Source organism: Mytilus trossulus, chromosome 4, assembly GCF_036588685.1.
Source record: "Mytilus trossulus isolate FHL-02 chromosome 4, PNRI_Mtr1.1.1.hap1, whole genome shotgun sequence".
Lineage (NCBI taxonomy): Eukaryota > Metazoa > Mollusca > Bivalvia > Mytilida > Mytilidae > Mytilus > Mytilus trossulus.
In genome coordinates this window covers 67872448-68016626 of record NC_086376.1, presented here as the reverse complement: position 1 = coordinate 68016626, position 144179 = coordinate 67872448, and the positions used below count along the sequence as shown (strand labels likewise).

Below are 144179 nucleotides of genomic sequence, written 5' to 3'. Positions count from 1 at the left end.
TTTCTTTTTTTCTGGCAGGGTGCGTCGCTGATGGAATCGCAGGTATGTTTTCTGTTAAGACCTTTGTGTATGTCTAATGTCATGTTTTCTTTTTTTCTGGCAGGGCGCGTCGCTGATGGAATCGCAGGTATGTTTTCTGTTAAGACCTTTGTGTATGTCTAATGTCATGTTTTCTTTTTTTCTGGCAGGGCGCGTCGCTGATGGAATCGCAGGTATGTTTTCTGTTAAGACCTTTGTGTATGTCTAATGTCATGTTTTCTTTTTTTCTGGCAGGGCGCGTCGCTGATGGAATCGCAGGTATGTTTTCTGTTAAGACCTTTGTGTATGTCTAATGTCATGTTTTCTTTTTTTCTGGCAGGGCGCGTCGCTGATGGAATCGCAGGTATGTTTTCTGTTAAGACCTTTGTGTATGTCTAATGTCATGTTTTCTTTTTTCTGGCAGGGCACGTCGCTGATGGAATCGCAGGTATGTTTTCTGTTAAGACCTTTGTGTATGTCTAATGATGCCTTTTTGGTTTTTTTTCCTTTAGGTCGTGTGGCCTACAGACATTTGAGGGTATGTTTTCTGTTAAGACCTTTGTGTATGTCTAATGTCATGTTTTCTTTTTTTCTGGCAGGGCGCGTCGCTGATGGAATCGCAGGTATGTTTTCTGTTAAGACCTTTATGTATGTCTAATGTCATGTTTTCTTTTTTTCTGGCAGGGAGCGTCGGTGATGGAATCGCAGGTATGTTTTCTGTTAAGACCTTTGTGTATGTCTAATGTCATGTTTCCTTTTTTTCTGGCAGGGCGCGTCGCTGATGGAATCGCAGGTATGTTTTCTGTTAAGACCTTTGTGTATGTCTAATGATGCCTTTTTCTTTTTTTTTCCTTTAGGTCGTGTGGCCTACAGACATTTGAGGGTATGTTTTCTGTTAAGACCTTTATGTATGTCTAATGTCATGTTTTCTTTTTTTCTGGCAGGGCGCGTCGCTGATGGAATCGCAGGTATGTTTTCTGTTAAGACCTTTGTGTATGTCTAATGTCATGTTTTCTTTTTTTCTGGCAGGGCGCGTCGCTGATGGAATCGCAGGTATGTTTTCTGTTAAGACCTTTGTGGATGTCTAATGATGCCTTTTTCTTTTTTTTTCCTTTAGGTCGTGTGGCCTACAGACATTTGAGGGTATGTTTTCTGTTAAGACCTTTATGTATGTCTAATGTCATGTTTTCTTTTTTTCTGGCAGGGCGCGTCGCTGATGGAATCGCAGGTATGTTTTCTGTTAAGACCTTTGTGTATGTCTAATGTCATGTTTTCCTTTTTTCTGGCAGGGCGCGTCGCTGATGGAATCGCAGGTATGTTTTCTGTTAAGACCTTTGTGTATGTCTAATGTCATGTTTTCTTTTTTTCTGGCAGGGCGCGTCGCTGATGGAATCGCAGGTATGTTTTCTGTTAAGACCTTTGTGTATGTCTAATGTCATGTTTTCTTTTTTTCTGGCAGGGCGCGTCGCTGATGGAATCGCAGGTATGTTTTCTGTTAAGACCTTTGTGTATGTCTAATGTCATGTTTTCTTTTTTTCTGGCAGGGCGCGTCGCTGATGGAATCGCAGGTATGTTTTCTGTTAAGACCTTTGTGTATGTCTAATGTCATGTTTTCTTTTTTTCTGGCAGGGCGCGTCGCTGATGGAATCGCAGGTATGTTTTCTGTTAAGACCTTTGTGTATGTCTAATGTCATGTTTTCTTTTTTTTCTGGCAGGGCGCGTCGCTGATGGAATCGCAGGTATGTTTTCTGTTAAGACCTTTGTGTATGTCTAATGTCATGTTTTCTTTTTTTCTGGCAGGGCGCGTCGCTGATGGAATCGCAGGTATGTTTTCTGTTAAGACCTTTGTGTATGTCTAATGATGCCTTTTTCTTTTTTTTTCCTTTAGGTCGTGTGGCCTACAGACATTTGAGGGTATGTTTTCTGTTAAGACCTTTATGTATGTCTAATGTCATGTTTTCTTTTTTTCTGGCAGGGCGCGTCGCTGATGGAATCGCAGGTATGTTTTCTGTTAAGACCTTTGTGTATGTCTAATGTCATGTTTTCTTTTTTTCTGGCAGGGCGCGTCGCTGATGGAATCGCAGGTATGTTTTCTGTTAAGACCTTTGTGTATGTCTAATGATGCCTTTTTCTTTTTTTTTCCTTTAGGTCGTGTGGCCTACAGACATTTGAGGGTATGTTTTCTGTTAAGACCTTTATGTATGTCTAATGTCATGTTTTCTTTTTTTCTGGCAGGGCGCCTCGCTGATGGAATCGCAGGTATGTTTTCTGTTAAGACCTTTGTGTATGTCTAATGTCATGTTTTCCTTTTTTCTGGCAGGGCGCGTCGCTGATGGAATCGCAGGTATGTTTTCTGTTAAGACCTTTGTGTATGTCTAATGTCATGTTTTCTTTTTTTCTGGCAGGGCGCGTCGCTGATGGAATCGCAGGTATGTTTTCTGTTAAGACCTTTGTGTATGTCTAATGTCATGTTTTCTTTTTTTCTGGCAGGGCGCGTCGCTGATGGAATCGCAGGTATGTTTTCTGTTAAGACCTTTGTGTATGTCTAATGTCATGTTTTCTTTTTTTCTGGCAGGGCGCGTCGCTGATGGAATCGCAGGTATGTTTTCTGTTAAGACCTTTGTGTATGTCTAATGTCATGTTTTCTTTTTTTCTGGCAGGGCGCGTCGCTGATGGAATCGCAGGTATGTTTTCTGTTAAGACCTTTGTGTATGTCTAATGATGCCTTTTTCTTTTTTTTTCCTTTAGGTCGTGTGGCCTACAGACATTTGAGGGTATGTTTTCTGTTAAGACCTTTATGTATGTCTAATGTCATGTTTTCTTTTTTTCTGGCAGGGCGAGTCGCTGATGGAATCGCAGGTATGTTTTCTGTTAAGACCTTTGTGTATGTCTAATGTCATGTTTTCCTTTTTTCTGGCAGGGCGCGTCGCTGATGGAATCGCAGGTATGTTTTCTGTTAAGACCTTTGTGTATGTCTAATGTCATGTTTTCTTTTTTTCTGGCAGGGCGCGTCGCTGATGGAATCGCAGGTATGTTTTCTGTTAAGACCTTTGTGTATGTCTAATGTCATGTTTTCTTTTTTTCTGGCAGGGCGCGTCGCTGATGGAATCGCAGGTATGTTTTCTGTTAAGATTTTTGTGTATGTCTAATGTCATGTTTTCTTTTTTTTCTGGCAGGGCGCGTCGCTGATGGAATCGCAGGTATGTTTTCTGTTAAGACCTTTGTGTATGTCTAATGTCATGTTTTCTTTTTTCTGGCAGGGCGCGTCGCTGATGGAATCGCAGGTATGTTTTCTGTTAAGACCTTTGTGTATGTCTAATGATGCCTTTTTCTTTTTTTTTCCTTTAGGTCGTGTGGCCTACAGACATTTGAGGGTATGTTTTCTGTTAAGACCTTTGTGTATGTCTAATGTCATGTTTTCTTTTTTTCTGGCAGGGCGCGTCGCTGATGGAATCGCAGGTATGTTTTCTGTTAAGACCTTTGTGTATGTCTAATGTCATGTTTTCTTTTTTTCTGGCAGGGTGCGTCGCTGATGGAATCGCAGGTATGTTTTCTGTTAAGACCTTTGTGTATGTCTAATGTCATGTTTTCTTTTTTTCTGGCAGTGCGCGTCGCTGATGGAATCGCAGGTATGTTTTCTGTTAAGACCTTTGTGTATGTCTAATGTCATGTTTTCTTTTTTTCTGGCAGGGCGCGTCGCTGATGGAATCGCAGGTATGTTTTCTGTTAAGACCTTTGTGTATGTCTAATGTCATGTTTTCTTTTTTTCTGGCAGGGCGCGTCGCTGATGGAATCGCAGGTATGTTTTCTGTTAAGACCTTTGTGTATGTCTAATGTCATGTTTTCTTTTTTTCTGGCAGGGCGCGTCGCTGATGGAATCGCAGGTATGTTTTCTGTTCAGACCTTTGTGTATGTCTAATGTCATGTTTTCTTTTTTTCTGGCAGGGCGCGTCGCTGATGGAATCGCAGGTATGTTTTCTGTTAAGACCTTTGTGTATGTCTAATGTCATGTTTTCTTTTTTTTCTGGCAGGGCGCGTCGCTGATGGAATCGCAGGTATGTTTTCTGTTAAGACCTTTGTGTATGTCTAATGTCATGTTTTCTTTTTTTCTGGCAGGGCGCGTCGCTGATGGAATCGCAGGTATGTTTTCTGTTAAGACCTTTGTGTATGTCTAATGTCATGTTTTCTTTTTTTCTGGCAGGGCGCGTCGCTGATGGAATCGCAGGTATGTTTTCTGTTAAGACCTTTGTGTATGTCTAATGTCATGTTTTCTTTTTTTTCTGGCAGGGCGCGTCGCTGATGGAATCGCAGGTATGTTTTCTGTTAAGACCTTTGTGTATGTCTAATGTCATGTTTTCTTTTTTCTGGCAGGGCGCGTCGCTGATGGAATCGCAGGTATGTTTTCTGTTAAGACCTTTGTGTATGTCTAATGATGCCTTTTTCTTTTTTTTTCCTTTAGGTCGTGTGGCCTACAGACATTTGAGGGTATGTTTTCTGTTAAGACCTTTGTGTATGTCTAATGTCATGTTTTCTTTTTTTCTGGCAGGGCGCGTCGCTGATGGAATCGCAGGTATGTTTTCTGTTAAGACCTTTGTGTATGTCTAATGTCATGTTTTCTTTTTTTTCTGGCAGGGCGCGTCGCTGATGGAATCGCAGGTATGTTTTCTGTTAAGACCTTTGTGTATGTCTAATGTCATGTTTTCTTTTTTCTGGCAGGGCGCGTCGCTGATGGAATCGCAGGTATGTTTTCTGTTAAGACCTTTGTGTATGTCTAATGATGCCTTTTTCTTTTTTTTTCCTTTAGGTCGTGTGGCCTACAGACATTTGAGGGTATGTTTTCTGTTAAGACCTTTGTGTATGTCTAATGTCATGTTTTCTTTTTTTCTGGCAGGGCGCGTCGCTGATGGAATCGCAGGTATGTTTTCTGTTAAGACCTTTGTGTATGTCTAATGTCATGTTTTCTTTTTTTCTGGCAGGGTGCGTCGCTGATGGAATCGCAGGTATGTTTTCTGTTAAGACCTTTGTGTATGTCTAATGTCATGTTTTCTTTTTTTCTGGCAGGGCGCGTCGCTGATGGAATCGCAGGTATGTTTTCTGTTAAGACCTTTGTGTATGTCTAATGTCATGTTTTCTTTTTTTCTGGCAGGGCGCGTCGCTGATGGAATCGCAGGTATGTTTTCTGTTAAGACCTTTGTGTATGTCTAATGTCATGTTTTCTTTTTTTCTGGCAGGGCGCGTCGCTGATGGAATCGCAGGTATGTTTTCTGTTAAGACCTTTGTGTATGTCTAATGTCATGTTTTCTTTTTTTCTGGCAGGGCGCGTCGCTGATGGAATCGCAGGTATGTTTTCTGTTCAGACCTTTGTGTATGTCTAATGTCATGTTTTCTTTTTTTCTGGCAGGGCGCGTCGCTGATGGAATCGCAGGTATGTTTTCTGTTAAGACCTTTGTGTATGTCTAATGTCATGTTTTCTTTTTTTTCTGGCACGGCGCGTCGCTGATGGAATCGCAGGTATGTTTTCTGTTAAGACCTTTGTGTATGTCTAATGTCATGTTTTCTTTTTTTCTGGCAGGGCGCGTCGCTGATGGAATCGCAGGTATGTTTTCTGTTAAGACCTTTGTGTATGTCTAATGTCATGTTTTCTTTTTTTCTGGCAGGGCGCGTCGCTGATGGAATCGCAGGTATGTTTTCTGTTAAGACCTTTGTGTATGTCTAATGTCATGTTTTCTTTTTTTTCTGGCAGGGCGCGTCGCTGATGGAATCGCAGGTATGTTTTCTGTTAAGACCTTTGTGTATGTCTAATGTCATGTTTTATTTTTTCTGGCAGGGCGCGTCGCTGATGGAATCGCAGGTATGTTTTCTGTTAAGACCTTTGTGTATGTCTAATGATGCCTTTTTCTTTTTTTTTCCTTTAGGTCGTGTGGCCTACAGACATTTGAGGGTATGTTTTCTGTTAAGACCTTTGTGTATGTCTAATGTCATGTTTTCTTTTTTTCTGGCAGGGCGCGTCGCTGATGGAATCGCAGGTATGTTTTCTGTTAAGACCTTTGTGTATGTCTAATGTCATGTTTTCTTTTTTTCTGGCAGGGTGCGTCGCTGATGGAATCGCAGGTATGTTTTCTGTTAAGACCTTTGTGTATGTCTAATGTCATGTTTTCTTTTTTTCTGGCAGGGCGCGTCGCTGATGGAATCGCAGGTATGTTTTCTGTTAAGACCTTTGTGTATGTCTAATGTCATGTTTTCTTTTTTTCTGGCAGGGCGCGTCGCTGATGGAATCGCAGGTATGTTTTCTGTTAAGACCTTTGTGTATGTCTAATGTCATGTTTTCTTTTTTTCTGGCAGGGCGCGTCGCTGATGGAATCGCAGGTATGTTTTCTGTTAAGACCTTTGTGTATGTCTAATGTCATGTTTTCTTTTTTTTCTGGCAGGGCGCGTCGCTGATGGAATCGCAGGTATGTTTTCTGTTAAGACCTTTGTGTATGTCTAATGTCATGTTTTCTTTTTTCTGGCAGGGCACGTCGCTGATGGAATCGCAGGTATGTTTTCTGTTAAGACCTTTGTGTATGTCTAATGATGCCTTTTTGTTTTTTTTTCCTTTAGGTCGTGTGGCCTACAGACATTTGAGGGTATGTTTTCTGTTAAGACCTTTGTGTATGTCTAATGTCATGTTTTCTTTTTTTCTGGCAGGGCGCGTCGCTGATGGAATCGCAGGTATGTTTTCTGTTAAGACCTTTATGTATGTCTAATGTCATGTTTTCTTTTTTTCTGGCAGGGAGCGTCGGTGATGGAATCGCAGGTATGTTTTCTGTTAAGACCTTTGTGTATGTCTAATGTCATGTTTCCTTTTTTTCTGGCAGGGCGCGTCGCTGATGGAATCGCAGGTATGTTTTCTGTTAAGACCTTTGTGTATGTCTAATGATGCCTTTTTCTTTTTTTTTCCTTTAGGTCGTGTGGCCTACAGACATTTGAGGGTATGTTTTCTGTTAAGACCTTTATGTATGTCTAATGTCATGTTTTCTTTTTTTCTGGCAGGGCGCGTCGCTGATGGAATCGCAGGTATGTTTTCTGTTAAGACCTTTGTGTATGTCTAATGTCATGTTTTCTTTTTTTCTGGCAGGGCGCGTCGCTGATGGAATCGCAGGTATGTTTTCTGTTAAGACCTTTGTGGATGTCTAATGATGCCTTTTTCTTTTTTTTTCCTTTAGGTCGTGTGGCCTACAGACATTTGAGGGTATGTTTTCTGTTAAGACCTTTATGTATGTCTAATGTCATGTTTTCTTTTTTTCTGGCAGGGCGCGTCGCTGATGGAATCGCAGGTATGTTTTCTGTTAAGACCTTTGTGTATGTCTAATGTCATGTTTTCCTTTTTTCTGGCAGGGCGCGTCGCTGATGGAATCGCAGGTATGTTTTCTGTTAAGACCTTTGTGTATGTCTAATGTCATGTTTTCTTTTTTTCTGGCAGGGCGCGTCGCTGATGGAATCGCAGGTATGTTTTCTGTTAAGACCTTTGTGTATGTCTAATGTCATGTTTTCTTTTTTTCTGGCAGGGCGCGTCGCTGATGGAATCGCAGGTATGTTTTCTGTTAAGACCTTTGTGTATGTCTAATGTCATGTTTTCTTTTTTTCTGGCAGGGCGCGTCGCTGATGGAATCGCAGGTATGTTTTCTGTTAAGACCTTTGTGTATGTCTAATGTCATGTTTTCTTTTTTTCTGGCAGGGCGCGTCGCTGATGGAATCGCAGGTATGTTTTCTGTTAAGACCTTTGTGTATGTCTAATGTCATGTTTTCTTTTTTTTCTGGCAGGGCGCGTCGCTGATGGAATCGCAGGTATGTTTTCTGTTAAGACCTTTGTGTATGTCTAATGTCATGTTTTCTTTTTTCTGGCAGGGCGCGTCGCTGATGGAATCGCAGGTATGTTTTCTGTTAAGACCTTTGTGTATGTCTAATGATGCCTTTTTCTTTTTTTTTCCTTTAGGTCGTGTGGCCTACAGACATTTGAGGGTATGTTTTCTGTTAAGACCTTTATGTATGTCTAATGTCATGTTTTCTTTTTTTCTGGCAGGGCGCGTCGCTGATGGAATCGCAGGTATGTTTTCTGTTAAGACCTTTGTGTATGTCTAATGTCATGTTTTCTTTTTTTCTGGCAGGGCGCGTCGCTGATGGAATCGCAGGTATGTTTTCTGTTAAGACCTTTGTGTATGTCTAATGATGCCTTTTTCTTTTTTTTTCCTTTAGGTCGTGTGGCCTACAGACATTTGAGGGTATGTTTTCTGTTAAGACCTTTATGTATGTCTAATGTCATGTTTTCTTTTTTTCTGGCAGGGCGCGTCGCTGATGGAATCGCAGGTATGTTTTCTGTTAAGACCTTTGTGTATGTCTAATGTCATGTTTTCCTTTTTTCTGGCAGGGCGCGTCGCTGATGGAATCGCAGGTATGTTTTCTGTTAAGACCTTTGTGTATGTCTAATGTCATGTTTTCTTTTTTTCTGGCAGGGCGCGTCGCTGATGGAATCGCAGGTATGTTTTCTGTTAAGACCTTTATGTATGTCTAATGTCATGTTTTCTTTTTTTCTGGCAGGGCGCGTCGCTGATGGAATCGCAGGTATGTTTTCTGTTAAGACCTTTGTGTATGTCTAATGTCATGTTTTCCTTTTTTCTGGCAGGGCGCGTCGCTGATGGAATCGCAGGTATGTTTTCTGTTAAGACCTTTGTGTATGTCTAATGTCATGTTTTCTTTTTTTCTGGCAGGGCGCGTCGCTGATGGAATCGCAGGTATGTTTTCTGTTAAGACCTTTGTGTATGTCTAATGTCATGTTTTCTTTTTTTCTGGCAGGGCGCGTCGCTGATGGAATCGCAGGTATGTTTTCTGTTAAGACCTTTGTGTATGTCTAATGTCATGTTTTCTTTTTTTCTGGCAGGGCGCGTCGCTGATGGAATCGCAGGTATGTTTTCTGTTAAGACCTTTGTGTATGTCTAATGTCATGTTTTCTTTTTTTCTGGCAGGGCGCGTCGCTGATGGAATCGCAGGTATGTTTTCTGTTAAGACCTTTGTGTATGTCTAATGTCATGTTTTCTTTTTTTTCTGGCAGGGCGCGTCGCTGATGGAATCGCAGGTATGTTTTCTGTTAAGACCTTTGTGTATGTCTAATGTCATGTTTTCTTTTTTCTGGCAGGGCGCGTCGCTGATGGAATCGCAGGTATGTTTTCTGTTAAGACCTTTGTGTATGTCTAATGATGCCTTTTTCTTTTTTTTTCCTTTAGGTCGTGTGGCCTACAGACATTTGAGGGTATGTTTTCTGTTAAGACCTTTATGTATGTCTAATGTCATGTTTTCTTTTTTTCTGGCAGGGCGCGTCGCTGATGGAATCGCAGGTATGTTTTCTGTTAAGACCTTTGTGTATGTCTAATGTCATGTTTTCTTTTTTTCTGGCAGGGCGCGTCGCTGATGGAATCGCAGGTATGTTTTCTGTTAAGACCTTTGTGTATGTCTAATGATGCCTTTTTCTTTTTTTTTCCTTTAGGTCGTGTGGCCTACAGACATTTGAGGGTATGTTTTCTGTTAAGACCTTTATGTATGTCTAATGTCATGTTTTCTTTTTTTCTGGCAGGGCGCGTCGCTGATGGAATCGCAGGTATGTTTTCTGTTAAGACCTTTGTGTATGTCTAATGTCATGTTTTCCTTTTTTCTGGCAGGGCGCGTCGCTGATGGAATCGCAGGTATGTTTTCTGTTAAGACCTTTGTGTATGTCTAATGTCATGTTTTCTTTTTTTCTGGCAGGGCGCGTCGCTGATGGAATCGCAGGTATGTTTTCTGTTAAGACCTTTGTGTATGTCTAATGTCATGTTTTCTTTTTTTCTGGCAGGGCGCGTCGCTGATGGAATCGCAGGTATGTTTTCTGTTAAGACCTTTGTGTATGTCTAATGTCATGTTTTCTTTTTTTCTGGCAGGGCGCGTCGCTGATGGAATCGCAGGTATGTTTTCTGTTAAGACCTTTGTGTATGTCTAATGTCATGTTTTCTTTTTTTCTGGCAGGGCGCGTCGCTGATGGAATCGCAGGTATGTTTTCTGTTAAGACCTTTGTGTATGTCTAATGATGCCTTTTTCTTTTTTTTTCCTTTAGGTCGTGTGGCCTACAGACATTTGAGGGTATGTTTTCTGTTAAGACCTTTATGTATGTCTAATGTCATGTTTTCTTTTTTTCTGGCAGGGCGAGTCGCTGATGGAATCGCAGGTATGTTTTCTGTTAAGACCTTTGTGTATGTCTAATGTCATGTTTTCCTTTTTTCTGGCAGGGCGCGTCGCTGATGGAATCGCAGGTATGTTTTCTGTTAAGACCTTTGTGTATGTCTAATGTCATGTTTTCTTTTTTTCTGGCAGGGCGCGTCGCTGATGGAATCGCAGGTATGTTTTCTGTTAAGACCTTTGTGTATGTCTAATGTCATGTTTTCTTTTTTTCTGGCAGGGCGCGTCGCTGATGGAATCGCAGGTATGTTTTCTGTTAAGACCTTTGTGTATGTCTAATGTCATGTTTTCTTTTTTTCTGGCAGGGCGCGTCGCTGATGGAATCGCAGGTATGTTTTCTGTTAAGACCTTTGTGTATGTCTAATGTCATGTTTTCTTTTTTTTCTGGCAGGGCGCGTCGCTGATGGAATCGCAGGTATGTTTTCTGTTAAGACCTTTGTGTATGTCTAATGTCATGTTTTCTTTTTTCTGGCAGGGCACGTCGCTGATGGAATCGCAGGTATGTTTTCTGTTAAGACCTTTGTGTATGTCTAATGATGCCTTTTTGTTTTTTTTTCCTTTAGGTCGTGTGGCCTACAGACATTTGAGGGTATGTTTTCTGTTAAGACCTTTGTGTATGTCTAATGTCATGTTTTCTTTTTTTCTGGCAGGGCGCGTCGCTGATGGAATCGCAGGTATGTTTTCTGTTAAGACCTTTATGTATGTCTAATGTCATGTTTTCTTTTTTTCTGGCAGGGAGCGTCGGTGATGGAATCGCAGGTATGTTTTCTGTTAAGACCTTTGTGTATGTCTAATGTCATGTTTCCTTTTTTTCTGGCAGGGCGCGTCGCTGATGGAATCGCAGGTATGTTTTCTGTTAAGACCTTTGTGTATGTCTAATGATGCCTTTTTCTTTTTTTTTCCTTTAGGTCGTGTGGCCTACAGACATTTGAGGGTATGTTTTCTGTTAAGACCTTTATGTATGTCTAATGTCATGTTTTCTTTTTTTCTGGCAGGGCGCGTCGCTGATGGAATCGCAGGTATGTTTTCTGTTAAGACCTTTGTGTATGTCTAATGTCATGTTTTCTTTTTTTCTGGCAGGGCGCGTCGCTGATGGAATCGCAGGTATGTTTTCTGTTAAGACCTTTGTGTATGTCTAATGATGCCTTTTTCTTTTTTTTTCCTTTAGGTCGTGTGGCCTACAGACATTTGAGGGTATGTTTTCTGTTAAGACCTTTATGTATGTCTAATGTCATGTTTTCTTTTTTTCTGGCAGGGCGCGTCGCTGATGGAATCGCAGGTATGTTTTCTGTTAAGACCTTTGTGTATGTCTAATGTCATGTTTTCTTTTTTTCTGGCAGGGCGCGTCGCTGATGGAATCGCAGGTATGTTTTCTGTTAAGACCTTTGTGTATGTCTAATATCATGTTTTCTTTTTTTCTGGCAGGGCGCGTCGCTGATGGAATCGCAGGTATGTTTTCTGTTAAGACCTTTGTGTATGTCTAATGTCATGTTTTCTTTTTTTTCTGGCAGGGCGCGTCGCTGATGGAATCGCAGGTATGTTTTCTGTTAAGACCTTTGTGTATGTCTAATGTCATGTTTTCTTTTTTCTGGCAGGGCGCGTCGCTGATGGAATCGCAGGTATGTTTTCTGTTAAGACCTTTGTGTATGTCTAATGATGCCTTTTTCTTTTTTTTTCCTTTAGGTCGTGTGGCCTACAGACATTTGAGGGTATGTTTTCTGTTAAGACCTTTGTGTATGTCTAATGTCATGTTTTCTTTTTTTCTGGCAGGGCGCGTCGCTGATGGAATCGCAGGTATGTTTTCTGTTAAGACCTTTGTGTATGTCTAATGTCATGTTTTCTTTTTTTCTGGCAGGGTGCGTCGCTGATGGAATCGCAGGTATGTTTTCTGTTAAGACCTTTGTGTATGTCTAATGTCATGTTTTCTTTTTTTCTGGCAGGGCGCGTCGCTGATGGAATCGCAGGTATGTTTTCTGTTAAGACCTTTGTGTATGTCTAATGTCATGTTTTCTTTTTTTCTGGCAGTGCGCGTCGCTGATGGAATCGCAGGTATGTTTTCTGTTAAGACGTTTGTGTATGTCTAATGTCATGTTTTCTTTTTTTCTGGCAGGGCGCGTCGCTGATGGAATCGCAGGTATGTTTTCTGTTAAGACCTTTGTGTATGTCTAATGTCATGTTTTCTTTTTTTTCTGGCAGGGCGCGTCGCTGATGGAATCACAGGTATGTTTTCTGTTAAGACCTTTGTGTATGTCTAATGTCATGTTTTCTTTTTTCTGGCAGGGCACGTCGCTGATGGAATCGCAGGTATGTTTTCTGTTAAGACCTTTGTGTATGTCTAATGATGCCTTTTTGTTTTTTTTTCCTTTAGGTCGTGTGGCCTACAGACATTTGAGGGTATGTTTTCTGTTAAGACCTTTGTGTATGTCTAATGTCATGTTTTCTTTTTTTCTGGCAGGGCGCGTCGCTGATGGAATCGCAGGTATGTTTTCTGTTAAGACCTTTGTGTATGTCTAATGTCATGTTTTCCTTTTTTCTGGCAGGGCGCGTCGCTGATGGAATCGCAGGTATGTTTTCTGTTAAGACCTTTGTGTATGTCTAATGTCATGTTTTCTTTTTTTCTGGCAGGGCGCGTCGCTGATGGAATCGCAGGTATGTTTTCTGTTAAGACCTTTGTGTATGTCTAATGTCATGTTTTCTTTTTTTCTGGCAGGGCGCGTCGCTGATGGAATCGCAGGTATGTTTTCTGTTAAGACCTTTGTGTATGTCTAATGTCATGTTTTCTTTTTTTCTGGCAGGGCGCGTCGCTGATGGAATCGCAGGTATGTTTTCTGTTAAGACCTTTGTGTATGTCTAATGTCATGTTTTCTTTTTTTCTGGCAGGGCGCGTCGCTGATGGAATCGCAGGTATGTTTTCTGTTAAGACCTTTGTGTATGTCTAATGTCATGTTTTCTTTTTTTTCTGGCAGGGCGCGTCGCTGATGGAATCGCAGGTATGTTTTCTGTTAAGACCTTTGTGTATGTCTAATGTCATGTTTTCTTTTTTCTGGCAGGGCGCGTCGCTGATGGAATCGCAGGTATGTTTTCTGTTAAGACCTTTGTGTATGTCTAATGATGCCTTTTTCTTTTTTTTTCCTTTAGGTCGTGTGGCCTACAGACATTTGAGGGTATGTTTTCTGTTAAGACCTTTATGTATGTCTAATGTCATGTTTTCTTTTTTTCTGGCAGGGCGCGTCGCTGATGGAATCGCAGGTATGTTTTCTGTTAAGACCTTTGTGTATGTCTAATGTCATGTTTTCTTTTTTTCTGGCAGGGCGCGTCGCTGATGGAATCGCAGGTATGTTTTCTGTTAAGACCTTTGTGTATGTCTAATGATGCCTTTTTCTTTTTTTTTCCTTTAGGTCGTGTGGCCTACAGACATTTGAGGGTATGTTTTCTGTTAAGACCTTTATGTATGTCTAATGTCATGTTTTCTTTTTTTCTGGCAGGGCGCGTCGCTGATGGAATCGCAGGTATGTTTTCTGTTAAGACCTTTGTGTATGTCTAATGTCATGTTTTCCTTTTTTCTGGCAGGGCGCGTCGCTGATGGAATCGCAGGTATGTTTTCTGTTAAGACCTTTGTGTATGTCTAATGTCATGTTTTCTTTTTTTCTGGCAGGGCGCGTCGCTGATGGAATCGCAGGTATGTTTTCTGTTAAGACCTTTGTGTATGTCTAATGTCATGTTTTCTTTTTTTCTGGCAGGGCGCGTCGCTGATGGAATCGCAGGTATGTTTTCTGTTAAGACCTTTGTGTATGTCTAATGTCATGTTTTCTTTTTTTCTGGCAGGGCGCGTCGCTGATGGAATCGCAGGTATGTTTTCTGTTAAGACCTTTGTGTATGTCTAATGTCATGTTTTCTTTTTTTCTGGCAGGGCGCGTCGCTGATGGAATCGCAGGTATGTTTTCTGTTAAGACCTTTGTGTATGTCTAATGATGCCTTTTTCTTTTTTTTTCCTTTAGGTCGTGTGGCCTACAGACATTTGAGGGTATGTTTTCTGTTAAGACCTTTATGTATGTCTAATGTCATGTTTTCTTTTTTTCTGGCAGGGCGAGTCGCTGATGGAATCGCAGGTATGTTTTCTGTTAAGACCTTTGTGTATGTCTAATGTCATGTTTTCCTTTTTTCTGGCAGGGCGCGTCGCTGATGGAATCGCAGGTATGTTTTCTGTTAAGACCTTTGTGTATGTCTAATGTCATGTTTTCTTTTTTTCTGGCAGGGCGCGTCGCTGATGGAATCGCAGGTATGTTTTCTGTTAAGACCTTTGTGTATGTCTAATGTCATGTTTTCTTTTTTTCTGGCAGGGCGCGTCGCTGATGGAATCGCAGGTATGTTTTCTGTTAAGACCTTTGTGTATGTCTAATGTCATGTTTTCTTTTTTTCTGGCAGGGCGCGTCGCTGATGGAATCGCAGGTATGTTTTCTGTTAAGACCTTTGTGTATGTCTAATGTCATGTTTTCTTTTTTTTCTGGCAGGGCGCGTCGCTGATGGAATCGCAGGTATGTTTTCTGTTAAGACCTTTGTGTATGTCTAATGTCATGTTTTCTTTTTTCTGGCAGGGCACGTCGCTGATGGAATCGCAGGTATGTTTTCTGTTAAGACCTTTGTGTATGTCTAATGATGCCTTTTTGTTTTTTTTTCCTTTAGGTCGTGTGGCCTACAGACATTTGAGGGTATGTTTTCTGTTAAGACCTTTGTGTATGTCTAATGTCATGTTTTCTTTTTTTCTGGCAGGGCGCGTCGCTGATGGAATCGCAGGTATGTTTTCTGTTAAGACCTTTATGTATGTCTAATGTCATGTTTTCTTTTTTTCTGGCAGGGAGCGTCGGTGATGGAATCGCAGGTATGTTTTCTGTTAAGACCTTTGTGTATGTCTAATGTCATGTTTCCTTTTTTTCTGGCAGGGCGCGTCGCTGATGGAATCGCAGGTATGTTTTCTGTTAAGACCTTTGTGTATGTCTAATGATGCCTTTTTCTTTTTTTTTCCTTTAGGTCGTGTGGCCTACAGACATTTGAGGGTATGTTTTCTGTTAAGACCTTTATGTATGTCTAATGTCATGTTTTCTTTTTTTCTGGCAGGGCGCGTCGCTGATGGAATCGCAGGTATGTTTTCTGTTAAGACCTTTGTGTATGTCTAATGTCATGTTTTCTTTTTTTCTGGCAGGGCGCGTCGCTGATGGAATCGCAGGTATGTTTTCTGTTAAGACCTTTGTGTATGTCTAATGATGCCTTTTTCTTTTTTTTTCCTTTAGGTCGTGTGGCCTACAGACATTTGAGGGTATGTTTTCTGTTAAGACCTTTATGTATGTCTAATGTCATGTTTTCTTTTTTTCTGGCAGGGCGCGTCGCTGATGGAATCGCAGGTATGTTTTCTGTTAAGACCTTTGTGTATGTCTAATGTCATGTTTTCTTTTTTTCTGGCAGGGCGCGTCGCTGATGGAATCGCAGGTATGTTTTCTGTTAAGACCTTTGTGTATGTCTAATATCATGTTTTCTTTTTTTCTGGCAGGGCGCGTCGCTGATGGAATCGCAGGTATGTTTTCTGTTAAGACCTTTGTGTATGTCTAATGTCATGTTTTCTTTTTTTTCTGGCAGGGCGCGTCGCTGATGGAATCGCAGGTATGTTTTCTGTTAAGACCTTTGTGTATGTCTAATGTCATGTTTTCTTTTTTCTGGCAGGGCGCGTCGCTGATGGAATCGCAGGTATGTTTTCTGTTAAGACCTTTGTGTATGTCTAATGATGCCTTTTTCTTTTTTTTTCCTTTAGGTCGTGTGGCCTACAGACATTTGAGGGTATGTTTTCTGTTAAGACCTTTGTGTATGTCTAATGTCATGTTTTCTTTTTTTCTGGCAGGGCGCGTCGCTGATGGAATCGCAGGTATGTTTTCTGTTAAGACCTTTGTGTATGTCTAATGTCATGTTTTCTTTTTTTCTGGCAGGGTGCGTCGCTGATGGAATCGCAGGTATGTTTTCTGTTAAGACCTTTGTGTATGTCTAATGTCATGTTTTCTTTTTTTCTGGCAGGGCGCGTCGCTGATGGAATCGCAGGTATGTTTTCTGTTAAGACCTTTGTGTATGTCTAATGTCATGTTTTCTTTTTTTCTGGCAGTGCGCGTCGCTGATGGAATCGCAGGTATGTTTTCTGTTAAGACGTTTGTGTATGTCTAATGTCATGTTTTCTTTTTTTCTGGCAGGGCGCGTCGCTGATGGAATCGCAGGTATGTTTTCTGTTAAGACCTTTGTGTATGTCTAATGTCATGTTTTCTTTTTTTTCTGGCAGGGCGCGTCGCTGATGGAATCACAGGTATGTTTTCTGTTAAGACCTTTGTGTATGTCTAATGTCATGTTTTCTTTTTTCTGGCAGGGCACGTCGCTGATGGAATCGCAGGTATGTTTTCTGTTAAGACCTTTGTGTATGTCTAATGATGCCTTTTTGTTTTTTTTTCCTTTAGGTCGTGTGGCCTACAGACATTTGAGGGTATGTTTTCTGTTAAGACCTTTGTGTATGTCTAATGTCATGTTTTCTTTTTTTCTGGCAGGGCGCGTCGCTGATGGAATCGCAGGTATGTTTTCTGTTAAGACCTTTATGTATGTCTAATGTCATGTTTTCTTTTTTTCTGGCAGGGAGCGTCGGTGATGGAATCGCAGGTATGTTTTCTGTTAAGACCTTTGTGTATGTCTAATGTCATGTTTCCTTTTTTTCTGGCAGGGCGCGTCGCTGATGGAATCGCAGGTATGTTTTCTGTTAAGACCTTTGTGTATGTCTAATGATGCCTTTTTCTTTTTTTTTCCTTTAGGTCGTGTGGCCTACAGACATTTGAGGGTATGTTTTCTGTTAAGACCTTTATGTATGTCTAATGTCATGTTTTCTTTTTTTCTGGCAGGGCGCGTCGCTGATGGAATCGCAGGTATGTTTTCTGTTAAGACCTTTGTGTATGTCTAATGTCATGTTTTCTTTTTTTCTGGCAGGGCGCGTCGCTGATGGAATCGCAGGTATGTTTTCTGTTAAGACCTTTGTGTATGTCTAATGATGCCTTTTTCTTTTTTTTTCCTTTAGGTCGTGTGGCCTACAGACATTTGAGGGTATGTTTTCTGTTAAGACCTTTATGTATGTCTAATGTCATGTTTTCTTTTTTTCTGGCAGGGCGCGTCGCTGATGGAATCGCAGGTATGTTTTCTGTTAAGACCTTTGTGTATGTCTAATGTCATGTTTTCCTTTTTTCTGGCAGGGCGCGTCGCTGATGGAATCGCAGGTATGTTTTCTGTTAAGACCTTTGTGTATGTCTAATGTCATGTTTTCTTTTTTTCTGGCAGGGCGCGTCGCTGATGGAATCGCAGGTATGTTTTCTGTTAAGACCTTTGTGTATGTCTAATGTCATGTTTTCTTTTTTTCTGGCAGGGCGCGTCGCTGATGGAATCGCAGGTATGTTTTCTGTTAAGACCTTTGTGTATGTCTAATGTCATGTTTTCTTTTTTTCTGGCAGGGCGCGTCGCTGATGGAATCGCAGGTATGTTTTCTGTTAAGACCTTTGTGTATGTCTAATGTCATGTTTTCTTTTTTTTCTGGCAGGGCGCGTCGCTGATGGAATCGCAGGTATGTTTTCTGTTAAGACCTTTGTGTATGTCTAATGATGCCTTTTTCTTTTTTTTTCCTTTAGGTCGTGTGGCCTACAGACATTTGAGGGTATGTTTTCTGTTAAGACCTTTATGTATGTCTAATGTCATGTTTTCTTTTTTTCTGGCAGGGCGAGTCGCTGATGGAATCGCAGGTATGTTTTCTGTTAAGACCTTTGTGTATGTCTAATGTCATGTTTTCCTTTTTTCTGGCAGGGCGCGTCGCTGATGGAATCGCAGGTATGTTTTCTGTTAAGACCTTTGTGTATGTCTAATGTCATGTTTTCTTTTTTTCTGGCAGGGCGCGTCGCTGATGGAATCGCAGGTATGTTTTCTGTTAAGACCTTTGTGTATGTCTAATGTCATGTTTTCTTTTTTTCTGGCAGGGCGCGTCGCTGATGGAATCGCAGGTATGTTTTCTGTTAAGACCTTTGTGTATGTCTAATGTCATGTTTTCTTTTTTTCTGGCAGGGCGCGTCGCTGATGGAATCGCAGGTATGTTTTCTGTTAAGACCTTTGTGTATGTCTAATGATGCCTTTTTCTTTTTTTTTCCTTTAGGTCGTGTGGCCTACAGACATTTGAGGGTATGTTTTCTGTTAAGACCTTTATGTATGTCTAATGTCATGTTTTCTTTTTTTCTGGCAGGGCGAGTCGCTGATGGAGTCGCAGGTATGTTTTCTGTTAAGACCTTTGTGTATGTCTCATGTCATGTTTTCCTTTTTTCTGGCAGGGCGCGTCGCTGATGGAATCGCAGGTATGTTTTCTGTTAAGACCTTTGTGTATGTCTAATGTCATGTTTTCTTTTTTTCTGGCAGGGCGCGTCGCTGATGGAATCGCAGGTATGTTTTCTGTTAAGACCTTTGTGTATGTCTAATGTCATGTTTTCTTTTTTTCTGGCAGGGCGCGTCGCTGATGGAATCGCAGGTATGTTTTCTGTTAAGACCTTTGTGTATGTCTAATGTCATGTTTCCTTTTTTTCTGGCAGGGCGCGTCGCTGATGGAATCGCAGGTATGTTTTCTGTTAAGACCTTTGTGTATGTCTAATGATGCCTTTTTCTTTTTTTTTCCTTTAGGTCGTGTGGCCTACAGACATTTGAGGGTATGTTTTCTGTTAAGACCTTTATGTATGTCTAATGTCATGTTTTCTTTTTTTCTGGCAGGGCGCGTCGCTGATGGAATCGCAGGTATGTTTTCTGTTAAGACCTTTGTGTATGTCTAATGTCATGTTTTCTTTTTTTCTGGCAGGGCGCGTCGCTGATGGAATCGCAGGTATGTTTTCTGTTAAGACCTTTGTGTATGTCTAATGATGCCTTTTTCTTTTTTTTTCCTTTAGGTCGTGTGGCCTACAGACATTTGAGGGTATGTTTTCTGTTAAGACCTTTATGTATGTCTAATGTCATGTTTTCTTTTTTTCTGGCAGGGCGCGTCGCTGATGGAATAGCAGGTATGTTTTCTGTTAAGACCTTTGTGTATGTCTAATGTCATGTTTTCCTTTTTTCTGGCAGGGCGCGTCGCTGATGGAATCGCAGGTATGTTTTCTGTTAAGACCTTTGTGTATGTCTAATGTCATGTTTTCTTTTTTTCTGGCAGGGCGCGTCGCTGATGGAATCGCAGGTATGTTTTCTGTTAAGACCTTTGTGTATGTCTAATGTCATGTTTTCTTTTTTTCTGGCAGGGCGCGTCGCTGATGGAATCGCAGGTATGTTTTCTGTTAAGACCTTTGTGTATGTCTAATGTCATGTTTTCTTTTTTTCTGGCAGGGCGCGTCGCTGATGGAATCGCAGGTATGTTTTCTGTTAAGACCTTTGTGTATGTCTAATATCATGTTTTCTTTTTTTCTGGCAGGGCGCGTCGCTGATGGAATCGCAGGTATGTTTTCTGTTAAGACCTTTGTGTATGTCTAATGTCATGTTTTCTTTTTTTTCTGGCAGGGCGCGTCGCTGATGGAATCGCAGGTATGTTTTCTGTTAAGACCTTTGTGTATGTCTAATGTCATGTTTTCTTTTTTCTGGCAGGGCGCGTCGCTGATGGAATCGCAGGTATGTTTTCTGTTAAGACCTTTGTGTATGTCTAATGATGCCTTTTTCTTTTTTTTTCCTTTAGGTCGTGTGGCCTACAGACATTTGAGGGTATGTTTTCTGTTAAGACCTTTGTGTATGTCTAATGTCATGTTTTCTTTTTTTCTGGCAGGGCGCGTCGCTGATGGAATCGCAGGTATGTTTTCTGTTAAGACCTTTGTGTATGTCTAATGTCATGTTTTCTTTTTTTCTGGCAGGGTGCGTCGCTGATGGAATCGCAGGTATGTTTTCTGTTAAGACCTTTGTGTATGTCTAATGTCATGTTTTCTTTTTTTCTGGCAGGGCGCGTCGCTGATGGAATCGCAGGTATGTTTTCTGTTAAGACCTTTGTGTATGTCTAATGTCATGTTTTCTTTTTTTCTGGCAGTGCGCGTCGCTGATGGAATCGCAGGTATGTTTTCTGTTAAGACGTTTGTGTATGTCTAATGTCATGTTTTCTTTTTTTCTGGCAGGGCGCGTCGCTGATGGAATCGCAGGTATGTTTTCTGTTAAGACCTTTGTGTATGTCTAATGTCATGTTTTCTTTTTTTTCTGGCAGGGCGCGTCGCTGATGGAATCACAGGTATGTTTTCTGTTAAGACCTTTGTGTATGTCTAATGTCATGTTTTCTTTTTTCTGGCAGGGCACGTCGCTGATGGAATCACAGGTATGTTTTCTGTTAAGACCTTTGTGTATGTCTAATGATGCCTTTTTGTTTTTTTTTCCTTTAGGTCGTGTGGCCTACAGACATTTGAGGGTATGTTTTCTGTTAAGACCTTTGTGTATGTCTAATGTCATGTTTTCTTTTTTTCTGGCAGGGCGCGTCGCTGATGGAATCGCAGGTATGTTTTCTGTTAAGACCTTTATGTATGTCTAATGTCATGTTTTCTTTTTTTCTGGCAGGGAGCGTCGGTGATGGAATCGCAGGTATGTTTTCTGTTAAGACCTTTGTGTATGTCTAATGTCATGTTTCCTTTTTTTCTGGCAGGGCGCGTCGCTGATGGAATCGCAGGTATGTTTTCTGTTAAGACCTTTGTGTATGTCTAATGATGCCTTTTTCTTTTTTTTTCCTTTAGGTCGTGTGGCCTACAGACATTTGAGGGTATGTTTTCTGTTAAGACCTTTATGTATGTCTAATGTCATGTTTTCTTTTTTTCTGGCAGGGCGCGTCGCTGATGGAATCGCAGGTATGTTTTCTGTTAAGACCTTTGTGTATGTCTAATGTCATGTTTTCTTTTTTTCTGGCAGGGCGCGTCGCTGATGGAATCGCAGGTATGTTTTCTGTTAAGACCTTTGTGTATGTCTAATGATGCCTTTTTCTTTTTTTTTCCTTTAGGTCGTGTGGCCTACAGACATTTGAGGGTATGTTTTCTGTTAAGACCTTTATGTATGTCTAATGTCATGTTTTCTTTTTTTCTGGCAGGGCGCGTCGCTGATGGAATCGCAGGTATGTTTTCTGTTAAGACCTTTGTGTATGTCTAATGTCATGTTTTCCTTTTTTCTGGCAGGGCGCGTCGCTGATGGAATCGCAGGTATGTTTTCTGTTAAGACCTTTGTGTATGTCTAATGTCATGTTTTCTTTTTTTCTGGCAGGGCGCGTCGCTGATGGAATCGCAGGTATGTTTTCTGTTAAGACCTTTGTGTATGTCTAATGTCATGTTTTCTTTTTTTCTGGCAGGGCGCGTCGCTGATGGAATCGCAGGTATGTTTTCTGTTAAGACCTTTGTGTATGTCTAATGTCATGTTTTCTTTTTTTCTGGCAGGGCGCGTCGCTGATGGAATCGCAGGTATGTTTTCTGTTAAGACCTTTGTGTATGTCTAATGTCATGTTTTCTTTTTTTTCTGGCAGGGCGCGTCGCTGATGGAATCGCAGGTATGTTTTCTGTTAAGACCTTTGTGTATGTCTAATGATGCCTTTTTCTTTTTTTTTCCTTTAGGTCGTGTGGCCTACAGACATTTGAGGGTATGTTTTCTGTTAAGACCTTTATGTATGTCTAATGTCATGTTTTCTTTTTTTCTGGCAGGGCGAGTCGCTGATGGAATCGCAGGTATGTTTTCTGTTAAGACCTTTGTGTATGTCTAATGTCATGTTTTCCTTTTTTCTGGCAGGGCGCGTCGCTGATGGAATCGCAGGTATGTTTTCTGTTAAGACCTTTGTGTATGTCTAATGTCATGTTTTCTTTTTTTCTGGCAGGGCGCGTCGCTGATGGAATCGCAGGTATGTTTTCTGTTAAGACCTTTGTGTATGTCTAATGTCATGTTTTCTTTTTTTCTGGCAGGGTGCGTCGCTGATGGAATTGCAGGTATGTTTTCTGTTAAGACCTTTGTGTATGTCTAATGTCATGTTTTCTTTTTTTCTGGCAGGGCGCGTCGCTGATGGAATCGCAGGTATGTTTTCTGTTAAGACCTTTGTGTATGTCTAATGATGCCTTTTTCTTTTTTTTTCCTTTAGGTCGTGTGGCCTACAGACATTTGAGGGTATGTTTTCTGTTAAGACCTTTATGTATGTCTAATGTCATGTTTTCTTTTTTTCTGGCAGGGCGAGTCGCTGATGGAGTCGCAGGTATGTTTTCTGTTAAGACCTTTGTGTATGTCTCATGTCATGTTTTCCTTTTTTCTGGCAGGGCGCGTCGCTGATGGAATCGCAGGTATGTTTTCTGTTAAGACCTTTGTGTATGTCTAATGTCATGTTTTCTTTTTTTCTGGCAGGGCGCGTCGCTGATGGAATCGCAGGTATGTTTTCTGTTAAGACCTTTGTGTATGTCTAATGTCATGTTTTCTTTTTTTCTGGCAGGGCGCGTCGCTGATGGAATCGCAGGTATGTTTTCTGTTAAGACCTTTGTGTATGTCTAATGTCATGTTTTCTTTTTTTCTGGCAGGGCGCGTCGCTGATGGAATCGCAGGTATGTTTTCTGTTAAGACCTTTGTGTATGTCTAATGTCATGTTTTCTTTATTTCTGGCAGGGCGCGTCGCTGATGGAATCGCAGGTATGTTTTCTGTTAAGACCTTTGTGTATGTCTAATGTCATGTTTTCTTTTTTTCTGGCAGGGCGCGTCACTGATGGAATCGCAGGTATGTTTTCTGTTAAGACCTTTGTGTATGTCTAATGTCATGTTTTCTTTTTTTCTGGCAGGGCGCGTCGCTGATGGAATCGCAGGTATGTTTTCTGTCAAGACCTTTGTGTATGTCTAATGTCATGTTTTCTTTTTTTCTGGCAGGGCGCGTCACTGATGGAATCGCAGGTATGTTTTCTGTCAAGACCTTTGTGTATGTCTAATGTCATGTTTTCTTTTTTTCTGGCAGGGCGCGTCGCTGTGGAATCGCAGGTATGTTTTCTGTTAAGACCTTTGTGTATTTCTAATGATGCCTTTTTCTTTTTTTTTCCTTTAGGTCGTGTGGCCTACAGACATTTGAGGGTATGTTTTCTGTTAAGACCTTTGTGTATGTCTAATGTCATGTTTTCTTTTTTTCTGGCAGGGCGCTTCGCTGATGGAATCGCAGGTATGTTTTCTGTTAAGACCTTTGTGTATGTCTAATGTTATGTTTTCTTTTTTTCTGGCAGGGCGCGTTGCTGATGGAATCGCAGGTATGTTTTCTGTTAAGACCTTTGTGTATGTCTAATGTCATGTTTTCTTTTTTTTCTGGCAGGGCGCGTCGCTGATGGAATCGCAGGTATGTTTTCTGTTAAGACCTTTGTGTATGTCTAATGTCATGTTTTCCTTTTTTCTGGCAGGGCGCGTCGCTGATGGAATCGCAAGTATGTTTTCTGTTAAGACCTTTGTGTATGTCTAATGTCATGTTTTCTTTTTTTCTGGCAGGGCGCGTCGGTGATGGAATCGCAGGTATGTTTTCTGTTAAGACCTTTGTGTATGTCTAATGTCATGTTTTCTTTTTTTCTGGCAGGGCGCGTCGCTGATGGAATCGCAGGTATGTTTTCTGTTAAGACCTTTGTGTATGTCTAATGATGCCTTTTTCTTTTTTTTTCCTTTAGGTCGTGTGGCCTACAGACATTTGAGGGTATGTTTTCTGTTAAGACCTTTATGTATGTCTAATGTCATGTTTTCTTTTTTTCTGGCAGGGCGCGTCGCTGATGGAATCGCAGGTATGTTTTCTGTTAAGACCTTTGTGTATGTCTAATGTCATGTTTTCTTTTTTTCTGGCAGGGTGCGTCGCTGATGGAATTGCAGGTATGTTTTCTGTTAAGACCTTTGTGTATGTCTAATGTCATGTTTTCTTTTTTTCTGGCAGGGCGCGTCGCTGATGGAATCGCAGGTATGTTTTCTGTTAAGACCTTTGTGTATGTCTAATGATGCCTTTTTCTTTTTTTTTCCTTTAGGTCGTGTGGCCTACAGACATTTGAGGGTATGTTTTCTGTTAAGACCTTTATGTATGTCTAATGTCATGTTTTCTTTTTTTCTGGCAGGGCGAGTCGCTGATGGAGTCGCAGGTATGTTTTCTGTTAAGACCTTTGTGTATGTCTCATGTCATGTTTTCCTTTTTTCTGGCAGGGCGCGTCGCTGATGGAATCGCAGGTATGTTTTCTGTTAAGACCTTTGTGTATGTCTAATGTCATGTTTTCTTTTTTTCTGGCAGGGCGCGTCGCTGATGGAATCGCAGGTATGTTTTCTGTTAAGACCTTTGTGTATGTCTAATGTCATGTTTTCTTTTTTTCTGGCAGGGCGCGTCGCTGATGGAATCGCAGGTATGTTTTCTGTTAAGACCTTTGTGTATGTCTAATGTCATGTTTTCTTTTTTTCTGGCAGGGCGCGTCGCTGATGGAATCGCAGGTATGTTTTCTGTTAAGACCTTTGTGTATGTCTAATGTCATGTTTTCTTTATTTCTGGCAGGGCGCGTCGCTGATGGAATCGCAGGTATGTTTTCTGTTAAGACCTTTGTGTATGTCTAATGTCATGTTTTCTTTTTTTCTGGCAGGGCGCGTCACTGATGGAATCGCAGGTATGTTTTCTGTTAAGACCTTTGTGTATGTCTAATGTCATGTTTTCTTTTTTTCTGGCAGGGCGCGTCGCTGATGGAATCGCAGGTATGTTTTCTGTTAAGACCTTTGTGTATGTCTAATGATGCCTTTTTCTTTTTTTTTCCTTTAGGTCGTGTGGCCTACAGACATTTGAGGGTATGTTTTCTGTTAAGACCTTTATGTATGTCTAATGTCATGTTTTCTTTTTTTCTGGCAGGGCGAGTCGCTGATGGAGTCGCAGGTATGTTTTCTGTTAAGACCTTTGTGTATGTCTCATGTCATGTTTTCCTTTTTTCTGGCAGGGCGCGTCGCTGATGGAATCGCAGGTATGTTTTCTGTTAAGACCTTTGTGTATGTCTAATGTCATGTTTTCTTTTTTTCTGGCAGGGCGCGTCGCTGATGGAATCGCAGGTATGTTTTCTGTTAAGACCTTTGTGTATGTCTAATGTCATGTTTTCTTTTTTTCTGGCAGGGCGCGTCGCTGATGGAATCGCAGGTATGTTTTCTGTTAAGACCTTTGTGTATGTCTAATGTCATGTTTTCTTTTTTTCTGGCAGGGCGCGTCGCTGATGGAATCGCAGGTATGTTTTCTGTTAAGACCTTTGTGTATGTCTAATGTCATGTTTTCTTTATTTCTGGCAGGGCGCGTCGCTGATGGAATCGCAGGTATGTTTTCTGTTAAGACCTTTGTGTATGTCTAATGTCATGTTTTCTTTTTTTCTGGCAGGGCGCGTCACTGATGGAATCGCAGGTATGTTTTCTGTTAAGACCTTTGTGTATGTCTAATGTCATGTTTTCTTTTTTTCTGGCAGGGCGCGTCGCTGATGGAATCGCAGGTATGTTTTCTGTCAAGACCTTTGTGTATGTCTAATGTCATGTTTTCTTTTTTTCTGGCAGGGCGCGTCACTGATGGAATCGCAGGTATGTTTTCTGTCAAGACCTTTGTGTATGTCTAATGTCATGTTTTCTTTTTTTCTGGCAGGGCGCGTCGCTGTGGAATCGCAGGTATGTTTTCTGTTAAGACCTTTGTGTATTTCTAATGATGCCTTTTTCTTTTTTTTTCCTTTAGGTCGTGTGGCCTACAGACATTTGAGGGTATGTTTTCTGTTAAGACCTTTGTGTATGTCTAATGTCATGTTTTCTTTTTTTCTGGCAGGGCGCTTCGCTGATGGAATCGCAGGTATGTTTTCTGTTAAGACCTTTGTGTATGTCTAATGTTATGTTTTCTTTTTTTCTGGCAGGGCGCGTTGCTGATGGAATCGCAGGTATGTTTTCTGTTAAGACCTTTGTGTATGTCTAATGTCATGTTTTCTTTTTTTTCTGGCAGGGCGCGTCGCTGATGGAATCGCAGGTATGTTTTCTGTTAAGACCTTTGTGTATGTCTAATGTCATGTTTTCCTTTTTTCTGGCAGGGCGCGTCGCTGATGGAATCGCAAGTATGTTTTCTGTTAAGATCTTTGTGTATGTCTAATGTCATGTTTTCTTTTTTTCTGGCAGGGCGCGTCGGTGATGGAATCGCAGGTATGTTTTCTGTTAAGACCTTTGTGTATGTCTAATGTCATGTTTTCTTTTTTTCTGGCAGGGCGCGTCGCTGATGGAATCGCAGGTATGTTTTCTGTTAAGACCTTTGTGTATGTCTAATGATGCCTTTTTCTTTTTTTTTCCTTTAGGTCGTGTGGCCTACAGACATTTGAGGGTATGTTTTCTGTTAAGACCTTTATGTATGTCTAATGTCATGTTTTCTTTTTTTCTGGCAGGGCGCGTCGCTGATGGAATCGCAGGTATGTTTTCTGTTAAGACCTTTGTGTATGTCTAATGTCATGTTTTCTTTTTTTCTGGCAGGGTGCGTCGCTGATGGAATTGCAGGTATGTTTTCTGTTAAGACCTTTGTGTATGTCTAATGTCATGTTTTCTTTTTTTCTGGCAGGGCGCGTCGCTGATGGAATCGCAGGTATGTTTTCTGTTAAGACCTTTGTGTATGTCTAATGATGCCTTTTTCTTTTTTTTTCCTTTAGGTCGTGTGGCCTACAGACATTTGAGGGTATGTTTTCTGTTAAGACCTTTATGTATGTCTAATGTCATGTTTTCTTTTTTTCTGGCAGGGCGAGTCGCTGATGGAGTCGCAGGTATGTTTTCTGTTAAGACCTTTGTGTATGTCTCATGTCATGTTTTCCTTTTTTCTGGCAGGGCGCGTCGCTGATGGAATCGCAGGTATGTTTTCTGTTAAGACCTTTGTGTATGTCTAATGTCATGTTTTCTTTTTTTCTGGCAGGGCGCGTCGCTGATGGAATCGCAGGTATGTTTTCTGTTAAGACCTTTGTGTATGTCTAATGTCATGTTTTCTTTTTTTCTGGCAGGGCGCGTCGCTGATGGAATCGCAGGTATGTTTTCTGTTAAGACCTTTGTGTATGTCTAATGTCATGTTTTCTTTTTTTCTGGCAGGGCGCGTCGCTGATGGAATCGCAGGTATGTTTTCTGTTAAGACCTTTGTGTATGTCTAATGTCATGTTTTCTTTATTTCTGGCAGGGCGCGTCGCTGATGGAATCGCAGGTATGTTTTCTGTTAAGACCTTTGTGTATGTCTAATGTCATGTTTTCTTTTTTTCTGGCAGGGCGCGTCACTGATGGAATCGCAGGTATGTTTTCTGTTAAGACCTTTGTGTATGTCTAATGTCATGTTTTCTTTTTTTCTGGCAGGGCGCGTCGCTGATGGAATCGCAGGTATGTTTTCTGTCAAGACCTTTGTGTATGTCTAATGTCATGTTTTCTTTTTTTCTGGCAGGGCGCGTCACTGATGGAATCGCAGGTATGTTTTCTGTCAAGACCTTTGTGTATGTCTAATGTCATGTTTTCTTTTTTTCTGGCAGGGCGCGTCGCTGTGGAATCGCAGGTATGTTTTCTGTTAAGACCTTTGTGTATTTCTAATGATGCCTTTTTCTTTTTTTTTCCTTTAGGTCGTGTGGCCTACAGACATTTGAGGGTATGTTTTCTGTTAAGACCTTTGTGTATGTCTAATGTCATGTTTTCTTTTTTTCTGGCAGGGCGCTTCGCTGATGGAATCGCAGGTATGTTTTCTGTTAAGACCTTTGTGTATGTCTAATGTTATGTTTTCTTTTTTTCTGGCAGGGCGCGTTGCTGATGGAATCGCAGGTATGTTTTCTGTTAAGACCTTTGTGTATGTCTAATGTCATGTTTTCTTTTTTTTCTGGCAGGGCGCGTCGCTGATGGAATCGCAGGTATGTTTTCTGTTAAGACCTTTGTGTATGTCTAATGTCATGTTTTCCTTTTTTCTGGCAGGGCGCGTCGCTGATGGAATCGCAAGTATGTTTTCTGTTAAGACCTTTGTGTATGTCTAATGTCATGTTTTCTTTTTTTCTGGCAGGGCGCGTCGGTGATGGAATCGCAGGTATGTTTTCTGTTAAGACCTTTGTGTATGTCTAATGTCATGTTTTCTTTTTTTCTGGCAGGGCGCGTCGCTGATGGAATCGCAGGTATGTTTTCTGTTAAGACCTTTGTGTATGTCTAATGATGCCTTTTTCTTTTTTTTTCCTTTAGGTCGTGTGGCCTACAGACATTTGAGGGTATGTTTTCTGTTAAGACCTTTATGTATGTCTAATGTCATGTTTTCTTTTTTTCTGGCAGGGCGCGTCGCTGATGGAATCGCAGGTATGTTTTCTGTTAAGACCTTTGTGTATGTCTAATGTCATGTTTTCTTTTTTTCTGGCAGGGTGCGTCGCTGATGGAATTGCAGGTATGTTTTCTGTTAAGACCTTTGTGTATGTCTAATGTCATGTTTTCTTTTTTTCTGGCAGGGCGCGTCGCTGATGGAATCGCAGGTATGTTTTCTGTTAAGACCTTTGTGTATGTCTAATGTCATGTTTCCTTTTTTTTCTGGCAGGGCGCGTCGCTGATGGAATCGCAGGTATGTTTTCTGTTAAGACCTTTGTGTATGTCTAATGTCATGTTTTCTTTTTTTCTGGCAGGGCGCGTCGCTGATGGAATCGCAGGTATGTTTTCTGTTAAGACCTTTGTGTATGTCTAATGTCATGTTTTCTTTTTTTCTGGCAGGGCGCGTCGCTGATGGAATCGCAGGTATGTTTTCTGTTAAGACCTTTGTGTATGTCTAATGATGCCTTTTTCTTTTTTTTCCTTTAGGTCGTGTGGCCTACAGACATTTGAGGGTATGTTTTCTGTTAAGACCTTTGTGTATGTCTAATGTCATGTTTTCTTTTTTTCTGGCAGGGCGCGTCGCTGATGGAATCGCAGGTATGTTTTCTGTCAAGACCTTTGTGTATGTCTAATGTCATGTTTTCTTTTTTTCTGGCAGGGCGCGTCACTGATGGAATCGCAGGTATGTTTTCTGTCAAGACCTTTGTGTATGTCTAATGTCATGTTTTCTTTTTTTCTGGCAGGGCGCGTCGCTGTGGAATCGCAGGTATGTTTTCTGTTAAGACCTTTGTGTATTTCTAATGATGCCTTTTTCTTTTTTTTTCCTTTAGGTCGTGTGGCCTACAGACATTTGAGGGTATGTTTTCTGTTAAGACCTTTGTGTATGTCTAATGTCATGTTTTCTTTTTTTCTGGCAGGGCGCTTCGCTGATGGAATCGCAGGTATGTTTTCTGTTAAGACCTTTTTGTATGTCTAATGTTATGTTTTCTTTTTTTCTGGCAGGGCGCGTTGCTGATGGAATCGCAGGTATGTTTTCTGTTAAGACCTTTGTGTATGTCTAATGTCATGTTTTCTTTTTTTTCTGGCAGGGCGCGTCGCTGATGGAATCGCAGGTATGTTTTCTGTTAAGACCTTTGTGTATGTCTAATGTCATGTTTTCTTTTTTTCTGGCAGGGCGCGTCGGTGATGGAATCGCAGGTATGTTTTCTGTTAAGACCTTTGTGTATGTCTAATGTCATGTTTTCTTTTTTTCTGGCAGGGCGCGTCGCTGATGGAATCGCAGGTATGTTTTCTGTTAAGACCTTTGTGTATGTCTAATGATGCCTTTTTCTTTTTTTTTCCTTTAGGTCGTGTGGCCTACAGACATTTGAGGGTATGTTTTCTGTTAAGACCTTTATGTATGTCTAATGTCATGTTTTCTTTTTTTCTGGCAGGGCGCGTCGCTGATGGAATCGCAGGTATGTTTTCTGTTAAGACCTTTGTGTATGTCTAATGTCATGTTTTCTTTTTTTCTGGCAGGGTGCGTCGCTGATGGAATCGCAGGTATGTTTTCTGTTAAGACCTTTGTGTATGTCTAATGTCATGTTTTCTTTTTTTCTGGCAGGGCGCGTCGCTGATGGAATCGCAGGTATGTTTTCTGTTAAGACCTTTGTGTATGTCTAATGTCATGTTTTCTTTTTTTTCTGGCAGGGCGCGTCGCTGATGGAATCGCAGGTATGTTTTCTGTTAAGACCTTTGTGTATGTCTAATGTCATGTTTTCTTTTTTCTGGCAGGGCGCGTCGCTGATGGAATCGCAGGTATGTTTTCTGTTAAGACCTTTGTGTATGTCTAATGATGCCTTTTTCTTTTTTTTTCCTTTAGGTCGTGTGGCCTACAGACATTTGAGGGTATGTTTTCTGTTAAGACCTTTGTGTATGTCTAATGTCATGTTTTCTTTTTTTCTGGCAGGGCGCGTCGCTGATGGAATCGCAGGTATGTTTTCTGTTAAGACCTTTGTGTATGTCTAATGTCATGTTTTCTTTTTTTCTGGCAGGGTGCGTCGCTGATGGAATCGCAGGTATGTTTTCTGTTAAGACCTTTGTGTATGTCTAATGTCATGTTTTCTTTTTTTCTGGCAGTGCGCGTCGCTGATGGAATCGCAGGTATGTTTTCTGTTAAGACCTTTGTGTATGTCTAATGTCATGTTTTCTTTTTTTCTGGCAGGGCGAGTCGCTGATGGAATCGCAGGTATGTTTTCTGTTAAGACCTTTGTGTATGTCTAATGTCATGTTTTCTTTTTTTCTGGCAGGGCGCGTCGCTGATGGAATCGCAGGTATGTTTTCTGTTAAGACCTTTGTGTATGTCTAATGTCATGTTTTCTTTTTTTCTGGCAGGGCGCGTCGCTGATGGAATCGCAGGTATGTTTTCTGTTCAGACCTTTGTGTATGTCTAATGTCATGTTTTCTTTTTTTCTGGCAGGGCGCGTCACTGATGGAATCGCAGGTATGTTTTCTGTTAAGACCTTTGTGTATGTCTAATGTCATGTTTTCTTTTTTTTCTGGCAGGGCGCGTCGCTGATGGAATCGCAGGTATGTTTTCTGTTAAGACCTTTGTGTATGTCTAATGTCATGTTTTCTTTTTTTCTGGCAGGGCGCGTCGCTGATAAAATTGCAGGTATGTTTTCTGTTAAGACCTTTGTGTATGTCTAATGATGCCTTTTTCTTATTTTTTCCTTTAGGTCGTGTGGCCTACAGACATTTGAGGGTATGTTTTCTGTTAAGACCTTTATGTATGTCTAATGTCATGTTTTCTTTTTTTCTGGCAGGGCGCGTCGCTGATGGAATCGCAGGTATGTTTTCTGTTAAGACCTTTGTGTATGTCTAATGTCATGTTTTCTTTTTTTCTGGCAGGGCGCGTCACTGATGGAATCGCAGGTATGTTTTCTGTTAAGACCTTTGTGTATGTCTAATGTCATGTTTTCTTTTTTTCTGGCAGGGCGCGTCGCTGATGGAATCGCAGGTATGTTTTCTGTTAAGACCTTTGTGTATGTCTAATGTCATGTTTTCTTTTTTTCTGGCAGGGCGCGTCACTGATGGAATCGCAGGTATGTTTTCTGTTAAGACCTTTGTGTATGTCTAATGATGCCTTTTTCTTTTTTTTTCCTTTAGGTCGTGTGGCCTACAGACATTTGAGGGTATGTTTTCTGTTAAGACCTTTGTGTATGTCTTATGTCATGTTTTCTTTTTTTCTGGCAGGGCGCGTCGCTGATGGAATCGCAGGTATGTTTTCTGTTAAGACCTTTGTGTATGTCTAATGTCATGTTTTCTTTTTTTCTGGCAGGGCGCGTCGCTGATGGAATCACAGGTATGTTTTCTGTTAAGACCTTTGTGTATGTCTAATGTCATGTTTTCTTTTTTTCTGGCAGGGCTCGTCGCTGATGGAATCGCAGGTATGTTTTCTGTTAAGACCTTTGTGTATGTCTAATGTCATGTTTTCTTTTTTTCTGGCAGGGCGCGTCGCTGATGGAATCACAGGTATGTTTTCTGTTAAGACCTTTGTGTATGTCTAATGTCATGTTTTCTTTTTTTCTGGCAGGGCTCGTCGCTGATGGAATCGCAGGTATGTTTTCTGTTAAGACCTTTGTGTATGTCTAATGTCATGTTTTCTTTTTTTCTGTCAGGGCGCGTCGCTGATGGAATCGCAGGTATGTTTTCTGTTAAGACCTTTGTGTATGTCTAATGTCATGTTTTCTTTTTTTCTGGCAGGGCGCGTAGCTGATGGAATCGCAGGTATGTTTTCTGTTAAGACCTTTGTGTATGTCTAATGTCATGTTTTCTTTTTTTTCCTTTAGGTCGTGTGGCCTACAGACATTTGAGGGTATGTTTTCTGTTAAGACCTTTGTGTATGTCTAATGTCATGTTTTCTTTTTTTCTGGCAGGGCGCGTCGCTGATGGAATCGCAGGTATGTTTTCTGTCAAGATCTTTGTGTATGTCTAATGTCATGTTTTCTTTTTTTCTGGCAGGGCGCGTCGCTGATGGAATCGAAGGTATGTTTTCTGTCAAGACCTTTGTGTATGTCTAATGTCATGTTTTCTTTTTTTCTGGCAGGGCGCGTCGCTGTGGAATCGCAGGTATGTTTTCTGTTAAGACCTTTGTGTATTTCTAATGATGCCTTTTTCTTTTTTTTTCCTTTAGGTCGTGTGGCCTACAGACATTTGAGGGTATGTTTTCTGTTAAGACCTTTGTGTATGTCTAATGTCATGTTTTCTTTTTTTCTGGCAGGGCGCGTCGCTGATGGAATCGCAGGTATGTTTTCTGTTAAGACCTTTGTGTATGTCTAATGTCATGTTTTCTTTTTTTCTGGCAGGGTGCGTCGGTGATGGAATCGCAGGTATGTTTTCTGTTAAGACCTTTGTGTATGTCTAATGTCATGTTTTCTTTTTTTCTGGCAGGGCGCGTCGCTGATGGAATCGCAGGTATGTTTTCTGTTAAGACCTTTGTGTATGGCTAATGTCATGTTTTCTTTTTTTCTGGCAGGGCGCGTCGCAGATGGGATTGCAGGTATGTTTTCTGTTAGGGACTTTGTGTATGTCTAATGTCGCCTACTCTTTTTTTCCTTTAGGTCGTGTGGACTATGGTACATTTTAGGGTATGTTATCAATTAGGGACTTTGTGTATGTCTAATGTCGCCTTCTCTTTTTTTTCTTTAGGTCGTGTGGCCTATGGGACATTTTAGGGTATGTTATCTATTAGGGACTTTGTGTATGTCTAATGTCGCCTTCTCTTTTTTTCTGGCAGGGTGCGTTGCAGATGTGATTGCAGGTATGTTTTCTGTTAAGGACTTTGTGTATGTCTAATGTCGCCTTCTCTTTTTTTTCTGGCACACGCGACGCAGATGGGATTGCAGGTATGTTTTCTTTGTAAGGACTTTGTGTATGTTTAATGTCCCCTTCTCTTTTTTTTCTGGCAGGGCGCGTCGCAGATGGGATTGCAGGTATGTTTTCTGTTAAGGACTTTGTGTATGTCTAATGTCACCTTCTCTTTTTTTTTATGACAGGGCGTGTCGCAGATGGGATTGCAGGTATGTTTTCTGTTAAGGACTTTGTGTATGTCTAATGTCGCCTTCTCTTTTTTTCTGGCAGGGCGTGTCGCAGATGGGATTGCAGGTATGTTTTCTGTTAAGGACTTTGTGTATGTCTAATTTGGCCTTCTCTTTTTTTCTGGCAGGGCGCGTCACAGATTGGATTGCAGGTATGTTTTCTGTTAAGGACTTTGTGTATGTCTAATGTCGCCTTCTCTTTTTTTTCTGGCAGGGCGTGTCGCAGATGGGATTGCAGGTATGTTTTCTGTTAAGGACTTTGTGTATGTCTAATGTTGCTTTCTTTTTTTCTTCCTTTAGGTCATGTGGCCTATGGGACATTTGAGAGTATGTTATCTGTTAAGGTCTTTGTGTATGTTTAATGTCACATTCTCTTCTTTTCTGGCAGGGCGCGTCTTTTCATTTCTATACACACATTATGTAAACATGGTAATTATAAAAAGTACATTAGATTACAACTAGGCTGATAAATTTCAATTTCATTGATATAAAACTTTGACCAATATATAAATGTATTTGTTACTCTATATCATATATGCTGTATAAGATGAATCAATGTGCTTGTAACTTTGGATAGTCTCATGAAATGGTAAAAATCACTGTATCCCAGTACACAGGGTTGTCAATAAATGAAAACATAAAATTAGCGGAACTTAGTACTAATACATATATTACAACAACACTTTAAAGAGTCATTTTTTGTTGTTGAAAACTTGGATCAGATAAAAATAGAAAAATATATTTTCTATTTATCAAATCTATTCATAACTGCTGACAGTCTACTTTCACTTTTTCCTCTCCCAAAGCAATTAAACAAAATTTAACAGTTTTAAGTTTTGACGTCACATGCTTGTATGACATTTGATTTCTATGATTTTTATACTTACAATTATTTTAAACATGATCATACATGTACCATTCATAATTTGCATGTTTTATAATATTTTCATTTCTGTTTTGTAGATTTTCTAGAGGAACTACATATTGAGTTACATTACACACATAGAGCTATCACAGTCACACATAATGTCTTAGAAGCAGAATTTCATAAGATATCAATAACTAGTCAAAGACATTAGACATACTACTTTGTACCCTTTTGTGATGAATTATAGCCTGAAGAAGTTTTGATCTGACATTAAGGAATGAGCCATACAGCTTTTGCCCGAATCCTTCAAGTGGTTGTTTAGAAGGGACTGAATTGGCTTGTGTGTGTCTGCATCTTTAAAGGAAAAGACTTGATTGACTATTTGTAAAACAAAAATTTTAAAGAATTAAAAAGAAAAAAATGCTAACTGATTTTTGTATTGCCTGTGAAAATATAGCTCTATATAAAATGTTCATCTATGAGAGACTTACAGATTTACTGATTACTATATGGCTGCAGCAGTGTAAACTATTTGTATAAAGCTTTATATTTTAGAGGGGAGAAGACATGGATGCTTCCAACCTTTTATGCAGATACTTTATGCTAAGAAGTTTCCTTCTGTCAGGTGTCCCTTTTCCTTGACAACATTTTCATGTTTCAACAAAAATATATCAGGTAGTTTGATCTGCTCCTGACCTCATTTTCATGATTCATTGGTCAATGTTAAGTTTTGTGTTTTGGTATGTTTTTCAATGATCATAAGCAAAACAAGATATAACTACTTTAGTGTACTGAAGTGAACAACTGTAAAATGTACATGTCTGTCTGACCTTGACCTCAATGACTCATTGTCATGGATCTTTAAAAAGGGGGGGGGCAAATACCTTTAAAAGGTCGTTTGAAAGATGTAAGTATAGCATCAATATTTAATAATTTTGCTCCTTACAATGATTTTGTACAGAAAATGATAGTTTGAACAAATTGTTTAAGTGATTTTAAACAAAGATTTTGTAAATCTAGGCATTTGTCTTCATGACGACCAAATTTCCTTCTCAGCTTTATTTCATCATTTTGAATAATTTGATGTTACAATGTATTACATAGAGAAAAATTAAATACTTAATTTTTATTTTATTATAAAGCATACATTTATCAAAAATGTGTAATTCTCAAAATCGGTGTGTTCTGTTTCCATGGTAACTGGTATTTTGATTTGAGGATACCGCTTAATATTATTATAAGCAACTGTTTTCTTTACTTTGTTTCAATATTTAGGTGTTATAGAAGATAAAAAGACACAATCAAATAAATAGTGGTATAAATACATGAAAATGATTTAGCTTATTGTAAGAAAAAAAAATGCAAAAAAAAAATGAGACAAAAAAAACTTTTTTTTCTGAAAAATCTAAAGGAGGTTACAAATGATTATTTCTTTATATGTAATAGACAAAGGTCCAATGAACAAATGCAAACAAACAGGTTATTCATATGACTCTGCCCTTGGAAGAATATAAAATTTGAAAAACGTAAATTTCACGCCTTTCAAAAAAATGAAAAACTGCAACAATTAGTTGCCATAGAAACAAGAGTTGCCATAGTTGCAACTTCTGTTTATCAACTTAAATTTTTACAACAAATGTGGAACTATGATAACATATATTTGTTTTATCGAAATTAATTAGCAGTTTATAAAAAATCTGTGATGAAAAAACAGATTTTTTTAAGGTTTTAGGACTTAAATTAAAGGGTTGTTATGGTGCCATCGTAACCATAGCAACCAAATGTACAGCACATGTGTAATCGTTATTTTTTTAGTTTCTTATCAAAATAGAACATATGAAGCCCTAAAAAGTCAATTTGACAACTATCACTGTATCACCACAGGTGGAGCCATACTTAAATATGAACAATCATTTTTTTCTATTTTTTTTGCATTCAAAGCAGTTTCTTTTATTCCAAGGGCAGAGTCCTATGGATAACCTGTACCAATGAGTTTTATACAAAAGTGACATAAATTTACCAGTGTGATTCAAATTACAGAGAGATTATAGTGTCAAGTTGACACTTCTAAAGACTAAAGACTAAAGTATGACGGCAAAAGACACAAATATTGCTTTAATAAATTTGATCTAACAAAACCTATTAATGTTTTTTTTTTTTTGGGCTGTAACCATATGAAATGCATGTATTTTTAATGGTAAATGACGAAAGAACTCAATCAGACTAAAACAAATGGAAATAAATTGTTTTCAATGAGTGGTTAAAGGTGGCAGGTACCAGTTTTGGTGTACCAGAACATGTGTCAAACGCAGAAATTTTATTATAGTTAAGCATTGAGGTATATAATTGCATCATGTGGACTTAAAAAATAAATGAATGTAAATTTTAGGCTATTGCACTACACAAATAAGTAGTTGCATATAGTATACACAGGTTGGGGATTTCCTTCACACATGGGTCCAATCAGATGTCAAAATTGTGGTCTCCTCACTTGATGGCATCCAATCAAAGTGGGGAAAATATTCATTTTTTTGTTAACAAAAATATCTTGAGATTTTGATGGTAAGGATAGGTTCGGACAAGGCTCTAATTAACTAAATATCCTTTATCCCTTGAATTTTGCCTAAAATTTTTGTCGGCTTTAAGCAGGATTCTACATTAGATTGGTATCAGAGCATCACATGTTTTGCCCTATTTGCAATGCATTTATAAATTTTTAAATCTCCATGCTGGACAGAAACCCACATTTAAAGGTTTTCTATATATTTACATAAGCACTAAAGTGTTACTTGGCCTGTCTCGCTGAGCTCTATGGTTACCCGAGGGGTTGATACAAGCTATGCTTAGTGTTAGAGTGCCCTTACCTTCCTACAAGGTGTCAGTCCCAGCTAACCTCGTCTAGCCCCAGATATCAGGCGCATTGCCTTGCTCGTTCCGTGGTAAAAGAGAGATGTCCTCGAGGAAGAGGCTGGAAGTACCCAACTGTTACGTCATGTCATGTGTCCCTCCGGATCCCTCGGTGATGTGCCAGTACCCTTGTGACAGGTTGGGGAAACCCCCTAGAACTACGGGGCAATTACACTACACCCCTCCATCTTAAAAAGGAGGAACTACAGTTCCGACAAAAACGACTGTATAATCTTACTAAAAACTCCCAAGGGGAAGACTGGCAACGTCTTTTACTAATAAACCATGACACAGGGTATCCTAAGTATCCGCCCCCAAAATACAGGATAAGGGGGAAATTGACAAAACTTAATCTTTCCCATAGAAAAAAATTTTAATTACCCATGTAAAAATAAACATATGAAAATTGAGCTCTGAACAGCCATCTTATCTGTGGAGTACCAAACTCCCAACAATTACACACCAGAGTTACCACAGGGTGCCAACCTAAACAGGTTCTTCAGGACAAATTACAGCCGAACTCCTGGTCGACCATAGCCATATGCTATTCTAATTTATAAAGTCCTGGACACGGGTCTCACTACAAGACGATTAACTGCGTGCTCAACACGTCTAAAAACCCTGACTCTGTGTAATGTTCACATGCATGTACATGTATAAACGGTTCAGACCTTAACTGACAATATCATACTTCAAAATATAAAACTATCTCAATGTCCAAATGACAAGTTCATTAATACCACCCTGAATTTCCAAATGAAACTAACTAACATGTATATCTTTCTACATAATTAACAAACGACTAAATACTACAGGGCTATAATCCCATAACTGGGAAGGATGTACATGACCATAAAAAATTTGACTTTTGTAAAAAAAACAACACATATATAGTGCCTCTATATAAGGATGGTTTAACTATTTTACTACTTTAATAGTTAGTATCACAAAAATTTACATAATAACAGGGTCATTCATGACACCACTCTTTATCCATTTTGTATTTCAACTATTCAACATATTTGTACACTTTTCATGTGACAGTGTGAAGCTAAAAATAATAATAAAAATCACAGAAAACACAAAAACGGTTCACACTCAACACAATTTCAAAGGCGTTAAATCCCAATCTGGGAAAACTGTTCTTTTCTAACCATTTTACTACTGAAGGCGCCTCAGCTCAATGTGAGGACGGTGACCAACCAGGTCAAAACATACACTATCATCTAAAACTGATCCTTCACAGATCAGTGAAACATTCCCACTTTCAGGGAAACGTTCTGTTACTACCTTCTACAGTTCTGTCATAGAACTAACACTTGCCATACACTGCAAACCTCCATACTGTATAACTACAATTTTTGGAACTTGAGGGCTCTGTCTCGACTTGAACTGCGAAGAAGAACGAAGAAGAAGGCTTTACCTGGGATTCAGCTAGTTGTGAAACTTGGCGTTCCAGGATAATTGCGGTTTCACTCAGAGCATGGTGTGTATCTGTGTCATTGTCCTCTATACTGGACTTCAATTTTCTCTTTTTGCTCCTATTTTCTACAAGACTATAGCTGGTAGAGCTCACATTCAGATTTTCACTCTCATAGTAAATTTCTTCTTTTTCATCCATTACTATGGTACGTTCTTCCTGTTCAGACTGAACCTTGTCTTCCTCCCCTTCTTCTTGAAGGATTGCTGACTCAACTTGAGTTTTATTTACCAACACGGGCCAGAAATTGGCATTCATCTGAGCAAGTTCCTCAGATTCTGGAGGATTTCTAGGATTGTAGTTAAATCCTTCGGCTACCATATCTTGTTGTTCAGGCGTTAAAAAGTGAAGAACTGAAGTAAGGGCTCTCCAGTTGAGTAAGCAAGCAGTGCTGTTTACCGGTCTCAAGCTATATCTGAAATAGTCTGTCCAGCCCATCTCCTTACACACTGTACGAAGGACTTGCATCTGTATCCCTGTAACATGTGTAGAACGGGGCACAAAAGACTTCTCAGTGAGAAAATTCACCAAGTCTTTGGCAGTCACTGTTTCCTGCACGGTAAACCATTTTGCTATAAGCATAACCACATAAGCTCTATGCTGGTGAAATCTTCTGTCCTCCATTAGTCTTTTGGAATGATAGGTCTGAAAGATTTCAGAAAGATGTTCCTCAAAACAATGTCGTTTTACGTCTCTTACTACCACTACTGGGACAGTTCTTTACAGGACATTTACGGTCTGTTCGACTTTGAACACAAGTCCTCTCCCTTTTTCCACTTTTGGGACAGGTATAAAACCCTAAGCTTTCTCTTGATTCTACCTTGTCAACCCTACTGTCTCTACATTGATCAGGCTCAGATTCCTGTGTAGATGTTGCGGCCCTCATGCCTAGGTTAGACTCAACTTGAGGAACGACTGTTTGGTTTAATTTAAGATTTAAATTATTTAATTAGCAAAACAGTGAAATTTATATTTTACACCTCAGTAATCACACTGGTTCAAACTAGATTTTCATTAGTATAAACTCCGACAGTTGATGATTTAGTCGGAATAATTAAGGATAAAGGTGGTAAGTGTCTGGTTTTTAAGAAGGATTTGAAAAGGGCCTACAGGCAAATTCCAATTGACCCAGGTGATTTGCATTTAGTTGGTTTTCAGTGGGATAATAAGCTCTTTGCGGATCGTGTTCTTCCTATGGGTTTACGGTCTAGTGCTTTGATTTGTCAAAGAATCACTACAGCTGTTAGTTTTATGTTTTATAAGATGGGATACATGGTTATCAATTATCTAGATGATTTTGGTGGTGCGGATACGGTGGATAAAGCTGATGAAGCTTATATTGCTTTAGGTGCATTACTAGATAGTTGTGGGCTAGAGGAGTCAAAGCAAAAAGGAGTAGCTCCTACTACGAGGATGGAATTTTTAGGAATCACAGTTGACACTGTGAAGTTGACTTTGGAAGTTACTTCAGATCGTGTTCTAGAGATTTCGTTGTTAGTTCAGGCTTGGTTAAGAAAGAAAAAAGCTTCTTTAAGAGAGTTACAGTCAATACTTGGGAAACTTCATTTTGTGTCCACCTGTGTACGACCCGGTAGATTATTTGTCAGTCGTTTGTTGAACTGGCTTCGTAGTGCTTTCCCTTCAAATGTCGTGGGCAGTGGACATAAGATATATAGAAAGATTCCGGTAGAGGTACAGAAAGACTTATTGTGGTGGCATAGGTTTCTGTCGAGCTATAATGGTATCTCGATGATGTCTCTTGAAGATTGGTCGTCTCCAGATGAGATTTTTTCAAGCGATGCTTGTTTAGAAGGGTTTGGAGCTATTACTTCAAATCAGTATTTTCATGCTGTTTTTCATTCTGATATCACAAAAGATCAATTACATATCAATTGTTTGGAGTTACTTGCTATTGTGGTTGCGGTTAAAATTTGGGGGGAAACATTTTGCGGGAAAAAAATTCTGATCTTTTGTGATAATGAGGCGTCTGTTCAGGTCATCAATTCAGGTTCATCTAAGGATGCTTTTATGCAAACTTGTTTGAGAGAGCTTTGTTTTATTCAAGCAAGTTTTCAGTTTGAAGTTCGAGCCAGACACATTTTAGGTGTAGAAAATAGACTTGCTGACTATTTGTCTCGATGTCATTGTAGTCATAAATACAGAGAGTTATTTAAGTCAGCTATTTCAGTAGATAGATATGAAGAGGTACCAGTTCTCATGTCAGATTTTTCATTTTTAAATAATTGGTAATTTATTTTACAGAGTTAGAGGTTCTGCGGTTTCAATGTAAAGATTCTGCTAAACATGCTTTTGCGGAGAGTACTTATAAAAATAAGAAAACTCAGTTAGAATCATATTTTATGTTTTGTATATATTTTGAACTTATGCCTGTTCCTGCTACAGTTCATGTTTTGACTCTATATGCACAGTTTCTAAGTAGAAGTTTTAAATCTGTTGACTCTATAAAGAATTATCTTAGTTCAGTAAGATATCTGCATTTATTGTTAGATTTAGAATATCCACAGTTTGAAGCTTTTCATTTGAGATTAGTATTAAGAGGTTTATGTAGAATTAAGGCACATTGTCAAAAACAGGCCTTGCCAATTACTCCCCACATTTTACTTCAAATTTATAGGAAGCTGGATATGAATAGTGCATATGATGCTACTATATGGTGTTTATTTTTACATGCCTTTTTTCTAATGTTTAGAAAATCTAATTTGGTGCCAGACTCCATTTCTACTTTTGATCATAATAAGCAGCTTTGTAGGGATAGTATTATTTTCGATTGTAAGCGTAAGCTATTATTGATAAGTGTTAACTGGTCGAAAACCATTCAGTTTGGTGAGAGAGAATTATTGATACCTTTAGTCTCGATACCAGATTCTCCATTGTGTCCCGTTCAAGCTTTTTTGAATATGAAGTCTTTAGTTTGTACTTCTGATAAGAGTCCAGCTTATTGTTTTATAAAACATAAATTATGTGTACCTGTCACGTATAGACAATTTCAGACAATATTGAGACAGTTAATTACTGAGATTGGTTTAGATGCTTGTTCATATTCTACACATAGTTTTAGGCGAGGGGGGGCGAGCTGGGCTTTTGCATCAGAAGTACCTACTGAATTAATTCAATTGTACGGAGATTGGAAAAGCGATGCTTATAAAAGATATTTGAAATTTTCATTAGATGATAAGATTTCAGTAGCAGAAAAGATGACGGCACATATTTCAGATGTTTTATTATAAATTTTTACAGGGAATTTCTTTGAAAAAAGGGCGACCATTGTGTCAGCGTCTATACCTAAATATGTTAGTGGAATAGATGGGTGTACAACTCAGGCCTTTCCTGGTGCCACTATTGGTCGTCTTACTGAGTTAATTTCATCTGGGAAAGTAGATTTAATTTCATTAGATTTCGTTATAGTTCAAGTTGGTACTAATAATATTTCTTCGTCTCAATCCGTAGATACTATTATATCATATTTCGGAGATTTAATTCACAAGTTAAAAAAGATGACATTTGCTAAGTTGATCTTTACTTCTATTCTTCTTAGACCAGTTGATCACATGAAAACTGGAGCAAAAGTTAATAAAGTTAATACTGAGTTAAAAAGATTGTGTAAAAGAAATAATTTATTATATTGTAATTTGTATAGGAGTTTCGTACTCGACAATATTCCAGATGCTTCCTTATTTGCTCCGAGAGATGGGCTTCATTTAAATTTTGCTGGTACAGAACTTTTCAGAAAAAAGATAGTCAATATTATTAAGCATCAGAGTATATAAGTTGTAATGTGTTGCAACTGTGTTTTTTATTTACTTCATACATGTATATTGTTTACTGTAATTATTCTTTTTTCTCTTTTCAGAGAACTTGCATCCTGAATATGATGCTGGTTTTCCTCTAACTACTCAAGATCTACATATATTTTGAGTTGGTTTGCTGTTTTGTCCTTTCATTATCTATACACATTTTGAAAGGATGGAGCTTATTTGAAGTGAGAAAAAAGAGTGATCATAGTATGTCTGGTTTTTATCATCATTATAACTATTTTGATACTAGTTATTATTTTATCTTTAATTTTTTTTGGCGGCCTTGCAGGCTTGGCGGATGTTTGCCAAAAAATTTGGTTATATATCTATGTTTATGTATTTTCATTTGTGTATTTAATTATTTATGATATATTGTATTTGTAATATATTGAAAAAATATTTATATCAGGCAATACAAATTATACCTACTGACTTCCTTTTATTTCACCCACTTGATAATTGGTTTAATTTAAGATTTAAATTATTTAATTAGCAAAACAGTGAAATTTATATTTTACACCTCAGTAATCACACTGGTTCAAACTAGATTTTCATTAGTATAAACTCTTGCATTAAATTTACTCACTATATTATTTCGCTCTTTTTATTGGATATAAACTTTTCCTTTGTTGTTAATTGTTTATTTATACTATTGCAAAGTGTTTTCTTTACATTTTTGAATTTGATATTACGTTGAAATTACCCACCCTCCCTCCCTTGTTAAATTTTTTTTTTTTCCGTTTAAAAATTCATAGTGGCGGATGTTTGCCAAAAAATTTGGTTATATATCTATGTTTATGTATTTTCATTTGTGTATTTAATTATTTATGATATATTGTATTTGTAATATATTGAAAAAATATTTATATCAGGCAATACAAATTATACCTACTAACTTCCTTTTATTTCACCCACTTGATAATTCAAAATGAAATTCAGCACTTTGCCTGCTGGCTGGAAACCTCTGTGCTGACCCTTCTGTTCTGAGTTTCTCATCTGAAGATGAATCTGAAGTGTTCTTTCCATGAACAACGTTGACATTAGGTTCATGAGTTATATTTTCACCTCCTAGTATAAGTGGCATGTTCCTATTCTGTACAGTTAATGTTAGTTCTCTTACATTCAGTACAACTCTATTAAGCATGATAAAGTCACATCCCAGTAGCATATGACATGACACTGGAGCTACATACAGTTGTTGATTGAAATGTATATCTCCAATCTTGAACTTAATAAGATTGGTAAGCCTGCATGGCATTGTCGTGTTGGTACCAGCACCATGCATGGTGGTCTCCCTGGTAACAGGGCTTAGGCTCCAAAGTGTCAAAAATGTTGTCCTTTAAGATAGTTACTTCTGAACCAGAGTCAACTAGAGCAATTCATTTCTTTCCTGCAATATTTACTTCGACTCTAAAAAGTATGGCTGCTCCTAGTGATCTCACTGTATTGATTCCTGATACTACTCCTTCAGATTCATGAGAACTATCTTTGTTATTCTCATCAAAAGATACTTGTTGAGATGTAGGCTCTTTCTGTACTAACTGTCTTCCTGTTTCTTGTACAGGTCTAAAGGTCTGGACAGTCTTTGATATAATGACCTTGCTGGTGACAATAAAAGCATTCATTATTATAATAAACCTGTCTGGTATATCTCCTGTCACCAGAGATATTCCCTCGCCCATGACCGTGGCCATAATTACGACTAGGCGAATATTCAGAATACCTGTTGTCTTGATTAGGTGACCTAGAACTAGGACTGGTTCCATGTTTGGCTGATTGTTCCTGAACCAAACTGGTTACTGTTGACATCATTTTCTCTATATATTCTTCTATGCGAGAGAGACGATTATCCATACTGGACTTGGTGCTACCTACAACAAGAACTACTGGTGAGTTGACTGGCTTCTCTGAAAGAGATTCCTCCTCCTTCTTGCTAGTTTTCTGAATGGCACTGACTGCCTTCCTAGTGTGCTGACACCATCTAATCATATCCAAGGCTGCATCCATGGACTTTGGTTTAGAGATACAAGCTTCTGCATCATTACAACCCTGACAAAACCTCATGATTGCCTGTTCTGTCATTAGTTGTTCACTGTACCTGCTATAGGCCCTAGTGGCGAGAGTCAACACTCTTTCCGACCACTCCTCCAAGGACTCCTTTTCTCCTTTGGCACTTGTCTGGAAATGAACCTGTGAGGTTTTTGGCAGTTCTTGATGACCAAAACTCTTATTCATATTGGATATGATGTCAGAAAAACTTGCTGTTTTGATGTTTTCCAGGAGTAAGGTGTACTACTAACATTCATTTTTAGCCGTAGCGTTGTCAGTTTATTTTCGATTTCGATTTATTTATGTTGGATTTATGCATTCTTATGCTTCTGCAACTAAGCAATTTGCGCAAGCAAAGAGTCGTGGTAAATTGAACAACATCAAACAGGTCCAACAGGACGTTGCTTCTGTGGAATCTCAAGGAACTGTTCTGGGTCCGGTGTTTTAAGTAAATTATATCAGTGATATTTTGAATATTATCGGATGTTTAGCCAGTAAAAACATCAAAACGTTCAAATGCGTAGTGTAAATTAAAGTATTATTTCCGTAAAAAGAAGAAGAATGGGTTTTCAGTTGTCTTGACATAGCATCCAAATCTTTAAAAACTACCAATATGAGTAAAAGTAAACTTCAAATTTCAACTTTCCTCTAGTGTGAATGAATAGAAATCCATGTCTATGTTGACAGGCTTCAAATGAGAAGCTGAATCTGTTTATCTTTCTGGAGCCAATGAGACCGCCCCCAATTTCGTGTTGATTAGCCTTTAGTTTTTATGTTGTGTTTTGTGTAGACTTAGTACTGTTTTGTGTTTTGTGTAAACTTGTACTGTTTTACCACTGTCCCATGTTCGGGGGAGGGTTGGGATCCCGCTAACATGTTTACCCCCGCCACACTATTTATGTATGTGCCTGTCCCAAGTCAGAAGCCTGTAATTCAGTGGTTGTAGTTTGTTTATGTGTTACACATTTGTTTTAGTTAAAAAAAAAATACATAAATAAGGCCGTTAGTTTTCTCGTTTGAATTGTTTTACATTGTCTTTTCGAGGCCTTTTATAGCTGACTATGCGGTATGGGCTTTGCTCATTGTTGAAGGTCGTACGGTGACCTATAGTTGTTAATGTTTGTGTTATTTTGGTCTTTTGTGGATAGTTGTCTCATTGGCAATCATACCACATCTCCTTTTAAGTTCACCTGGCTCGAAGGGCCAAGTGAGCTTTTCCCATCACTTTGCGTCCGGCGTCCGGCGTCGTCCGTCGTCGTCGTCGTCCGTCGTCGTTAACTTTTACAAAAATCTTCTCCTCTGAAACTACTGGGTCAAATTTAACCAAACTTGGCCACAATCATCATTGGGGTATCTTGTTTTAAAAAATGTGTCCGATGACCCGGTCAACCAACCAAGATGGCCGCCATGGCTAAAATAGAACATAGGGGTAAAATGCAGTTTTTGGCTTATACCTCAAAAACCAAAGCATTTAGGGCAAATCTTACATGGGGTTAAAATTGTTCATCAGGTGAAGATCTATCTGCCCTGAAATTTTCAGATGAATCGGACAACCCGTTGTTGGGTTGCTGCCCCTGAATTGGTAATTTTATGGAAATTTTGCTGTTTTGGTTAATATCTTATTATTATTATAGATAGAGATAAACTGTAAACAGCAATAATGTTCAGCAAAGTAAGATTTGCAAATAAGTCAACATGACCAAAATGATCAGTTGACCCCTTTAGGAGTTATTGCCCTTTATAGTCAATTTTTAACCATTTTTCGTAAATCTTAATAATCTTTTACAAAAATCTTCTCCTCTGAAACTACTGGACCAAATTAAACCAAACTTGGCCACAACTATCATTGGGGTATATAGTTAAAAAAAATGTGTCCCATGACCCGGTCAACCAACCAAGATAGCCGCCACAGCTAAAATAGAACATAGGGGTAAAATGCGGTTTTTGGCTTAAAACTCAAAAACCAAAGCATTTAGAGCAAATCTGACAGTGGTTAAATTGTTCATCTGGTTAAGATCTATCTGCCCTGAAATTTTCAGATGAATAGACAACCCTTTGTTGGGTTGCTGTCCCTGAATTGGTAATTTTAAGGAAATTTTGCTGTTTTTGGTTATTATCTTGAATATTATTATAGATAGAGACAAACTGTAAAAAAACAATAAATGTCGGCAAAGTAAGATCTACAAATAAGTCAATATGACCGACATGGTCAGTTGACCCCCTTTAGGAGTTATTGCCCTTTATAGTCAATTTTTAACCATTTTTCCTAAATCTTAGTAATCTTTTACAAAAATCTTCTCCTCTGAAACTACTGGGCCAAGTTAATTATAGAGATAAAAATAATTGTAAGCAGCAAGAATGTTGAAGTAATATAAGATGTAAAAAACACATCACCATCACCAAAACACACTTTTCAGTGTCATGAATCCATCTGTGTCCTTTGTTTAATATGCATATAGACCAAGGTGAGCGACACAGGCTCTTTAGAGCCTCTAGTTCGTCACGGTGTTGTCAGTTTATTTTCGACTTGTGAGTTTGAATGTCCCTTTAATATCTTTCACCTATCTTTTAAAGTTTTTCAACTATAGTAATACAGCATACTGAACAAGTGACACGATTTTCAATTGTAATCTAATGAAATAAAGGGATTGAATTTTCAGAAAAGCACGAAGCGGCATGCTATTTAAAGCAGTGTGGAAAATTTGCGTTTTAAAACCCTAGTACATGACTACAACTAACTACACTAGTTACAGATAAGAGCACTGTGCAAAGTCGTACATCCATGTAGGATTCTAATTTTCCGCCTCTTTTTTTCACATAAATCAGTCGTTATTATTGATTTGAAATTCGACGTTAAAACCAAAAAAATAAACCAAATACGTCAGCATTGTAATCGAGCAAGAAAGGCTTTGTTTAGTGATGATTTTCTCAATGTTTTCATTAAAATAAAGTGTTTTCAAATTTCTATTCTACTTCCCGCGTTTCTTTATCGGTTAGGTTGTTGTCCATGTACCATTGTCCCATTAGGTTTCTTGTATGCTTCCGTTGGCATTAGATAAACACCAACTGAAATTTAAAGATACATCGAAAATCACCAATACAGAACAACGCACTTATGCGCAACAAGATACACCACATTAATCATTCTGATTCAAGGCAATTGAAAAAAAGAAACAAAGAAAAAACGATTAAAATCATTTTTCCAAAATTTGATCACTTCACAACCTATCTATAGAACCGAGGCCAATGTCCATCTTTTTAGGCCGTATGTAGATTTGTTGGTTGTTTTTGAGTTACTGTCTTATTGACGTTTATTCTACTTTTGCTAAAAATAAGAACAGTCGACCAGACTCACTATAACGATGTACGCATGACATTATCAAATAATATTTAAGGTTTATGTACCCTTCTGTAGCCATTTTTGTGCGAACTTTTCAAACTTCAATTGTATCAAAACTAAAGATATAATGAATAATAGAGATAGGCCATTTTGTACATATTCCAAGGGAAAAGTTGATGCAAAGCATAGCCATTATTTTTTACTGTTTCATTGCATTTATAGAAAAAGAGGACTTTGTGGCAAATAAATCAAGATTTTTATAGAACATCCACAGCCTTTATCCTTGTACTCTCATATTTGACAATTTTATGACTAGAAGAAATAGGATTATTGCATGCAGTGCTAGCATTGATTTCCTTAATACAACTTTATAAATGTAGTTATTGGTTAAAACAAATATAAATATGGCCAAAATCAAGTACACCTTTTATGGTGCGCTCGACTTTAGTGACTCAGCACGAGGTGTTTTGGAATTTACAGGTTGCTTAGAACCTTTTGTAAAAAATAAACACTAGCACATCATAGAAAATCAAGTGAGAAACTTATGTTTCAAATTTTATAACAAAAATCTCTGTGGATTTTCTATAAAAATCTTGATTTATTTGCCACAAAGTCCTCTTTTTCTATCAAATGCAATGAAACAGTAAAAAATAATGCTTTGCATCAAGTTTCACCTTGGAATATTAACTAAATGGCCTTTCTCTATTATCTATAATATCTGTAATTTTGATACAATTGATGTTTGAAAAATTCGTACAAAAATGGCTACAGACGGGTACATAAACCTGAGAAAGAAAAAAAACAGCACTAAAAACAACATAGTAACTGTCTCATCATCTCTTACTAATTAACTCAATACTTTCTGCTTAAGAATTACTGAATATTTTATTTCAAATGCATTCATCTATTTATCTTTTTTTGTAAACATATATTTACTACAAAAAAAAAGACAACAAAGACCTATGTAGATAAATTCACCAAAAAGAAAATCTGCTAATTCTTTCTTTTTTCCGTTTTCTGTTTCCGCCGTTTAACAACACCCCCTTGGAAGCAAAGTGATTTATATTGTTTTAAAATTCTTATTCGTAAACCCAAATGAACATAAAATATTTATCATTTTTGTACTGGTATGGATAGTAAACCCCATATTGACAGAAACAAGTGCCTGTGGTTTTTATACTGATATTTCATTTTTTATTTTTTTTGAATGCGAGGTGGTACATTGATGGGTCATTGATAGTAAACATTTTTTTATCAGAACAGCAAATAGAAATAGTAAATAATGCCCCCGAGGTCATATGTTATAGGACTAAATATCCCGATCGAACCGACCTTACTATAATTAACCAAACACGTGCTATAAACAAACAACAATACGAAACAAAGAGAGATGCAATATGATTGCTGATGGCACTATTATACACAGCAACAACAACAAAAAAACAGGAAAAAGATATAAAGAACTACAGGTAATACTCCTTTACAAAACTAGAAACATATCCAAAATGCATAATAATGACTCAATAATTGATACTGTAAATCCAGAAGTTATTGTGTGCATTTATTATTGCAAAATATATAGACAAATATGCGAAATTCATTTTTGCGATTTCAAGAAAAACTTCATTACAGATCAATGTTTCAGATATCCCTTATTGTTAAAGGATTTACAGTGACCTATAATTGCTTTTATCCTCCTCTTTGAACAGGTGCCTATCAGTTTCATTGGTATAATCATACCACACCTCCTTGTTTTGTATGACCAAGGAGATTATATGACCAAGGGGGTTATATTGTAACATAAAATATTGTCCCCCATGAAATATTGTCCTTGTCTTGTCTGTAAAAAATTTGTCACCTCCTTCTGGACAATATTTCACTATGAAATTCTGTTCATGACAATACTTCACTCTGAAATACTGGCTTTGAAAATATTTTCTAATCGAATTATAAACAATTAGAAAAAGTATGCAGCATGCACATTTATAACTGAAATGGTTTTGTATAGCAAGGAATTTATAGTATTACTAATAGTGAGTTTCAAATTTACATAATTATATTACAAGTGGTTAATTATAGATTAAAGAATTGTTTAGCGTGTATGTTTCATTGTAACATAAATTGGATTTTTTCCTTTGATGTTTTTATGAAATAATTTGCTTAAAAATTGTGTCGAGGGAAAACCATGGTATATTATATGCAAATTAATGTTGTACCATTCTTTGCTATTTTATAAATATGCAACTCAACTAGAATCCAAAGGAAAAAGGCGGAGCTTCAGCCATGGTACAACATATTCATGTTCATGTTATTCCATGGCTGAAGCTCCACCTTTTTTTTTTTAAATGTAACCGCCTCTAAAATATTTCGGAAACTGTAAAACGTACTTAAAGGTCAAGATCTTCATTTGTTTTCATTTTATAAGAAAAAGCAATAAATTATATGTAACACATTTTAAGAAACCTTTTTCAAATTATATAGGATTGTTAAGAACTTTGGAAACAATTACTAAATGTTTCTTCTTTCAGTTTTTAAAAATATAAAATGTAAAACTATCATTTCCTTTGCGAAAATTCAATTAAATTTCGATTTAAAAAGACCTGTAGAAAAGGGAATAAATATCGGCTACAAATATCTGTGAAAAAGCATGATTTATGAATTTTTTTTGCAATCAATTAGGGGGACGTACACTATCTACGCCTCCTGGACCCGCCACTGTTTAAATACATTGTTTTATCATTAAAATTGTGTTTTAATAAATAATATAATAATCCAATAAATAAAGTCACGGAAGAAAAGCATTTTTCAATTAGATGAAAATTCTTTAAAATATGATTAGTTTTTATGATACATTGAAAAAAAAAAAAAAAAAAAAAAACAATTCTTACCGTCATTAGAATAATTATTTAATCCTTGTCGCTGGAATCGGATTTTCCTAATTTTTTGTTTACCTCAGTTTGATGACATTATGAAATTACCTGTGCATACAATCATACACAGGGCGCAAAACTAAAAAAATCATTTTCTTTACTTTCTGCAAATTCATTGGTTCTATTACATGAAATACACAGACTATCATACACGAAGAGAAAAAGTGACTTGCTCGAGCTTCCATTTCATTGGATAAAACTGTAACGTGATCAATTTCCAATTTTAGTTGAAGGTCTTGAAGCTGTCAATCATTTTATTTATATTACAAATTTTATATACCATGTGTCTTACTCATTAACATATTTAAACAAACTCATCCTTCGGATTCGTTTGTTTAAATATGTTAACTCGTAAACACCATGGTATATACAGTACTTGTATTACATTATAGTGTACAAATATAAGTAATGTACTGACAATCACTTATTTTGTATGTATATACACAGGCACTTATCGCAGTAATAAAAAAATCATATATCCTTTCTCTTACATGAATATATATATTGATAACCTCCCCTTCATTAGACAAAATTCCATGACAAGCTGTCTATGAAATATTGTCTCAATACTCACAAAGAAAATATAGTCAATATATAACCTCCCTTCAACAGGACAAAATTTCATTGTATTCATCTGTGAAATATTGTCTCAATTCACACAAAATATAACCTCCTTTTAACAAGACAAAATTCAATAGTATTCATCTGTGAAATATTGTGTTCATACAGACAAAATTTCAATTTGAAAATTTGTCCTTCTCTGAACATGTTTCCATAGACTAGGACAATATTTCATGATACATAGTAGTGAAATATTGTCTAGTGGTACAATATTTCATAGGACAATATGTTGCTTCACAACTTGACCTCCTTGGTATGACCAAACATTATTGCCCAACACTCTTTCTTTCATCCTGTTTTGAATGCCAGTCCCACATCAATCACTTTGCTTGGATTACATCAATAACATAGGATCCTTTTTCTGCAGAAAAAAATAATTTATACTCCTTGATATAACATAAACACATTCTAAATGTATAGTTTTGAAACTAGAAAATATGTAATTTGTATCCTATTTGTATTATCCTAAAATATATGGAAAATATATTAAAATGCTGGGTGAGCAATTCAAGCTATAAGGAGCCTCTAGTTATTATAACTGGCATGTGTTCAAATAGTTCATTGAGATTTTGAACATTACACAAAAAGTAATCCATTGTAATGTCTACTGTCAGTTTATGAAATATCACTTTCAAATTCATTAAACATTAAGTTATGAATTATTTTTTTCAATTAAGATTAACATTAATAAAAGAAAAAAATAAACAAGTTGGTTTTTTTATCTTGCTTTCAGAATATGTGTACTCAGAGGAATAGCTCAACAGCAGAATGTGCATAGTGATGCTGTTATCATGGCTTGGCAATATCTTGTACAGGTATGTTATTTCATCTTACACCTTGTAAAAGTAGCTTTTGTGTTAATTTGAGATTAAACCAGGTGTTGTTGGCATTTTAGACAAATTTGATTGACTTGAGTATAGTTTTATTTCCAAACTGAAAAATATATGAGTTCTGTTAAGACATTTTACCAGATAAAATGGAGTTATCTCCCATTAGCTGTTATAAATCTTGACCTTTTCACAGTATCTTCTTGATAATGTTGCAACATTCTGTTTTAATGAAGTTTTAAAGGATCATTAGACAAAGGTCTATCTTTCTGTATAGTTTACTTTGTTTGATTTACAGAAACATAAAATAATATATATACATTATTTTCTTGTTGAAATGTCAATCATAAAGGAGAAGAAGGCCTGGTAACATCCTTTCTGGCCCTAACATATAGCATTTTTACAAATTTGTTAATATGTAAACTTGTAGCTATTTATTGGAAAGTAAAATACTTGTGTTTTATAAATATGAGCTGTTTTTGACAATAAAATGCAAAAGCATTAGGTAATAACATTATAAATTTATGCAATGTTACTGAAATCTTCACAATTTGAGCATTCATGCTAACTTTAATACAGTTTTTTTCTTAAATGGAATTAGCCGCTTTAGTGTTCGTTCTTAATATTTAAATATATGTTGTATTTGGTTGTTATACATAATATATATAAGGGTTGAGAGTGAATATGAATGCGACCACTTGCATTTTAAACAAAAAAAAAACATGTGATATAAAGTGATGATTTATGGCATATTTGATAAATTTTTCATTTTAAAGTTTGAGTTTGAGCCTCTCTAATGTCCAAAATCAGTCACTTTTTTTTTTAAAACTTAGTGAGTAGACACTTTAATAGTGTTTTAGAAATGTTGAAAAATCTTTGATTTGATTAGTTCGTATTTTAGGCCAAAAACAGCCCTTACAGAACCTGCTCCTTTTCACTGATACTGTCTGACTTTGTGTTTTTAAATGCTTAATTGCTGCAAATCAACTTATTCTTTCAACTTTTTGTATTAAAATATCAAGAGTTGTTACTGTTATGGGTTTCAAGCTGGAGCACCACGGATGTTAACAAAATCTGTTTGACTTTTGCAACTATATTCATTCTTATAATTTTTTGCATATGAAAATTCCCTATGAAGAAGATAAGATTTTCCCATGACTTGATATAAGTCAATGCCATTATAAATGTGTAACAAACCTATGAATTAACTAAGGAATTACCAGTATTTACTATCAAGATGAAGAGCAGCAAGACTATTTCTTTGATAAATGGCTTATATATCTAGCAAATGAATATCCAGAAAGTTGTTTCATGCATACCAGTAGCCAGGCGGGATCGGACCAAACCCCCCTGTCCAAACCACCCGTGAAAACAAATAAGCACTGTTAAAGTCAAGGTTCTGTTCGATTTTGACTGTTAAAGTCGAGTTTGTGAGTCCAAATACCCCCCCCACTTGAAAATTCCTGGCTGCAGGCCTGTTATACATACCCATAGCCAGGGGGGTTCGGGGGTGGACGAATACCCCCTTGAAAACAAAATAGCACTGTTTAAAGTCAATGTTCTGTTCAAAATTATAACTGTTAAAGTAGAGTTTGTGATTCCAACGAACCCCCCCTTGGAAATTCCTGGCTACAGGCCTGCCATGCACATAGATAATCATTCACTCAAATGGTTGCACTATATAAATATTTACTCTAGATCAAATTACCAAATTTTAGTAATTAGGGTATCAATACTTGAAAAAAATATATTAATAATTGATAACAACATGTCATAGAAATAAATGCAGTATACTTGGTTATAGATGCTATTGATTTAAGTGGAGGTGACAAATTTAACATGACTAATGAAATTTCTTGTTATAATTATTTTTAAATTAGATGGTGTCTAATATCGTTTTATTTATTTAAAAATAATGAATGAAAAATTTAACCCCTTTTTTTAATTTTCTTTGTAATGTGTTTAATTGTTTGTGCCAAACGAACATTAAATGCAAAAATTGTGGGGGATATCCATGTGATCATATTGATTGAGATATATAAATATGATCTGAACAATAGTGTAACTTGAAGGTAAAGTGATATCAGTTAATTACCCATCATTCAATTACCACCACCACTGAGCATATCTTTAGTACAGAATATTAATGGCATACAGAAAAATGATCAGCAATGCAAGATCTACAAAAATGTCAATATGACTGACACCATAAATTGATTCCTTGTAGGAGTAATAGCCAAAAAATGATGATTTTTTTTAATTTTAGCATATAGTTTCTTTTATCTTCAAAAATATTGCATAGGGACAGAAAATATTAACATTAAAAATTATCTAACGCCTGCAGTTAAGAAATATGGTGCATGCTTTTATAATTGTGATTCTTAACCATTTAATGGACAAAATTGTATAAGTTATAAATAAAGCTTTACAAGTTTTATTTTGTTGCAGAACCTATACTTTTGCAAGTTTTGCAAAAATATCTAGATTACTAAGTTTTTATATAATCCTTTTTTAGCATTTTGAAAACAATAAACAATAAAAGTGAATAGCAAAATAAGATGAACAAAAATGCTAATACACATGTATGAATGAAACCATTTATTGTTGGTTTTTTTTCATTTATGAATGGAAATTTGTTCCTATGTATACACTGAAACCTTTTTATGTAATAATACATAACTGATAGATTAATATGATACCATTGCTAAAGTTTTTGTCAAACATTGCTTTGGCAAAGGGTTCTTACTCTGTAATTACTGGGCATGTTCAGATCAAATATTGATGAAATGATACTTTGATCATATTTTAAAAAATTGATAAAATTCATAATTAATAGCTTAGTTTATACAAAAGAAATACTTCTAAGGATTATGCATTTAGAAGTTAACCTTCTGACCTCACTTAAAATTGAATACAGCTGCAGTTTACAGAAAAACTAAAGAAAAATGAAATTTTCTAGACACTTTTAAACAATTTAACCATTTTGCATAAACTTTAAAAAAATAATTGCAGTGGCAGTTTTGAATTAAAATAAAGACCTGTTCAGTTGGATAACAATATCGTTCCATGAAAAAAACATTGAACCCATACCCAGTAAAAATTTTAACATGTAAAAAAATTTCAGACTTGATCCCTTGATCTTTTCAAAATTCGTAATAACTGTACCTGTTGCGATTATTGATGTTGAAGATTTTTTCATTTATGAATTGAAATGTTTCCTTGTTTTACTTCTCTTTCCCACATTATATTTGAATTCAAAATTATTCTAGATATTTGTCAATTTTATGTAAAACAAAGGGACATGACTTGCATTGACTATAGGTAATTTATTCCCCTCCCGTATATGGAAGATGGTATCAGGTTTATTTGACGATGTCATAATAGTTACTAAACAGAAATTTTTTTGGTCAAATTTGACCAGAAGTATAAAAAAAATCAAAGGTTTAAAAAGTCGGGACAGAACAAAAATTCCTGGTGAAATGCCATAAAAATTTGTCTTCAATTTCATGCCTGAGCCATCAAAGGGATCAGTTTACAATTGAAATTTAAATCCTATACTTAAGTCTTTAAAAATTGACTTAACCTAGCTGTTCATATAAATATCTTACTTCATACATTGTTCAGATTGTTAGATATATTTTGTCAACATTTTTAATACATTTATGCCTGATTACTTGAGGTATTTGTTTTTAAATCCACTTTCTGTGGATTAAATGTTCAACACCTTGTTGAGGATTATGATTATTATCCCCAGATAATATCTCGGCAGAAGTGTGTATTTATTCGACTTTCTTTATCACCAATCATGATCTGTTCAAATTTCAAAGACAATATGTATTTATTACACCTTTTAGGTGAAAAAGATTATTTAAATATTTGAATTAGTTTGAGGATTGAAAATGAATTATCATTGAAATCTAAATGTGAAAATCATTTTTATTTCAAAAGAGAATTTAATTTTTATTACATGTCTTATATGAACAATAATTTTTGAGAATCAGAAACTAGGGGGAATGAAAGATTAATCTATACATATGTGTATTCATTTCAGATTTACTTCTGTAATGCAAATTAAGTAGTCAAGCCCTTGACCCCTACTTTTTATGCTCACTATAGCGACCTATGATGGTATACTGAGTCTGTTAAGTCTGTTCACCTGTCTGTCCATCACATATCAGAAGAAGATTAGATTTAAGGCAATATTCACAAACAGTGCACCTTCTACAGACTATGCTGAGATATATTGTCAAAATTTTACTTGATTGTTAGGAATTGATAAAAGAGTCACTTGTGATTTTGAAAGTTTCTTTGTTGTTCCAAAGTCACTGAACATTAACTGTCAGGTTTAAGGATGTCTGCTTGTCATGTTTTGGATTTTTTGTCAGATTTTCAAAATCCTCTGGTTTTATCGATTTGATTGCCTAAAAAAAAATCCCCATGAACCCCCATTTTTCTTTTTATAAATCTTTTACATGTATAATTATAAGTCATTTGTAAAAGTCTTATAAAATTTTATTTATTTTTTAACAGTATGAGTATTTGAGAACTTTAACTGGTCAATGATAAAGCTATGAAAAAGCAAGAGAGAACATTTTCCCGCTAAAATTTTAATGGCTAATATCTCGAAAACAAGCACATGGACCCCTATATTTTTTTTGCAATTTTGATTCCTACAATTCATTCCCTATCAATACATACTAGTTTTATGAAAAGTTATTTATTTTGAAACTGAGCAGCGAACATCCTTAACAGTAAATTGAATGATATTTTATATTTTCATATTGCTGTTGTCAACATAAACATTATCACTATTTATGTGGATTATTGGACATGACAAAGGTACCTATAAAATTTTGACCACAATAGAAAACTGACGCCACAAAGAAAAGTTGTTGTTGTATGACATTTTTAATTCAAGTGTCCCAGATTCCCTAAAAATAGCAATAAGAACTATTGAAGTTTAGTCTGTGGTTTGTGCAATTAATTAATTAAGAGACTGCATCCAGATACTTTTACTTTCATTTATCTATGATTTACTGATAAATGGACTTACTGGATCAGTATAGACTGAAGTATTGAATGATCTTCTTTACCTTTGATCTGTCTACTTGAGAGACCATATTATTTCATCTGTGAAATATAACTACACTGAAGAGCAATTAAGTGGTCAATTCCTTTAATCAAGAGCTGACCAAGGTTATATTGACCATTGTCCAGGACCACTTAACACCTTTATATCAGTAATTTATATTATTTAGCTACTTTTACCAAATGTTCCTTTTATGTTTCTTGTGATTTACATGTTATACTTGATATGTTATTTCACAATGTCATTATGACTATATAAGAGGTTTAAACAGTTTGAATCATTCCTTAAGAGTTCTTATTAGGATTATACTTATCATTGGTCATACCGACCACAAAGTGACCTGTTTATCCTTCATATATCCCTAACATAACAAAAATTACTGAACAGTTATAAGAAAAAGTTAAAAGTCCATAGGTCGAGACATAAAAAGAAAGTACACATGAGTTGTTAGACCTATGGTTATAAAGTATTAAATGGAAAAAAGATGAAATGCCAATTGCCAAACAAAATGCAGATCATGTCAGTATATTAAAACACCAGACTAGTGTAAAATGCTGCTTTGGCAGCCTGTCACTAGTCCAATGGCCCAGATAAGTAAATATTGATTCAGACTAGTTAATTTTCAATACTCATATAGGAACAAGATTTTAATATTTAATTTCTGGACTAGTAGATGAAAAAGTTTTGGTTCAGACTACTTTGATAAACATACTTGACATGAAATTATAGGTCTTTTTATTTATTTCATGATTTTTAAGACACAAAAAAAATCACCAAGCGAAGACAAAGCAGCCATATTGAGATGATGTGTGGGAAGATCTCTATTAAATCAGAAACAACCAATCTTTTCAATGGAACATGTGCCTTTAAATTAGGAAAGAAAAACCTCAATTTATTTCAAGTTCATTTGATTTTCAAAAGATAAAAACTGATTGAAATTTATCAATTTTTTGCATCATACCAATGCTAGTGGGTAATTCTCCAGCATATCAGATGATGGTTTCCAGTATTCCAGAACCATGTCATCTGTACTTAGATCTGTATCATATGTTTATGCCTCAGGTTTTTGCCACACTTTTTTCTTGTTTATCAATCTTGTAATGCTAAATGCAAGATCAAAATTGATATCACTTTAGGAGTACAAAATATGCTATATATTATTCTCCTTTTCTCAATAGGAATAAAATCAGCAATGTTTTAGTTTTATTCATAGCATACATATTTTGCTCAACTTTTTCTAATTGCAAATGCTCAGGATGAACTCACTTATTGAATAAGAAGTCATTAATCTTATTTTTGCTATAAATACATTTTTTTGTCCATGAAATATTTATAAATATTTCTTCAAAATTCTACAATTATTGGTTGTATGTTTATAATTGTCATGTGTGAAAAAATGTAAACCAGATAACAACACCTCACAAAAACTTTCTGTTTACAAGCCCTTTTAATAGTAATTGAAACATTTATCTGATTTTCACCTTTGTATGAAAAAAATGTTTTGAGCTATGGTGCCCCCAATGATTTGACACATCATGACATATAAAGATACTATCACATGAAATAGATCTCTCCGACAAATATTCTTCATTAAGCAGACTGCTGGGTTGACCACAATTTATGAGACGTTTGAAGATCTTGGAGCAGCGATGAAATTAAGAATTTTTCCCCTTCAGATGATCTTGACTTGATATATATGTAAATTGTGACTTTTCTTTCCCTTTGTATTATATTATATAGATGGGTTATATGATATAGTTTTATAAAATTCAGATTTTAATGAAGATTTGTTGTGATTTATATCAAAGTATGATGTCTGTTTAATGAAACTTCAGAACTGCAGACCTCACAATAAAATATAATTATCATTCTCAATATAGCTAATAGGTGAGAAATGGATAAAATCTATACTTATATCTTCTGAATATTTTTTTTAAAGCAATTCATACCTAGAAACTTTCAACAAGTTTTTCTCAGAAACAACTAATCTAAGCTTCATAAAAATTTGTATCAGGCTACTTGTGAGCATGATAAAACTATGTGATGCCAGCCATTTTAAAAAGGGGGGTTCCCATTCAAATGCATTGATCGTCCAAAAAATGGGGGGGGGGTTCAACACCCTTACCCCCCCCCCCTGGATCCGCTAATGGTATCATTAGTAAGACATATCTCGCCGTATATCTTCTCTATAATAGTTGATGTATCATATACAGTTATAAGTAAGGTAATATAGTCTGATTGAACAGCACTATCAATATATTTTAATCAACCTTATCACTTTGTATTTGACATGATAGTTTAATGACTTAAGGCGGCTTGAATTTAGTTGAAAGTTAATAATCCCTAAGTGAAAATTTACAAATCAAACTTGAAGGACATTAAATTTCAAAAATACCATTTGACACAATCAAACAAGATATCACACATATAGTTAGTTATTTATACTTTTAGCAACATGAGTTTCTTGTTGTTGTTCAAGGACTTTAGATTTAGAACCCTTTGATTGAGTGGTTGTGTAGCTGTTTTGTTTTTTGAAAATTGTCTTTTTAACTAGATATAGGAAGATGTGGTGTGAGTGCCATTTATATTCCTATTAAAAGTTATTTATATTAAAAGTTTCTCCTTTGAATTGTCTGGATGTAATGTTGTATAGCTGACTATACTGTAGGGGTTGTGTCCATTGTTTAAGGCAATGTGATGACCTTTTATGGCTATAACTGCTTACATCATCATTATTTGATCTCTGGTAAATTATTGTCTCATTTGCTATCATACCAAATCTCCTTATCTTTATATGTATGAATATTATTGCTCCATGTATGATCACTTGTAAGATTGTAATAAAATTGAGTCATATTGACCTTCATTTTATTAATAAAGCATTAAAATACAGAGGAAACTGAAATGATACAGTTAGTTTGAGAAGATATACAATGACTGTGTCAACTTTGTTTATATGAATGAATCAAGTTTGCAGTTCTATATTAAGGTGCTTGCTCAAGATGCAGTGTTAGGTGAATGAGGATAGTTGACAATTGGAATAAATACAAGCATTGGGATTAAATATCATTTGTGTCTCTAACAGCTCTTATAAAAAAAGAAGATGTGGTATGATTGCCAATGAGACAACTGTCCACAAAAAAACAAAATGACACAGACATCAACAACTATAGGTTACCACACGGCCTTCAACAATGAGCAAAGCCCATACCGCATAGTCAGCTATAAAAGACCCCAATATGACAATGTAAAACAATTCAAACGAGAAAACTAACGGTCTTATTTATATAAAAGAATGAAGAAAAACAAATATGTCACGCATAAACAAACGACAACCACTGATTTACAGGCTCCTGACTTGGGGCAGGCACATACATAAATAATGTGGCAGGTTAAACTTGCCTTTTTTATGTCAAGAAATGACATTCTTGGTGTCTATTTAAACCTTATTGCCTTATGTATGCATTAACGGCATTTAATTAGTGGAAATACAGGAAATGCAGTATTTTTATTTAACATTGTTTGATTATCTTATACTTTGATTAAGCTTAAGTCTACCCCTTTATAGTCAAATAATAAGTTTAATTGCTATAATCATTGATTGATTTGGTCATTTGGTCAAACGTTTATGCCAGAAAAACTCTGAAATAATATTGTACAAGCAATTTAAAAAGTCTGTTGAATGTTTATTACTAATGCAAGTCTGGGCTTTAAGTGCTTGATGTCATGACACACAACAATAAATATCTGTAAATTGTGCTATTATTTTATTTCAGAATCTAAGCACTGCTGTTAAAGGTACCTGTCGCTAAGAAGATTGGCTAGTTAGAAAACATCAGTACCAAGTACTATGAAGTAGGCAATTGGATTATATTAGATGGAAAAATCTGTTGATTCAACGTTCTGGGTATTTTCCTTTATAATATCACCATTTGAAGAAAGGAAAAAAATATTCAATTTTCATATTTAGAACTTTGCTCGCAAATGCCACAAAGGAGTCGGTAGGACAATGCTCCTTTTTTGTTCCTTGAATTGAAAAATCAGTGTTTATTGGCACAAGATCTTCAAACTCTTTGTCCAAAGCATAAAAAAACTCCCAAAATAGCCTCATTTTGAGATCTTGTCATTTCTTTTAAGATCTGTACCCAAAAAGATATTTTGCTGCATAATGCATGTATAATATATCTTTTTGGGTTAATTTTTTTAATTATATGCATAGATATATTTTGACAATTCTAGATTAAAAACATGAATATCAACATTTCAATGCGTCATTATAAGTTAGATCTCAAGTGACATTCATATTATAGATATAGAATTATCATAATTATGAAAGGCTTGAATATGTTTTTCTGTTATGCAGTTTCAAGGAATAATTTATATGAACTCCACCTTTGTAGTTTTAATCAGTAAAAAGAAAGACCTAACAAATTTCAGTCAGAAAAAAATTACAAACTAGTGGTTAACATTCATGAATTTGTTTGGGTAGTTGTCTTATTAAACGGATACCCCTCATATCCATTTGATCAAATTATTCACAACAAGGCCTAAGGTACAACAAATTTGAAATATTTTTGTGGTTTATATTACACTTTGTATTATTTTGTATTATTACTAGTTCAATGACTTGGCTTTTTTCACCGCAGTTGATACAAATACAAAGTGTTTCATATTATTATCTGTTTTTTTCCAATTATTTTATTTATTAAATGCTATGCAATACTTTAAATAGTCTACTATCAGATATATTTCACTTAATGCCCCGCCAAGATAAAAAGACAATAACAAAGAAAAATATTCCATTTAGGCTTTCTTTTATTTCCTTCGTGTGAAAATCAATACATTGATAACTGCACAATGAAATGCAAGTTACATACTTTTTGATTTGAGTATTGTATTTTGGACCCCCTGTAAACTATATTGCTCTGCAGGAGATATTCTATACCAGAACAGTGTCTCAACCCCAACAACTCCTAAGTGGAGGGAATCCATTTACACACCTGTCAATACTTTCACCTTAAGACAATGATTTTGGTAAGGGGTGGATAACTCTATTTAGAAGAGTATCTATAATTGCTGTCTTGTTTGTCAAGTTGTAAATATTATAATTGACTGGTGTAACAATAGAAAAGAATGCAAGTATACATTTGAGGGTTCTTTTGAGAAAGAGGGTTCTATATGTTCTTTTGATCATTTTCATAAGTTTATGACTTGCAATTTCTCATCTCACTTTAATCAAACTTTGCATCTTGCCATTAATTGATATGAAAACACAAAAGAAAATGTCCCTGAAATTGGTTATTTCTAAGTTGGCAAATAATGATATGTCAAATTTTCAAATGACTGAGATGTTTGAAATACTTGTATTATGTAGGGAAACTTTAACTATTGTTTGCCACTACATACATGTTGTTAATTTCATGTTTGTATTTGGTCACATGTCATTCATTCTTTGAAGCTTTCAAGTCAACCACAATTGTATCTCAAATATCCATATTTACATCATGTATATTGCCCATTTTTAATAAGAAATAAAAATGAATCTGCCCTTTCTTGATATTTTAAGTTTTCTGATTTTGATTATACTTTTCTTGTTCCAATTTTATCCCTTTATATTTCTATTTCAGGGTGATGCAAAAGATGAAATAGAGAAAAGATTGGAAGTTAGTTGTAATGTAATTAAGGTTACAATACACCATTAGATTTTATGGGCGCAGCCATTTTATGAGCATAACATGGTATTCAGAATTAAGAGTATGGCGAATCCTGATTGGTCGATATGTGCGCCCGTTATTTTTTATTATAAGAGACTTCGTGCACTCTGCTTTATACAAAAGGCAAAATAAAAATTATTCCGTAGCCCTAAAGGCACTGAGATGACTTTTCAACGCTACGACAAGACACGTATTTTTAAGGGTAAAATTGAGAGGCATGGGAGATAAGTACAAAATACGCTTAGAAAAGCAACGCGAACCTATATTTTTTGGACCAAAAAATACTGTCCTAATAACTTTTCTTTGATTCTAGCAAGGTTTCGTTAAGAAAATCAACTTTCTAAAGTCTGTATCTCGAAAAAGGCTACCATTGTCGCCTATGGGGAAATTAATTGTTTATTTTAACCTATACAGCACCGACATTTCTTTATCATAGTGCTCAAAAAGTGTCAAAAACAGTCATTTTACTTGACATTTGATGTGAAACCGTATTTTTTGGTGGCAAATGAAATATTGATTATCTAGTTTTTAAGCTATAGTCTGTTTCATATTGGTATTGCATTTTACCTTAGAAACAAGGGTGGGCTCGACTTTTGACTTACTGTGGAACGAATATGTCATTTTCTGAAGTTCTGCTGATTTGTTCGAAAAGAGCAAGTACACGTCTAGAGTTTGTGAATATAAATCGATTTTTAAACATAACAATCTCGACCCAAGTGCTGTTATCGAGATTACCAAATTCAGCGAAAATGTACGGAAATGATCTCCTTCGAACATTGAAATGTTCACACGAATAACAAACTAAAAGAATAAAAAAAGCACGCCATTTTGTAGTTAACAAACAGTTATCGATGTCAAAAACAAATATTAACACATATTCTATATTTTGAAATGCTATAGTCTGTTTCAAAAATGTACTTTTATACGAAAATGGTTTCATTTAAAACTGTTATTCAAAATTCACCGTAGTAGAAATATATTGGATTGGTTTTGTTATCAATATAATCAGTACTTAATGATATATAAAGAATCATCGGAGAAAGTGGGCATAATCTTCAGTCCTTTTTTAACAGAACCGCATTTACTAAAAAAAACAGATTTTTTTTCTTCACATTTTTCGACTGGGGTCACCTCCGATAAAAAATTGTGAAAATTCAGAGAGTAAAGCCAGAACGGTTTGAAGATGATTTATTTGTGGCATATATATTTGTGCATCTAACGCACTATGAATTGCACGATACAAGAAAGTATTAAATACCGTATAGGTTACAATACACCATTAGATTTTATGGGCGCAGCCATTTTATGAGCATAACATGGTATTCAGAATTAAGAGTATGGCGAATCCTGATTGGTCGATATGTGCGCCCGTTATTTTTTATTATAAGAGACTTCGTGCACTCTGCTTTATACAAAAGGCAAAATAAAAATTATTCCGTAGCCCTAAAGGCACTGAGATGACTTTTCAACGCTACGACAAGACACATATTTTTAAGGGTAAAATTGATAGGCATGGGAGATAAGTACAAAATACGCTTAGAAAAGCAACGCGAACCTATATTTTTTGGACCAAAAAATACTGTCCTAATAACTTTTCTTTGATTCTAGCAAGGTTTCGTTAAGAAAATCAACTTTCTAAAGTCTGTATCTCGAAAAAGGCTATCATTGTCGCCTATGGGGAAATTAATTGTTTATTTTAACCTTAAGACCCCAGTAAACCATAGAATCAAAAGGTAATGTAGTTGTGTCATTTGTCTACTTTTTTATCATTTTAAAAGTTTTCACTTTTAAAACAAACTTGCATTTAACAAAGAGCTTTAACATTGCAAAGTTGAATTTGACATCTTCTTATTTTTATATATTCTTTCATAGTCAAAGTTCTAGAAAAATATTTTCCCTTTTTGCAACCTCATGTTTTTTTGGACCTCTAGTATTGCCATTTGGTTTGATTTAAATCACCTTGTCAATTTGTCATACCTGTTAATGACACTTTGCACCTGAAATCTTTGAAATCAATTAAGTGTTAATTACAGATATGAAAAGGACAAGGTCACTGATTTGTGTATAATCAAATATCTCCTGTATAGATTTCTCTGTGGATTTAACAGATTTATATTGTTTGTATTTGCCTTTAAAAGATACAAACACTTTCAATTTTTAACCTTATTTTCCTGAAGTGGTAAACAGCCTGTTGTATTTATTTGAAATGTGTTGTAATGATAATTTGTAAAACAAGAGGCAATTATATTTTGATCATCATACATTCAAATCAAAGACAAGTAATAGAGAGTGCTTCAAACTTTTATGTTACAAAAGTTCAGTGATTTTCAGAAAGCTATTGGTAGATATGTTTTGAGCAATTAGAAGGAATACATAAGGCAACACATTATAGATTTGTAATTATAGTACATGTACTTAGAAAACATTCATTCATAACTAGTGATATTGGGTGTCTTGGTCATGTTAAAACTATACTGACTCTATAATATTCTTTGCTTGCAATATTATTCAGATCCAAATTATGCGTTGTTTAGATTATTTTTGCGTTCTATATTGTAGCCGCTACATAGGGCTATGTAGATTTATGATTATTGAATGTGAAGCTAGTCTTGACAGCAGCTAGGCTAGCTTCTCGTTCAGAAGACAAGCACTATGTAGCTGCTATGATATTGAATGCAACCCTGGTATTTATGATGTGCCAATGATGATAGATTTAACATGTAAAACCAAACCTGTTTGTTTTCCTCATGAATGACTTTTGCTTTTGCATAGCTTTGATACTAAGATTTTTACTATCCCTTCTCGTTCTGTTAGAATGAGAATGATTTTCTATAAATGCTTTGTAAACTGTTCCAATTATTTTATTTTCATGGCATTGTGCTAATTTTGAAGCAAAGAAAAATTAGACCAGTTGATGTAATTATGTTCCTTTCATGTAAAACTGTGTTACACAGTCTCCAATCATTGTTGCTGGTATCTTCTCTGAAGATAAATATGCATGATTATATTCAAATAATGCAACGAAATTCTCATATGTTATTTATTATTTGCTTTTACAAGTTATTTTAAGAAAACTTCAAAAATAATTTTGTAGTAGAGTGAAAATTAGATTTTTCTTCCATTATTTAAATAATGAGGGTTGCAACCTTGAAAGACCAGAACAAAAAGAAAAGAATTATGTTTGTGTAAACATGGGATCTGATATAGTTCAGATTAATAAGAACTTTTTTAGTATGCATAGACAGGCATTATGATGAAGATTACAATAATTAATAACGCCACTATTTAGAATTTATGAAATATTTTCTTTTAAACTGGTCATTCTAAGCCCCTAATTGAACAATAGAACAAATTAACCAAAAATATAAAGATGTCTTTTTGAAGGCTGATTAAGTTTTCATCCTGTAGTGAAATAAGCCTTTATTTAGGAATGAAAAAGACATGACAATAAAGTCATATTCGACCAAACAGAAAGGTGCGAATTGAACAGAGTTGGTCTTTATTGGACAAGATTAATTTGGTTAATCAGGCATAGAATGAGAGAATTAAAGTAGTTTGTAACAGGTTAAGTTATGAAGGTTTGCATCAAGACTCCTCAGGACGAGATTTTTTGGACAAAGCTCTGGGCAGGGTTCTTGACATGTTTTTCTTAATTTATCGCTTATAATTGTCACTGTTTATAGTTTTGTATAAAAAGTCTTAGCAAAGTGAATTGATCTCGTCAGCCTTAAGCGTGAAAGTTGTCGCCAGAGGTGTCTACCCATTGTTGAAGGTGAGTGAAATCTCCGCAGGACATTCATAAGCTCTTGATCTTCATCTTTAATTATCAAAAAATATAATTCATTGGGACAAACGGACTGAACGGTTTAAATGGTATGTACTTACTTTAAAGATGAAGTGATGTATGACTTTATCAATCCTTTATCGAATATGAATATATAGTTTGGTCTTTACTTTTGAAATTTTGTTCTTATAAAATGCTAGAAATCTATTGAGTTTCCATTTTATAAAATTCAAGAAATCATTAAAAAAAAATTAAGAAAATAAATTATTTTTTTACCAAATGCAGGCCTAAAAATATTAATTGTCAGTATTATGATAAATGTATCATGAAAATGCATTTTATAATGACAATTTTAAGTGTAAACATAATGTATAGTATAAAGTTTCTAGAAAAAAGACACTGCTGTAATTTCATTATACTTAAAAAATGAGAAATTGCAGTAACTACGTCATTTGTTAATTTTCTGCTGTAATATAAAAAATGATAATGTGTGAAATAATGTGTTTTCATTTGATATAAAATTATTTAAAAGAACACTTTTTTAAAGTTTTTGCCAATGTTCTGTGAATGAGAGTGCAACAGAGCAATTTAATATGAATGAAAGAAAAATTAATACAATAAATCAAACGGGGCATTTGATACTTAAAAGATTGACTGTAGAGGTGTAAAAAAGATAATCTTAAATTCTGTGATGTCATCTATTTTATTATCCGAAATAAAAAATGCCAGGACAAAGGCTCATTGATGGTATCATTTAAGATTTCTTATGCACCCTTCTCAACTTCAGAATTTTGAAAAGTTTTATGGGAGGGAAAGATCATCTTGGGACATCTATATATCAACTATTAGATTATGACAATTAATTTTGTCTCATGTCATACTGTGGATGATTTAATTACTGTCTGGTGCATGGTGGGATAGATGGGGAAGTTTGACATAAGATAAATAATAGTTTCAACTGGGTATTGGGTTATACTGAGAGAGCATAACGGGTACCTGTGGAGTGACACAATCTGTTAATCAATTTCTTTAAATGCTTATAATAAGTAAAATGACAAAGGTATTTTGTTTAATAAAGGTAATATTATTTTGGGGCATTTTGATGTGACAGCAACCCAATGACAATTTTTTTTATAAAGAACACTTAAAGGTCAAAATATGGTCTTCAATGGAAGATTTGATTCTGAATTGAGTCTAGAAAAGCTTGTAAAAATATTGAGAGATATTGAGAAAGCCTTTCTTCATGTTGGTCTATACTCTAGTGACAGATAGACAGGGCCTCGTAGGCCAAGTGGTCTAAGTAGTTCTACTGTAATTACACTAGCCAGTCAACTCTTAGGTTTTGAGTTCCAAAAACCCAATCGACTCCAATCTTATTGGACTACGGTTTTCAGTTTTGCCATTGAAGGTCAGTAGTTTTCTCTGGGCGCTCTGGGTCCTTCCACCGATAAAAACTGGCGCCACAAAATAGCCAAAATGGGGCCTTCAAGAGTGGCGTTAAAGCACCAACAATCAATCAATCAATCTAGTGACAAAAATGTAACTGAGTTCCTATGTTATTGTACTTTTGTTTGTCGATGCAAGTTACGTCAATGACGTCAGCATGGGTGGAAGTTGAAATAAGATGTTATAAATGGCAGAGCTGACTGTTTAGAAGAATGTCTAACTATATACTTCTGTTCAACAGTGAGCTTGTTTGTACTGTTGGGTTTTCAGTTGTAATGTTTGGTTTTGTATTTTATGACTGCCAAATTCCCTTCTAAGTAAATTTCTAGATAAAACTTTACCCATTGACGGATTTGAAAGAATAGAAAAAAACAGAAATTATTGATATAACCTGCTGATTTGAGAATGAGTTGAGAGGACATGGGAATGAAATTTGAGGTTTCTATATCTTTCTGCTTTACATAGCGTCAAACAGTTTTAACAGCAGTATGTTTTCATCTTTTTTGTAACAGAAATTCATCAAACCAATAATTGTAATGAATAGAATCCCACAAGGATACAGTTAGTTCATATAGATTTATTGTTTTTATCTCATCCATTCATAAGATTTCTAAGGTATTTGTTTATTCCTAAAAATAATCCACAAATTACCCTCTGAAGACATTAGTCATGATTAAATCTAAAGTGATAAGACCCAAAGGAAAGTTTTTGTATTTTACTATATTCATTTAATTTATGTATTTCTGCAGATGTGATTGATGATTAAAATAGATAATCTTTTTTTTAATTGCCCTGTTACATTTATTAATAAAACAAATTTATCAGAACTGCATGAGCCTGAAGTGAAAGTTTTGACAAATGTTCATAACTAGGCAATTGCAAGAGTTCACTTTTTCCTGCATTAAAGTTTTTTTTATCTTTATAAGCCAGGTTTTCCCTGTTATAATACTGGTGGTTGATTTTTGGTTGTACAGGGGACAAGCTAGCTGGAAGCTTAAGTCTGTGCAACCAATGTTTTTAAAATTTTTGATCTTTTACTGATAACAAAATTGGGTTTGAGTTCAACACTGACAATGTTCACTCTTGTTATTCAGGAGTTATGGTCCTTGATTTAGTGAATAATTGCCTGCAAAGTCTTTACTCGGTTCCTCTTATTCTGGATTATTCTGGTTAGCATTGAGTCTATAATATGCCGTAAGCTGAAAAGTGTTCTACCAATTGGCCGTTTCAGAATCTAAAGCATCATGGGTAATTTCATTGTTCGTACCCCAAAATGAAAATAACGTTACGTCATTGGTTTAATTTCCATTGTTTTGGACGTTTTCAACCAATCACGACGTTTCGGTGTGAAATTTTGAAATATTACCCAAAATGCATTAGATTCTGAAACGGCGAATTGTAATCAAACTTATGATATGGTGTGGCTGAAGACAAACTTGAAGTAAAGTTCTATATCTCAGTTCTATATAAATGATTTTATCTAATGCAGTTCAGGAGTTATATCCCTTCATTGCTGCAAAAATAACACTTATAAATGTAATTAAACAAGGGTTTGCAGTCATTTTGACAATATCATGTTAGTTCTTTTTTTGATGGCTTTAAAATTTAGTCTGAAGATTAAGACAACTAAAGAATCTTCTGCAGAATATATTTTTTGCCTAAGAAAACCAAAAAATAAATACTTAACATTGAAAAAACATTAAACAATGGGCTCTTCACCAAGTACCGATTTTTTTCATGAATTTGGATAAAAAGTTATCTGTATTTTTCAGTTAATGAGCATATGCAGGTAATGATATAATGTAGGAAGACATATGTTTGTTGTGGAAAGTTAATTAACCACTTACTAAGGTATTGTAGTAGACATTAACACATTGTGTGTTAAACAATAGATCAGCACATCGTTTAGATGAAGAGGAGAAGATAGATTTTGAAACTTAAAACAGCTGCTGTAAATGCCTCGTTTAATTTTAGAAAAAAACAATAGGGTGGTTTACCTCTTTAGTAATGATAAATAAGTACATGTATTGGTAAATTAAAAAGATCTACTGGTATAACTATAGTTTTTGGCTCTTTTTGCACTAAAATATTTGGAGAATTAGGGCTATATGTATGATGATCAGAAAATCCTACATGTATGGATAATAAATGGTTGATGCAGAGGTGTGATGGGTCAGGCTTCTTAAATAATAAAGAATTTTCCAGTTTGCTTAAACAAATCTGAGGTGGGCGCAACATTTCCTGTTTCAAATCTTTTTTTAAATTCAATCATCTTATTTAAAATCCTGAATCCTTGTTTCCTATAAATAATTTGATGGTCTTTGCTTTACACTAAAAAGAGTGTTTGATCTTTCCCAAGTGAACATCAACATGAAAATGTTATTATGAGGCAGTGAAATTGCTTCTGTTATTTGTCTCTCAGCAGTTATGTCTAGTTTATATCATGGTCATTTGGTCAGCTCAAATGTTTGCCTTATTAAATACACATAAAACAGAAATCAAACTCCAAACCAATTTTCTTCTTTACTTGATTGACCTCTATTGATAGATTTTCAAACAGGGGATATAATTGTGACCAGCAAATTGTTAGAAAAATAGGCAGTGTAGTGGAATAAATTATTCTGAGCAACTAATTTAGTCTATTATCTAAATTGATGGAAGTTCCGTTCCATTATTTTGCTTCCATAAGGTAATTTTACCGTACTTTTTTTATTGGTCTATATGTTGTATTAGTTTGCAGTTATTATTGAAACAGTATCTTGTAACATTTTCTTAACAATAATATGTTTTCTTGAAGTTTAAACATGCATTTATTTTGTTTATGTAGGGTGGGGTGCATTGAAACAATGAGTTGCAACTAGCTTATTAGCAATAGAAATAATTTATGAAGAGTAAAAAAAAAATCTGGGTTGTTTCTTGGTATTCCAAATATGCTACGCTATTAAAAAAATATTTTTTGTTTTCATTATGGTGATAATTTAATTTATTGCACCCTCGGTAAATCACCTTGTGATTGCTTTAACACCAATACCTGCATGTGGTGACCCCCTATGAGACCATGGGGGTTAATAATTTTTATAGGGGTTTCATGACGCGTTAATGGTGATGTCATTTATCAATGTTGTGTTTCATTGTTTATTTTTCAACAAAATGCAACAGAAAATGTACAGTGTGCGATAAATTTATTATACGGTTAACTACTGACTCCCTACGAATCCATAGAGGGTGAATAAAATCCATAGGGGATTCGGCCTTTCCCCCTATGGATTTTACTAAACCTCTATAGATCTGTAGGAGGTCAGTAGCATACCATATTACTTACATTTACGTTCTTAAAATGATGAACAAATTGCAATTTTGCTAGATTACTAGAAATATTTTGATGGGATGATCATTTTAAATGGATATAGAAGGTTAACTAGAATAAAAATTTTCTGTAGAAACACTAATTTTCATTGGGTTAAAATTTTGTGTTTTTGTGTCTAAATAAGATTTCATGGGGATTTAATGTTGTGCAAATGATTGACAGAAAATATTGGATATTATTTGAATGGAAATTCCAATTTCGTATGAGGGATATACCCATACTAACATCATTTGAATTATGTGAATCAGTTTCTAAAATTACATCAAGTTAAAAATTCTACAAGCAACCTACATTGCACTTGTACAAACCATCAAAAACCAAATAAAGCAAACACTGGCTCATTTATAAATGTGATCTAATATTTATTACAAATTCAAACATATGTTATCCATTTCATTTAGATAATACATTTGAGGTAAGAAAGCTATTATGGTGTTGAAATAAGACGTGTTATATTGCAATGAAAGAGACATTACATTGTTGATATAAGTAGTTTACTATTGCATGTACTTACATAAATTGAAGAGTAGTGAGTCCCTTGTCATTATAAAGTTAAGGCCTATAACCTTTGTTGAAAGATTTATTGTGATACAGTGTCAGATTTTGTCATTACAATCTAAAGGTATTCAAATCTTAATAAATGAGATGTTCAACTTGTATCTAAATTCAGTTATTACAGATAGGCGGCAATGTATCAAGATATTTTAGCAGAGCATCAACCTACTTAGGGCAAGGAACTTCATTCGTGTAAAATGAGAGCAACTTTGAAGGCCTTTGTTCCCTTTATTTTATATTTGTTGTCCATCATCTTTCTGACTTAAAGTTTCCATTTTTGTCTCTCCTGCAACTGAAGTGGTAAAAATGTGAGATGATGAAGACATGATCTTTTGATCAGTTTACATTAATTGAGGCCTGGAACTGAAATGTTAGTAACTGCTAGTAAATCCTTTGTTTATTTTAATGTTGTGTTGATATTATTGTCATTTTTCTTAGTTTCTTCAGCTACCTATTCTAACATAAGACTCTTTCAACTTAGTTTGAATGTGAATATTGCTGTGTGTTTCTTTATTACATTGGCTATATATGAGTATAGAGGAAGATTGAGATCTAACAAACATGTTTAACACCATGTCATTTTTGTGCCTGTCCAGAGTGTCAGGAATCTCTAGCCTTTTTTAGTCTTGTGTGTTTTTTTTAAATTTTGGGTTAATTTATATGTTACGATTGTTTAGTGTGGCATCCATTTTCCTGAACTAGTATACATATATGTGTAGAGGCTACCTGATGCCCACCTTATGGATTTTCTCCCTGTGTGGAAGACCCACTAGTGGCCTTGTGCTGTTCTCTGCTCTTTGGTCTGGTTGTTGTTTCTTTGGCATATTCCCTGTTAACACTCTCATTAAGCTCTATATTTTCAAAGTAGATGACCTTGATGCTTCATACCTTGAATACTAGTGTTACTTAGTTTCTGTGGGTCATATGTCCTTGATTTATTTTCAAGGCTCAGCAACTGCTAAATAAAATCATATTTGTTTTCTCACCTAAATTTTTTCTTATGATGACTTTTTGGATAACGGCATCTGGTATATGGTATGCTTGCTCATTGTGGTAAGAAAAGTAGACACATGGGACTTTATCCTTATTTTGAGGTATGGTTGCATATAAGGAGAAAAAGATTAAGTTTGAGGTCACTTTGTTGAAGGTCAAGGTCAAACTTACTAAAGTGGATTTATCTGGATGTTTTGTGATCATTAAGGCAAAGATCTCTATTAACTTTGAAGTCACTTGGTCTTAAAGGTCAAGGGAACATTTACTTAAACAGTTTAAATAAGACACTACTGCTGTTTTTAATTATAACAGGTATGAATCATACCTTAGATAAACAGAAAAAACTATATGGTCAAGTCATTAAAATCTTTTGATCTTTGTATGGGGGTGTTGGTTATTTTAGGTTGCTCAATAAAGATTCACTAATTTGTTGTCAGGAATGTACTTGATAATATACTGATATATATAATAAAAAAGATATATTATGATGCCAATGAAACAACTATTCACAAGAGACCAAATATCACAGAAATTAATAACTATGGCCCTCAAAAATGAGCAAAGTGAATATCTGGTAAAAACTCAAAAGGAAGAACAATTTCCTTTATTTTCAATTTAAGCTGTCTTCTTGCCATTAACTACTTATTTCATTGTTAGTGTTTGTATTGCTCAATTTTCATGTTTCTTATTATTTTGTAAGGACTATTTTGGTCTTATGTTATTGTTTTTTTTATTAGTGGCCTTCAACTACTAAGTAATTATTTTTTCTTGACTGCTCTTTTTCCCCAAACTATTTTCCCCTGAGAGGTTGGCAGTTGCAGCAGTTTCAGTTCAAACTGTATAGGTTTATTAAAGATAATGCTGAACAATAACATTCAGTTAAATTCTTCTGAAAATAACCTTCATAGCATGTAATTTTTCATAATGTGTTTTAAGAAGAAGCTGTTATGGCATCACATAAATAACTGACAAGCAGTAGGGAGGGACAATGAAAAGGAGGAAGATTTACAACATCTATTATAATACAGTTATTCATGAAATTGTTGAAATATCAGATGAAATAAATAGCCCAGTCAAGTATCTATTTATCATGATTATAAAAGATAAGATTATTACTTTTAACAAGATTTTCCTATTAGATAGTTTCTGCATAACTTTCATAATCAATGGATGACCCCAGATGCAAGTGAGATTGAGAACTGGATAGATCTGTTTCTGTAGTCTAAAGCTTATGTTCCCCCAGTCATTGCAGTAAAGAAAAGATCTAACAAACACATGCATTATAATAGGAGAAAGGTGTTGTCAAGGCAACTAAGAAAATAATAATAGTAATTTAGGAGTCTTTTTGTAGAGGCATCACAGTCAGCTCATGTCTGGCTAACAAAATTGCAATCCCAGTATCTAAAATAAGTGTATGAATATAGAGAAACTTTAATTGTTTGAAATTGTCAGTTGCCCTTGAGTGATAATTTATATCAATTTTTTTTTTTTTTTGAGAAAAATGTAGTTGATGGAATGAACAGCAGAAGATCTTCAAATAATTGACACAGCCGAAATTGTCAGTTCACTCCTTTTAGGAATTTTTATCCTTGAATGACCAATATTCATCCATTTCTTTTTGACTGTATTCAGACAGAAAGAGACTGTTCAGCAAATGATGACCAAGGTTAAGATTAAAGAATAAGTCAGCATTGTTTATATTTATTATTTTTCTGTTCCACTTATAGGAGTTATTGCCCTTGAAAGACAATTTTAATCTCAGAAGATCAACCAATATTTCAACATGACAGAAATCATTAATAGTTGTACCTATTTTATACAAAAACAACAGGCTTCTCAAAGAATAGTTTCTTGATAAATCCCCTATCATCTTTCCAAGATTTCTTGCTTCACCTTTCCTAATAGTCAGGGTATTCGCTAGAATTTTGAAAAATAAGTAAATAATTCTTTTGTGAAGTTACACAAGTTGTTTACCTTTCGTGTGGCCTACTGTTTGTTTTGACATATATCTTTTTAATTACATTTGCAAGAGAAAACAAATTGCACAAGAAATTTCCCAAATACATTGAATAGTTTGGTTTGAAGAGTAATGCCAGACAATGCTCATACATTTTAGATTTGCATACCTAGGATTTTATAATTAGTGGTATAAATTTGATCTTTTCTTTGTTTCAGACAGGTAGACAAATGACCAGACTTATATTTCTACTCAAGACCTTGCCAATGATTGATGAAATCATTACAAAACAACAGGTAAACTGCTACAAATTGTTGATCTCTTGTACAGAAACATTTTTTAACTTGTCTAGAATCTTGTTACCAATTATCACCTACTGTGGCCACCCACACCTATAGAATTAGGGGAGGATTTGATTAATTAAAATCCAGTGCAGTATTGGTCATGTGTGTTCTTTTAGAGTCCGAGTGTGAAGTTATAAATATCTGTTTGAAGCACCTGGCATTATCATGCCACCAGTAAGCATATCCTTAGCATTTTTTGGCTGAAAATATCTTTAACAGAAATCATGTATTTAAGTCTTTATTTGATGTTTTGTCTTGGGATTTTTTTTTTCTTAAATTGAGTGAAAAGGAAAGATTGGTTTATTCCAACTTTTATTAGCTTAGGCATTAAAGGGCAAGCCAAAAAAGCCAACAGATTTTGGAATATTTACATTTTCAGATAAATAAAATACCAGTTGAATACTGGTTTTTCAAACTACGATTTATACAGTGTAGTTAACTTCTAACAGCATCTGATAATGACTAATTACATATACTATCTCTTTTGTAAATATGTGTGAAGAGAAACCTCCCAGGAAATACATGCACTTTACATAAGACTTGAGGATATTATCACTCACACCTTAACTGACAAATCATCCTATTATGTAGTTAATGAGTAGGTGTCCTTAAAACAATACTATAAAGTTAGACAAAAACCTTGTCAAGTTATTTATTTTGGATTGATACTTAGACAGGGGGCTGGTATCATTTTACAGGTTATGAGGCTCAGTCATAAATTTATTCTGTATAAATATTTTAAGAAATTTCTTGTCAAGTTTTTATAACATGTAAAAGGATCATTACATTTTAAAACCTTCAGTAAACAATATGTACACAACTTTCATGTTTCACAAGAACAAGAGAAGATAAAAATCACAAATTGTGAAATCAGTATTTATACATTTAAATATTCAGAAATTTTGTCTTCAGTAAATATTGTAATATCATCATGTGGAGCCTAAATATACAGGGACACTAAACCTTTCCTGTAGTACAGACTAACTGACTACTGACTTGTTACTACTTTAGGTGCAGTTTTATTGGAAATTAGTGAAGTTATTAATGCCTCTATAATCAAAATAGTTCTGGCGTTGTCTGGTCAATCAGCACTTTTATAATGTTATGACAAGATATTTAAATTTTGAACTTTTGAAACTGAATAAATAAATATTTTTATGGTTAATGGGTACAGTTTACATTATTATTGTAAATTTTTTGTCCTGCTTAAAGTGTTTTTTTGGCAATGTTTGTAAACTGAGTGCCAAATTATACAGCTTTTAATCTGAGATCTCTTCAGGATATGGATGTGAGGAAGGCAATGTTTTGAAAATAAAACGAAAATAAAACAATAGCATTTATATATAAAGTCTGTTTTAAATAAACTGTAAAATGGTTACTGATGTTAACATTTAAAATATGAGTCAAGAATTGATGGCATGAAACGTGTTGTGGCCTTTGGCAATTGTGAATAACATTTTTTATGTATGAATTAAGATATCATAATTTCAGACCTAGCCTAACTCAGACTTACTAAATTATAATCCTGGTACCTTTGATAACTAATTACTTTATTTTTTTTGTTTTCTTGAATGGTTTTTGTCAGTTTTACATTATCTCTAAGAGTTTCTCTATTTTCTTACTTCATTCCATTTGAGTTGATTCTATGTTATATAACACAAACACTGAGATCTGACTTGATGAACCTGATTTTAAAAGATTCATACAGAATAAGGTGTTGTCCTTGCCTTGTGGTAGACAAATTACTGTGGTTAGATAGATTATTTGATCATTACTTCATGACGATTTAATTATTTTATTGTCTAAGGTGTTTCATTCTTATCTGCCAGAGGAAAAAAGTATAGGCAGGTATGATTCAAAACTGTAAAAATAAAGCATGTACATAAATGGTTGCATTCAATTCATCTCATTATCTTTTTTTTCTCTCAACTTCAGTGTTCAGCTTTAAAAACAAAGCTTTAGAAAGCTCACATGGAATCTTAATGGACAGTGTTGAGAGAAAAAGAACTTGTATGAAGTATCAGTTCTAGATGTTGTGTGTGTGATAATATCAATAATATAAGTTCATGTAAGTAAAAGTAAAAGTTAAATACTTTTCTTTCTTTTTTTGTTGTTTAGTCGGTGGGGGGTCCTAACTATTTATGGCAAATATGCTAGATACAATTCATTTCTTTCGTATGTATCTTCAAAAGAGTTTATGAATATGATTGTCCTAGTGTTTACACAATATGTATGTAAATAATGCAGTTTTGCCTTTACTCCGTCATGGCAGTACTTCAGTAAACCATTATAGACTAGTTAATATAAAACAGTTTGAAGTTTTTTGCTGTGGAAATTTCATAGTAACTCAAGAATTTGAATGTATGCTCCCATCTTAGTAAAGAGTATAAAACACTATTTTTAGTAGGTATTCAGAATTTCATCAGTTTAATCAAAAATTACACCAACTTTATTATATATTTCAATACCAGTAATTAAGTTAGACAAATTTGTTAGATCATTTGTAATTAATCCGTAAAAACTTTAAGTATCAGTAAACAAGAAAGGTGTAATTACCTGAATTAGTATTAAAGATGTAATTTGTTGGAACTCATCTAAAAACTATAAATTATGTTAGATCACAAGTGCCAATTTTGTAATAGATTTACACAGATGTAGGCAATTAGTAGAAAAATCTACCACCTGTTACGAGGAAACAAAAATTCTGCAATAAGTTGCTGCAATTTGTTAAAACATTTGTTTTATCTCGGACATACAATTTTTTTTTGTACCAGATTTGCTTTGTATAATGTTTTTAATCATACTGGTTATTTCATAACCGATAATTTATGTGTTCTGTACCTGGATAGATTGTTGTCAGAAACACAAAACATACAGTGGTCTATAGTTGTTAACCTCTGTGTCATCTGGTCTCTTGTGAAAAGTTGTCTCCTTGGCAAACACCACATTGTATGCATATAAGACCTTGAGAGGTTAAAGGGTGAGAAAAGCTAAATCTTGACTCCGATACAATTGTATGCATCACAACAATCACATTTCTATTTTTTGTTGGTACCTCTACTTGTTTCAATGGAATTCTTTTCTTTTTTAAATAAACACTGAATCAAGATGTAGTCTTCTGAAAATAAATAAAATGCTGACTTATTCTCTACATTTATATAGGGTGTTGATTGGATATCGTTGAATGATTCTATTTATTTTTCTGCAAAATTCATAGACTTGGAAGAATATAAAGCCCAACATATATTGTCAGGACCGGTTTTGTTGTAGAATTTATGTTGTTGCCTTTTAGTTGTCTTTTGATTATTATTTTTTTCCTTGGGTTGCTGTCTGATTTATGTTTAAACTCCACATCTTGTATCTGTATTATTCATAGACAGAATCATTTTAAATAACTACCTTAGACAATACCCTTTTCTACTATTTAATGATTGCGAACCCAATGAAAGTTTACCACAGATTCACCTGATATTTGCCTGTCCATTTAAACTTTTGGAGTTCATTTGGTTGTCCAATTGAACAAATACAACTGGTATTGTTTTCTGTGTAGTTTCTTCACTGGGACCTTTTAATTTCTTCAAAGAGAAATCTATCAAAGAGTTCACTCATTTTAACATTAAGACATCACTTTGGAAACATAGAGACTCTAAATAGCTATTTGCCATCTTATTATTAGAAGGTACCAATTACTGGTAACTGAACAAAAATCTATAGTGGTATACTTCAGAGGTATACAAAATACCTTCATCTTGTATCACAAACTATGGTTTAGTAGTACAAATTTTAACATGCTTTATTCTGCTAAAACAGCTTAATAGTGTAATAGATATGAGAAGTGTGGCCAATACATAACAATTAACTGGTCAAGGGAGGTTAATGAAATAAGCATCTATAAATATTAGATAACACCCTTCTTACTGTGGTTAGGTATTGATTTGGGCAGATGGTAATGTCAGCCCTATACACAGGGTGATAATTAAATTGTTACATGCGATAGGTCTTATTATTGACTGGTGGCATTCTTAATGGTCACTGGGATCTTACTAGTGTAATTCAGTTATTTAAAAAGTTAATTCTCAAATTTATGGAAATTTGATAATGAGTGGTTGAATGAATTGTCTGCTAGAGATAGGTAAGTGCTGATGACTCAAATCACATGGTATTTCATTGCCACAGTTGATTTTTCCAATACATTCAATACTATTTATCAGTAAATGATTGTACTATTTGGTTTATATACTTTCTATTACTGTGTTTTAGACATGGTTTGCTGAAATTGTTCATTTTTGTTGCTCAGTTTTTTAAGATGAGATTTGCTGAAAAGTAATCGTAAAAATGGAAACTTAGTCGCAGAACATAAGAAATGAAATGTAGATTGAAATAAAAGTTTAAAAGAAATATGAACAATAAAAGAGATTCCAGAAAAGTGATATCTGAATATGGAAGAAAAAAATATTTTCATGTATTCAAGTGTAAAAGCATTTATTTCCTGTATTTACTAGTATTTGTTAAATATGCATTTTTCAAAGAATTGTGCAGATTTTTTGTTTGTTTAAAATAAATACTTGGCATGAGTTAAGTTTTATCCTGTCCAGTACTATATAGACTTCATTTCACACATTTCATATCATATAAGAAAATAACCATCACTGGAAGTTTAAACCAATCCAATTGTACCTCTGTTTTCCTGTGTACATGTTAAATAGTAACATAATGTAACCGAAAGTTTCCACAATATTCTATAGAAATGCAAAAAAAAAAAAAAAAAATAATGGTGCTTCGAAACACCTCAGATATATGTTTATGACTCAATTTTTTTTCTGCAATATAGAATCAATTTTCTACAAATGTCAAATTCAAGAATTTTTTTAATCTTATGCATCCGGATGTGGCGTTCAAATTGATTTAGTGGTATATTACACGTTAAATTTTAAATAAGTAGTTATTTCTGTTTGTCATAATAGCACATTTTTTAAAAGATATATTTAAAATGAATTATGTGTATGCCAGAGGTTAATATTAAACTTCATCTCTATATGAATTTGAATTTTCCTTACTGATTTCAAAGCAGGTATAATACCTATAAAGTAAAGAACTTTTCAACCTTTCTTTCTTGTGCCAAAAAAAAGGGAGGAAAGTGATAAATTTTGTATATGAAACATTAATCATTTTTGTGGTTTATTTTATAATAACTTGAAATAAATTTTCATTTACTTTGCTGAATAGATAGTTGCATGATAATATCAAAAAGATGCTATCCACTGATGTCAATTGAATTAAAACCAAATTTGTGGGCATAGTTGGATGAACATTTAATATTCACATAAAAGATTAAAGCCATAACCAAACTATAATTGAATGCAAAACCTACAAGTGGATTTGAATTTATGACGTTCTGCAGTTTTCCTTTCATTCACTTTTTTTTGCAGTGAAAGACATAGATAAACTCGCTGCTTTAAGTTTACAAAAAAGGTAAATATATTTGTGTAAATCTTTATTAGATGTTTTATATTCATGAAGCACTCTGCCATAACCATAAGTCTAGCAGCGAAACTCAGCGGAGGCCATCATACAACACTTGATTTAGAGTTTATATAAGGGATTGAGGTAAAGCTTTCATGGATTAGTATTTCCTGTTCTAACAAAAAGAATTCATTAAAAAATCAAAAATCAAATGAGATGATAATAGCTATTTAGACTCATTTATTAAATTCATATTCGTTTTTGACAGTTCTTAATAGGAAAAAGTCCACATCATTTCACTGATTTTCCACGTACCAACAGATATATGGGATATTACTGGAATATAAAAATTAAATGCTTCATTAAACAAGGAGATTCAAACTGTTTAAGACTACTTTAGTTTGTTCTCTCAATAATATTTAGCACAATGGATCATCAACCAGCATGAACGATTTTAGATTGAAAAATTAATAGATGGAGGTTATGACAATTTCTGCCTAACTTTCGGACTTTCGATAAAAAAAAAATCAATAACAGCTGATTTCAGTCTTCTGTAGAGATTTGTAACACAACACTGCCACAAGTTTAAACTTTAGCTTTGCACTAAACTCCTCGAACCTTATGCAATATTTATAAAAAAACAAAAACAAAATTTTTTTTTGCTATTTTATTAAATTTTGAAATGGGTTTCTTTTATCGATATATTTGCTCTTTTGTATAAGTAAATTTGATTATAGGCACTCACACCACATCTTCCTATATCTATTGATTATATTATTTCCATTCTAGAATCAAGTCAAGAAATGGCAAATAACGAAATTGTTGGAAAAGAATTTACAATACTAAGTTTGAAGTAAATGTTAATCAAACTTTCATAAAAATTCATGTATAACAAGTTTGAATAGGCAACATTAATCATAACTATATTTCAATTTTAATTAGAAGTTTTACAAAGGGGGTAAAAGTTATTGACCTAAACATTGGTTACTAGATATTTTTCAGTCTCCCGTGTTTAATCACAGATCTTTTGTTCAGACCAGGTGGGAGTTTAAACAAACTACAAATTTTAATGTAACTGTAGCTTAGATGGGAGGGTCCATGAAAAGGAAATCTTTGCTTTGGTTGTAAAATATTTACTTTTAGTGTTTATTATAAAAAAGATATTTTGGGATGTATGATTATGCATTTCTTTGATCCTTAATCCGTTTCATACCTTGTGTATTTAGTGATTTAGTCAAATCTATTGTTCAGATTTTGTAAAAGTAAACATAGCTTTGAACATGGGGGTAGTTGAAGCTATGCACTTCAGAAATGGTTGATAATTTTATACATATTCTTAAGGGGATTTTTGTGCTGTTAGTATATGTTTATTTTTGTGCATCATTAAAAGATGCATTTTTGATTGCTAATTGCCATTCCTTTTGTAAAGCTCTTTTAACTGTAGAAATTTAAATTCTTTGTCAAAGGCAGATATTGAACAGATATTTCAGATCATTTTCAAGATCTTAAAAGATATGATTTTACCAGAGAAACTTTAACCAGGAAAATTTTCAGCTTAATAAAATCTACAAATAAGTCAACATATTTCAGTATTAACAACAGACTCCTTTAAAGGGATTAATTGTCCTTACTAAGCAATTGACAAAATATTTTTTTTACTTTTTTTGTATTTTTTGCAATTTTTATCAAAACTATAATGGTAAGAGAGACACTAGACAACTGAGATCATCAAAATCATAATACTCAATCTACAATAAATTCCAGGACAGAAATTTCAAATTAACTTAAACAGGAGTTATGCACTTCTAATTTTTACCAATTTTTGTGTTTTTGTCTATTATCAGATAGTAAGAAGTATTAATGATCAGCAAATTAAGATTTTACAAATAGGTGAAATTTACTGATTTTGTAGATTGATTTTTATAAGAGATAAAAAGAAACTTTAAACATAAAAAATAATCAGCAAGATTAGATCTACAAATTGGTGAAATAAACTGAATTTGTGGAATGATTCATATAGGAGTCACTGCCCCCTTAATTGACAAATTTTACCAAAGAGTTTTGAAGACTGAACATACATATATACAATCAAACATATTACTAATAATTCCAATAAAATGCACCAAAAAAATCTGTCGAGGTTAATAATAAAAAAATTCACCATTTGCACAATTATTTTGTCTCAGCTGAAAAGCATACTACTGAAGTAATGAAAATAAAAGGGGGAGGGGGGGGGGTCCCAACACAGGATAAAAAGGGGGGGGGGGGGGGGTCCAACCACATGACCCCATTCAAATGCATTGATAGTCCCAAAAAAAGGGGGGGTCAAACCACATGACCCCATTCAAATGCATTGATAGTCCCAGAAAAGGGGGGTCCAACCACATGACCCCATTCAAATGCATTGATAGTCCAAAAAAAAAGGGGGGGGGTTCCAACCCTGGATACGCCAATGGGACTTAGTCTCTTGTTTGGTATGGAATAAAGACTTTTTTTATAATTGTTTGAATAGGTCTGACAGAAACTTGTTCTGAAGCAAGTTATTATCAACACCCCAATCAAATAAATTTTCTGAGGTCATGTTTTATTTACCTATAGTTAATTGGTTGATAAACTGGTTGTCAGTTATTATTATTGCAGCTAGTTTTATGTCTGCAGATAGGGCAGACATTTTGTATGTTTTATGTCCAGTTCATGTTATATATTACTCTGCAACAAAGACATAATTTGCATATATCGTGAATAAAACAAAGCTGTTATTTGTTTTAAAAAAAAAGGTATACATATCAATTTATTTTTAGAGAGGCTTTGATAGAGGATGAAAGAATAATTATTTTCATTAAGGGCATATCCAACAGTTTATTTCTGACGGTGAGAATTTTTTCCCTTTAAGATATATTATTCTTTAATTGACAGAGAATCGAATTTTGCCCCAAAAAATATATGTTGTCGATTTCGTTTTTGCAAAAAATGCTGCTGAAAATTGAACATTTTTGGAATTTTGGAGTAAAAAACGTTTTTTATTTTCAAAAATTAAATATGATTTTTTAATCAAAATATACTTATATAATTGGGCTCAAATTGAAGCAAAATAATTCAAGATGGTTAGAAAAATCTAACTTGACCATTTAAAGAATTAATTCTTACTCAAATAAAGCCAAAAACGTCATGGTTACCCCCAAAAACGGTAAGAAATGAACATTTGAAATGCACATTTTAGAATTTTTTAAATATTTCTAACGGTGTCGATTTGACCAAAGTAAGATATGTTATTCTTTGAAAAAAATGGAACGTCATAACGTTTTGAAAAATATTTGTCACGGTACTCGTTTTTGAGAAAAATCGAGTAATATCATACTGTTTACTCAATCCCTTCCGTAAGCCTCACAAATTGCGCCAAAAATAAGACGTTTCGGAACGTAACGTTATAGTTCCCGCTAATTTTTCATAGGCAGTGCGACGGTGTTGCAGACAAATGTATTTTTACACTGTGACTTTGTTGGATAGTTGTCTCGACAGCAGTCATGTTGCCTCTTCTTCTTTATAATGGACCAGTATATGAACGAGATAATAATTCAGTTAGCTCTACTATAGTGTTCGTCAAAATTGTGAAACCCGGGTGTGAAACATGCAAACCATTAACCCGAATAATTCAGTCGTTATATTCCGCTGATCTACGATTACTACCTAGCAAGTAGGAGAGATCGATTACGGGGAGGTACTGACTTATTCGGTTTAGCAAACCATGGAATACTAGTAACAAACTATTAAAATAGTCCCCGGCTATCGTATACGGTATTTCATACCTCTTTTACAACAAACGAATTACACGTTAGAAGTCCGTTTCTGTGTGTCGGTCTATAGTACAAAGCAGGGTTAATTTTCATATTATATTTACATTTGATGTTTTTCATTTAATATGCCACTTGACGTCCGTCGTCATTATTTATTTTACCGTTACTTTACAAAGAAGTGATTGTCTTACACTGATTTACATTACACTGTCTATATAATTTCACATATCGAAATCAATAAAGAGCACGTGAAATTTTGCAACCAAACACTTGTCTAAAATCTCACCCACTCCGTATTATTTCCTGTTGCAGTTTTGGCTCTTTCTCTTTACAGGCTTCTAGCTATAACAAAAATCTGTATGTTGACTCTTAGTGTTTTGAATTATATGTGTCGTTGGTTTGCTGACGTATTAATGTATACCTTTAAAATCTTTATCATTAAAAATGGATTGATTGGGTATAGAAATATTCCGTCTCTGGACTGCTCCTGTCCGACAGTTACGTGTATATATTTGCTAAAATTGGGTGCGGCCGTTTAGCTGCTCGGATGTATAAATTTGCAGCATCATTTAGTCGAAATAAAAATGTAATATCAGATGCATAGAGTAAGGAGAGTTTCGCGCTATCTATACGCTAAAATACCATCTAAATAAATGATTGAGGGATAAAGGAACTTCGAATAAAATCTATAAACAACAACAAAGGTCAGATGAAAATTGAAGTTGCGCCTTTTGCAGTTGTAGATGAAAATATACTTTGATGAACAAAACAGATCAGTTTGACATTAACTTGAGCATAAACAAAACGACCGAAAAATGTTGAATTTTAAAATAAATTGTGGACATTTTTTCGTGTGTTTTTGCTTTTATGACATATTTACTATAATGTATATATTAAGTATATGAAATTGAAACTGTGACAGTATTTTTTTCACCTAAACGAGCCTGACTGCCGTGGTATTACGCTTCAATATATGAGTTATTGCATATATACACAATGGAAATTGTTTTCTGTTCTACTGCCCTCTACATAGTTTGGCTGTATACAATGTAACCACTGATGTAGACTACTAGAGTAGGGCGCTCATATTCGCCGTGGACACAATTACACCGTTTTATAATTTTATATATATAAGGTGTAAAAACTTCAAAGGATGGTTGAAATGGAAGAAATATGCCGATAAATTATATTTTTAAAACAAATATGGTTATTTTTGAAAATGAGACATAATTTCGGAACTAACCGCAAAGGACCGAAAAACGGACATCGATTTACAGCCAATTTCCTGAATGAAAAAAAAATTCAAAGAAATATTTCTTAGTTATTTTCTTGACTGATTGCCCAAAATTTCATTTTTTTACACCTTTCAAATGTCTGCTATTCATCTATAATGAAATTTATTTGATAAATATTGTTTAAAGCTGCAGTTATTTGGTTTAAAATAGATATGCAAAAACGGCGAATATGTGTCCCCCGTTGACAAAAAATCAGGAAACACCCTTTAATCACACTTTTTAGATGATTTTTCTCAAAACAAACACGTTTTCAAGCTAAGAATAATTTGCATTTGAAGTTATTTTCATATAGAAATATCAGTATACTTCAAAAACATAAAGACCTGAACATAAACTGAAGAAAACATGGAAAGATATGGCGAAATTGAGCACCCCACTCTATATTATTATTGATTATTCAAAAAAGTGATTTCAAAGAGAAAGATGCGGAAAGAAATTCTAAAATTTTCGTTTTGAAATAAGATATAAAATAAAAATAAAAAACTGGAACACTGTTTGATACAATTATCAGTTGAGAACTAATGATTATGCATCACTATATGAAACTGATGAATTGATTGCTGCCGTGCTCCAGTGGCAAATATATCACGCATATCTACGACGAGGCGAGAGTGGATCGATTGATACATTATCAAGATATAAAGAGTGTTCTAGCGGTAAAACGTATGCCGTACTAGATAAAGTTGAATGATGATCAAAATTGTGAGTAAAGCTATTAGCCCCCCCCCCCCTTTTTGAATTATGGTATTTTGTCAAAGGCTGTTTTTTTTTCCATCATGTTATGGACCTACTGACTGAAAAGGGCGTGTCTAATTAGTAAAGACACCTACACTGGTTTTTTTGTGTTTTATTTTTAAATTAAATTTGTTTCCTCATACATAAGTAAACACCAACATCGTCGGATATTTTCTACTTGTATGTCAGTGTATATATTACAATGTTTTCCTATTTCAATATTTTTTTATTACTGTGTCATCTTTTGTTTTACATTGTTTACCGGTTAAAGTTCATATTCATTTAAAGAGCGTATATCTATTAGCACTTCAACGCAAAGCTAGATGCATGATAAATGCTATTTTACGCCGTATTTTTTTTTCTCAAGAAACCTTTTTTTCATCTTTCTCAAGTAAAACCAAACTTTAAGTTTTCTATCCTGAATGACAAAATCTCGGAAAAAGTTGATAAAGAACTAATAACAATTTGTGTTACTTTCTTATGCAATAATAAATCATTATGCATTTGCTTTCGTTGTTTTCTACTGTATTGAAGATAATTTAATAAAACGGAAACTTAAGTGAGTATGGTCTAGTAATGATTAAGATAATTGCAGTTCTTTTATAATAGACCAAATGGACAAAGATATCTTTTAGTTTTGAATTCTAGTTCTGCTAATATTCTGTATGATTTTTTTGCCGATTCCCGCCGTGTCATTTCCAATGAGGAAAGAAACCGCTCTTTCCAAACGGCCATTATGACGTCGTTGAAACACCGTGAAATTACGGGAAACAATAGACGACGTTTACGTTTGTTATTACCTCCCCTGAAACTGTTGGATATGCCCTTAAATGCTTTAGAGTTCCAGGCTATATAAGGTTATTAATGGCTGTTACTTGGATGGAGAGTTGTCTCATTTGCACTTATACCACATCTTCCTATATCTATTATATTGTTAATACACCAATTATTAAAGACGAGACTAAGAACATTAATCTGATTTGACATTATTAACCTAACAACACAAGTACACAAATAACAAAAAGACATTTTAAAGTTCTCCACATCATTAGTCATGGCACACAGTCCAAGCAAGTTCCTCAATTGACTGACATTACTAATGAATGAAATTATGTAACGAGTAAGATCTTATTTATATCAATGAATGAAAGACAGAATAAACAGATGATTTTTTTTACTGGATGGGCATACAGATTTTGAATTTCTTAACTAGTTTTCATAGTCCTATATATTGGGTCTTGAAGAAAAAAATATTGCAGTTAAAAAAAAGAACCAACAATTATCTCTTTTTCATATGAGGAAAGAACATCCACAATCTTACCATCTTATCGATGTATTGGCTCATATAAGTCCAGTCAATCTAATTTTGAACCTCAAACTAATTGCAACAAAATGTTTTAGTTCTAATCTAATTTAGCATTAAGCCTCAAATATACAGAAAGTCCCATAAAATCTTACTTAACGAAAACTCAAAATTAGCATTTCTAATTTCTAATGGAAATTAACATTGGAAAGGGAGATAACTGCAAAAAGTAGTCTTTTTTTTCATTTTTGGGTTGATTTTTTTTTTAAATCTTTGTAAAGTATGATACTTTGATTGGGTTATAAGTTCGTATTTGATTATATTATATAATCCTCTACTCATGAAATGTTTTGTTTTGAGATGGCATGACATTTGCTGTTTGTTTACATCACAAAGAAATTAAACATTTATTGAACCTCATCAGAAAATGTGTTTATCAACATGTAGAATTAACCCTTTATATTAAAGAGATAAAACTATAAATTCAGATGTGATCTTTGGGAGTGGGGGGGGGGGGAAGGGTTGGAGTGGTCCTGATCCTGAAATCCTGGGCTTAGAAACATGAAATCCTGAGGTGCCGAACTTTAGAAAATTTAAATCCTGACATCATGAAATTCGAAAAAAAGAATTCCAGGATCCCGAAATCCAGAGCTTAAAGACACTCGATTATGGAGTCCGGATAAAGGTCCCTCCCTCCTCATCTTTGCATGTTATAATAATATAGGATTGAAGAAATCACTACTGATATATACAAAGTTTGATTTAATTGAAAGTATGTGGGAGTTTTCTTGGTTGACTGTTAATTTTTCTAAATGAAAAATCATACTCTACATTATACTACAGTCATTATACTACTGAGCCTCGATTGTCATGAAAGCTAGGGAAATCATCGAAAAATTTAAAGTACTCTTCAACTAGGGAAGAAGTAAAATGATATATTTGAAAATATTCAAAACCTTTAACTCTCTAGTTTGCCATATGACTTAATTGAATAAGCTAGGAAAAGTGTATAGATTAGATTAAATATTGACAGTTTAATTTCAATGGTACAAGTAGAGAAAAGGGTAAAGACATTATAGTTTTGTTTGTATGTTTATCCCTAGTTAAAATCTGTTTACTTTCTAATTGAAACCAGTTTTTTTACTTTTAAGAATTTGGTATTTTCAATTTATAATATTATTATGAATATGAATATCAATTTCCCAGATTACTCTGGCCTGAAAGGTTGTATAGTTTTTCAATTACTTAGGTAAACTTGAGTCCATAGAAAAATTTCGGAAACTTTATTTTGTTGATAGGAGTCAGCGGGATATTTGTGATAGGTTAAATATTTCTATAAACAAGACACATATAGGTTAGAATTGAATTATCTTCATATACCATAACTAAACAAACATAGAAAAATATTTACAATGATAAAAACATGATATATATTCTTACTTTAATAGGATAGAAATTCTTTTTGAGACATGATCATGATGTAGGGTGTATTCTTTTTATCTATTGTTAATTGTTTAAATTCATGGGTTGGTGTAATTTGAATGTGTTGATTTTATATTGATAAAATTCAAAAAAATAAAATAAAAAAAATTAAGAAATTCTGGGGATTTCTAACGTGCATAAAGGTTATTACAACAAAGTCTGTGTCTGCATCACTACCAGATGAGGATTCTGCAGTTGAAACTTTTTTTTCTCAAATATAATTGTTGAAAAAAATTGCGTCACTACCAGTGCTCTTCCTACATGATATTGCCTCTGGTCTGTCTCAGTATAGGTCAGTGCAGCATACCAACTCTAATGTTTCTAGATAAATTAAGGCATCATATAATTTCTATACTCTATTTGCAAGTCACTGTAGGCACATCATCAATTATCTTTTTGTACACTTCTAATCACTACTAAGCTGTCTTTATAGGTGACTGTAGCATGTTACTTGATAAGTTAATGCAGGTTACTGCAGCATATCATCGCTTATCTTCCAAAACAGGAGGTGACAGCAGTATTTCACCTTTTATCATTGCAGCATTTCACTTCTGATCATGCAGTCTATATAGGTCACTGTAGTATTTCTCTTCTAATTAGTCTGTTAGATCACTGAAGTATTTCCCTTCTTACCTATCTCTACAGGTCACTATAGTATTTCTCTTTTGATCTGTCTGTTCAGGTTACTATTGTATTTCCATTCTAATCTGTCTGTATAGGAGGTCACTGTAGTATTTTCCTTTTAACCTGTCTTGTTAAGGTTACTGTAGTATTTTCCTTCTTATCTGTCTCTAAAGGTTACTTTAGTATTTCCCTTCTATTTTTTCTGTGTATGAGGTCTCCGCAGTATTTCCCTTCTAATCTGTCTGTTTAGGAGGTCACTGTAGTATTTCTCTTCTAATCTGTATTGTTAATGTCAGTGTAGTATTTCCCTTCTTATATGTCTGTATCGGTCACTGCAGTATTTCCCTTTTAATCTGTCTGGAAAGGTCACTGTAGTATTTCCCTTCTAATCTGACTGTTTAGGTCACTGTTGTATATCACCTCTGTAAAGGTCACTGCAGTATGAGAATTTCTCTTCTTATCTGTATAGGAGGTCACTGTAGTATTTCCCTTCTAATCTATATGTATAGGAGGTCACTGTAGTATTTCCCTTCTAATCTATCTGTATGTGAGGTTACTGTAGTATTTCCCTTCTAATCTATCTGTATAGGAGGTCACTGTTGTATATCACTGCAGTATGAGTATTTCCCTTCTAATCTGTCTGTATAGGAGGTCACTGTAGTATTTCCCTTCTAATCTATCTGTAAAGGAGGTCACTGTAGTATTTCCCTTCTAATCTATCTGTATAGGAGGTCACTGTAGTATTTCCCTTCTAATCTATCTGTATAGGAGGTCACTGTAGTATTTCCCTTCTAATCTATCTGTATAGGAGGTCACTGTAGTATTTCCCTTCTTATCTATCTGTATAGGAAGTCACTGTTGTATATCACTGCAGTATGAGTATTTCCCTTCTAATCTGCCTGTATACGAGGTCACTGTAGTATTTCCCTTCTAATCTATCTGTATAGGAGGTCACTGTAGTATTTCCCTTCTAATCTGTCTGTATAGGGGGTCACTGTAGTATTTCCCTTTTAATCTGTCTGTTTAGGTCACTTGTATGTCCATTGTGATATGTCTGTATAGGAAGTCACTGTAGTATTTCCCAACTAATCTGTCTGTATAGGTCACTGTAGTATTTCCCTTCTAATCTGTCTGTATAGGAGGTCACTGTAGTATTTCCCTTCTTATCTATCTGTATAGGAGGTCACTGATGTATATCACTGCAGTATGAGTATTTCCCTTCTAATCTGCCTGTATAGGAGGTCACTGTAGTAGTTCCCTTCTAATCTATCTGTATAGGAGGTCACTGTAGTATTTCCCTTCTAATCTGCCTGTATAGGAGGTCACTGTAGTATTTCCCATCTTATCTATCTGTATAGGAGGTCACTGTTGTATATCACTGCAGTATGAGTATTTCCCTTCTAATCTGCCTGTATAGGAGGTCACTGTAGTATTTCCCTTCTTATATATCTGTATAGGAGGTCACTGTTGTATATCACTGCAGTATGAGTATTTCCCTTCTCACCTGTCTGTATAAGAGGTCATTGTAGTATTTCCCTTCTAATCTGTCTGTATAGGGGGTCACTGTAGTATTTCCCTTCTAATCTATCTGTATAAGAGGTCATTGTAGTATTTCCCTTCTTATCTGTCTGTATAGGAGGTCACTGTAGTATTTCCCTTCTTATCTATCTGTATAAGAGGTCATTGTAGTATTTCCCTTCTTATCTGTCTGTATAGGAGGTCACTGTAGTATTTCCCTTCCAATCTATCTGTATAGGAGGTCACTGTAGTATTTCCCTTCTAATCTGTCTGTATAGGAGGTCACTGTAGTATTTCCCTTCTAATCTGTCCGTATAGGGGGTCACTGTAGTATTTCCCTTCTAATCTATCTGTATAAGAGGTCACTGTAGTATTTCCCTTCTAATCTGCCTGTATAGGAGGTCACTGTAGTATTTCCCTTCTAATCTATCTGTATAGGAGGTCACTGTAGTGTTTCCCTTCTAATCTATCTGTATAGGGGGTCACTGTAGTATTTCCCTTCTAATCTGCCTGTATAGGAGGTCACTGTAGTATTTCCCTTCTAATCTATCTGTATAGGAGGTCACTGTAGTGTTTCCCTTCTAATCTGTCTGTATAGGGGGTCACTGTAGTATTTCCCTTCTAATCTATCTGTATAAGAGGTCATTGTAGTATTTCCCTTCTTATCTGTCTGTATAGGAGGTCACTGTAGTATTTCCCTTCTAATCTATCTGTATAAGAGGTCCTTGTAGTATTTCCCTTCTTATCTGTCTGTATAGGAAGTCACTGTAGTATTTCCCTTCCAATCTATCTGTATAGAAGGTCACTGTAGTATTTCCCTTCTAATCTGTCTGTATAGGGGGTCACTGTAGTATTTCCCTTTTAATCTGTCTGTTTAGGTCACTTGTATGTCCATTGTGATATGTCTGTATAGGAAGTCACTGTAGTATTTCCCTTCTAATCTGCCTGTATAGGAGGTCACTGTAGTATTTCCCTTCTAATCTATCTGTATAGGGGGTCACTGTAGTATTTCCCTTCTAATCTGCCTGTATAGGAGGTCACTGTAGTATTTCCCTTCTAATCTATCTGTATAGGAGGTCACTGTAGTGTTTCCCTTCTTATCTGTCTGTATAGGAGGTCACTGTAGTATTTCCCTTCTAATCTATCTGTATAGGAGGTCACTGTAGTATTTCCCTTCTAATCTATCTGTATAGGAGGTCACTGTAGTGTTTCCCTTCTAATCTGTCTGTATAGGGGGTCACTGTAGTATTTCCCTTCCAATCTATCTGTATAGGAGGTCACTGTAGTATTTCCCTTCTAATCTGTCTGTATAGGAGGTCACTGTAGTATTTCCCTTCTAATCTATCTGTATGTGAGGTTACTGTAGTATTTCCCTTCTAATCTATCTGTATAGGAGGTCACTGTTGTATATCACTGCAGTATGAGTATTTCCCTTCTAATCTGTCTGTATAGGAGGTCACTGTAGTATTTCCCTTCTAATCTGTCTGTATAGGAGGTCACTGTAGTATTTCCCTTCTAATCTATCTGTATAGGAGGTCACTGTAGTATTTCCCTTCTAATCTATCTGTATAGGAGGTCACTGTAGTATTTCCCTTCTAATCTATCTGTATAGGAGGTCACTGTAGTATTTCCCTTCTTATCTATCTGTATAGGAGGTCACTGTTGTATATAACTGCAGTATGAGTATTTCCCTTCTAATCTGTCTATATAAGAGGTCATTGTAGTATTTCCCTTCTAATCTGTCTGTATAGGGGGTCACTGTAGTATTTCCCTTCTAATCTATCTGTATAAGAGGTCATTGTAGTATTTCCCTTCTAATCTGTCTGTATAGGAGGTCACTGTAGTATTTCCCTTCTAATCTGTCTGTATAGGGGGTCACTGTAGTATTTCCCTTTTAATCTGTCTGTTTAGGTCACTTGTATGTCCATTGTGATATGTCTGTATAGGAAGTCACTGTAGTATTTCCCAACTAATCTGTCTGTATAGGGCACTGTAGTGTTTCCCTTCTAATCTGTCTGTATAGGAGGTCACTGTAGTATTTCCCTTCTAATCTGTCTGTATAGGGGGTCACTGTAGTATTTCCCTTTTAATCTGTCTGTTTAGGTCACTTGTATGTCCATTGTGATATGTCTGTATAGGAGGTCACTGCAGTATTTTCCAACTAATCTGTCTGTATAGGTCACTGTAGTATTTACCTTCTATAGTCTGTCTGTAGGTCACTGTTGTATATCGCCTCTAATATGTCTGTAAAGCCCACTGCAGTTTTTCTCCTAATTATTGCAGCATTTCTCTTCTAGTCTGACAATACTATGCATTACAGATTTTGTGTTTAGTTGGATAATTGGGAACAAAATTTGGGTTGAAAACTTTTCGTGCTATAAACTTCAGCGTTTATCTTTAAATCTAAAAAATCTAAAAATCTTTAGTTTTCATTTTGTCTTTGATGCAATACTGTTCTCATTTCATTATGAATTTGACAAATAGACCTTGACTTGCTTATCATAAACTTTTAGTCTTACTTCAGATGTACTATTGCATTTCTTTAAAGTCATCACATTTCTAATAAGACCTTTCACTAACGGAAAAGTTGAAAAAAAATCAGTCCAAAGAACATGCATTTGACGTATAATCAGCCTACGATATAATGATTTTGCATTGTATATTGAACTATTTATATAACACGTAAATAGATCCTTTAAATAAGTTTTGCTGTAGAATCACTTTTCATATTTCACATTAAGATAAGATATTTTTCAAGCCATCGTTTTCTTTTTCAGATTGACGATGACCTTTGTCAGATGAAACCTGATTGTTGTCACTATTTACAAATTTCATTTGTTTGTTCCTGTGAAATCAACACCTTAACGAGTTTATTTACCACCTGTTCAGGTAAAAAGTCATAAGTAAGTCTTGTCTTTTGTACCAAATTGTTGTTTTCTTATTCATTTTTTATAATTCAAGGGCATGATTATTAATTTTCTTTTCAAATATTTGGCAATGACGAAAGTTGGATCTAGTTTTACTATTTGTAGAGACAAATATCTCACCTGATTTGAGAAATTCTTTTGATAATTTGTCCTGATTGATGCGGGTGGCTCATTAATCAAGCCTTGATACTTATTATGGGAAGTGTCACTTTCAAGATTAATATATTTGTACTTATACCTATATTTGTTCCACCCAAAATGTTTTGACCAGGGTGTCCAAATTTAATTGTTAAATATTTGTAAAAGGAATTTCATGTGGACTAGTCAATTTATCAAAATTATCGGGTGGATCCCTTATTTTGTAACTGGGTTTAAACTTTTTATTATAACTTATTGTATAAAGCTTTTATTATGTTATATTGTTCTGTTCAGAAACACATTTAAAATAAATTTGTGCATTTTTTCCAAATTGCAGGGTGTTTCCTTAATATTGTAACTGAGTACTTAAATTTTTATGAAGTTATGCTATGAACTGCTTTGTCATGAATTCATATTTCAAAAATTAATTTTTAGTCATGATAAATGCATATAATTTAACAATAAAAACATATTGTTAAAGTTTTCATTTCTCCAGCTTATTAATATTGCATTATACATAGACAGAGTTTATTTATTGTGGTTACAATATAAAATAAGGAGATCAACTCTTTTTTCATATGACTTGTTGCTGAAATTTTAGAGGCATAATTCAAATTATACACATGTCAAAATGAGCTATGTTTGCACACCTGGAAAATCAAATTCAAGAATTCCATTGACTTTGATTTATACCACTGCATTATGAACTCATTTGGAAGTTAGATAATGTAGAGGTCAGTTTGAGCATTGTACTTTTTACTTCTATCATCTTAAATCAGATTTTGTAGACTGTATTACCGCCTTTTTTACATGACCTCAGAAATTTTACCCTTCTATATCATTCAATCCTTTTAATTTACTTTTTTCATGTCAAAACATCTGTATAACGAAACTGAAACAAAAGTTGCTACAAACACTAGATGTATCTTTTAATAACATGATTGTTTTGGAGATCGTATATATGTTACGTTCTAATCGACAAAATTTTTCAGGCATGAACATGTGGTTTTTGATACATTCCATAAAAGTAACTCTATCTTCGTTAAAAATTATATGTTACAAGTCAGGCAAAGCTTTTCCGGTTTCTTTGCGTTTTTTAGGGGTAGACTATATATAGATTAAATACATCATGATATAGCAGGTGTCTTAATTTTTTTTTACAACATTTACCTATCATAACTATCCAATTGCATGTGAAAAATTGCAAGTAAATATGTTATAATGGGGAGGAGTGTGAACACATTAATCCACTAAAGTCTGTGCCAGTACCCAGGCTTATATGGATTATCCATTTTTCTACATATTAAAGTCGTAAAATATAGGCCGTGAGCTATAATGTGAACCTTTTTTGGTGAGTAAGTACAGCAATCCAAATCAAAAGCTTCACATTTTTGCGAGTGGCTATATAGGTAGAAAACTCGATAACCTGTTTATCTTTCTTTAACTGGTGGTTTCCCTCTCTATAAGACAGTGTTACACTTGAAGAAAGGAAGCTGGAGAACTTCTCATCAGACATTGTGACATAGTTGATAATATTTGCTTACATCTCAAAGCTGTGATACAAGAATTACTGAGCAACTAAGCAGGGTGATAGAATAACAACAACAACAAAATGTGAATAAAATATGTGACTTTCTAATGTTTTTGTCAGCAACATTGTATGAATTTGATATTTGGCATTATCTGATGCCAGATAACTAAAATGAGTACAGTTATTGAAACATTTATTGCAAAGTTTAGTAAAAGACTATATAGACAAGCATCTAAATTAACACACAATTTTTAATTTTAGTTTCTTGTGTATAATTCTAAGTTTAGTATGATGTCCATTACCACTGTACTGGTATACATATTTTTTAAGGGGCCAGCTGAAGGACACCTACGGGGGCGGGAGTTTCTCTCTACATTGAAGACACATTGGTGGCCTTCGGCTGTTGTCTGCTCTATGGTAGGGTTGTTGTCCCTTTGACTACATTCACATTTGCTTTCTGAATTTTATAAACACTAACTTTAAAAATGGGAAAAATATAAAACATCTCAAATGAATTTAGTTATTATTGCTCCATTGTCAAGTATTACATAATAAATCAGGAAGTGAACATATGTTGGCCTTATGTTAAATAAGATATAGGACATGGTAAATCAAAACTTATTCCTTAAAGGCCTTTACTAACTCTTCATTTAAATCTAAAAGATGAATTTGTTATGAGTCTAAATTGGAAATGAAGTTCTATTTTTCAGACTCATCATACTTGTAAAAGTTTTTTTGCTTTTACTATGGTAGTTTTGTATACAATTGAATTCCAAATGTCATAAATTTTCTTCTTTTTAGCTCACCTGGCCCGAAGGGCCAAGTGAGCTTTTCCCATCACTTTGCGTCCGGCGTCCGTCGTCGTCCGTCGTCCGTCGTCGTTGTTAACTTTTACAAAAATCTTCTCCTCTGAAACTACTGGGCCAAATTGAACCAAACTTAGCCACAATCATCATTGGGGTATCTAGTTTAAAAAATGTGTGGCGTGACCCGGTCAACCAACCAAGATGGCCGCCACGGCTAAAAATAGAACATAGGGGTAAAATGCAGTTTTTGGCTTATAACTCAAAAACCAAAGCATTTAGAGGAAATCTGACATGGGGTAAAAATGTTTATCAGGTCAAGATCTATCTGCCCTGAAATTTTCAGATGAATCGGTCAACCCGTTGTTGGGTTGCTGCCCCTGAATTGGTAATTTTGTGGAAATTTGGCAGTTTTTGGTTATTATCTTGAATATTATTATAGATAGAGATAAACTGTAAACAGCAATAATGTTTAGCAAAGTAGGATTTACTAATAAGTCAACATGACCGAAATGGTCAGTTGACCCGTTTAGGAGTTATTGCCCTTTATAGTCAATTTTTAACCATTTTTCGTAAATCTTAGTTATCTTTTACAAAAATCTTCTCCTCTGAAACTACTGGGCCAAATTAATCCAGACTTGGCAATAATCATCTTTGGGGTATCTAGTTTTAAAAATGTGTCCGGTGACCCGACTATCAAATCAAGATGGCTGCCACAGCTAAAAATAGAACATAGGGGTAAAATGCAGTTTTTGGCTTATAACTCAAAAACCAAAGCATTTAGAGCAAATCCAGCACGGGGTAAAATTATTAATCAGATCAAGATCTATCTGCCCTATAATTTTCAGATGAATCTGACAACCCATTGTTGGGTTGCTGCCCCTGAATCGGTAATTTTAAGGAAATTTTGCTGTTTTTGGTTATTATCTTAAATTTTATTATAGACAGAGATAAACTGTAAACAGCAATTATGTTCAGCAAAGTAAGATTTACAAATAAGTCAATATGACCGAAATGGTCAATTGACCCCCTAAGGAGTTATTGTCCTTTATAGTCAATTTTTGACAATTTTCATAAAATTTGTAAATTTTTATTAACATTTTCCACTGAAACTACTGGACCAAGTTCATTATAGATAGAGATAAATGTAAGCAGCAAGACTAGTAAAGTAAGATTTACAAACAAATCACCATCACCAAAACACAATTTTGTCATGAATCCATCTGCTTCCTTTGTTTATAATTCACATAGACCAAGGTGAGCGACACAGGCTCTTTGGAGCCTCTAGTTTACATAAGTGATAAAATAATATCTTAATTTAATCACTTTTTCATTTCTGCAATTTATTAATGTGCCATCAACATCATAAAAGTATACATAAAATGACTTTTTAAATAAACTCATTTTATCAGAAAATCTGAAAGTGCAGATAAATCCAAAAGTAACTTGAATAATGACAGGAGTTCATGCACCATATGCATTAAATGCATGTTTCCTATAATGCAACAGTATACCAATGTCAATGTGTTTATTGTAAGAATAGAGAAAAAACTTTAAGGAATATTAAATCTTCTGATAAAAAATAATTGTATTTGAATATAATAATTCAAAAGTGACAGTATCAAGACTAAGAGAGATGATGGAAGATTCATATTCCACCTAAAAATGAGACTTTTATACATCCCATAAAAACCATGATAAAAGATAGTGTGTTATTCAAATACAGTGTGAACATTTTATAAACATACATATTTTCAGCATGACTTGGACATACTATGAATTCCTTGTTTTATATAGGATGTGGAAATATGGTTTTCAGACACAATATATACTGACTGTAAACTCCTTGCACGGAAGCACCTGTTAAAATGAAGAGACTTGAACAGACTATGAATTCCTTGTTTTATATATGATGTGGAAATAGGGTTTTCAGACACAATATATACTGACTGTAAACACCTTGCACAGAAGCACCTATTAAAATTAAGAGACTTATGTGAACAGACTATGAATTTCTTGTTTTTATATGATGTAGAAATAGGGTTTTTAGACACAATTTATACTGACGTAAACACCTTGCACGGAAGCACCTGCTAAAATTAAGATAGGTTTGTGGTTGTAACACACAAAGTTATAATTGGTTATCTGATTTCATTGATTATAATTATGTAAAGAATTATATAAGTGACACAGCAATTATTGCAAGGATATGACATTAAGCTTTTTAACCTTTATTGGAGTTTTAAACAGTTAGGTTTTGTATCCCAAATTATACTTTTGACATGAAAAAAGATTTACATTTTTTTGTATTTGAAATGTCTAGTCAACATGGTCAAGAGATATTTGAACACATTGATTTGTTTGTATATCTAGAAGTATAAAAAATGTTTCAAACTAAATCCTATTTTTCAATTTTAAGAAGTCTGTGAAAAAAAGAATGTTTTGAAATAAGCTCAAAATTTATTTAGTGGTGAATTCCTTAACCACCCATAGATGTGTGTATGGCTAACACAGGTCCTTTCTGTAGGACTGTTAAAACCAAAACAGTATAATTGCAATTCCATTATACTTCCCATTGCATTGAGACAAGTATCAATTTAAAAAGACCAATAGATAACAATGGGAATCATTCCTTATATGTTATGATGCAGCCTTCAACAATGAGCAAAACCCATACCATGTAATAAGCTGTTAAAGGCCAAAGAATGAAAAAATGTGAAAAAAACCAACCCAAAAAACACCAGGTGATTACAGGTTCCTAGCTAGTTTACGGTAGGTACATAAATAATATGATGGGGGTTGAATGTGTTTTGGGGCACTCAAATAAGACATTAAGTAGATATAAGAAGATGTGGTATGAGAGCCAATGAGACAACTCTCCATCCAAGTCACAGTTTTTAAAAATAAACCATTATAAGTCAAAGTACGTTCTTCAGCACAGAGCCTGGCTCACATCAAAGAGCAAGCTATAACGACTCCAAAAATGACTAGTGTAAAACCATTCAAACACTGAAAACCAACTGTTTAATCTATATAAAAAACAAGAAACACTTATTATAAACCAGTATGAACTTATTTCATAAACGATTGTATCATAATTTTTAAGTAATAATTATGTGGAAATAAGGAAAGTTCATAGACTTTCTACATCTCTTGAGTAAAATGTTCCAATCTTGATTTTATCCAGACAAAGGTTTCTTGTGAGAGATAGAATAAAAATTACATCAGTAACAGTTGTAATAATGATAACCTATCGTGTGAATATCATCAGAAATGTATTTTTGATGATTTTTTTTTTTTCTGAACTAGAAATTTCTATCCATCATAACCTAGTTTAATGGTGTTACAGTTTGATTTAAACCACTCTGATATCATTTGAACTTTTACAATATTTAGGTGATACTATCATATGAAAACTTCAAATTTTCAAGTTTATATTTCCATGTTACATGTTTTTTTCCAAGAATCAGATCAAAATGTGTTTGAATGGAATGTAATGCATTTAATAGATATCATTTGTGGCTCATTTTCAAACAAACTGATCATACATGATAAAAAAGGTGAACTTGTTATCCGATCAAAATATTTTTGGTAGAGTCCCTTCCTACCCCCATGTGTGAAAAACAAAATAATTTCTTGATCTGAGTAACCTTCCTTCATTGTAAATTCATTGTAAAAGGTGGCTCCAGAAGTCTAAGTGACTCGTCAATTGAAGCATTCATAGGAAATATCCAAAATCTTCATTCAATAACTTTTTTGTTTGCTTGACTAATTTTTCAATTTCAACTTTTCTTCCATTTTTCATTTATTTGAAGGATAGAGAAAACATCCAAAGAAGAAGATTGTTTTTCAATGGCAGACTATTTTAGTCATGGAATCTGCAGTAGATAGATAAACACATTGATGGTATGTAGACTCCAGGCTTTATCTGTCCGATAGTTATCAGCTCAATTAAGTTTGTTGACTCGTCATTCATAAAACCGCAGGTAGACACTACTTATAGCTCCAAACAATTGGGTACCTTTAAAAAACGTCTCTTAACCAATGAAAATTCAGCTTTAATGTTAATGATATATCCACTTGTCAACACTTTAAGTGTGGAATATTAACTACTAAGGAGTACTTATTATTTTATTACATGACAGAGCTGAAAATAGTTTCACATCTTCAGAACAGATCATAGCATATTGATGTGCATGGATATATACAGGCTTAATAGATTAAACTTAAATAATTATTAGTGATAACTTTTAATTTAGGATTTACTATAACTCAAGCTATCAGTTGGACTTGATGTTAATTTATCCAATAGGTAAGTCTGTTTTTTTTTCGTTTTTTTTAAATACATAAGATGGAAGAAAATGATAAATTTGTGGGAAAGTCTGTTTAAAGATTTTGATATTTAGAATTTGGTTTCCCGAGATTGAAGAATTTTATCCAGGTGCCATTCTTATCCTGCTATAATATTAATGTAAAAGATGAAAGCAAAGTTTTACATGTTTACATTTTAAAGTATATATATCATTTGCTTATCAATCTGATAAACTCTCAATCAGATATTTTTTAATTCATGGTTAGCAGAATGAGAAGTTAACATTATCAAACCTAAACTGAACACCATTTTTAATACTAAAATTTCAGTAATTTTGGCAAATTTCTTAAATTCTAAATTTGTTGTATCTCATTTTGACATATTTTTTTGAAATTTAAGTTCATTTATTGGCAATTTAAATAAAAAATTAAGATCTAAAATAAGAAAAGAATTTGGGTTTGAACATTGTAATCATGATGAAAGTATTTTCAAGTAAAGCATACATATTTTTATTAAATCACAAAACAAAACTATATTTCATGTGAATAATAAAAGTTTATGAATGCCAGCAGCATGGTATTGTGCAGTTCGAGAGCTTTTGTGTATCATTAAAGCAATTTATTTTCAAATTCCTCCTTTAAATGAAATTAAACGTAACTTTAAAAATGCTGTAGTGACAAAATAAATAAAGTTTCACATGTAAATTGATTTCTTTTTGATGTGAAGCAGTACGGTGTAGTAAAATATACAGTTTAATTGTTCTCCATTCAATAAGTAATGTTGCACTGAATTGGTTAAAAATAATTATAGAGAGTGGTTGTAATTGATAGGTAAATATGCATCAATAATGCATCCACTGCACCTATAGTCTTTAATCTGCACCTGTCGAAAGTTAGTATAAAATAACAAATAGTTATATCATTTTAAAAGAAGGTGGTATTTTATATTTTTATCAAGTAGAAAATAACATGCCCTTATATGAAAGGTTAAGTGTTAATTCAACTTGATGCTATATATATGGATGGGTTTCTAGGTACAGATATTTAGTTAACACTTGTTTTGTATTCAGAATCTGACTGTACAAATTTGTTAAGAGGGAGTTAAAAGGACATAGCTATTGTCGTCTTCTTGAATAAATCTGGCACATGAAAGATGTTATGAATATGAAAATTAAAAATTATTGGTCAATTTTTTATCATAGATGTTAATTTTTTTGGAAGACTCATATTTCACAGTGAAATTCATTCTTCACACTTAAAGAGATATTCATATCTTTCTGTCACCAAGGTGTAAGGCTTTGAGTGTTGAAAAATTATACAAGGACAGAATTGAATAAGAAAATTTCACAGATTAATTTGATAACTGCTTTTTGAGGCCTGTTTATTTATTTCCCTAGTAATTCATGATAAAAGTTTAGAAAACAGTCTATTTATGTTGTTTATAGAAGTTGAAAGAAAAATCAGTAGGAAACCTCTATAGTATAGGAGTGTTGTACATGTTAAAGACAAAATGCATGACATGCAAGGTTTTCTTTAGAATAAAAAAAAAATCCATTTGCTGAGTTTTGAATAAAAAAATGTTCATTGAATACTTTAGTAATTTGTTTATTTTTACATGTACTACCTTCAAATATTAAAGCTTTCTTTACATGTACTACCTTTAACTATTAAAGCAATCTTTTAAGGGTGTTACATTTAAACATATATAGAAAGAAGCTTTTAGAATTTCACTGCATCAAAAGGTATATAATACCACCTGTAGGTGAGAACTTAAAGTGCATCCCTTCGTTCTATAGATGCTTTCATACATTATGAAAATGAATGTTGGGAATGCACAAGAAAATGGATAGACTTTTTGTATCAGACTGTCTCAGTCAACCATTTTATACCTTGCTGATGTCACTTAACAGTTGCATGAGATTGTATATCATATCAATATTATTTTTTTTGGGGGGGAGGGGGGGGTAGTCTTATTGCACCCAGATACCTAACTTCTTTGATATAATTGCTTAATTTAATATTAGAATTTTCTGTTTTTGATATTCAAAACATCCATGTTTTACACACTTGTGTTAGAATGTCATCAATAGGTAATTTGTTGACACATTTTGTTTTACATAGTTTGTATAACATATCACTTGGATCAGTTGACAGAATTCTGTATAATGATAAGCTACACTTTTTGACAGTTTTATTTCCATATCTTCTTTCAAGACAAATGAAAATGATGAAAGCATATTCTAAATTTCACTACCAAATTTGATATTCTTTGTAGTTCAACTTTGGTATCTCTTCTTTCAGAATTTCTGTTTGTCAGTATAGTAAAACCTTTGACAGAACAGTAAAGCCATTATCATGGAACCTTTCTGTGGGCCTTGATATCCAAATTTCTATGGACCTTGATCTCAAAATTTCTATGGGGGGTTGATCTCCAAATTTCTATGGGCCTTGATGGGCCTTGATCCCCAAATGTTCAAGTACTAGTCTATCAGTTGTAGATATACTTGTTTAGTAACCTCTCTTTCTCTCTTTCCAAAATTTCCTTTTTTTCAAGTGGGCAATTTTAAATTTAATCTTACCAATAAACCTAGGAAAAGTTTCCTGCATCCAGCTTCTTTGCTTGAGTATGAAACATCTTCTTGATAATAATTTAATTGAACTGACCAATCCAAAGTAAATTTGTCAACAAAAGACAGGTTAATACTGTTGTAAATTCCATCAAACATCAATGTCTTACAGTATTGAAGTTTATATCTCAATCAGAAGTCAGTTATTGAAAAGTGTTTTGTACATAACTTTTTCTGCCAGTCTTTTGAAAAACCAAAAAGTTTCACAGGCTTTGATAATTCTTATACTTTGAGGAAGCTGTTTTCTACTTAAAACCTCAGACCAATTTGTCAAAATTGTATGATTTTTCAATCTTCTAAACTTTGATTTATTTCATAGGCAATTTTCACAAAGTCTTAATAGTACTGATAAGCATCAACATTTTTATCTCCCCTTTCTACTCCTCAGACATGTCAGACCATTATTACATTTCAAGAGAATTGCATTATTACAAGTTTCTACTGTATAAAAGATCAATTTGATTACACCTCTTCATCATGTTCATTAATCTAAAATTTCTTCATGCATTCTTTGTTATAAGTATTAAAAAGATCATGATATGCATTTGATAGGTAAATGATATTTCACAGATATATGATATATAGTGATATACAAGTTACATCCATTATACAAAACAGAAAAATAACTCTTTAAAGTGATTAAATTTTAATTAGCTTACATAAGATCATGATAAGTAGAAATTTTTGTGGATTGTCTCCCCTTTGATCTTAAAGATCTGATGATATCTAAACAAATACATTTGTCATTTTATGTGTATTTAATTTGTTTACTCTTGTTTTTCAGTTTTTAAAGTTTAAAATCTTTGTGTCTTAACTTTCCTTTTGAAATTGAGCTTAATGAGACTCTGGTCAACAATATTAAATCTGTTTTCACATTTGAAGTGTAACTTAGTATCTTGTAGAAATTGTTTGTTAGCCTTTCCCCCTATCATTTTATTTCATTTAATGACCACTTCACTAGTTTATCATGTTATTTAGTCATAATTTTGATAAAAATTAACTTTAGTGTTTTCACATTTGTATAGAATCAAAAAGGTGTTAAAGAGCTTTGATACTTAACCAGAAAACTCACCACCACCCCATCAACATAACAACAGAAAAAACTTCTGCTTTGATTTTATTTTCTTATATCAATCCAGTATTATAGCTAGTTGCCATGTGCATCTGTAAGAATGCATTTTATTCATAATTTCTCAGATTTTCATCTTTATGTTATTTTGTGTTCCATTCAAATGCATTGATTCCCCAAAAGAATGGGGTCCTATTGGATCCCCCATTGATCTTTCTCAAATCTCTTTCACTTTTTCCAACTTAATCATATTGTTGAAAATGCCTTTAAGTCTATAATAGCAGATTTGACTTTATCATGCTGGAAAATTTATAATGTTTTAAAAGTATCTTAATTTATTACTTGAGAAGATTTAGCATATTTACTTTTGGGGCTTTACTTGTCAATAAATACTTGAATATATTCACTCTTTTATCTCCAGTCTCAAAATAAGTCAAAGTGTTTGATTCTGTTTTATGCTGAATGAAAACTTGGAATATGTATATATAGCCTTGAAATATTCTTTTAATTGCTATACCATGGCTATAATTACTTATAGCTGAAGTTATTTTTTAGATTACAAGATATTTAAATTCTAATATTCTAAAAATCCAAACTGACATTCATATACTATATGTAGTGTGAATTGACAAGAAAAATACAGCTGTTTTTTACCTATACATTGAGCTTAATTTGTAGTTTTACAATAAAAACTTTATTTGACTAAAGGTGTTCTAAAATAGATAGTGGGGGTATTATCTCAAACTGTCAGCGAAAAAATGATATTTTAAAGACCCCATAATCCTTAACAAATCTATGTTTCAATTATAGTTTAGTTAGAATACCGATTAGTTTAAGGTGGTCTGTTGCTTGTCCTTATTAAATTGTTCAAATAAAGAGTTATTTTTGTGGCTACAAAGGTCTAAAGGTGATGTTGGTATGTGTTCACACCAAATAAAGAGTTATTTTTGTGGCTACAAAGGTCTAAAGGTGATGTTGGGTATGTGTTCACACCCTGTAATTTGTGTTGATTGTTCACCATTGAGATTCCTCTTGGGAGCTTCTCTCGACTTCTCACTTTTTATACTATTGAACCTTCTTCATGTTAATGAGTTTGTGTTGGGCTGAGTACAAATATACAGTATTCAAATATAGTTCTAAAATAGTTCTAATATTGAATTGTTCTAAGTATAACTATAGTTATTTATCTATCTATCATCGTGTGGTTATCAGGGCAATGAGGGGGGTAAATCTATAAGAATGTCGGAAACAGTTTTTCCCAGAAGTTCATTCATTATTTGCTATGTTAGAAGTTGTCCCAACTTTTGATGATTTGTGAAGAAAATGAATGCACTGTATATTCACTTTAAGTATCATAAATTTTCTGAAGTTTTTTGTTATTATCTTTGGGGAAAATAGTTATCTTATTTATGGCTTGCATGATTTAAAGGTCATAGAAAATAAATGGATAAAATTGTGTGTTTTATCTAGGCATCTGCTTGATAACCAAAATGACAAACATAATAGTCACCTATCATACTTTCAAGCTATTATTTTCATTCAATTACTCCAATTAAATCAAGTTATTCCATTGTATTTGTATTTGAGATTTTACAAACATCACCAAAAATGTAGGTATCTGTTTACAAATCATTTCCATGTGTAAAATGACGCCACTGCTAATTTACTATGTTAGAAATATTTTCATCTGCCTATTAGCATAAGGATGAACAGCAAGAAAAGAGGAAAAGGATTTAAATGATTGAGAACAGAGTTTTGTCAATGGTAGAAGTTAAAAGAAAAGGTTAAAGTGTCATAAAATAGAGATGATAATGGATGTCTAGAAAAGTATTTGTCATATAAAACAATCTGAAAATTAAGAAATTGGAAGGTTTTAGTTGCAACTTGACTAGTAAATTTAGAATTTTAAAATCTGATATTAAATTTAAATTTGGCATTTCATTCAGGAGGCGTAATATTTCAACTTTATCTGATGACCAGTAGACTTTTGACCAGTGAATAAAAGTGTAACTTCAAACAACTATAAGGTTTGCTTTTTGTTTCAGATTAAAATGTATACTGACCTGTGGATTATAATCTCTATCATCTGTGTTATACTTAGTGCTAATGTCAACTCATACAACCACATAGCTGTCCAAGGTAAGTTAGATAAATTAGTGGAGTTTTGATCCAATTAATCGAACAATCAAGTGTTTTTGCCCTCAAAAGAAGAAAATAGTCAAATTGTCATATGTTAGAAATTAGAGTGATGCTCAATGATGATACATCATATAAAAAAAAGAAGATGTGGTATGATTGCTTATGAGACAACTCTCCACAACAGACCAAATGACACAGAAGTTAACTACTATAAGTCACCCTACAGCCTTCAACAATGAGCAAAGCCCATAGTATGCATTGAAATTTTAAAGAGTTGATGAATTAAACATAGAGATGTAATGGAGACCAAAAAATCTAAAAATCAGTTTTATTTAACAATTCTGCTGGTGGTCTGTTGTTAAAAAAAGGAATAATTTGGCAACTTACAGTGACGAACTACATACTGAAAAATATACCATTCATACATATTTTATTATCTAAGAAAATTTGTGAAGAACATGAAAAATCATTCTTTGTTCATTGAAAAACATGACTAGATTATTTATTTTTAACACTTTTGTACTGCCAAACTACAACATTCAAATGTGATAGAAGAAATTTGGCTACTCTCAGTATTTTGCACATTTTCCAAGACAACAATTATATATGCATAAGTCTAAACCCATTTTTTACAATTTCTTGTCCTGATTTTAAGACATACAAAAAATTCTGGTCATTTGCAGTATTTTGTCTGTGAATTTTGACACTTATGTATCTATGTAAATTTATGGAGCCACTTTTCTGTAAATTTGAAATTCATCCTAGTCATCCTAGATAATCTGCCTTGTATGACATTTTATCTTAAAATGTATGATTGTTTTAGTTAAGTGGTGAGGTGTCAAAATATGTCATAACTGATTATAACTGATAGTGCAGCAACTCACACCTTGAAGCTAAACAGAGACCCGTTGCCTACTGTGGATGCTATTTACCTATCAAACGCACCTTTCTGGTTCAAATGTCAAACCATACTAAACAATTTTTAATGTAAAAAAGTGATAAATCTTGTAAAAAATCATGCATATGTTGTTTAGAAGAAATAAGATAGCCAGACACATCTTGTACTGTAAATGTGTTATTTTAACACTGAAAACCCTATTTTTTCCCCTTGAAAAATACAAAAATTGAGAATGTGTCAAAGAGACAACAAGCGACAATAGAACAGAAGTTTACTATAGATTTTGTAAATGCCCTTCAGTTACAGAAGCAATGTTTGTCCACAATTTGACAATTTATATAATGACTCAAGTTAGCTTGGAATAAACTGATAGCCAGCTGTGGAGATTCTCCTACTTAAACTGTAGGTAAGGGTGTAATTATAGAGGGCTCAAATCTAAGCCTTCAAGATTAGTGTTCCCAAGTCATCTGATTAAATTATTCTTGATACTAAAGGAATTGATTTACATTTGATAGTACTTAGTTAATTGCCTTGATGGGAGGCTGTTGGCAGTCGTCACTTACTTCACATTCCTCTTGTCTTCAATTCAAACTAAAGGGGTTAAGCAGTAAGTCATTTTAGTAAGGGTACCAGTCAGTTAGAATGAATAATCTATGCATTACATTACTTATTACCTGTGGCGTTTTAAGGAAACTTTAAACAGATAAGATAAGATCTCATGACAGTATGCTACCCCTTTTAATTTTCCTAAAGAGTACAAAATGTATTATTGAAGTTTTATAGATGTATGTACACTTCATTAATGGTATGAGGAAATGAGTATATTAATTGTTTCATTTTTTCCCCCTGCTCTAGAGAAGATCCGAAAAGCTTTTTTAGTCCATCCAGATTGCATGACATCCTATTTTTCTTTGGGAACTACTAAACCCAGGCTTCCTGAAACTTGATATCAAGCTTGATTGTTCATCAACTTCCTGTTTCTGAAAATATTTATATATTGTTAAATTTTCATTGCAAATATCTTCTGAAAAGAGCTTTCAGAAATTTGGTTCATGTGAGCATACTATACCATGATGCATTTTCACATTCATAGCTCATCAAATTTCTGCTTTCTTTTTTGTACTTATATATTCCTACAAATAATGACCATGTATGAAACTTTTCACAGAAACTACAAATCAGGTCTTCTTGAAATTTGACCAAATTGCCTGAAACCTTTGTAAGCTTTTTTCTGCCAGGTAGATATTTTCATATTAATGTCTCCTTTCAGACTCTGGATGTGCTGATGGATCAAGAATAGGACTATATGGACATGACAACATTGTGACGTGTCAAGGACAATGGAAAGGACATATAAACAACAGTAGTCATTTATGTGCAGCTGGATGGAAAGTGTGTTCATATGAAGACACAGATTTACTTGGAACTATATCGTGGGAGGAAGCTATATCAGTGGAGGGATGTTACAGTATGAATGCTGCACAAGACGGTGGGAAATGTCAGAAATGTGCTGAAGATTATGGTCAGGTTGGTATACCTAATTCTATTGCATTACAATTTTTTTTTTTTTTTAAAAACCAGATATTAAAAGAAAATTTCAACCCCTTATTGGACCATAAATGGGTGTGCACTATACATACCAAAAGACAGTAGCTTGAGAATCAAATGTGCTACAATCAACAGAGATAATCAAAATATAGGAAATTATTTATTCCATGTTAAGCATATTTGAATCAGCATATATTTTATTAATGAAAGAAATAGTAAAGCGATGAATTAATAGTTTCACCTCATTAACTTTCAAATTTCAAATTTTATAATTATAATTTCGGGTTTTTTTGTCTCTCAAATTCACAAGTTATCAAAAGTCAATTATTAACATTGTGAAAATAGACAGGTAAAAATTTCCCATAAAATATTTAAAATTAGCACAGAAATGTTTTGCAAAGTTGCTAATGAATTTGCATTTTTTTTAAGTAAACAACTATATGTACTTCTACCTACATACCAAAGTACAAAGTAATGATGTATTGTTTATTAAAATATGTGGACTAAGTACTAATTAGCTACTGTTCTATCTGGGGTGTCTAGGGTTCGCTAGTTAAAGTCTATGAAGGATGAGGTTCAGGTATCCATTCAAGATTAACGGCTGATTAGCTATGATAAACTTTTCAACAAAGACATCAAAATGTTTTAAACAGAAGATAGCCATCATAAAGATTGTAAGGTCATCTTCACACCTTGCAATGAATTTGCAAATATTTGTAGAATTCATTCCATCTTTTCACATGACTTTCTTATCATGTTTGTTAATTCACATGCTCAGAGATGGAATTTTTGTAATATTTGTAAATTGGTGAATTTATTTAATTCTTTCAATCAAAATTTTGTTTTGTTTTTAATTGGTAATCACAATCATGTATAGATTAACTGCCTAGAATGACTAAAACTGTTAAAAAAACAATCTGTTTATGTAGGCATTTGACTTTTATAACCAAAATTCATGCTTTTCTAATCCAGGGAATGAATTTTTGATTTGAGTTAAGAGTATTGATTTGTGAAATAATCATATGATAATGAAGTTTCACCCTACTTTGCAAGTGTGGTAAATGATGTAATAGATGGAATAATATATAAAAAGCCTTTTAAAGCAAGATTTTTTTTACTAAACAACCAAAGGCATATTTATAATGTTGTAGTACAATAAATATGCAATGAAATTTTTATAGGAATTGATTTTACTTTAATGAAAGTTCTTTATTATATTTTGTAAATAGATTCAGTTCATTATAACTTTATATGTTTTGAAAATTAAAACCATCTGTGTGGCATCTTTCGATTTATTAATTGAATAATTTATTTTCTTTAAATAACACGAGGATCATAATCCTAATATTATGAAATGATTGATAATTTTACAGTTCTGACTATAATAAAATGCTCAACCTGCTTTGTGGAATGAAAAAGTTAAAAATATTCTTTGGGACTATAAAGAACCTGTTTGATTATTTAATGTTACGGTAATGTAACATACATAATGTATGCTCAAATGAATAAATTTAAAAGGAAAATGTTTAATAGTTGATTTAAATTTTCAATAAATATTAATTGTTGAACTTTGAAGGAATCATAAATTCACATAACATTGTTAACTATAAAAGACACTTAAAAAGTTTCGACACGCTCAACAATGATAAATGCAGAGGAAAAGAAATCTATGATCGTTATCGAAAAGCGAACTTAGTGCTTGGGTGAAACTTAAAGGATGATTTTACACCCGTATAAGTCTTAAAATAAAAATGGGGAACCACATGAAAAGAATGAAAGGATTTACCATTACAAAATCATCCACCAAGTAATTTTTGCACAATGGATTTGAAAATAGATATTTTATTACTATGAGTTGCTATTTGGCAGATGAATGTTACTGTTCATTTCACAGTTATGTAAGACATGCAGAGACATTTTTACTGCAAAGTCCATCAGTATAATTGACTACATCATGTGTACTATATTTTAAGTACACAAGTTTGCAAATTCTCTGAATTTATAAGTTAAATTAAAATTATTGCGTGTGCATGTTTAAAAGAAAATAATTGGTATTTTTTCAGACGAAAAAACGATTTTTAACGTGTATTATCCTGGAAAAACTCAATCTTCAGAAGTTCTCAGTATACATTTCTGCTTAGTCATAGCTTGCCTAAAACATCTGAACACATTGTTAAGCTATGTGGAAAAACTAGGAAAAAATTAAACCTGATGCACTTATAATCATTACCTTATTTAACACCCACAAGGTAAACCTTTATTTACAAGATTCTTGGCATTGTTGTATAACCATTTTGATAGAACCCTGTCTTACAAATCTTCATGCTTTCATTAATTAAACAGCCACTAACGACAGGAAATATCAGTAACTCATTAACAAAACAATGTTGTTGCACATTTCCTGCATTTTTATAATAAAACAATGTTATAATTGACCTACGATATTTTCAAAAGAATAACTACAACATATGAACATTCACCTGTATATAATGAGGACAAAGATATCACACCGGGAGGGAAGTGTTAAGTGCATTTTTTTCTGAAAGTTTTTCAGAAAATCCTGTGATGTTTGACCAAGCAGATGTGTTTTCTTGTAATTTAGGAATAAAGTACATTTTTGTGAAAAGATAGATAAAAAAATGAAATGAAATTATCTTTTTGAGTGATTATGATCATGATTACACCTTTCTATCAGTGAATTAACATTTTTGAATAAGTGATAATGACTGCTAGTTCAACACACATGATATATATACAACAAATCTAGGTGTTATTCACTCTGTAATAGTCATTTCAAATTAGTATTATGTTATGTCTTGAACAACATATCTACAAAATTAATTGATGTCCGAAATGAAAAAAAAAGTAAAAAATATTTAACCTTAACAATTTTTAAAGAAAGCAATATCTAATTTTAAAAAGAACATCCAGAATATGTACTTTGTATGTTGCCTTTAGAAATGGTAGAACATTAGAATAAGACATAAATGAAAAAGATTTTCATGGTTTCATATAAAATCTTTTTATGGAAAAAGTTTGAGACCACAGCTTGAGCTTATCCATCCACTCACCTTCTGACTGACATATCTAGCCTCGCATGCTTTCATTATTTATATTATCAGGATTCAGGAGTTCTATGATTGGTTTATTCACAATTTTGGAAAAGGTCTGTTTCCAGCATATTTCTTTTCAGCAAATGAATAAACTAAAATATGCAGGCTTATGATAAAACTTGACTTGTATTTGTAGGATGACATGGCTGGTATTGGTAGAGGATGTCCACATCAGAACTTTGGTCAAACATCCTGCATTCGTGGAGGACGAATAGATTCTAGTTGTTGTGTTGACTCACATTTCCAGCAAGCTTGTCATTATAAACCTAACATACATGGTGTTGTATGCTGTAAACTCCCAAGTAAGTAGTACATTAGAAAAGTACATGAAGTTTCTTCAATGAACACAGTCTACTGCATGTACTGTGCAGATGGAGATATATTTACTCTTGTAGTGTTGTTGTCTTCTGCGTTTGCATGTATAACTAAAATACCTTTATCAACTTCAACAGAGATTTTATCAATAACCTTTTTTTCTTAACTAAATTCATTAAGTTGAAGATTAATTTTTTGCATTAAGAGTGTTTTTTTCTGAAACATTGAACTTATAATAGCTCTTACATTCTTATAAGGACAATTTTCATTCCTTCCTGTCAACAGCTAATGTTTTATCTTTGTAAACATAATAATTGCATGACAAACATGATAATACTGTGTAAATTGTTCCTTTAAATTGGCCAGAACTGATTCAAGAATTTGTCCAGTTATTTTTTTTAGTGCAATCAAATAAATCTTTTGTTCATGATCATGTGAAGTAAAGTTGACCATAAACTACTAATAAATTAAAATGTTAGCTATGTTCATATTTACATAGTTTTATAAATACACATAATACACCCACTAATGGAATGGCAGATTTACTTCTTTGAACTTCCATGTTAATAAATTACTTGGATAATAAGTTTTGAGAGAAACTGTAAATATTGAAAAAAAGATTTTGATAGGTTTAAGTTTTGAGAGAAACTGTAAATATTGAAAAAAAGATTTTGATAGGTTTAAGTTATGTAGAGGAATATCTTAGATTTTATTATTTATGATAAAGTTTCATCTAGACAATACAAGTATCTCATGTAATTATTACTAGGATTTGGTTCTGACAGTCATTATGAAAAAAATATCTTCAAAAGAATGATTTTTTTAGATTTTTATGCCCAACCTACACTTACGGGCTTATTTTTATTTCTGGTCTGTCAGTCTGTTAGTCCGTTATAATGTTAAAGTTTTAGTTGTGGTAGCTTAACATTTGAAACTTAGTACACATGCTCGTTATTATGTGTACTTTTTAGAAAATATTTCCCAATTAAGGCTTTTGACAGATGATAGTGCATTTGGATATGGTTTCCTATGGCAGTTACTGCATGTAATTTTCTCTCGTTTATCTTACTCCTATGCAAAACCTTGACTTGTTTAAACGTAAAATCTTGGAAGAAGTACTGATCTATTTATAAAACTTTGATTGAAACTGATTTTGTTTTAAAGGGACATATATTATCCATGTCTGCCTGTTTCCTTATAAAAGACAAACATGGCTTTTTTCTGGTTATGAAAGTATCTGAACTACCTGAAAAACTGCAACTGACGACATATTTCCTATTAATACCTAGCAGTAGGGTGCCAATGTATGATGTAGGTTTCTGCCATAATAACATGTTATTGCTTGTAATATGTTTATATAAATCACATGTAATTAATTTGAGTTTACTAACTTTAGATTAACTATACAGTAGTATCCTCATCAATTAATATCATTTCAAGTGGTTTTTTGCATACCTCTCTGTAAAAAAGATTGGAGCTAAATACTTTTCTGTCTGCTGTTTTTGCAGACAGGTTATTACCATATTTTCTTTTTTTTGTCTTAAACATATGACAGTAGCTTGTACTTTGGCAATTATTGTATATTACCCTAGTGATTTCTATTAGAGTAATTGATTGTTAGATGACAACTTTTGTTATTTTTGGCAAATCTTTTGTTTGGCATTTATGATTTGTTTGTTGCAATTGACAAATAGGATGTTCAGTCATAAATAGCACAGTTAATGTTAAGTCAAAATCAGCAGTTGTCAAAAAGTTTTAATTCTCTATCTAAAGCCATCACCCTAATGATATCTGTATAAGATATACTTGTAGATAAATTATAATGAAATATTCATAAACAGTTGGCAGTATGTATCCATATACCATAAATAAAAACTAAATTTTTATAGAGAGCAATCAATGAAAGTTATGAAATTTATTGTCTGCAATATTTCATAACCTTATTTATTTTCAAGTCTTTTAAACAGAAATGACAGATTTTTTATACATGAATATTTCATAATTCATGGTTTAGTATTTTTAAGTGCCATATTAATTTGAACAGGAGGTTCTAAAGGGCCGGTAAAATTCAGCTGTATTAAGTATAATACCATTATGTGTGTTCTGCACCGAAACTTTGTCAAGTTTCATTAGAAGATTTGAATATTGAGTTTTTTTTTAAACTTATGAAGAAAAAAGAATAATAGACACTAAAAATGTTTACACCCAGTTTATTTGTCTCTCTTAGATCAGTGTGTCACAGGCAATCATACCATATGTTTTATGCTAATGTAATAACAATAGTGCACCCCAGCTTTTTTGTCCTTGTTAGAGGAAGACGCAGTTCCTCCTCAGTACTTTTCATTTCCTTTTGTTGTCTTCTTCAATCCAGATCATCAATCATTATCATAGAATTGCCATTTAGAGATATGTCTAGGCCAACAGTCACATGGAAGATCGACTGGACTGAAATTATGTAAAAGAATATCTTTTATACTGTCTTCTTATATCTAAGTACTATCATACTCATCATAAAAGTTTAGTTTGTGATGACCTTCAACTAAGGTTTATGTTGTAATTCAAGGTTACAGTGATTTTAATGATGTCAAAATCACATCATCTTTATGTTGGGTTGAATAAAATAATTGCAAGTCTTGTTTCTTCTATAAACACATTTTTGTCTATCTTGCATAAAATATACCAATCAGACATTTTCCCACTCTCTAAGTCTATTGAAGAATATCTTGACTTGTTTTACCTATAGTAATAAATCAAGCTGACCAGGTCTAGGTCCGCCCATTAATCTTGGCCAATTTACCCAATTATCATCAACACAATTTTCAATACATACTATTAATTAAATCTATAATGATTTGAACTAGCAAATCATTCATAGAGATCTTTATCAGAATGAAGGTTTTTTACAGATTTGGTATTTTTAATCTCGAGTTTATTGCAAAATATTGAATTATACTCATTACTGGTATTGTTTGTAAAAAGACTGTGTTTTAATTTCTATTTTTGTTTTGTACTAATCACAATTTACAAATTAGTATAACAGAGCTTGGTTATAAAATCATCAACAAGATCCCAGACTATAACAGCTTCCCTTAACTTTTTTTCTTTTTACTTACAGGCAGAAAACCTAAAATAGTTGTCAAACCAAAATCAAAAATAGAAGTAAATACTGGTTTAATTTTCCTGTTAACCTGCCAAGCTACTGGCTCACCTGCTCCTAGAGTTCAGTGGTATAAAGATGGTACCCAGATTCCTGTCACAAACAACAGAATACAGACATTACCTTCAGGTTAGTAAAACTGAGGAAAAAGGGGGGGGGGGGGGGGGGGGGGGGGGTCCAAGTGGTCCAAAGACCATAAACATTTATTAGTCACAATCAGTGGGAAATATATGTTCTCTTAAGATTAGTAGTAATAACTCTCAAACAAATACAATTGTACAGTGAACACTACTATATTTTAGTTTTGGATGTAAACGAAAAAAATCTCTGAAACAAAAAAGTTTTACTGGTCTACATATACTGTACAATAATTTTTAACTACATTCAAAGGAAAAATGTTTAACTACAATCAAAAGAGCTGTATTTAATAAATGTACATCAATACTTGAAATTATAGAAAAGAGAAAAAAAGAATTGAATAGATGTACATAATTCTGAATAAAGCTTTTTCAATTTTAAAAAAAGAGGATTTTTAAAGATATATTTTATCATTTATTTTATATTACATTTATAGGTGACTTATTAGTTACATTAGCCAAGAAATCTGATACAGGATTATATAGTTGTGAAGTCATCAATACAGAAGGAATGGATATGGCTAGCTCCCAAGTCATAGTTAGAGGTAAGGCATTATTTCTACTGGTCTGGTTTACTGTTGTAGGGGAGACAACTGTTTAATTACAAACATTCTTCAGATTTCACAATTATTAAATTGTAGACATTTGTTAAACAGTTTACAACAAGAAAGTTTTCAAATTCTTTAGATGTTTAATATAAAAGTTTTAAATAAAATGACTGCTATTAAGCAGTATAATTTAGTATAATTAGTATATAGATATAGTAAGTAAGTAAGTAAATAGTTTATTACAGTGTCATGATCCAATTTACATCATCATATACAATATAAAAATCTTTAAAACCATATTAGATCCCTGCCTTCAAGACATATGAGACACTAATAGATATATAACCTCCTCCTGATTCTATGGTAATGAGCAAGCTTGTGTAGAGTTAAGTGCTCTTTTATTTAAGAATTGAATGCTTCTTTTTGTAAATTTATTGGGGTGTAAAAGCGTTAACCGAAGTACATTTTGTATGATGCGCGGAAGCGCTTCATTCTAAAAATGTATGCACGGTCAACTCTTTTACAACCTTATAAAATTACAAAAAGATCGAGGCATTCAATACTTATGTTTACATTTTTTAGCTAGGATCATGAAAACACGATTTTTATCAAGTTTTATTTAATTCACCTTTCTTGTGTGACCTAGAATGATAAATTTTATTGTTTAATGCAATTGCTTACGGAATAACATGTGATGTGCAGTAAGCCAATCAGAATAACATATTATAATGAAACATACATCTAATGTAATTATTGTTTTATAGAATACAGTTCAGGATGCAAAGATGGCACAACAGAAGGTCTAGATTTACATAGAGATGTACATGCTTGTTCTGGGAAGTGGGAAGGACATGTGAGAAAGGGGAGATCACTCTGTAAGAAAGGTTGGAGAGTATGTAACCCTACAGACAGAGAGGTTTTACATGGGTTAACATGGCTAGATATGTTAGATTTACAGGGATGTTATGCCTATAATGCTGCAATGAGGAAAGGACAATGTAAAAAGTAAGTTGTTTCTGTTCATAATCATATACAAAAGAATTAGTGTAAACAAGCATAAAATATTCATTGTATAGATGAAAGGATTTTTTTAATTATTTTTTTTCATAAAGGAGTGAATTTTATATCAGGTTCCTTTGCTTTAAATACTATTAAGTCAGTTTTGGCTCTAGAAGGGTTCATCATCTTTTTATCTTCTTGTTTTTTCTTTTTGCTCTTCACAAAAATTAAAGAATTTGGAACCATAACAGAAGGTTAAGATAAAAATTTATAAGAAGAACTTTAGAATTCCATAATCTGTGTCCTTGTTTTTGTAAGTTTCACTCAATTATTTATTTATTTTTTAAATTTTCAGATGTAGAGAAAGAAATATGGCAGGTTTTGGTAGAAACTGTGGTAAATTAAGATATCAACGTAAAAGACAATCATGTTTAGCTACAGGAAGAGTTGATGTGTTTAAAAAGTCTGAATCTTCATCAGGTTGTTTCTATAAAGAAGGTGTTACGTCTGGAGTCCTGTGCTGCAAAAGGAAAACTAGAAAATCTAGTAAGTAAATTCTCATTAGAATAATCATGTTTTTTGCATTTTTAGTCATAATTTCTTGTTAGTTAAATTGTGATAAATAATATTCACACGGAGTTACAAAGCAACATATCTTCTGTTTGATGTAAATTTGAATTAATTAAAGGGCGATTTCTTTTTAAAATAAGCTTATTTTTTTCATTTTACTTAATAATAACCTTAAATTATATACAGTATGAAACAAAAACTGCAAATAAAACCCTGAAATTTACTTTGATTAATAACTTTTAAATGGCAATGAGTGTCATCATGATTTTAAATAAGTTACAAAGAATTATAAAATAAATTGTGATAAATAAAATTTATACTTAGATAATTAATTTCCAATTGTTTTATATTTCCAGAGAAGAAGCCATCAGCTGTATGTTCGTCTAAATGCTTGAATGGTGGTAAATGTATGGGACATAACTATTGTCAATGTCCTAGTGGCTACAAAGGAGCTGTTTGTCAAATACGTAAGTAAATACTAAGTTTGATGTATTTAAAACTAAGGTTTTTTTAGGTCAATTTTTTGTTCTCCCAGCATTTAAAAATGATGTTTAAATTGATATGACAGGCTTGTGTGATTTAATTTTATTTCTAATAAAAAAAATATATATCACATTATGTTGAGCTGCTCATACTTATAAGCAGAAACTCTGATTATCAGTTTATTCTGTAATTTCAAGTATTTTCCCTCTTACACAGCTCTCTCCTTATATTATAATTTTTTAAAACTCAGATAAATTTTTAGATTAGTAATAAACGATACACAGCAACATGACACTTAGGACACTTACTCATAAAATTTCTCTTTTTTTTATTCAGCTATATGTAGATATGGTTGTGGAGATTTTGGTGAATGCATAAAGCCAGGAGTATGTCAGTGTAAGGATGGTTTTACTGGTAAAAACTGTCATAGAAAAGTTTGTAAACAGACATGTCTTAATGGAGGCCGATGTGTGAAGCATAAGTGTCGATGTTCTTCAGGGTTTGATGGAAAACATTGTCAACGAAGTAAGTTGAAAAGAAAAACTTCATTGGAAAAACACCATTTCACCCTATTGCTCTGAAAACTCTGTATTTCCTCTTTGAAAAATTTTGCATATGTTCAAAATCCAACAGCTTTACACCCATATAATAATGCTTGTAGATAATAGCAGGATTTTCATTTGCATTTTTTAAAGAAAGTTCCCCGATTGAATTAGTGTTTTGTTATTGATAACCTTATTTTCACCAGATTACAGTTCTTGCTCCTAGCACTGTAAATAATTTGGTAAGATAATGCAGAAACTGTGATTTCCTGATGCATTTCGTTTCATGATATTAAAATGATTAATGAAGATTTGAACTAAAGTTTTCTGAGATCTTGTCAATTATGCCACAGTTTTTGAATAATTGATATTGATCAGAACGAAAGAAAAATAATCTACTTGCTTAAATAAAGTGTAACTACTATATACAGCTTTTTTTTTCTGAAATGTAAAAGGAGATGTAGGGCTAACACAGATACTGAGCAACTCAAGATATACAAAATAGACATAGGCTCCATTTGAAGACCATACCTTCACCTATGGTTTTACTGTTCTAAATAAATTGTGACTTAGATAGAGATTTGTCTCATTAGTACTCATACCACATCTTCCTATATCTAATTATTGTATAGAAAGAGATTAGTTATCTGTCAATTGAATAACATTGTATTAATTAATATACAACTATACTTTTTTGTGGGTTTGTTTATTTGTTTGATTGTTAATTTTATTTAATTTTATTTCTTTTTTAGAATCAACAGTTTTATCCAAATTAAATAGAACAGAGCGATGATAACTTCCAATCTGAAACACAAATTCCAAACACTGCCAAGTTGTGATGATATTCTGTGATTCTAAAAACATTGAATGAATTAATGCATAATAAACTTGTGTTGGTGCCGTGACCCAAGGGTGCCATACAGTTCTACAGAAAATGACTGGACATAACTACTGATACAGCTGTACAGAAGCTAATATAGACAAGATTCGGATTCAAATCTAGAACAGTATTTTGTTAGTGAGATTACAAAAACTCATTATACCAAAAATAAGTAGCACCATATATGGTCAATAATCAAATACTTGTCATTACCATACTACAATGTAGTGATCTATAATGAACTACTGCAAGTGAATATGTTACTTCAAGGATAACATGCTTTATGGTGATGTCCATCATTATTATGGCTTTTGGTATTTTTGCTTTTAACCACAAAACCTATTAAATTGGTACATGTAACAACAAATATTAGTATCACTTTGGATACATAATTCTAATATTTTCTTATACCACTTTTGATTGAAATGATATTATGATGTCCTGAAAATTGTTGTACAGCTTTCCATATTGTTAGTTTTGTTGGTAAATGTTACGGCAGCAGGTGGTTGTGAAATCCAATGTGACCCTCTTTTTTAATCGTATTTAGAATTACTTCTTCTGTTTAAAGAATGGTTCAGAACACATCCAAGTAACCAATATTAATAAGGCATGACAAGCATAATTGTTATTTAAAGAATAGAGCAAAAGGGCTTGTACATTTTGCAAAAACTTTATAATAATTTATATTGTCTACTCAAATAAAATATACAAATAAATAGCATCATTTAGGGTAGAAACTGTGAAATTTGAACAAGAGTAGTAAATATAAAACTTTACCAATAATAAGCATAGTAATTACCTCTTAATTGAATACTGCAATACAGGGTTTTGTTTATCCCCTGAATCTGTCTAATTCATCTATTAATAATTGAAGGAATTAAAAAGTTGTAGTTTTAAGGTGGTACCTAACACTTTCACTAAAATTAATTTGGCTCGTTTAATTTTCATAAAATTTTAACAAAGTATATTCTTTGATCCTTTAACAAAAATATAAAAAAAAATCAAAAAATTTTAACCAATTGTTTTGTCAGGAAAATTACACTGGTTATATAGCAGTTTGACAAATACCAATTTTGATAATTGAGAAGCTTTATGTTCCCTTTACAATACAATGTAATTAAAACGTTTAGCTGATTTTGCAGAGTTATCTCCCTGTAGTGTTAGGTACCACCTTAATCAGTTTTTTATTTGGAAAATTAGGAAACACTTCACTTGAAAGTCAAGGAAAATAAAATGTGTTGTGTCATTATAGAATTTGTTATAGATGTTGTTTATATTATTTTTTCATTACATTGTTATCGTTCATTTGTAAATAAACATTTTTTGTATTTTATTTGTTATGTAAGTAAACTTGTAAATTTGTAAATACACTTATTTAAATACCACATGTACAAATGTATGTAATTCTGGAATCTGCATTTGTAAAGTATTCTGAGTGTTCATTTAGTTTGACTAAAATATTGTTTGTGCCAAATTGTTTTCCCGAAAAAAATGCTTCAAAAAATCTAACTGAACAAATAGTAGAAATCAAATTGATAATTAGTTCTCATAATATTTTTTTTCAAATGGAATTTTTGGGTACATTGAAATGTTGAATGGCTAAGAAAAATATTGTGTTTATGGTAAATCACTGATAATTGTTGTTTTTTTTGCTTTAAGAAGCAGGAAAAAATTCTTGACTTATTCAAAGATTGCATAATAAACTTGATTAATAGATTCAAGTCACACACACATTTTTATTAGACCTTAGGACTGTAATGCTCAAGTGGAACTACCTCAATAGTTTTAAGGTTGTTATGTTACACGATAGAATTAATTGACTTTTAGAAACATGTAAAATCTGCAAAAAGATTTTTCAGTTTAGCAATACTTTTTATGTTTTGTCTACATTTTAAGCAATATAAAGAGCTTAAACAGCATCTTGGTATAAAATCCTGTTTCAGGATATAATGATCTTCCTTCAAGCTGAAAATTCATAAAAAGGCTAGATACCTTAATTTTTAACTTATTAGTGCAATATTATTGTAAATTGAAAATGATTGGACTAGATATTTACGGTAGTTAGCACTGATGTAGAAATGGAATTTCTTTTCAGGGACATTTTATTAAAATGAAGAAAGTTTTCATGATATTGTCTTATGGTAACATTTTAAAGTAAAAATGTTTTCATTGGTTCAAAATTTTAATCCTTGTTATACCATCTAACTTGAATTTCAAATAATATTTTTTTTATTAAAATATTGTTCAAGACATTCATCTATAGTAAATTCAAATTGAAATTTGTGAGTGCTATTCTTTAGTGAATTATATTTTTAAAATGAAATTTATTATCTTCATCTTAATTTTGTTTTTTGTATGTGAAATCTATAGAAAATAACATAGAATTTTACTTTATAATACGTATACGGAACTTTTCCACATAATCGACAGAAAGTATGATTTTTTTTTAAATTTCTATGATGAGAGTTATTACAATCCCTCTGTTTCCATAATACCGATATCTAAATAGTTTTGTAACTCTGGTTTCAGGACTAACTCATGATGGAAAGATATATAAAAGGTGTTTGCTTCATTTCTTCTCTAAACATAATCAATAATATGGACAAATAACTGCACTGTTATATTTGTTACTATAAAACATATCAATAACAGTTATCTTCTAAAATAACTGTTAATTCATTAAGATCATTGTCAAATTATTTGTTGTAAAATAAAATGTTAGTCCCAATTAATAATGCATTTGTTGTATAGATTTCTACATGTGTTTATATATGTTGACAATTGTTATATATTTTTATGAGAAAAAAGCCAGTGGTTACAATAAAACACAATGTTACTTTGATATTGTTCTTTTTTTTTTTATCCTCTGCGAAATAGGTTAGTTGTTGTCTTTGAGACATAAGAATAAGGATTATTTGGAAATTAAAACCTTCTACTGTTAATATTAAGGTTGTACCCAACACTTTATCTAAAATTAATTTGGCTCGTTTAATTTTCTTAAAATTTTGAAAAAGTATTTATTTTGACCCTGTTTCACAAAATTATAAAAATTTCAAAATAATTGAACCAACCTTTTATCAGAAAAAATACACTGGTTATATAGCAGTTTGACGAACACTAATTTTGATCATTGAAAAGCTTAATATTCCTTTAACAACGCAACATAATTAAAATGTTCAGCTGATTTTAAAGAGTTAACTCCCTGTAGTGTTAGGTACCACCTTAATTGACAGAAAATTAGTTGTGATGACAAAAAGGTTCTCATCATCCCAGGTTTTTGCAGTAGGAATGGTAAAAAAATACTTCTGTTTATCTGATAGCTTATGATTGTAAGTGTATTGCAAAATCTCCTCATTATACACATATTGCATCTTCAGCATCTTAGCTCCTCACTGATTAAATAGAATGGATTTAAGACACAAACACATGCATTTGAAAATTTCTCAAGTAAAGCCACAATTCTCATATTGTTGTTCTTCATCCTCAAGACCTAAGGAAAATTGGTAAGATTACAAATGAGAAAACTATCCATCATAAACCAAAAGACAAGGATGTGAAAAACACAGGTCAATGTATGCCTTCAACAAATAGAAATCTTATAACATGATGACAAAATATAAACCAATTCATTAAAGAGAAATCAACAGGATCAAAACTTGAACAATGAACCATTAATGGCTTAGTCTACATTATAAAGCAAAATACAAACAAAACAAACAAATGTAAAATTCTCTTAAACCAACGTTGAAAAGTATAAAAGTACAGAAGATATTGGTTATATAGCATTGTAACAAAAGATACAACTAGCTCCTCTGATAAAGTAATGAATATTTAAACATTTTTTGATCAATTTTAAAAATATCAAATTAATGAGGTACAAATACCTGGTTTGAGGCTGGATATTTAATGGAACTGTCAAAACCATCACTTTGTCCACATATTCCTACTGTTCTATTCATGTATTCCAAAATATCTAAACAATACTAAACACCATGGTAAATTCAAAAGGGAAAGTGCTTTAACAAATGGCAACATCAAATTCGCAAAGAAATGAAAAACAACTTGTATTACTGACAATTATCATATATAATACTCTAATAAAGCAGTTTTTCTACAGACATCTTGTTCTTCACCTTGGAAATGCAAGTCTAATGTGTTAATCTTGCAACTGATCATTTTAATTTAGATAATATCAAGTTACTGAAAATACTGCTTGTTGATGCAAATTGCAAATACAGAGGTCAAGTAATGACAGTAGGTCATATAAAACATGATCTTGAATATAGACCCACTTAACTATGTTTGTCCAGTTCTGATCGGGTGTACTCAAAATTAATGCATGCATCTTCATTTGTACAGCCTTATATGGCTGCATAACTATTTGCATTGATATGAAAAGCAATCAAATGCAAAGATCCAAACCATATTGACTATATTTCATAAACACAAACCTATTTTAATAACAATGCAAACACTATAATGTCAGGCCTGCTTTATTAAATTACTAAAATCCATTGATTTTGTGTTGAAATAGAAAACATGGAGTCAGACCTGTATACCTTGTAGTTATTCCATACACAAAATATTGTTGACCTACTGCTTGTGGTAATTGAAACAACAAATCATTATACAAAAACATCATATTGACCACTGAACCATTAAATTGAAGTCCAGGTCAGATAAAACCAGCTAGACTGACATGTACCCCTTACTATCATTTTGTCACCGCTTTTGGTGTCCTACTGCTTATAGTGACCAAGAAATGCTCTTGATTACGTAATTTAACGTTGATCAGATCACTGATCTGAGGTTGAGGACGTGAAATCAGTCTGATGAACATGTAGACGTTGCAAGGAACACATATTCCAAATATGATTAAAAAAAACTTTTTTTCATGCAGCCACTGAACCAACAACAACAACAACAACAACAACAATACTTTATTTTAAGAGGGTTACACAGTTAGCTATATAACTAATCTTCCCTGAGGCCCTCGTAATGAAAAATCAAACAAAACACAAACATATACTAGTACATTGCATAATTACATTAGCATAAAAAGTCAAGTGTGATAATAATGTTCAATACAACTTGATAAAATGTGATGAAAAAATAAACATGATGACATGATCAGTTTTTAATATTATTTATACAGCTAGGTTGATTTCAATAAATGATCTGTTATTTTGTATTTGAAAGAATTAATATTTGTAATATTTCTTAACGGTATTGGCAAATTATTCCACAAGAATGGTCCAGAATACATAAAAGATTTTTTGAATAATTCTGTTTTTGGTTTAGGGAGTATGAGGTTTCCTTGAACAGCATTTCTCAAGGGGTACGGATTTCTGTCTGAAACATAATAAAACTTGTTAGTAAGATATGATGGGGCATCATTATTAATACACTTAAATGTCATCACTAACTTATGATATTTTATTCTCTGTTCAACTGTCATCCAGTTTAAGTGTTTGAATAAGGGTGCAGAAGGAGCGAATGGGTCTGTTTCTAGTATTAATCTAGCAGCCCTCTTTTGTAATTTTAATATCCTTTTTAAACACTCACTGCTACAACTACTCCACACTATACAACAATAATCAATAAGTGGCAAGATATAACCATTATAAAATAATTTTCTGCAGTCTAGATTTAGAAATTTTTTAATCTTTAATAGTAGATATAGTCTAGATGATATTTTTGAGCAGATCAAGTCAATTTGGGTTGTCCATGTGAGGGAAGGGTCAATTTTAATGCCTAAAAGACTTTCGCATGTGGAAGATTGTATCACTTGTTTGTTAATAGTTAAACAACTCTCATTGTAATGTGGCATTGCTCTTTGCTTCGTTCCAATAATCATATATTTTGTTTTATTTTTATTGATGAACATATTGTTATCATTGCACCATGCCTCTACACCATGTAAATCTTTTTGTACCTTTGACTGAAGAGTTTGATAACAATTACCAGAAAGATGTAAGGTTGAATCATCGGCATATAAATCAGTGCAACAATTTTTCATATAAATAGGAAGGTCGTTGATGTATAATATAAACAGAAGGAGGCCTAATATGGAGCCTTGGGGAACACCATACTTGATATGAAGTTTTTCAGAATGAGCATTACTAATTTGTACTTGTTGAGTTCTTTCATTCAAATACGATTGAAAAAAAGAAACAGCAGTATTATCAAATCCATAAATTTCAAGTTTTTTACAGAGAATATCATGATCTACTACATCAAAAGCTTTCTTAAAATCCAACAGGACTGCTAAGTTGATATTACCATCATTCATATCCTGTATCCATTTATCTATGATATTGATAAGGGCAGTTTGGCAAGAGTGTTCTTGTCGAAACCCAGACTGTGCTGGGTGTAAAAGATCTAATCTTTTAAGATAGTCAAACAAATGTTTTGAAACATGCTTTTCTAAAAGTTTTGATAAAACTGGAAGTACAGAAATTGGTCTATAATTTGTTGCCATGAATTTTTCACCAGCTTTAAAAACAGGGGTTACTCTTGCATTCTTTAAAACACAGGGAAATGTACTTGTATCTATTATTCTGTTAAAAATGTAAGTTAAAGATGAAGTTATGAAAGGAGCACTCAATTTTAAAATTTTTGGTCCTATGTTATCAGATCCGGTGGATTTATTAATGTCAAGTTTGATCATCTCATTAAATAGACCATTTATTGTGACTGGTGGAATTGAAAATTTTACTTGTTCTGACTTAGTAAATTTCTTTTGTACAAAATTATTTAATTTTGCATAATCATTATTTTTGCTCATACATCTGTCAGTCCTCAGGTTTTCAACACAAGATGTAAAAAACTTATTAAAAACATTACAAATGTCCTTGACATTATTAGTTTTAATACCATCTTCATTTAAAAGTTCATATGTCTTTTCTTGTTGGGATGGGTTAAGACTGTGAATACATTTCCACAAATCTTTAGATGCTTTTGAATCTTTTACCATCTTTGAATAAAAATTTCTTTTTGATTCATCGATTATGTGCTTTGTCCTGTTTTGCCAAAATTTGAACTCGGACCACATTTCTAATTTATGGTATTTTTCTCTCATTTTTCTGGCATATGCAATTTCATTATTGAACCATTCAGGTTGTCTGTCTCTTTTTACTCTTTTAGTAACAATTGGTGCATGCTTATCTAGAACTGCATTAAATATGTCATACCACATCTGAATACATGTATTTGGGTGACTTTCATGTTCAATTTTATCAAAAGGTGCAATAGCTAAGTCACTTAGAAAATTAGCCTCATTGAAATTTTTAAAATTTCTGTAAGAAATGGTAGTATGAATATCTTTTTTGATATAAGTGGAATTTTTTTCTTTTCTAGTTAAACAAACTGGATAATGATCACTTATTGAAAATTTAGCAACATGTGATTCTAGTATCAAATCTTTATTGGTGACATAAACATGATCAATTAGTGTACTAGAATCAGGTGTAACTCTTGTTGCCTCTTGAATTATCTGGTTGAGGTTGTAGGTTTCTAATAAACTTAGCCATTTTTGTGGTTGTTTATTAGGTTTTAAAAAATCTATATTAAAATCACCAACTAAAATAATATCTGAATTATGATTAATAGCAGTTGTAATTTCTTTTTCAAATTCATCAATCCAATTAATTAGTGAATTAGGAGGTCTGTATACTGAACATAATAAAAATGATTTTTTGTGAACTGGTTTTATTTCAAACCACATTGTTTCAATGTCACTTATTTCAAGTTCAGCTTTTCTATTAAATGTTACTTTTTCTGGAAAAATAAGCAACCAAACCACCTCCACCTCGTAATAGTCTATCTTTTCTGTTTAAAATGAACCCAGGAATTTGTATAAAATTATCCTGGGTGTTAATGTCCAAAAATGTTTCACAACAACAGTATATGTCAGGAGGATTTTCAGAAAACATTAAATTGTATTTGATTTCATCCAGCTTGTGTTCAAGTCTGTTGACATTATGTGAACATATTTTTATACCCTTTGTTGAAGAAAAGTCATAAACATTATCCTTTTCTTCAGATGTTTCTTGTAAATTAGGTAATAATTCATAACAATTATTATTAAATAAGGCATATAAACATGCTATCAATAATACACCTAATCCAAAAGAAAAACAAAGCTTTAGATCAACAGGTGATAAGGCCTCAGGGGGATTGCATAAAACATTCATATCAGTACATTGCAAATTAATTACCTCATCATTAGATTCATAAGTAACATTATCAGATTCTGTAACGGCTACACAAAGATTGTCATTCACTGTAAAATTTCCAGCATTAGTCATACTGATGATTGCATTTATCTTGTTCAAATCACTTATACTAGTTTTAGAAAAATTACCAATAGATTTGTCCATTCTACTTGAAGAATGTTTAAGTTTGGTGTTTTTTTCACTTTTGTTAAAAAGAATATTTAGACTCCCATTTTTAGGGCAGATACATGTGTAATTATTACATTCTTGACAAATTTGATTTAAAACATCAAAGTAGTTTGTGGAAGTGTTTTCTTTTTTAGAAATAAATTTCAAAGATGAAATGGCTATATCTTCTTTGCCAATTTTTTAACTCCAATACAGATCACAAAATTTCTTCTTATGACCAAATGAATTACAGGAGAAACAAGACACGGGTTTACCATGTCTACATGTAGTTAGGTCATGACCTTTTTCACCACAGTATTGACAGTAATCATTGTTTGATGAAAGTTTAAGAATTTTTACATATTGATCAATGTTTTGTAAAAATACCATTGTTCCCATTTTTGTAAGATGAATGCCATCTCTTTGATATAAAGTTTTTTTGACATAACCATAGTCATCATAGAAACATTTGCTATGATCTATATATTGTAAATTGAAATAGTCACACATATCAATTAGAACTTTGTTAACCGGTTCTACATCTGTATCCTGGTGTTCATATCTGCTTTAGATCTTGAGCAAGTACAGCAAACTTTCATAGTTCTCTTGGATCAAATCCAGGGGGGCACCATTGCTTGTAAACCCTGAAAATGAGGTCAATAATGGACATATGACAGACACTGACAGAAACTTTGCAGCATATTTCATCTACAAAAATAAACAATCACTGAATCAATCAAAAAGTGGGCAAGGGCAATGGATATATGACAGACAGAAACTTTGCAACATACGGTTTCTAAATACAATCTTTGAAGAATCCATGTCTTCTACCTTCTGGAATATAAAGCTTTATACAAACTTTACATTGCAGATTCTGGATAGAAATACCTGTCTCAAATTCAACAAATAACATAAATTCTGTTTAAAAGATTAATCATATTTGCGTTTTTGGACAATCAAGTGAAACTGATGATACCCCCACCCAAATACTTGACAGTAAATCAAGTGAAACTGATGATACCCCCACCCAAATACTTGACAGTAAACCAAGTTGTTGAGTAATAAATCTGAAAACTTATCATAAAGTATAGCCTGAAAACTAAAATCATCCTTGTAATGTAGTTCATGAGGAAAATATGACAAAAATCTTCAACTTGGATGTCATGTGTACAAAGATGTAAATATTCGGCAAACAGAAAGTTGTTGAGTGATGAATCTGAAAAAGCATCACAAGTTAAAGCTGACATATATAAATCCTGAAACTAAATTTCAGTAATCTTTGTTATATGGTTTCTGAGAAAAATGTGACGAAAATTTTTCAACATTTGTACAATGATGTATGTGTTTGGTAAACAAGAAGTTGTGAAGTGATGAACACATCCCATGGTATAGGTGACTTATATAAACCCTGTAATCAAATTTCACAAATCCTTGTAATGTGGTTCCTGAGAAAATGCAACAAAAGATGGATGGGAAAGACAGAGGTAAAACAGTGCACCCCTACTTTTTTAACGCAGGGGTATAAATAATTTGTGTCAAAAACAATATCTTTAACTAACTTACTTTGATCAGGCCCAAAGTAGTGAAAAAGAACCTAATTAAATTGAGGTCACTAGATCAAAGGTCTGCTCAAAGCAGCTATTGATAGACTAAAATATGAGCAACTTTTTTATTTCTGACATGAATCTTTTCTTATCAAATGATCAAGTGGTATCAAAGTTTGTTTGTAAAGAACCATGGGATGAAAAAGACTTCTTTTACAGTCACTAAGGTCATCAAGGTCACATCTACAATTGGGTCAAAAATTCCAAATAGTTATCTGACACAGAGTAATTGCTGGAATTATAACACAAGTATCTTGTTTATTCTTTATTTAATTATGGAATGATATTAATGTAATCATTTCTTCTAAAACAATATGATGATATGAAAAATTGTAAAGTTTGAATACAAAAATATTATATAAAATATGTCCAAGTAAATTTGATATGCTCAGAAATGTACATACAATTATAAATATATAAATGGAATGTATACTTGATATGTTTTAATCACACAACCATTTAAAATCACTATTGGAATTTGAGAAATATAAAATGAGTGCTAAAATAAATGCTTAAAAATATTTCCTACTGATTCATTATAAAATGTTGATTACCTACATCCAAATTTATTTTTTGGTCTTTTGAGTTTTCCTCAAGACAAAATAAAATGCAATATAATTCAAAGAAAAATTCTTTTAAGATTAAAAATATGACGCAAAGTTTTATTCAACTCTTATAAGGTAGAAAACAACCTTTTTATGAGTTCATTTTTGTGATGGCAATTTTGTGATTTTTTTTTTAAATGTGAAATAAGATTTAAATTTAATAATATTGTAGATGGAATCCAATTAAAAAAGTTAGTAAATACTTGGTCATAATATATACTTTACATTACCATCATCAGAAACTGGTATCTATATATTCAAAAATGGGAGAATGTGTCAGCTTATAGATAAGTGTGTTTTATTTTCAACTGGATTTCATTATAAATTAATGATAGCTTCTTTTACAATGCAAGTACTTTTTCAAATCTCTCTTCTCCATAAAAATATCAAAAACTTCAATGTGTAAGCTAAAATCAAAGGCTACATGTATGGTATCAGTTTAACACAACCCATTATGAAGAATAAAACTTCCATACATTAACAATGTAATAAAATGTGACCATATCACTCACAACCATTCACTGTTCTGATATACATCCATACATACATGGCACTTCTAGATATAGTATTGATGAAGATAATAGTTATATATATACAGTCTTATTTACAAATTAGTTCCTTGTGTGCTTGGAGTTGTCTTACTTTGATTCTGTCTTGTTTATTTAATTTACCCACAATCTTACTTATGTAATTGACTAAATTTCATTTTCAAAACGTTTGTACAAATAACCATTATACATTGAAACTGAAAAAAGATTTATTGTATCATTAATGTCTGTGGTGTTTTTAAGTTTACATGTTATATATTGCATGAAAAAGGAAACTAGTCTTATAAAAAAATTTAGTAATTTTATCATACTTATCTTTTAACTGTAAATTTCAGAGTTTTCTGATAGGCAATCTTTTACTATATTTAGTAAGAATAATGAAAGTATGAATAAATGAGAACAGAATCTTTTCAGACATTTACATAAAGGGGACAACACATAGTTTATACAAGTGCATACAAATTATCTACAAATTCTACAGTAAAACATATATACATTTCTTTTTATAAAAATTGCTCAATATTAAAACAGATTCTTTAAAAAAAAATATCCAACAATCAAAATGTCTTTTAAAATTTTGCATCTTATAGATGATAAATGATTGACATTAAAATTTGTTCTTTTCAAAATAATACAAGACATTCATTGGTTTTATATTTTTCAATTCTGATCTACTACAAGAAATAAAGATTCAACGTAATAACAAAATAATTGTGCATTGACTGCAATTAAACACTTATTCATCTATACTCAATGCACAAACATAGAAATGAGATAGTATATAAATCAAGATTTAAAACAGCTTCTAAATATGCATAGTTATTTCCCAAACAGATTGTGGAAGATTACAATATATACATCCTGTTTTCATAATATTTACAAATGACGTTGATTTCAGTGAACCGGACATGTCAATCATACAAAGATCCTTATTATGCTAATCACGGTAATCAGATACACAGGAATTAGACTTGTCTTTGGTGCACTTCCTACTGCAACACATGTAAACTTCTGTAACCTCTCTGCTTGTACAATGAAGTCACGACCAAGGTAGGATGAGAAAGTGTTACGACTATCTGGTACCCTAATAAGTCGAACTGTATCATCTGTAAACATCAGATCGTTGTACCAGGTACCAGAGTCAAACATGTGGAAATCTCCCTCACTGAGAATAAATAAAAACAAGAAAGTAATAATGATATTCATACATTTGGTAAAGCTAATTCAGCAGATATGTTTGGCATACAATGAGCAACATTTTACCACTAGTAGTCTTTTTCTTTCTTTCTTTGTTTGTATAATTAGGTTACTGTCTTGTTGATATTTACTCTTATTCCATATTGATATAATTTTAGATGGTTTTTCAATATGAATAGGATTTTGAAAAAATAAGCATGTTAATATTCAGAAAATGTATATTCACTGCACAAAAAGTGGCCTTCATTTGTGTGCATAATAATGTTAAAATTGTTTGATGTACAATTAGTTTTGGTAAATAATTGTCATTACATGCATCTCTCTCTCTCTCTCTCTCTCTCTCTCTGTACCCTCTCAAAATATAGAACAAAAAAAATTCTATCCCAGTAAAATGGGGTATAATTGATTTTTAAAAAAAATGCCATTCACTTCATCTGTTGGCCTGTGAATATCAGTTTTTCAAAAGTCAATAAAACCACATCAAAAGACAGTTATTTTTTATTGTTTCCTCTTTTAAAATTTGTAACTGTTTGATTTCTTATAAAATAAATAACAGGAAACCAAGATGTACTGAAATTTATTTTGGCCAAAAAAAAAATGATTAAAATAAAGTAACCTCTCCCCTTTTATTTATTCTCCCTTCTTGTGAAGATAGTATCCTTTTCTTAGGGATGCAATGATAAAATCCAAAGTCTACTATTATCAAATATGCTATGACAGCTTTTTATTAAATCAAATAATATTTCCTAAAAAACATCACCACAAAAATGCAATAAACACTTACGTGTCTGAGGAGAAAAACTGCTGTCCATAATTCAACAGCTGCCAATAGATGTTTACATCCTCCTCGGACTTGTGTTCTGAAAAAAAGAGTAAAATTATAGAAATATCATATATAGAAACATTTTAACTTTCAACTATTGAAACTTTGGCAAGTTTTTTAGTAACATTATTTTCGAAGATCTCATTTGGGAAATCTATTTCTTCATTTATATAGGGCAATTATCTTCAAATTCCATAGGAGAAGTATGCATTTGAGTATTTTTTTCTAATTTAATCTTTCTTTTTAAATTTTAAACATAAATTTTGTTTTTCATATGCACACAATTTAAACCATCAAAACCTTATATTATCTAGAGCTGGGTAACAAAATTATAGAAAGGAGTACATTTTAATTTTGGAAGAAGACAAAACCATACATATTGTTTTTTTGAGTTCTGCATTTTAGGCCCTGTATATATATAATAACAATTTTTCAACTAAAAAAAATAACATAAACATCTGTAACAAGAGGTCAAAAATAAATTTTATTTATTAATGCCCCTTACTCATGGCTTAGAGATGGTGTATTTGAAATCCACAACTAATCTGGTGATATAAGATTTTTACTTGCTCAGACTAGTGAAATTCATATAATCTTCCAATCAGTATCAATATAACAAATAACACTACATACTTCCTGTAACAACAGCATTAGATGGCAGTTTGCCAAGATGACAAGTTCTCCATTCATCAATAGGTTTACGTGTTCCATCTTTACACATGAGTTCGTAGTCATCAGATCTTCTGTTTCTGGCCCAGATGGCATGGTTTCGTGCATCAGTATTGTCCCTCACTGTCAAATGTCTCACAAACGCTACATCTCCTCCATCTAAAGATAATAATAACATCATTAACAATTGTAATATTAAATTCTTACTATACTTTGTAATTTTTGCATTTTCATAACCATGTGCAACTGTTTTGAATGTTTCATTTCTTTTAGAGTTATGAATTTGAGGAAAAAGAACTTTTTTCCCCCAAGTCACCTGTGTATTTAAATCTGAATTATTCCTGAAATCCTGACAATGTGTGCAGAACTTTGAACCATCAAATTAAATTGTTCTTTTAGTATGGATTTGAAACAATCCATGAAACTCTTCTTAATTGTCCCTAGTGGAGAGTTATCTCTTTGGCAATCATGCCAACACTTATTCTTATATTTACTTGCTACAGCATTTATGTCTCTGTTCTAAAACAGAACCCTTCTGCCCTTACATTCTTGCTATACCACAAATCAAATCCTGAATCTTAACAGCTGTCTATGTATCTAAAGTACAAACAGACTTGAAATACCTCATGTTTACGAAAAAATTTACTAATTCATAAATATAAAACTTAATACATACTTTCTACTAGACAACGGAAAGCTCCTGTGGCACCATAATATTGTTCAATCTGATTTCTCTGACATTTCTTGTAGCCACCAGCAGCACATCCTTCACACAAACTTATAGGATACTGGTTAGGATTGTACTCAGAGTCCAGTGCTCCTGGTATACATGTTCTGATAAACAGCTGACCTAAAATAGATATCAAAGTATTTCAATTTTTTGCAAACATAAACTGACAATTAAGTGTTTTTAAGACATTTGTGTGATGAAATACTTTTTTTATCTGTTAACAAAAAATCAGTAAATTCACCAAAATTACATATTTGTTATTATACTCTCTTTAGACTAAGTTTCTTATCACTCAAAAAGAGACATACCATACAGCTTTATATCAATCATTATACTATGTATCCAATTTTGTGACATACTCATTAAATGTACCCTAATATTTTAACACAAATTCAATACAAGGAATTTTACATCTTCATCTGAAAACTGCATTAACTGACTTCTTAAAGTAATTAAGTAAGATCTGAAAATTTCTTTTATTTTTCTGAAAAAATAATTTTCAGATAGAATATCAAGTATTTTGTACTACAAGGTCACATACCAATATTTTCAAATATACTACAGTACTGTGGAACAAACTGTTCTGTTTCTATAAATATACTGACAGGAACAATCCACCCATCACCTCTTCCCATTCCTGCCATACACGCTCTCTTGTCTGTAAAATAGAAAATTACAATAATCTACATCTCAAACAGAATTCTCAATCACTGAAAGCAGGTTTTATATTTATAACATGTTTCACGGTTTTCATGCAGGTCAATTTGTTCTTCTTTAATTCTCACAATGTATATTTTACTGTTGAAGTTCAAATATCAAAATTCTCAAACAATCATATTTTCATCAACTAATCAAAAATGATAGCATTATATCAGTTTATTTCAACAAAAAATACCTACATTATTATAATGTCGTCAAGAAATATTTTTTTGACTATTATTCATTATTTAAGCATTCACAAGAGTACATACCTTTAAGGTTAAACAAGGTCATGGTAGGATTTCTCTTCCATGCTGCAGCCACAACATAAAAGGAAGCCTCCATATTTCCATAATCCTCAGCTGCTATTGGTTTTAAACCATATTTTCTGAAAATACAAACAATTCAAATATGTGTTTTAAAATTCCTGCTTCAAAACCTGATATCAACCCATTTTTGTTTTTTTATGTTATATTGTGGTCAAATATGTTTTTTTGGTTTGTTTACTGTTATTCAAAATGACACAACACAGACATACTTCATAAAAACAACTAAACTTCAGATCCCAATTAACATAAAGGGACATTACTCAAGCATGGTAAAAGTGACGCTTCCGTACTTGATCTTAGTTTTGTGGTAATCATGGAAATAAGTATTTTGTATAGGTAAGTTTCATAACATTTGGTTGAGAGAACAGATTTTGTTTTCTACAATCCAATTTACAGTTCTAAAATAATATGAAACTATAATAAAACTTTATAAAGTCTCAGAAAAATTTCAAAAATCTTGCATGTCATTATGTCTGAGTATAAAACCAAATAACAAATTGCCAAATTCAAGCATGTGAATATGAAAGATTTTACACCAAAAATCATCATGAATATACATACTCTCCTGCTAAATAAACATCTCCAGAATCTAATGTCATCATATCTGCATCTCCGTCTGCAATCAGCTGCATACAATGGTCAGAACTTTTACCCAATACACAATCCAGCTTTGGCTTCAGATCTTTAGCTCCAAATGCCATCATCATGTTCTCACATTTAGCCTTCTCTCCTCCAGAGATCACACACCATTTAGCATAGTTCAATGGGCATTGGTTCAACTTCTCAATATTGTCGTAAAACTTGGCATCTAGCGTAATAAACAGAATCGGATACATGTAAATAGCAATATATGTTAAAATCATACATACTCAAAGTTGACATTTTAAAGTTATTAATGCTGGTTAAACAGTGTTTATGGTATTTGCAACTATCTTTTTACTTCCTTCATATATTTAATAGGATTCCCTTACATTACAACCATAACTGGCAATTTTTTCAGGAAACAGGAATTAAACAAAACATAGACTGTGGGTGATCTCATATACACTATTTGTACTCTTTGACCAATAGCTCAGATTCTGGCAGGTCAAATAAAACAGCGAATTATTTAAAGAATGCTTTCACTTTTTCTTTCATGGATTTGTCTGTCTTTTGTAAACAATTGATAATTTATTGTTCATTTACTGATATGCAAATTTTTTCTAGTTATATTAAATAAAAATGATGCTTTCATAATTACATTTCTTGTATTCTTGAATATATATATAGACTCCTACATTGCAACAAGTGTATTACGACATATCTCCACTCGAGACAGTTAAATTTTATTATTTAAATAGCGAGGCTTGCCGAGCTTTTCAAATAATTAAAATTTAACTGTTGAGAATGGAAAAATATTGTAATACACGAGTTAAAGTGGTTGAATCTGTTTCTCTTATGGTTTTTACCTTCCTTTTCAAAGATTTGAGGAAAGTTGTGTACTTTTGATGTGACATCATCAGACATAGGTGCCTTTTTTCATGACTTCACAATAAGAAAATTCAGAAGAAAACAATAAAATTTAACGTCACAATTAAATTTCAACCAATCATTTGCCAAGAACAGATTTTTCACTAACGAGGAGAAACATTTTTCTCACACCGGTCAGCAAATGTGAAAATAGCACAGAAATTAGAGAATGTATAATCTATATGCATTGCCTTCATAGAATATATATTTGAAGCATTGTGTACTTCAAACTTAAATACAAATCTACTCACCAACCCATTTGTAATAAGTATCTTTATCTCCTACATCTACTAGTTCCTGTGTCGTATCTGTAAACAGTAAGTTCCTTTGTCCTCCATATCCAAGCCAGGCATCAGAACTAAACATGTTGAATAAGCTAACATATGGTTTTCCTACACCAAACCATTCTGATGCTTGAAGGAGAAACTGTTTATAAGCAGCTCTAGTTTGTACGTCTTTTAATGCTGATGTCATGATAGTGTTTGCTGGAATGCTTCCATAATTACAATTCTTGTAATCTTGAATGTCTCTTGTCCCACCATTTGGACACAATAAGACAAATTCCTGCAATATGAGAACAAATATGATATAAAAATCTTGTGATACCAAAAACTTTATTATATAAATATTATTAAATAGAGCACATATTTATTGACACATTACATGCCAGCTTCCTCAAGTGACTCAGTGTTGTTAGATAATAAATAAAATGCAAATTAAACAAATTTGTTGGGAAGGATCAAAGCTTTTTAACTGTATCAAAAACAAAATTTGCTTTTTGATTTAAAAATTATCACATGACAGCACTTATAACATGTTTGTATAATGACTGACGACAAATTCTGCTGTTAACTTTTCACTGCATTGTTATTTTCTTTCTTTTTTATGGGAAACTAACAGAAACCTTGTATATTGTCATACCTGTCAACCTGTGACGATGAAAATGCAGGTCATGACCTGCATTGAAGAATCAAATCTCAGGTCATAACGCGTACAAAGTTTTTCGAGCTGAATTTCAGTATTTATGGTACATTTTCTTACAATGTTTATCAAAGATACCAAAACATCAATGCATGTTCACTTGGTTCAGTCATTTTAAATCTTATTATTTTTGTTTCATTGCACTCATAAAGATTTTTATAAATATGTGTAACTCAGTCTTGTATCCTTTACTTTTTGGTATCATCATCCACTACCATTTTTAAATATCTAATGTAATTTTAGAAAGTGGAAGGTTAATAGCTTTGTTGCCTTTCATTCAAATCTTATCCTGTTTCATAGGGAAATTAGAATATTATAAAATATAGTAATACAGTAAAAGGGAGTATAAATGTAAAAAATAATTTTCAACTTTTTTTTAAATATTGTATAAAGGTATAAAAATATTGAAAAGTTATTTTTCAATATGTATTTGAATTTTATATTATTTATGATTTAATCTTTTTCACCCATAAAACGTAAATATAAGGAATAACTTTGAATGATGACAAATAAGGGGAAGTAACTAGTTGAAATATATTTGTTTATGTTTATAGTGCAATTTATTTACGACCTAAAGCTTAGGTAATTGGTGTTAATGAACAGTGTGTTTGACACCAAAGCTGTCAAATGAAGCCATGCACTTAATGGGTCACTTAATTTGACAGTTTACATAGCTAGATGAACTTCCTGTTCATGGAAGAATTACGAATTTGCCGGTATTTCAAAGGAATATTACTTATGAAATCAATCTCAAGGCTAAGAAATACGGGTGAAATCGGGTCATTTTCGGAATTCCCGGGTTATTTCAATGACCCGGCGGGTGTCCGGGTGATCCCTCAGAATTGTCAAAATCTCGGGTCACACCCGCAGAAAACGGGTCAGTTGACAGGTATGTATTGTCTTTGGTCCATTGTGACTGTGTGACAGGCATTGAAATGTGTCTTTGGACAAAATCGTTTTACATTTTATATTTAGGCTGATTTGATAAAATTAAGTACATTGAAATAAATTTTCTGTACTGTAAAATCCTTTCAAAATAATGATTCAAAATTATATGGTAATAAACGTGAGATAAAAAAGATATATTGCAGTAAGAATAAAATTGTGTATTGTGGAGAATGGAAATGGAGAATGTGTCAAAGAGACAACAACTCGACCACAGAAAAAACAACAGCAGAAGGTCACCAACTACTTTTTACATTTACTGTGTCTAATCCTTTTTTTAACTTTGAGTAAATAAAATATGTTCAAACTAAATAAATACAATAATGTAACCATAATATCTCTTCTAATCAACTTTACAATCTTATCAGTATCTTAGTAGGCACTTGCACAAATTTTGCATTCAATTTTTTCGAAATTTTACTTACAGAGGAAGCATTATTTGTTAAATGTATCAGTGTATCATGACGAAGGAAAGCTACATCTCCATCGCCATTCTGTAAACAACGGAAAGCACCATCATATCCAGCACTGGGATCTTTTGTAGAACATTTAGTACCAGATGTTCCTTTACATAGCTGACAAATCTCTGTTGGATTGTTACCTGAAACATCAAAATTTCAATATTGGTAAATTAATAACTCAAGACTACACATAATACAAAGATAGTCACAAGACACAGTTCTGTCTAACTGGCTGTTAAGATATCATTATATTATGAGTTTATAAATTATATGAATTGGACTCTGAAGGAAAATTTGATTATTTGCTGCAAGGAAATGAGTATAACTCCGTGAGGACTATCAATTACTAACAAACTTACATTTTTAAAGAATATAGAAAATGAAGAAAATTTTGTGATGTACTGTGAATGTTTGGGTCGCAGTGACCTGCAATATTTTTCATAAAAGAATCCAAACTGGAAAGATTACAGATTTCATATTTTATATACATCTTAATATTTTATTCCCTATTTACTATTCATAATATTGTCAACTATTCCAATATTGGTCCTTTGTCATTTAAATGGTTAGTTGTTTCATTGGAAATTGTCGCATCTCCTTATTGGTATGTTGTTGATAGATTGCCATAACTGAAGGTAACTCAAATATTTAAGTTCAAAATGTGCTTCAAGATTTTTCTTTTTCAAACAATGAAGATAAAGTGAAAGAACATCATTTTGAAAGAAATGTATTAACAGCCCTCACAAATAAAATTTCAATACAATATAGAGTTGAGTTAAAACAGACCGTCTAGATTCAGAAAATGATAATGCCAATAAAGTTTAAGCAAAGCTTTCATATGTGACTTCAACCATAAATTTGGGTTTTATAATATGAATGCTTTTATCTTATTGATCTCATATATTACCAACATAGTGGTGCACATGGAATCTGAGGTTTTATTTTTTAAAATGGTTGAATCAAAATTAGTTGGACAGCCAGACAACAGCTGAAACTATCCAATACCTACCAAATGGATTATAGAAAGATGTAAGAGCGCCAGGTAAACACATGTTATGGAAGAAATCTGTTACAGCCTTGACTACAGCGTTACATTCTGTCACTTTGATATCACCATTCTGTAACATTACACTGATAGGGTATAACCACCCTGCTGCTGTTCCAATACCTATAACAGAGAATAATACACTTTGATATCACCATTCTGTAACATTACACTGATAGGGTATAGCCACCCTGCTGCTGTTCCAATACCTATAACAGAGAATAATACACTTTGATATCACCATTCTGTAACATTACACTGATAGGGTATAGCCATCCTGCTGCTGTTCCAATACCTATAACAGAGAATAATATACTTTGATATCACCATTCTGTAACATTACACTGATAGGGTATAGCCATCCTGCTGCTGTTCCAATACCTATAACAGAGAATAATACACTTTGATATCACCATTCTGTAACATTACACTGATAGGGTATAGCCATCCTGCTGCTGTTCCAATACCTATAACAGAGAATAATACACTTTGATATCACCATTCTGTAACATTACACTGATAGGGTATAGCCATCCTGCTGCTGTTCCAATACCTATAATAGAGAATAGCACAGTTATGTATGATATCACCATTCTGTAACATTACACTGATAGGGTATAGCCACCCTGCTGCTGTTCCAATACCTATAATAGAGAATAATACACTTTGATATCACCATTCTGTAACATTACACTGATAGGGTATAGCCACCCTGCTGCTGTTCCAATACCTATAATAGAGAATAGCACAGTTATGTATGATATCACCATTCTGTAACATTACACTGATAGGGTATAGCCACCCTGCTGCTGTTCCAATACCTATAATAGAGAATAGCACAGTTATGTATGATATCACCATTCTGTAACATTACACTGATAGGGTATAGCCACCCTGCTGCTGTTCCAATACCTATAATAGAGAATAGCACAGTTATGTATGATATTACCATTCTGTAACATTACACTGATAGGGTATAGCCACCCTGCTGCTGTTCCATTACCTATAATAGAGAATAGCACAATTAGGTATTTAATTAAAATAAAGCCCTGTTCTCCTTTTAATGCATTAATCATGTCATTACATTGTTCTGGGTTTTAAAGTAATCTTTTAAAAGTGTTACTGTAAATTCAGAAATCATTACAAGGTTTTTTTTTGGTGAAAAATGCGATAGAGTTGTAAACACAATAATTTAAACTCGCATTTTGAAATATTCTATAAGAATTAAACAAGATTTTTTCTCAAAATCGTAAAAATTAAAATCCCATTTAAGTCTAAAATGACAAAATCCCAATAATAAATACATGCAATAATTTCTGAATTTACAGTATATATACTATACAGTTTCTTGAAATTATCGGTTATAAATCAATTGTTTCTACATGTTTGATTTTCATTCGAAAAAGGTACATTTGCTGACTGCAAACCATACTTTTATCAAAAGAAATCAATGTGATTGCTCAAAATCATGAAGTCTCATACTTTTATTGCAAGTGAGTTTACAAGTTTTTTAAACATGTACCAAACCAAAAAACATATTTTGAAATAAACTCCTTATTTAGGATATACAGGGTTAAGATGCTGAAATGGGCTATTATAAAATGTACCCAAATCTTATCAGAGCTTACCTGGAAAACAAGCGTTACTGCCTAACAATCCATTCCCTAATTGTGTACCAGTACCTGCACCACTTCCATAAATACTATTTCTACGAACAACTGCTACGGAATAATAGTTCATACCATCATCACCTGAATAAAAGATTGGAAGTATTATAAATCATGAATGAATACCAAAATCCCTTGTTATTACAATAACCATAGTCATTTTCTCTTATAAATGGGAGAATGATTAAATAGAGTGAGGGTAAAGGTTTTAAATATAGGTCAGATTTTTATGGCACTGCTTTTTACCATGCTTATGAAGATTCGTGTTGCATAAGCAGTTAATTTGGGGTCTCATTGGGGGGTTCTGATCCCGGATCCTGTTTACTGTTTTGTCAGATTCCCTTATCTTGCTTATACTTTTATGTAAGCAATTCTCATTTTTTTTATACTTTTCCTGTGTCTTGTAGACTTCATCTCCTGTTTTCACAGCACAATAATTTGACTTTTAAGTGTCACGCTTAGACCCCAATGAGACCCACTTAATTAATAAGTGACATATTTACTATGCAGAAACTAAACAAATACCTGCAGTTGCTGCATATTTTTCTGCTACTATAGGCTGCATATTATGATATCTGCCAGCGAAATAACCTTGACCTGTATCTAATGCCATCATGTCAGCGTTCCCATCCTGGATCATCTTCATGCATTCAAATCTGTATAAGATAGATAAAGTGAATAAAACATTGATTGATCCTGTGATATACATAAATTAATATTACTATTCAGTTTCAGAATATTCAACTTCATGTTACAAAATAAGATGTTGCATTATAGTTATGGGTACATTTGTGTTATTTACATTCTCCAGCTACACTTTTTGTATAAATAAATTGTGTACTGTATAAGCTAGTATGTTGGAATTCAGTAATATGCATGTAACCATTGTTCATTTTGGAAAGATGTCATTGTAATGTACCAAGTATTATTTTACCAAAGTCCTTGAAGCTTCATGCAGTTCTAATTCAGAAATTTATCTCCTGCATTTATTATTACCAGCAATTGTGATTTTTATTTAACTGAATTACTACATAAAATTTGAGAAGTGAGATAGGGAATGTATTAAAGAGACAACAACCCCAACTGTAGAGCAGAAAACAGCCGAAGACCACCAATGGGTCTTCAACACAGAGAAAATCCTGCTCCCAAAAGCAGGCTTCTGCTGGCCCCTTAACATATTATTAGTAGCATACTGAAAGACTCAGTCAACATAAATTGTTCATTGCCTTTTAAAATTTGACAATAAATGATTCAGT

General features: G+C 33.4%; 2 protein-coding genes and 1 long non-coding RNA gene across 16 annotated transcripts in view; 2 read left to right on the top strand and 1 right to left on the bottom strand.

Annotated features, from left to right (window-relative positions):
• Nucleotides 1–49507: 49507 nt before the first annotated feature.
• LOC134714136 (uncharacterized) lies at nt 49508–61517 on the top strand. Its single transcript, XR_010106496.1, has 3 exons — nt 49508–49620; nt 52436–52517; nt 61395–61517. It is a non-coding gene; the product is annotated as an uncharacterized LOC134714136 (long non-coding RNA).
• A 3532-nt stretch (nt 61518–65049) lies between these two features.
• Nucleotides 65050–123569, top strand: LOC134715814 (uncharacterized). 14 transcript variants are annotated; one of them, XM_063578286.1, is made up of 16 exons: nt 65050–65065; nt 75653–75730; nt 77714–77846; nt 81208–81250; nt 94770–94895; nt 101207–101297; nt 107444–107537; nt 109706–109962; nt 113233–113398; nt 116527–116697; nt 117143–117250; nt 118018–118258; nt 118608–118798; nt 119179–119289; nt 119642–119830; nt 120600–123569. In XM_063578286.1, exons 6-16 carry the CDS (start codon nt 101295–101297, stop codon nt 120638–120640), a joined length of 1572 nt encoding a protein of 523 aa, XP_063434356.1. In that variant the 5' UTR covers nt 65050–65065; nt 75653–75730; nt 77714–77846; nt 81208–81250; nt 94770–94895; nt 101207–101294; the 3' UTR covers nt 120641–123569. The 14 variants fall into 14 exon arrangements, with proteins under 14 accessions (XP_063434356.1, XP_063434361.1, XP_063434364.1 ...); XM_063578285.1 differs by lacking the exon at nt 65050–65065 and adding an exon at nt 66935–67104 and having other exon boundaries at nt 94770–94881; XM_063578280.1 differs by lacking the exon at nt 65050–65065 and adding an exon at nt 66935–67104.
• A 7398-nt stretch (nt 123570–130967) lies between these two features.
• The window catches only part of LOC134715813 (transferrin 2-like), a 17854-nt gene continuing 4642 nt past the window's right edge, over nt 130968–144179 (bottom strand). The window contains exons 3-14 of the mRNA XM_063578279.1: nt 143449–143579; nt 142885–143007; nt 141221–141379; nt 140176–140351; nt 138076–138388; nt 136877–137123; nt 136259–136374; nt 135829–135945; nt 135234–135407; nt 134522–134716; nt 133850–133925; nt 130968–133033 (exon numbers count right to left, since the gene is read on the bottom strand). Of these exons, the coding sequence (XP_063434349.1) occupies nt 132784–133033; nt 133850–133925; nt 134522–134716; nt 135234–135407; nt 135829–135945; nt 136259–136374; nt 136877–137123; nt 138076–138388; nt 140176–140351; nt 141221–141379; nt 142885–143007; nt 143449–143579 (2077 nt within the window). The 3' untranslated portion in view covers nt 130968–132783. The remainder of the gene's footprint in view (nt 133034–133849; nt 133926–134521; nt 134717–135233; nt 135408–135828; nt 135946–136258; nt 136375–136876; nt 137124–138075; nt 138389–140175; nt 140352–141220; nt 141380–142884; nt 143008–143448; nt 143580–144179) is intronic.

Coding starts and splice junctions, on each gene's coding strand:
- LOC134715814 (XM_063578291.1), top strand. Junction 113,399..116,526: donor TGTATGCTGTAAACTCCCAA/GTAAGTAGTACA, acceptor TTTTACTTACAG/GCAGAAAACCTAAAATAGTT. Junction 119,290..119,641: donor AGGAGCTGTTTGTCAAATAC/GTAAGTAAATAC, acceptor TTTTTTATTCAG/CTATATGTAGATATGGTTGT.